The sequence below is a fragment of the Microtus pennsylvanicus genome, chromosome 3 (assembly GCF_037038515.1).
Source record: "Microtus pennsylvanicus isolate mMicPen1 chromosome 3, mMicPen1.hap1, whole genome shotgun sequence".
NCBI lineage: Eukaryota > Metazoa > Chordata > Mammalia > Rodentia > Cricetidae > Microtus > Microtus pennsylvanicus.
Window position 1 is genome coordinate 17,734,361 of NC_134581.1, and position 127,029 is coordinate 17,861,389.

Sequence of the window (127,029 nt, forward strand, 5' to 3'; positions counted from 1 at the left end):
ATAAATAATGTTTGCCACATAGTGGATATAGTGAATGGATGCTAACCTTCATTAACATTATAATTGTATAGCTAATTTTAGGCTACTTGTCTTTTTTAACAACTAGGAACTAAAACATAAATTTGGGTAAGTTGTAATATAGTAATTTAATGAAATTTGAAAGTATTGTCAAAGGTCTGGCCAGACTTCTTGATTAATAGGTAAGCATAATTTATAATTATATGCCAATTATTTATATATGAGCATTGCTAAAAACGTAACTATCTACTCATGTGCACACTACCAATATTTTCTCACAGTGACCAGAGAGCTAACAACTGAGGACAGTTCCACTTTCCTGCTGAGCCATAGACCTCCTTCGTCTGTTTGTAAGATAGCCTTAGTTACAGGGGAGGTTTGCGATGCAGTTTGATAGCCTAGCATAGTGCCCTGTCTAGCAATATAAGGTTTTTTCCTTTTTCCTTTCCTTTTTTTCTAAATATTTATTTATTTATACTTTGTGTGTGAATGTTTTGCCTACATGCATGTCTCTGTGATGCAAAAAACCATCCTTCCCATGCATCCCATGCATCTCAGTACCCACTCTTCTCCCAGCCAAAGCCAATCACTTGCTCACAGTTGCCAACAGGGAAAAGCAAAGTTCCTGCAAAGCTCTCTAGGGCATCTAAAGCTTCCACCACTGTGCCCTTTCAACCCTGTCTTTCCTACATTGTCGTCCAAGCCCTCTCTATATCCTGGGCACAGCCTACACAGAAGCCTCCAGTGTCCAAAACACTCAGACACTCAGTAGATACACAGTAGACACACAGACACACAGTAGACACACTGTAGACACACTGACACACAGTAGACACACTGTAGACACACAGACACACAGATACATAGTAGACACACTGTAGACACACAGACACACAGTAGACACACAGATACACAGTAGACACACTGTAGACACACAGACACACAGTAGACACACAGATACACAGTAGACACACTGTAGACACACAGACACACAGTAGACACACAGATACACTGTAGACACACAGACACACAGTAGACACACACACACAGACACACAGACACACACACACACACTCTCTACTGCTTATTTCTACCTACAACATTTGCTGTCACTCATTCATCAGGTACCAGAACAGTTTGATCGTCATCACTTTGCCTTTTCTACTCCAGGAGTCTTACAAATCCATTCCAGATGCCACCCTTTTCATCAAGCCTTTCCCAAATTCTGTGCTGTTTGCCAAATGTTTTGATGAGGCCTTCATTTGAGACGATGCCTCCTTTTTCCTCCTCCTTACACGAGTATTCCCAGTCTTCCTCATTTCCTTCCTTTGTCACTTAGCACTCACTTTGTGCCAAGCACTTAAGAGGGCGGGGTAAAAGATAGGCTTGATCTCTGCTCTCGCCACTCAGAAGGCAAACAAAAAGAACTGAAATCTTCAAGTAAGCTTTTTGTCTGTTTTCCTCTTGCTAAATCTCAACCACCTTCAACAGTTCCAAGAGTATAGTTGGCACTCAAGATAAGTGTAGGTAAAGTATGCATGTGTGTGTTGTGAGTGCACATATGTACATATACATGTATGCTCATGTATGTAAATATATACAGACTATATAAAGTCCAGTGAAACCTCAGAACAGGAAAGACGGTTGAGCAGGAAGCGTGAGTTGGACTTGACTTGGGAAATGCACTGTTTTTGTTTCATGGAAAGACAAGGTCTTCAAATTTTTGGTCCTATGTTGCAGGCTAAACTCCTTTCCGATTTCACACACCCTGAGCCAGCCCTGGGGCCTCTGTTTATTGCCAAGGTGAAGCTAGGATTGTCTCTATACACTCTCTGCTGGAGTCACTCCGTCCCCCAGGGGTGGGTCAAGAATGGTCTGATATGGTAGGGTAGAGTGTTATGTGCTCCATTTGTTCACGTGACAAACACCTGACGAGAACCGGCTTAAGGAAGCAAGGGAGGGCTTAATTTTGTTCACAGTTAGGGTGGGAAATGCACAGTGGCAGAAGGCAAAGCAGGGAGAGATGGGTGTTGGTGCTCAGACCACATCGCTCTATATTTTGTTTGTGTTTTTCTTTTAGATAGGGTCTTTCTACACAGCTCTGGCTGTCCTGGAACTCACTATATAGACCAGACTGGGCTTGAACTCACAGAAATCCACCCACCTCTACCTCTTGAGTGCTGGGATTAAAGGCGTGTGCCACCACACCTGGCTATACTATATTCTATTTTTAAAAGTGTCCCCCCCTCCTGTGTGTGTGTGCACGCGCGCAGCTGGAGGACAACCTCTTCAGCCACATTGCCCACTTCCTTTGAGACAGGATCTCTCATTGGCCTGGAGCTTACCAATGAGAGTAGGTGTAGTAATAGGAGCGGTGGGGCTGCGTCCCCAGCTCCCCGGCTGCCTGCTAGCTTATGCCCGAAATAACAACACACACAAACTGTATTCATTTAAACACTGCTTGGCCCATTTCTATCTAGCCTCTTCTAGGCTAACTCTCACACCTGGACTAGCCCATTTCTAATAATCTGCTGTAGCCCACGAGGTGGCTTACCAGGGAGATTCTAGCCTACGTCCATCCTGGGTCGGAGCTTCATCCTGTGTGCCTCAGAGAGCAGAGCTATCACGTCTGTCCAGGAGAGGGGAGCATGGCGTCTCTGAGAGGAGCTGCATGGTTTCTGAGCTCACTTCCTCTTCCTCCCAGCATTTTGTTGTTTACTCCTCCCACCTATGTTTTAACCTATGAGGGCCAGCCAAGCAGTTTCTTTATTTTTTAACCAATGACCTTCCTCCATCAAGTAGGTTTGCTGTGCTGTGGATCCCCGGGATCTTCCTGCCTCTGTCTCCCCAGTGATGGGATTACAGGTGCATGCTTGGTTTTATATATGGATGGTGGGAACTGAACTAAGGTCCTCATGATTGCAAAACCTGCACTTTAGCAACTGAGCCTGCAGCTCCACTCCCCCTCTTATTTGGCCTGGGACCCCAGCCCATCATCTATATCCAGGTGGTCTTCCCACCTTTTTAAACCTCTCAGAAACAAACTCAAAGCCAGGCACAAAGATGTGTTCTTTAGTGATTCTAATGCAGTCAAGTTGACAATAAGGTTTGAATAGCACATATGGGCTTGGTATGGAGTGCTTAAACTGGAGAGCTTGCTTCTCATGCGTAGCACGCTACTTTGTCAATCTCAAGACACTCAAAACAAGGCCTTTTTTTTCTAGAAGTGTCTGGCATTGCTGCAGCGGGACATTTGATAGGCCAGTGAGTGGCAATGGCTGGCTGGAGCCTCTGATCATTTTCCAAATAATTAACCCAATCCGACACATTTTTCTTAAAAACTTTTTTGAGCAGACACTGAGCTAGACAATTGAGACTTTCAGTGGTGAAAGGTGAGGTACCCAGTCCTGCCATCAGTGGGGGAGAGGAGAGGTTCTGCCGTCAGTAGCTGTCCAGGATGGAAGAGGAGATGCGTTGAGAAAATCCCATCAGGAGTCACAGCATATGGTAAAATGTGCTGCGTGACTGGTAGGAGGATAGATTTGGTCGTCCAAAAATCTTGGGTGGGCACTGGGTGTGTTGATGGACTCGGGGGTGTGGGGAAGATCTCACATTCTCTGAGGAATGGAGCCAGGGAAGAAATAAGAAAACCATGAAAGCCAAAGTCAGCAGAGCCATATAGCACCCACAGGATGACAGGAAAATAAAGCTCGGCCCCTCACTATTCCTAGTGATGAGAAAACCAAATATGTATTCCAGATGCTCTCAGAGATAGGCCAAAGCACCAGCAGCAACATGACCTTGGATTTGCCCTTCAACTTCAATAGACCTCGGATCCCCAGCTGGAAAGGCAAGCCTGTGTGGTCTGGGGCTGTCACCAGCTGGACTGTGGTTCCCATAATCATGACCTTTTCCCTTTCGCTTGAGCTCCTTACTCTGGTGCAAGCTTGGCCCTGGTCTGCACTGGGGCATTTGCCCCACATGAGGAATGTGAACTAGGCAGAGAGAAGGGTAGGTACCAGGGGAAAGGAGACTCAGTGGAGGACAGAAGGGACAGCCTGACTAATTTTCTACTCTCATTCATTTCTTCTTGTTTCTTTAGCTGCAAAAGGAAAGGAAGAAGAACAAATTAAGCGTGGTGGTTCCAGGATGCTATTTAATAAGCTGCTTTAGAGCTAGGATTTAGCTGTGTAAACTTCTGATAAACTGTTTACACAAGCAGTGGAAACCCAGAGGATTTAAGACACTCCAATGCCTTTATTGTGTTATAACTTATTAATTAATTTCTGGCTTCTTTAGTGTCTGACTCTGCCAGAAAATCACAAGTCTTACCATGAGCTTTAAAAATCTTTGTTAAGATTCTCAACCCCAGAGAACCTAGACAACAAAGAGGACCTTAAGAGAGACATGCATGGATCTACAGAGGAAGGAGAAAAAAGACAAGATCTCCTGTGTAAACTGGGAGCATGGGGGTCATGGGAGGGGGTAGAAGGGGAAGGAGAAGAAGGGAGGGGAGCAGACAAAAATGTATAGCTCAATAAAAACAATAAAAAAAAAAACCCCAAGGGCTGAGAGAGGAAAGATCTAATATAGGGGAAATACCACCAGTGCAAAACCAATGTTTTTGTCTCAGTGTTGGAGGAGGTTGGGAGGTAGGAAAGGGCAGAAGATTTGCTCCTTAAGCCTTTCTAAGTATAATCCTTGGCAATGCAGGAAGACAGAAGTGGGGGTGGGGTGGAATAGGGGGCTGGGGGAGGAAAGGAGAGAGAAAGCATTATGACTAATGGGACTTTGTCCTCAGGCATGGTAGATATCTGTCTTGATTATATTTGTCCTTTCAAATAGTCACTTGGAGAGACTAAACACTTATTACAGTGGCACTATTGAAAAAATCCTTGAGCGATCCCCTTTGCTAACTGCCTTCCGAACATCTTGTGAGCCACAAATGAATGCTAACATTATTGCTTCAGAAAACTGTCTCCTCTTCTCTGTATATGGTGAGAACATTATATATGGACATAAAATGTATTCCATTAATAAAATCTTTGTTAAGGTTTTCTCATCCCGATTCACCAAGTCTCCTTGAGACCTCAATTGCGTGCTTGTAACTAAAAAGACTATCCCATAGTGTGACAAGAGAATTGGGGCTGGATCAGGAACCGCTAGGATTAACATATGAGGGAAGCCAGCCGGCAGGGAACAGGTTGGAGACCCTTCCCCACCTGGGCTTCATGTATTACACGGAGCATGTTCGGTCAGTATGAAGAGGATGCTGGGAGCTTGTCCTCACCTGGGCTTCATCTAATGAACCGAGCATGCTTGAGAAAGCTAGGTACAAACTAGAGAGACAGGTACTGTGTAAAGTCCTGTAAGATATCGTCTGCCTTATGATCCATGCCTTCTGGACCCCTTCCTCCCCCACTAGCCCACTCCCAGCTTTGGGAGTGTTTTTCATTTCCGAACAAGTCATCTCTTGTTTCTCCCCTATTTCCCTCGTGCTATTCTTGGAGCCCAAGTTCCTAGACTTGGCGCCCTCTGAACCCCGGACCCTCAGCCGGCTCTAAGCATGTTTTTCTTTTTCCTTTCTTGAAATCTTCAGATACTGGCTGAAATCCTAAGCACGCTTTCCCTGGTACTCTGGCTTTTCTCATTCTTTCTCTGAAGAAATGCCACTCCTTTGGCCATTTGTTTTCCTCTCTCTCCCTTCTCCATCTCTTCTCTCCTCCAGGAAGCTTGTCAAGATTTGCAGTGTGGCCTGTTGCTTTTTTATTTTTATTTTATAAACCCCAATAGAATTGTCCTCAAGCTTCCTTCTGAGTAGGTTTGTGGATTCCTTTATTAATGAGACACAGGGAGCCCCAAAGGAAACATTGGTTTCCTTGGTAACAGCGGGAAGTATAGCTGTCAGAACAAGTGATGCTGCCCAGTATCAAATGTGTAGACTCTACTTTCTAGATGGGTGGTTTAACTCTCCCTCCTCAAGTGACTTGGGGTCTCCCCTCTCAGAGGTGATGCTAGCTGAAATTCCCACCAGCTTCTCTGAGCTGGAAAGTGGGAGGATGATTTGGTTCTCTTGGAAGCTATTCGAACTTGTCATTTCCTTAAGTCCCCAGCCTGGTTTGGGTTGTATCTACTCTAGAGACTGAAATCTCTAAAATATAATTAGTTTACACCACTAAATTCTTTCCAACATATCGTTAAAAATTACACAATTTTAGAGTAGGGGGAGTCTTCGAAATGTAATGAAGGCACCTCTCTCAGAGGTGTTGACAGGCCCAGCCCTGGGCAGGCTCTGTGTAGATGACCATAGCTGCAGAGAGTTCACACGTGCACAGCTACCATGTCCAGAAGGAAACTTCTTTTCCTGCACATTTCCCCATCCTCTTGATGTGTACGCTTTAAAGGGGTAGAGTATTCAGCACATTACAGTGTGTGTATATCAATGTGTGCACATATATAGCATGTGACTACATATCAATGTATACACATATACAGCGTGTGACTGCATATCAATGTATACACATATACAGCGTGTGACTGCATATCAATGTATACACATATACAGCGTGTGACTGCATATCAATGTATACACATATACAGCGTGTGACTGCATATCAATGTATACACATATACAGCGTGTGACTGCATATCAATGTATACACATATACAGCGTGTGACTACATATCAATGTATACACATATACAGCGTGTGACTGCATATCAATGTATACACATATACAGCGTGTGACTGCATATCAATATATGCACATATATAGCGTGTGACTGTATTTCAGTATATATTCATATACAGCATGTGACTGCATATCAATGTATACACATATACAGCGTGTGACTGCATATCAATGTATACACATATACAGCGTGTGACTGCATATCAATATATATACATCTACAGCGTGTGAACTGTATATCAATGTAAACACATATACAGTGTGTGACTGCATATCAATGTATACACATATACCTCATGTGAATTGTATATCAATGTATACACATATATAGCGTGCGACTATATATCAATATATACACATATACAATGTGTGATTGTATATCAATAACAAAAAATCAAATAAGTAAAATGTGTGCTATATTAGAGGACAAAAAGTATAGATTTCAGGGTCGCTGTTCACACACACTAAGTTGCTACCTGGGACTGTCACTTTCCTTTTGCATAAAGAGACACGAATAAAACCCATCCATTCCACCTTTAGTATCTTCTTGAAGGCATGCCTATTTGAAAGCATTGGCTGAATGTTTCGACATCTTCTTCTGCCATTTTTTTTAAAAAAAATAAACAACTCTAATTTGCAGGGATTTCTGTGAGATTTAAATTCCCCATTAAGATTTCTGATTGTGAACAGGTAGAGAGAAATGATGAACTTTAACCTTTGCTATGGGATGGTTTGGATATGAAGCTTGTACAGGACTAACCTTTGAGCCAAATTGCCGCCATTTTTCCCCCCCAAAGATCATTACAGTTGGGCTTGTTGAATGTTGATTTTCCTTCTTAGGAGGAGAGAGTGGGAAGGATCATTGGACCCTCACCTGAATCTAGCCGTGTTTGCCAACCAGCTGTATGCAATTCTGCCCTGATTGCAGGGAGCCTTGGGGTCTCTGGGAAGGGGCAAGAGATTATGGGTATAGAAGGATGAGGAGCCCTCCACACAGCCATGGGGATCATCTCCATCCATGCGGGGTTCAGACCGTCCAGTGCGGCTGCTCCCACCTGTATCCCCTCGCCCATTGCTTCCCCAGTGATGACTTTGATGGGACCCCAGCCAGGTTTGTTGCTGGAAGCATAGGAGGAGGCAGTCACTGTTCCTGTCTCCCTGAGTGAAGGAATTTCGGCAACATCCCCAAGGCTCACCTTTGCAAGCTTGGTTGGTAGCTGTTCTGGAAGGTTGTGGAACCTTTGAAAAAACGGGGCTTAGGTAGAGGAAATGTAATCTCTGTAGCTCCACTCTACTTCCTGTTCCGTCTTCCTCTGGTTCACTGAGATGTGAGCAGTTTTACACATGCCTGCTTGGCCATGATACCTAATATCACCTCAAACCATGAGTTCAAATACACTCTCCTTCCACTAAGTTCTTGTTTGGTTGCAGCCATAAAACAATGAACTAGAGAGGACAACAGCAACAGCTCTGCACCATGTCATGTGGCTGGGGAGAGCAGGACTCAACCAAGCGTGGTTTCTGGCAGCCAGAAACTGCAGCCACAAACAGCCTCTGGCATCGGGCAGTTGGGCACCATCATGCTTGTCAAGTACAGGGTGGGAGGTGGAAACGAGATAGAGGCAGAGTACCTGAAGAGGTGAGGGTGTTGTAAAAACGGCAAGAGAGAGAACTTGGCAGGTGAGAGCAGGATACAAATATGCAGCCGCTGTGCAGGCAGAGCTTAAGTGAGAAAGGGGAGGGAAGCGGGGGAGGGAGAAATACAGAGAGGAAGCGGAAGAGGCAAGTACTAGCCTGCCTCTTTAGAAGAGCAGCAGGGAAGCAAGATGGGGGAGTGGGTGGAGCTTATCTCTTAAAGGGACCTTTGTATCTGTGGAAAGACTCATAGTACAGACTACATAGTGATGGTAGCAGCTGTAGGACCCTGGGTTGGTCAGGGTTCTGCCTGGTACTTGTCAGGTGTCAGGGGCCAGCATAATACCTGAATCCTAACAGAGGATGCTGGGGAATAGGCCGGCATGAATGGGCTGTTTGCCAAGGGTTGATGTCCAAGTCTTGGTACTGAGGAGGCCTGAGGTGGCTCCTGTCACCACTGAGGCCTTGCAGAGGCCATTAGTCTGGGCTGCCCCCTGGGGCCATGTTGGTGTCTGAGGGCCACACTGCCATGGGCCATGCTGATCTGAATGACCTGCGCTGCCACCTGGGCCATGGTGACATCTGAGCCCTGGCTGCTTCCTAGGACCATATCTAGATCTGTAGTCCTACCAAAGCCAGGGCTTGTATTGATGTCCATGACCCCTGTTGCCACCAAAGGCCACACAGATGCCCGGGAGGCTAGGCTGCCAACCTGTGGCTCCGTGAGTGTCTGTGGACTATGCTGCCCCCAGGGCCAAGTGGATTTGAATGGCCTGTACTGTCACCTAGGTCCATGGGGTTGTTCTGGCCAGGGCTGCTGCTGAGGGCCATGTCTGGCTCTGTGGCCCTGCAGCAGCCAAGGTCTGGGGTGAAGTCATGGCTCCTGTTACCACTGAGAGCACTGCAGCCCAGGGTCTGGTCAGCCACCTCAGACTGTGTTGATGCCCATGGGTCATGCTGCTGCCAGGGCCATACTGATCTAGGTGGCCTGTGCTGCTGCTGGGGCCATGGTGATGTCTGGGCCTGAGCTGCCGTTGAGGGCCACATCTGGATGCATGGTCCTGCTGCAGCTGGGTTTGTGTTGATATCCATGGCCCATGTTACCACAACGGGTCATAGGAACCATGTATGTTAAAATCTGAGAGCCGTACTGAGCTGCCCATGCCCCTCACTGGCCCTGGAGTAGCTGGCCGTGCTCTCACCAGATACTGCTGCAGAAGAGCTGGCCCCTGCCCTCAGGTAAAGATGGCCCCACCCCTCACCACGGGCTTGTGCCTCACTTGGGCAGTACACTAGAGCTCGCCCTGTTGTAAGCCAGTCCTGAGGGCATGAGAGAGCAGAGCTGGCCCCAGCAGGGGTCCTGAGAGTGGAGAACTAGTCCTGCCCCTCACCAGCTGCAGCACACAGGCAAGCAGACCCTCTACCCCGCCTGGGCAGCATGCTGGAGCTGATCCTCTTGTCCCAGGCACAGGTGAGCCAGCTTGGATCTGAGAGCAGGAGAAGGGGCCCTGCTGCTTGCTGCAGGCTGTGGTAGGTGTGTTGGCTGGAGTCCTGGTGGTGACAATAGGAGATCAGTCTAGCTGCCACCCAGTCCCAGGACCAAGCGGTGAGATGGCCCACCCCAGCATCCACTTCATCTATGAACTGTTAGAGCCAGAGCGGTGAGATGGCCCACCCCAGCATCCACTTCATCTATGAACTGTTAGAGCCAGAGCGGTGAGATGGCCCACCCCAGCATCCACTTCATCTATGAACTGTTAGAGCCAGAGCGGTGAGATGGCCCACCCCAGCATCCACTTCATCTATGAACTGTTAGAGCCAGAGCGGTGAGATGGCCCACCCCAGCATCCACTTCATCTATGAACTGTTAGAGCCAGAGCGGTGAGATGGCCCACCCCAGCATCTACTTCATCTATGAACTGTTAGAGCCAGAGCGGTGAGATGGCCCACCCCAGCATCCACTTCATCTATGAACTGTTAGAGCCAGAGCGGTGAGATGGCCCACCCCAGCATCCACTTCATCTATGAACTGTTAGAGCCAGAGCGGTGAGATGGCCCACCCCAGCATCCACTTCATCTATGAACTGTTAGAGCCAGAGCGGTGAGATGGCCCACCCCAGCATCCACTTCATCTATGAACTGTTAGAGCCAGAGCGGTGAGATGGCCCACCCCAGCATCCACTTCATCTATGAACTGTTAGAGCCAGAGCGGTGAGATGGCCCACCCCAGCATCCACTTCATCTATGAACTGTTAGAGCCAGAGCGGTGAGATGGCCCACCCCAGCATCCACTTCATCTATGAACTGTTAGAGCCAGAGCGGTGAGATGGCCCACCCCAGCATCCACTTCATCTATGAACTGTTAGAGCCAGAGCGGTGAGATGGCCCACCCCAGCATCCACTTCATCTATGAACTGTTAGAGCCAGAGCGGTGAGATGGCCCACCCCAGCATCCACTTCATCTGTGAACTGTTAGAGCCAGAGAAGGGCACGAATCTGCAGATCCCAAACTGCAGGATCTCCGTGACACAGGACAAAGGCGGGAAGTGGGAGGAGAGCGGGGAGCCTGGGGAGCGAGAGCCCTGGTGAGAGCTTATTGTTGATGGTATGACAAAGGACAGAGGCCCCATTCAGACAAGTGAAGATGAAAGGACAAAACGGTGAAATGTGGGACTCATCAGTGTTAGGATCACAGAGTTGGGACCCTAGTGGGTCTCAGGGCAGGTGAGCACCCTGGGTGGGAGGTGAGTAAGCTTGACAGAGCTTAAGTTTTATTGAGATCAAAGGGGGAAGGGAAGAGAGAACGAGGAGAGAGACAGAGAGATGCAAAAAGAGAGAATGAGAGAGGGGAAGAAACGAGAGAGAAAATGCTGCTTCCTTAGAGAAAATGGCAGAAGGGAAGAGGGAGGGAGTTGGGGGTCTTGTCTCTAAGGTACTCTCTGTCACGCGTGAAGGTGGCACTCTTAGGAGGTGTGGTTTTGTTTGTGTGCGACCTTGTTAGAGGAAGTGCATTACTGTGGGGGCGGGCTTTTGCTTAAGCTTTGCTCAGTGACACAGTCAGTCGACTTCCTGTTGCCTGCAAGATGTAGGACTCGCTGCTAGTCCAGTACCACGTCTGCCTGCATGCCTCCATGCTCCCTGTCATGATGATAATGGACTGAACCTCTGAAACTGTAAGCGAGCCACCCTGAGTAAAGATTTTCTTTATAGTAGTTGCTATGGTCATGTTGTCTCTTCACAGCAATAAAAACCTTACCTAAGACACATATAATTCATATTGCAATTTTTTTTTCAGAATAAAAGTTAAGAAACCCCCATTAACAGAATGAAGCTCCAACTAATTGCATTCATCCTAATCCTTCGGACTGAAACGCTGGCATATCAGAGTCCAGGTACCAGTATATTTTTTTGTTCATATTATTTGGAGAAAATAAATATTTTTCAAACTTTAATAAAAAGGAATACTTTATTTACTAACAGATCAAAGTACACAACAATTAGTAGTAGCCACAGATCATAACATTGAACAGATTTCATCCTTTAAAGATGGGGAAAGCTATAGATTAAAAAAATCATGTTTTGTAGCCCTGACTAGAAAATCTTTATTCATTGATAACTTAGTCATTGCATAACTTTTCACATCTCATATCTCTGTGAATACAGGAAGTCCCCTTGTGTATTGAGTAGCTGGAGCCTTTTCTTTAGAAATATTGTGGAAATGCTGACCAGGGAACAACCTAGCAGGCACTTGGAAGAGAATAGAGGAACTCAGCTTTATTTGCATAGGCTTGGACGGAAGCTGATGCTTTGTAAGGTCCATCCTCCACCCAGTTCCTCACAGCTTGTATAGGTGGGATAAGAGTGTTGAAATTCCCGGTGATGTGAGCATCTGAGGATGGTCTGTGAGGCCGATCTCCACCAAGGGGAATCTCCATCCTAGTCACACACGATCACAGGCACGAACACTGCAGGGAGAAGTTAAAACATGCCTTCCTCCACAAGCTGGGCCTGTGGCATGAGCAGAACACACGATCACAGGCACAAACACTGCAGGGAAAAGTTAAAACATGCCTTCCTCCGCAAGCTGGGCCTGTGGCATGAGCAGAACACACGATCACAGGCACAAACACTGCAGGGAGAAGTTAAAACATGCCTTCCTCCGCAAGCTGGGCCTGTGGAGTGAGCAGACAGCTGTGGCAATCATTTCTTACCGCAAGCGTTTGCCTTCCAAAGAGGAAGGGGCTCTGACAAACTTACAGAACTCAACATACTAAACTTTTTCAGAAGTAGACTGCAATCCCCACTATTTCTTCCTTATCCTATCGTTTTAGGGGTCTTCTGTTCCTGTGATAAAATCCCATGGGCCAACATCACCTCAGGGAGGAAAGGGTTTATTTAAATTTACAGTTGCACAGCCCAATGCTTCAATGGAGAGAAGTTGGGGAAGGGACACAGGGCAGGAACCTGGACACAGGAGCTGATATAGAGGTCAAGGCAGAGAGCAGCTTAGATGCTTCTCATAGTCTGCCCAGCCCCTTCTCCCCGCACTCAGGCCCACCACCAGCCTGAGAGTAACGCTGCCCACAGTGAGCTGGGCCTTCCCACAGCAATCTTCCCGTAGGCTTGCCCACAGGTCGATCTGGTGGGGATTTTTTTTTTTCAATTGAGATTCACTGTTCTCAATTTACTCTGACTTGTGTAGTGTGATATTGACAAAAAACAAACCAAACCAAAATGAAACAAAACACAACAAAACCAAAAAAACTCCCCCAAACCCAAAATAACTAACAAAAACTGGCCAGCACACTAGGCAAGGATTATAATGGGGCTATCATATTACAAAGTATTAGTTTGGTTTTGTTAGGTGCATATATACAGGTACAATCTATCCATCTATCACATATCTATCCTTCCCCTTTATAGGTGGAAGACAAAGAATCCCACACAGAAAACATAATCCAAGTGTCTTTGTGACTAAGCCATTGCCTCTCTCCCCCTTTACGATATGAACTATACATGATGGGTATCTCTAACCTGCACATCCCCAATCTGTAATGGTCACGATCTCAAACTTTTTGGGCCCCCCAAAAGGGCCCAGGAGACACAGCTTCACTACAGCCGCTGTAGTAAAGACACACTGGTGACACACCAGTGACCCCGCTTTGCTTCACGCACATGTCTGACCCCCAGTCTCTTGTTTTGTGGTCCTCAGAAGATTCCTTGCACCTAAAATCTTCCTTCACTCTGCTTATTATGTGCTGTTTCCAAAAATAGTTATTAATCCTCAGACTACATTAGGACCCTCAGACCATATCAGGTACATCTGGGTGCTACCATGTTATCAATTTGGTAGTACAATATCATAATTTGGGGCTCCAGAAATAAAAAAGAGAATGTCAGTAGCCTTCAGAAGTAGATTTGAGAAAGAAGAATCTGTTGGCTAGCTTTACTAATGTCTAATGTCCCCTTGATGTGTCAGGCAAAACAAGTGGTTTCTTCTGGTTGACTTCCAGGGGAAAACCATCTTTGGAATTGTGATAAGGCCACAAGGCCACAGTCCCAAGTGAATAGTGAGGTCTAAATGGTGACGGTGGTCATAAAACTGTGCTTGCTGTCTTTATTGCGCAGGACCGGGCCCCGAGTATGCAGATGTGGTGTTTCTGGTGGACAGCTCTGATGACCTGGGGAGTAAGTCCTTCCCATTTGTGAGAACTTTCCTTACCAAGCTCATCAGCAGCCTCCCCATAGAGGCTGACAAGTACCGTGTGGCCCTGGCCCAGTACAGCGATGCTCTCCACAACGAGTTCCAACTGGGCTCCTTCAAGAACAGGAACCCCATGCTAAACCACCTGAAGAAGAACTTCCAGTTCATCGGTGGGTCCCTGAAGATAGGGAACGCCCTGCAAGAGGCCCACAGGACCTATTTCTCTGCCCCCACAAATGGAAGAGACAAGAAACTGTTCCCCCCAATCCTGGTGGTGCTGGCTTCATCTGAGTCTGAGGATGATGTGGAAGAGGCTTCGGAGGTCCTTAGGGAAGATGGGGTGAAGATCATCTCAGTGGGGGTGCAGAAGGCTTCTGAGGAAAACCTGAAGGCCATGGCCACATCCCAGTTCCATTTCAACCTCAGGACGGTCAGAGACCTCAGTGCATTTGCCGCAAACATGACGCAGATCATCAAGGACGTAACTAAGTACAGGGAAGGAACGGCTGTGGCCCTGATCACGCCTCCAGCCCCAACCACACCTGCAGCCCCAATTACACCTGCGACCCTAACCACAGCTGCAACCGATGCTGAAACGACAGGTAGGAAACCCTTGAAGAGGAACCTAGTCCTCATGGGCACGGTACCTGCCCACCCTTGCCCATGGCAGCTCTCGCCTGATATTCACGACTGTATTGAGCTGCTGGGCATTTCCACACATCTGCCTTTCCTCTGTCTCTGTCTGTGCCGTATCTCCGACACCAATCCTATTGCTTTCCTTTGCCTCCTTTTGGCAGAACAGCTCCATCATTGAAATCTCAACCCTGCATTCTTCCACTCTTGGGATGCTTTCAGATTAGGTCCCAGCATTCCGTGGGCACATTTATGACAGCAACATTTCCCATAATTTTCCATCTTTGTCCCCGTCCTATAACCATGACCGGGGAGTGTCACAAGCGCAGAATTGGCAGCTTATATTAATTTCTGTATCTTTTGAACCTAAGCGAGTGAGCGGGTGTTCTGTTTCTTACTAAGAATAGATGGAAGTCTGACTGTCATAGACACTAGAAACCCTTCTGAATGGTTCCTTTTCCTTCATCTTTCTGGCAATGGAGCCTGATGGGCAGTACCAGCCAAGGAGCACATCAAGACTAGCTTATCCCTGCAATGGGAGTGAGGACCGAGGGACAAAGGGCTTGTCACCACATGTTCATGCATTGTGCCACACACGCAGCACAGGGGTGACCCTGCTGGTCAGGAGTGTGGCGGGCTGCAGTCTTGGGCTTGTGTCTGCCTAAGCTTAGCCCTTCCTGTACCATTTCTTTCGAGCACGTCTCTAGTGAGCGTACCAGCGCCTGCTCTGGACAAAAGGCACTTGCTACCTCTCCAGCCATGTTGTCAGTCATTTTACGGTGAAAGCTTTCACATTTAGGACTAAATATTTCATATTTTCATGTTTTTAACATGAGGATGTGTTTCTGCAGTGCATCAGTAGCGCTTTTAGGAGACTCCGAAGTGCTGCTATTAAGTAATGATGTCTCTCCCAGCAGAATGTATCTTTAAAGTGAAGAAATACCGGGGATGTTTACCAAAGGCCTATGGGTATGAGTGAGAGCCAACTGGAAGCAGATCAAATTGAATTGCCTCAGTATCTCCCTCACTCACGTAATTCAAGACCTCAGCTGTTACCCCTCCTGTGTGAAATTCTCCCATTTATTTTTCTGAGGACCCCCAAGCATAGCTCATGGGACTGCTTTTTTTTCTCTAAGACCCCACCATTCATGGTGACCCCTAAGCACATCTTACGGGCTGCTTTTTTCTTTAAGACCCCACCATTCATGGTGACCCCTAAGCACATCTTACGGGCTGCTTTTTTCTTTAAGACCCCACCATCCATGCTGACCCTCTAGCTCATCTCATGGTTCCACTCCTTCCTCCAAGATCCCTTCACCCATGCTGACCTCTAAACTTATCTCATGAGACTGTTCCTTCCTCTAAGAACCCCACCATCCATGCTTATCTGATGTCTACTGCACTAGGGGCTACTCAGGGTCAGCATTTACCCCAGCTGTCAGGTGGGACCTTAGGGTGGGGTGATGACCCCGGCCACTGCAGCAGGTCCTTAGGCGAGTTCTGATTTCCATTCCAGAAGCCATCTCTGTTACCTTCTGGCTTCCACTTAGCAGGTGCCTGCTCTGCCTTTTCTTCAGCTCCCAGGAAACCCTGGTATTTCACACACACACACACACACACACGCACACGCACACGCACACGCACAGACACACACACGGGGCCTTCTCTTCATTTACTTTTATTATTGATTCCCTCGGCCCAAAGATGGAACACTAACGCCCCACTAGCTCTCACCTTCTTATTAAAGGATGCTATACTTGTGTCTTAGCTGAGTCTTCTATGATGATTTCAAATCAGAATACCCTTGAATCTCCTTATAGTACAAGACAGGGTACTGTCTGGAAGGATCCCCTCCTTCCCTTCAGAAGTTAAAGCAAGGGCTGTCATCAGTGAAGTCTGAGTTTGAAGTATGGCTGGGCTGCTTAGGACCTTGGGTAGTTTTCTTAACTTGGGAGCTTCCGTTCCCTTCCTTGAACAGGGAGGAAAATGGCATCTGTCTTGTAACAATGGTGAAAGAACCTGTCTGACTTTTGTTTATTGCTATTGATAGTAACAGCAAAACGCTGGCTTGAGGAGATCATGCTGGGAGTTTGACTTAGCCAGAGGTGGGATTCTGAGTGAGGCTTAGGAGAATTAGTTTTAATTAATTCTCTACAAATAGCCTTGTTCTCACACCAGGTGCCCGACACTGGAGGGCTAGCGATAAGTAAGACATGTTTCTTCTGTCTTCTGGGGTCAGAGAAGCTAAGGGGTAGCTCTTGGCAAGATTAAGCTTGTCTCTTGACTGCACTCTGCACAGACACGATCCAGTCACCCTTGTTTGGGGTAGTTGTTAACTGCGAACATGGTCTACTTTGCCTTAGACTCCAGATTCTTCCAAACAACTGCTCACGTGACATCTCTTCTTGGATGCTCAATCTAGCATGTCTGAGATGGAACTCTCGGATCTTTCCTGTAACTCATTCCCACTCTGTCTCAGAAGGACACACTGCCGCCACCCATTCAGATGTGCAAACCCTGAGCCCAAGAGTTTCCTGTTTCTTCTTTTGTATTTAATCATGAGGTTTTCTGCTTTACCTAGTCTTGTATCAGAGCTAATCTTTTTGCTCCTTCGTCTGTTGTTATCCTGTTTAGAACCAGCATTTCCTTCCTGGACCAGGGCAGTTGCTTGTTGTAACCTTGAATTTATTATTTTCCTTTTTGCACCTGGAGTGATGCTTAAGAAATTTAGAACAGGTCATGTGACATCCAGGTGACCTCGACCTGCTTCCCTCTGACCTCATCACTATTGTTCTCTTCTCCCACTGGCTTGAGCCACTAAGTGCTTCTTGCTTGTCCCCACCTTTTGCTACTCTACTAGAGTTTCTCTTTCTTCTGGATTTCCTACCATTGAATCCTACATTTCCTCCAGTGTGGTCCTTTCGGAGAGGCCTACCCTGACTTCACATCTCAGCTCACACAGGTCAGAGTCTCCCCTGACCATGCCAGCAGCAGAGGCAGCCGAGCCACCTGCTTTGTTTACTTTGTAGTAACTGTCATGCTTGGAAGAAAATAATTTGGTCGCCACAGAGTGTGAGCTTGTTGAGGTCAGAAATACATTGGCCAGTTCACCCCCACATGTCAGAATGTGAGTGTAGTAGTGATGAAGGTAGTGGCAGCCGTGATGGTCACATTGCTGGTAAAAGGTGGGTGTGGGGACCATGGTGGTCATACTGGTGGTGGTAATGGAGTTGAGCTTCATGTGCTGGTAGTGACGATGGTTGCACTGGTGGCTGTCGTCACACTGGTGGTGGGAAGTATACTGGCAATGAAGCCATTGCTAGAGATGGCAGCCGTTGTGGTGGCTATAGCTTGTGGCAGGAAAATTGCTAAGTATAGAAGAAAGAGTACGCACAAAGCCTCTGAATTCAATGGCCTTGCTAAGAGGAAGCAATTCTAACTGGGTCTGTGGTAACTCCATTTCCTTAATGCCTTAGCAATCCTTGAAGTACCCTTCTCTCTAGGCCAGTGGCTTCTTCTAACCTCACAACTTTTCTGTCTCCACAGTTCCCGTTCCCATATCCTGCCAGAGAGACTCCCTGGCTGACATTATATTCTTGGTGGATGAGTCAGTGGGGACCACACAGAATCTGAGGGACCTGCAGAGCTTCCTGGAGAATGTCACCAACTCTGTGGATGTGAAGGACAAGTGCATGCGGCTTGGACTGATGAGCTACAGCGACAGGGTCCAGACTATTGCTTCCCTGAAGTCAAGTGCCAACCAGTCTGAATTCCAGCAGCAAATCCAGAAACTCTCCCTCCGGTCTGGGGGGTCAAATGTGGGGGCTGCCATCGAGAAGATGAGGAGAGAAGGCTTCTCGGAGTCCGGTGGCAGCAGGAAGGCACAGGGCGTCCCTCAGATTGCTGTGCTGGTCACCCACAGGCCATCGGATGATGCAGTGCGCGAGGCTGCGCTGGACCTTCGCTTGGACGGCGTAACTATGTTTGCTCTGGGCATCGAAGGGGCCAACAGCACGCAGTTGGAGGACATCGTGTCCTACCCTTCCAAGCAGAGCATTTCCACACACAGCTCCTACAGTCACTTGGAATCATACAGTGGCAACTTCCTGAAGAAGATCCACAATGAAATCTGGACCCAAGTTTCTACCCATGCTGAACAAATAGAACTTGATAAAACTGGTATGTCTAGAAGACTCTTGTTATTATGGACTAACGGGAATCGTGGCCCAGTGTTAGGGCTGGAACAGGCATTGAGCAAAACTTAGTTGGGGGCTTGTGAGGGTTGAGAGAACGCCGAGGAGCTGAACTTGGGGGTAACGGTTGCACAGCTATAGATATGCCAAAATCCATTGAACAATGTACTTACAATGGATTGATTTTATAATGTGCAAACTATGCCTCAATAATATGGAATAAAGCCATACCCACGATGCATAAAACATTTTTATAGCATAGATGGACATGAAGAAGAAACAATAAGCTGTAGTCCTACCCTCAGATAACACTCGACTCTGCCTGTTTTCTGGCTTTAATGCGGGTGCTGAGGGTCAAAGGCGGGCCCTCACCGTAGGCAGCAAGCACTTTCCTGGCTGGGCTCTAAGTTGGTGTGATAAGAGCAGCAGTGACTGATGCCAAGTGTGTGAGGGCAGAGGTGCAGGGCGGGCCAGGTCATCATTGCGACGTGCTGTGATGCATCACGTCCTCTCTTCACCGGCACCGGCCACTGCCTCCTTCCTCCTGGCCAATGCTTACTTCTTTATTAGATTAAGCGGCAGTTCACGGTGCTCGCTTTTCGGGTTTGCAGATCAGTCTGTGCTTTACAGATGGTTGTGATCTCAGCCTCAGAGTTTTAACTAATGACGTCATAGCTTTAGCATTCTGCATCTGACTTATTTCCTGTATCATTTATTTCTTAGGGAATGTCTGCACAAAGCCTACAGCAGTGTTGGGAATCATCAATTGCCCCAAAAACTTCCAAGGAAGGAAGAATTCTCAAATGGCCAAATGGCCCTGTGTTTGAAAAATTGGGCTGTTTATTTAATTAGATAATGGGATATGACATTAATAGTGTCAACATGTGCTACCTGTTTCCCATGAATGACTGTAAAGAGAAGTGATTGCCTGTTGAGAAAGTTAAAATTAGCCGGGCATAGTGGCAAGAATCTATAATTCCAGCACTTGGGGGCAGAGCAGGGGGATCAGGAGGGTCATCCTCAGCTACATAGATAGTCCTGAGCTAGCTTGAGCTACATGAGACAAAAAGAAGAAGAAAAGAACCCCCTCCCCCAAGATTCAGTGTAATAAAGGAAGGGGCATTATAGCAGACTTTCTTGGACCATCAGTCCCCAAATCATGACACAGAGACTTAATACTAATTCTGATTGCTCAGCCTTAGCTTAGACTCGGCCCCCTAGCTATTTTAACTTCCTTTCATTTGTTTTATTCATCTACATTTTGCCTTGGGGCTTTTTACCTTTCTTTCATGCTGTGCTCTCATACTTTTCTGCTTCCTCCATGTCTATATGGCTGCCCCCAGTGGGTATCGGGGCCCCCCTTCCCTCTCTGTCCACTAGCCCTGCCTATCCCTCCTCTGCCTAGCTATTGGCCATTTAGTATTTTTATTAGATTAATCAGGTGCCTTAGGCAGGCAAGTGAAAGAGCAACACTTTACATAGTTAAACAAATGCAGCATAAACACACATGCCACACATCTTTACATAGTGAAGCAAGTATTCTATTCTGCAACAGGGCATTGAGACGTTTTGTTTAAAATAATTGTCAAATTTCTATGATGTGCCAGGCCTATGGAACAGAAGCAAGGCTTAGACTAATCTGTCTGAAAGAAATTTTCTCTGGTAGGAAACAGGTTATGCTCATGAAGAAATCAATTCTGGAAAATGCCGCAATGAAATATGGAGATAGAGCCACGTGTGGTGGTGCACGCCTTTAACCCCAGCGCTAGGGAGGCAGAGGCAGCCGGATCTCTGAGTTCGAGGTCAGCCTGGTCTACATAATGAGTTACAGGACAGCCAGGGCTACACAGAGAAACCCTGTCTTGAAAAAACAAGAGAGAGATATAGAGATGGAGGGTAAGAAGGAAAGATCTATCTATCTATCATCTATCTATCTATCTATCTATCTATCTCTCTCTCTCTCTCTCTCTCTCTATCTCTATCTCTCTATCGCTCTATCGCTCTATCTCTCTATCTCTCTATATCTCTTTATCTGTCTGTCTATCTACCTGTCTATCTATCTATATAGATATCTAGATAGATAAATAGACAGATAGGTGATAGAAGAAAATAGAACGATAGGATAGGGAATGGCTAACATGTCTCAGCTAGAAGGGAAGTGAAGGATTATTTTCTGAATTGGCATGTGACTTGGTGTATCTACAGTGAGAAATATTTCAAGGAAAAAGGATTAGTGCAAAGGTCCCAGGATACATTTAAAGACTAGAAAGTCTGGGCCTTGAGAGATGGCTCAACCATTAAGATCATCAAAGGACCCAGGTTTGATTCCCAGCACCCACCTGGGAGCTCGAAACACCTGTAATTCCAGTTCCAGAGAATCTGGTTCTGATCTCCACAGGCACCACACACATGTGACGCACAGGCACATGTGCAGACAAAACATCCATGCACATATTAAAAAAAAAGAATCAAAAGCCCAATGTGATTAAAACCAAATGAGTGCAGTGGAGAATTGCTGGGACTAGGGTCAGAGAGGGAGGCGGGAGCTAAGGCTGATGTTTAATTTACAATTATAAACGAATGATAAAATCACTGCTCTGATTTGGGCTTTGCTGTAGTAGTTGCTCAGGGAAGAAGTAGTCACAGCTGAGTACGGGGTGCCTGTCTGTACCTGGGAGGCAGTGGCAGGAGGATCATGAGCTCAAGGCCAGGCTGGGTGACATAGAGATTCTGGCTATAAATAAACAAAACCAAAAGTATGGGTTTCTGATCCCATACTTTTCCCCAGGAAGCCATTAAGACATAGACTCTAAAGAGGTGTTTATCAAAGCTCATTAGATGATTTTGCTTATCTCCTGGAGGCCTGGGAAATCTGGTTCTTGCTCTTCCTTTACTGGCTGTGTGGTCTTAGATAAACCACTATGCTTTGCTGTGCTTCAGTGTTTTCCCAAGATGGCGACACATTTCAGAGGTTAAAATGGTTAGAAAGGTCCTGAGAAAGAGTCCAGGCTCCCCACAGACACACGGGTCCTGTTCTTTAGACCCTGCACAGACTCATGCGCCACACAAAGCCTGGAACAAAGTTCCCTCAAGATGCTCTTTAATTGGCAGAGAACACACTTACTTCCCACTCTCTACGCCTGTTTCCTTTTTAGGCTGTGTGGATACAAAGGAAGCAGATATCTACTTCCTCATCGATGGCTCGTCCAGCATCCTTAAGAAACAGTTTGAGCAAATCCAGATATTTATGTCCTCTGTGATAGACATGTTTCCCATTGGTCCCGACAAAGTCCGAGTAGGAGTCGTGCAGTATTCACATAAGAATGAAGAGGAATTTCCCGTCTCTCTCTACATGGATGGCACAGCCTTGAAGAAGGCTGTTTTTAACATCAAGCAACTCAAGGGTCGCACATTCACTGGGAAAGCCTTGGATTTCATACTGCCAATAATAAAGAAGGGACAATCAGAGCGGGCAGATGAAACCCCCTGTTACCTCATCGTACTGACTGATGGGAAGTCAGAAGACAGTGTTCTAGAACCTGCCAACAGACTCAGGGCTGAACATGTCACCATTCACGCAGTTGGGATTGGTGAGGCGAATAAGACACAGCTTCAACAAATTGCCGGGAACGACGAAAGGGTCAACTTTGGGCAGAATTTTGATTCCCTAAAGAACATAAAAAATGAAATTGTCCACCGCATCTGCTCTGAAAAAGGTAAGAAAAACAAAATGAAACTCAGAAAGGGATGCATAAAAGTCACACGAGAACGGGAATGTAGCTCAATGGTAGAACGCCTGTCTAGAATGGATGAGCCCCAGCCCTGCAAAGCAAAACAAAAACCAAAGTCGGGTGTTGCAGAAGGTGGCTGAGGTTCTCACTGGAGGGGAAAGAAAAAGATGCAAAATATGTGTGACTTTTCTGAGTTACTGGGGATTAAATCCAACAAGCAAATGAGTGGTACCGAGGGCAGAATCCCGCATCATGAACTCCATCTTCCTTCCCCCCATGTCGCTAACAGTAATACAGTTGTTGTATACAGCTGGAGTCTATAAGCCTGCTGATGAGAAGGACCAGTCCCCAGTGCTTTCTGTGGTTGACGCCAAGGAAGAGAAGGGCTTTGGGAAGCATAATATAGAGTGCACCTTGGATCTTCCTTAGAGGAGAAGGTTCCAGACTGGTGTGAGGTGGCAAGCACATCTTTTGTAGTTCAGGTATCCAGTCACGGACAAGGAAGTGAGTCTTAAAAGAGGGCAAAGTGGGATGTTAAGAAGCCTAAGCCTAGGGGCCAGAGAATGGTAACACGCCTCAGAGCAGCTACTGAAGGGACGAGGCAGTGTGTCTGTGTGGGGACTAATGCACTTGGACACAAACACTCCAGGCTCAGGGGTACCGAACCTTATTGCTCATTTCTCTCTCACTCACTGGTCAGGCTGAGCAGTTCAGGTCTAGCGGACAGGCAGCTGCTTCCTCCTCTAGGCAGGAGCTGAATCTGTGCTTGTTAGCTCCCTCTGTGGAGAGGCATCTGAAGGGAGCTTGCAGTACTCAGGTGTTTTGATGGCAGGACCCAGAAGAGGCTGGGCCACTGCTGCTCAACTATGGGCTCAAACTTAACCAAGGGCTCATGTCTGGTTGCAAGGAAGACTGAGACAAGATTCTTCTGGGCAACCATCTGCCTGGCAAGAATGGGAAAACATATTAGCATAGTAGAAGCAATCCCCATCACCTGTAGAAATAAAGGGACAGCCCCGTGAATGTTAAATGTATATAAAATGTCTATTCCTTTATATATGTCATACAAAGAAGTGGCACCAACACTTCACTTTACCTTGTGGCTTTGTTAAGGCCATAGTCATATTTTTAATTTTAAAAGATTTTATCTACTTTTATGTGTATGAGTGTTTTATCTGCATGTATATGTATGTAGCATGTGGGTGTAGTGCCTACAGAGGTCAGAAGAGGGCGTCAGAATCAATGGGGCTGAAGTTATCAATGGTTGTGAGCTACTGTGTGGGTGCTGGGAATTGAGCCTGGGTCCTTTGCAAGAACAAGTAATCTAAACCCTGAGCCATCTCTTCAGTCCCAATAACATCAATTTTCAATAGTTTATAGAAGTTGGTCTTATGTATATATGTACATGCATATATGTATATGTGTATGTATATGTATGTATACCCAATTCCAATAAGGGCCATCTACAGTTTTGATTTGTAAGTAAAGAAATAGTCACTGATGAATTGATACATGTGTATGTACTAGTGCATGTATTATCACCTCTAAAAGCTTTTCTCTACAATTTCTATGTATTAAATGACTTACTTATCAAGCCATTTAAAATCATCCCAGAAAATAATGCTGCTTTAAGATTACTTAGAATTATGTTTTTCAAGACTGTTTAAATCCTGAAATATTAGTCCCATCAGTGTTGAGACTTGGTCACTTTGGCTCTGGTTAGCTGCATCTTTAATGCTCACCTTGAGGCTTGGTGTTTATATACACTTAAAAGTTATGCGCGGAAGCATGATGAATGGACGGAGGATGGCTGGATAAATGGAATCGTGTATGAATGAAGCAAGAACGATGAATGAGTGATGTGTGTATGCAGCACTGAACGTAAGCTTCAGAAGTGTCATTGCCTTTTGTAAATTTCTTGGATCATCTCAGTGAAATTCTGCGGCCTGCAGGCTCTTGTCAGTGGGCTTCTTCTCCCAAAGTTGCAAATAAAAATTCCAAACAAAACAGCAATTCCCTGAGTTGATTTTGAACATTTTCTCATAAATACATTTATGATTACTAACTGTTTTCATGTACCCTGAGAAGCATACCAATTTCTGATTTTCTTTTCTTCTACCACACAGGGTGTGAAGACATGAAGTCTGACATCATGTTTTTGGTGGACAGTTCTGGAAGCATAGGGGATGCAAATTTTGAGACAATGAAAACCTTTATGAAAAACCTGGTGGGGAAGATCCAGATTGGTGCCAACAAAACGCAAGTTGGTGTTGTTCAGTTCAGCGATTACAATAAGGAAGAATTCCAGCTGAATACGTTCTTCACACACAAAGAAATTTATGCCGCCATAGACAGGATGTCGCCTATCAACAGAAACACTTTGACGGGAAGCGCCCTAACCTTTGTAAATGAATACTTTGACCTTTCCAAGGGGGGCCGTCCCCAGGTCAGAAAGTTTCTCATCCTCCTCACAGATGGTCAAGCCCAAGATGAAGTAGGGGGTCCTGCGATGGCTCTCAGGAACAAGAGTGTGACCATCTTTTCTGTGGGTGTGTATGGTGCCAATAGGGCTGAGCTGGAGGAAATCAGTGGGGATGGCAGCCTGGTTTTCCATGTTGAGAACTTTGACCATCTGAAGGCGATAGAGAGTAAACTCATCTTCCGCGTGTGTGCTCTGCATGGTAGGTGTCTCTGCCCCCTTCAAGACTCCAGTGGTTCCCTAAGTTCTTATCTATATTGGTCATATTCAAACTCACACGGCAGTTCAGGAACAGTTCTGTAGCTAGTTTGCTACGAATTAGTCTTGCTTCTGGTGAATTCAAATCTATTCTGACAAGGTCTCCAAATATCGCACTACTTCCGGCTTTAAACCTTACACACCTGGATTTTTACAAGGTCAGTTTTTAATATTAAATGATTTTTAAAAATCAGTTTAGGGAGAAATTTATGGAGGAAAGGTGAGATGAAGGGGGGTATAGGAGGGAGGGAGGGAGGAGAGAGAGAGCGAGCGAGCAAGAGAGATTTAGTCAAGTGGGCTGACCTGAAGTGGGAAGAGAGAAGAGTAGCTGCCTCTCAAATGATTGGTTAAAGGATCATTTCATGGCTATCTGTAGCCATTGTTAGGCAAAAAGTAATTAGAAGCATAAATGAATCTGCCTTTTAGCCATATTAAATGGTTTCCCAAACAAACCTGATCTACCAAAACATTGCTCCTATTTAAATACACAATCTATTTTTCAGAATTGATTTTCTTCTTAACTTCTGGTAACGAGGCATTTGTCCACTCACACACTATCACTTGTGAATTTTTGTTCTGAGACTTTCTTCCTGATTGCTTGTGGCTCCGACTTCTATCTCATAACTCAGAATTCTTTTCTAAAAGTATTGAGCAATCTTCAGTTGGAGCCATTTTTCTTTTTTTGCAGTGCTGGGAATTGAGCCCAGTGCCTTACAGGTGCTAGGTGGCCTCTCTACCACTGAGCTGCACCACCAGCCCTGATCCTATCAAGTTCAACCTAGAACTTGCTATCAATCTGCACAAAGGCTGAAGATGCCCACCTTGAAATCAAAACTTCAGTTAGTGTGTTGTGTGTTCTCCTGGCAGCAAAGAAACAGCCATTGGTCTCATTCTTTAAAATCATGTGTTTAGATTTTTTAGAAAGCTAACAAATGAAACACCTCATTGCAAATGAGTTTTAGGTGCTATCTGATAGCAACCTGACTGGGGTCTTTTCTTCCTCTACGGTGGCAATGCTTTCTAGACTCAATAGTGTTGAGATATACTAAAGGATCAGACCTTCAACGTTAGAATCTTCCTTTTGATAAATACTAACATTGGCAGAGTCCTGTCTAGAGCAGAGAGCGAAACTTCAGCTGCCTCATGGAGTAACCAACTCATAAATATTTTTCAAGTTATGCCCAGTCACCAGGTCTCAGTGAAGCCTTTGGCCCAGGCTTTCTCGGGGATAGCTTGAGCTTATCCATGGTGTCTGGGACTTGAAAACTTGAGAACCCCCACTGGTAGAAATAAAGACTGAAGGTAAAACAGGATGGTGGAATATGAAGGAGAGAGGGAACTGTGGAAGGCCTAGGTCATGGAGGAAAGGCAAAGAAAGATCACTAGAGTCTAGACTTTCAGACCACCAGAGAATGGTCTTTTCGCTTTGAAAATGGAAGAGGACTTGAGACCAGGGAAGATGAAATGAGAGCTTCCACTCTTCCCTACTTGTGTCCCTTCCTTCACTGAGTTTGAATTCTGGAGGCCAGGATGGAGTGCACATAGGTGGGGGGTTCCATGATGCCCATGGGAAGGTTTGGAAACCGGGGCCACAGAAGACAGCTGGAGCCAGAGAGAGTGGCAAGCAACCCCCAACCTACACAACGAGCTTCCGCACTCTTCTAGACAGCAGCCCATTCTGCAAGCGCTAGCATGTCTCACCATCCGTTGTCCTTGAACTGGTTTCTGACGTTGCTTTTCTGCTGAAAGTTGGTTAGCAAAGGTGCCCTGGGGCCTGAGACACAGCAGAACGGAGTGGTGTGGCACAAGGACCGCCAGTCCTAAGGCCCCTTGGGAAGGAAGGGCACACATGCCTTCAGAATCCTGCTCTGGCAGCTTGCCCTTGGATGAGCTTTGTTTTCTTTCTCAACAACCACCACCTTGAAGAGCCAAGTGAAAATGCTCAATTGGCTAAGTGCTTGCCACAAAAATATGAAGATCAGAGTTTGATCTCCAGCACCCACTTGAAAAAGCCAGATTTTGCCACGTGCCTGCAACCCCAGTGCGAAGGGGGTGGGGACAGGTAGAGCCAGCCAACCTCACACACTTGGTGGGCTCCAGGTCAGTGAGAGACCTTGCTTCAAAAACCAAGGGAGATGATGTTTTGAGGAATGAAATCTGTGGTTGAATGTTGCCTTCCATATGCACATACCTGTGCAAGTATATATGCACACATATGAACACACACACGTGCAAAATGGTAGGATACTAAGTGAGGGACGGGGATGGGGTGGGGGTGTCATGTACCTAGATCACTCACGAGAGAGGTCGACCGCTTTCCCTCTTGTGTGTAGAATGCGTGATGGAGCTCATGACTGCCTGTTGTTTACATTTTCAGATTGCAAGAGGATCGAACTCTTAGACATCGTGTTTGTGCTGGACCATTCAGGCAGCATAAATTCACAACAACAAGAAAGCATGATTAACCTCACCATCCACTTGGTGAAGAAGGCAGATGTTGGCAGGGACCGAGTCCAGTTTGGAGCTCTCAGATATTCCAATGATCCCGAGATTCTTTTCTATCTTAACACATACTCAAGCAAATCGGACATCGTTGAGCACCTGAGACGACGCAGGGACACCGGAGGGGAAACCTACACTGCCAAGGCTCTCCAGCACGCCAACATCCTGTTCACAGAAGAGCACGGCAGCCGCCTGAAGCAGAATGTGAGGCAGCTTATGATTGTCATCACGGATGGCGAGTCCCATGACCGAGATAAACTCAACGCCACAGCGTGGGGACTAAGGGACAAAGGCATCACTATCTTTGCAGTTGGTGTAGGAGATGCCAACAAAGATGAACTGGAGACCATGGCAGGGAAGAAGGAAAATACTATCCATGTAGACAATTTTGACAAACTGAGAGACATTTACATGCCTCTGCAAGAAACTCTGTGCAATAGTTCACAAGAGAGTAAGCTGCTATCACCCGTTACTAATATAATAGTTTATTCTTTGAGAATTGCATTATTATGTGTTTTGGTCATATTCACATCAACTAACTCTTCCCAGGCCCTCATCTCCCCACATCCACCCCCCAGCTTCATGTCTTCACATTTGGGTTGCCCACATACTTATGGATGTGGGACCAACTACTAGGGCTACATCCTTAAAGGAAACTGACTCCACCACTCCCAAAAGCTATCTACTGCTAATAGCCCCCCAGTTAAGGGTGGAGGCTTGTGATTCCCTCTCACCTCCACAACAGAATGATGCCTGATTGATCTTTTGCAAGACTCATACAGTCATGGCTACCGTGAGTTCATGAGTATGGAGGTCCTCTCATGTCTCTAAGACACTGCTTTCTATGGTCCTCTTCAACCTCTGGCTCTTACCATCTTTCCACTCCCATTCCATGACGGTATCTGAGCTTTGCAGTGTGTGATACGCACATGTGTACATATTCATGTGTGTGTGCTCCCCCCACCATGACCAGCTGCCATGCAGGTCACTCTCAACTGTCTTACCCATACTGGACTATATCACACCACTGTGCGCAGTATTTTGGAAGCTTTCGAACTCTATCCAACGGTTATGCATTTCTCCCATCTCATCTATTGCCCCTGTCCTTTTCATTTCTTCCTTAATATCCTGAAAATTTTCCACATCTTGGTGCACGTCGTTCTACACACTGCAAATACTCGGCCCATCACTTACTTGCCTGCATTTCAAACATCTCACAAGTTTAAACTTTTGTTTGCTCCATGTCCTCTTACTCCAGAACCTCTGTTTCTCATGGTGTTAGCACTTAGTGCTTATTTTTTTTTTGTTTTCTCATCTTTATCAATCAAAAGACTGAGTTCCCTGGGATCATTATTGTATTCCTGCCAAATCTAGTATGTCTCTAAGACTGCCCTTGTCTTAGGAGTAAGGATGCTACTTTACTCTTATCTCCCATGGTACCTTTTGGAAGTGGATGCTGAGATGGATTTTGGGATGCACAGTGTTTATTAAGGAGCCACACTCGAGAAATGAAAAGGAAGGCAGGGTAGGCATAAGTCAGACAGTAAGGCGTATCCAATGACGCTTTAAACCTAGATGTTCCAGAACAAGCACTTTTCAGGAGAGTTGTCCAGCATCCAACCAAGATGGCCAGGATGGAGTGAGAAGGGAGTGCTGACTGCCCGGGGATAGGCATGTCATTGGCAAGGCATCTCTGTAAGGAGGCAGACCCCGAAGGATCTGGGAGCTGGAGCCTCCATGGACAGAGGAAGCTCTGTCTTCCTTGAAGGCTGGTCTGGGCAGCTCAGCTCTGTGTCTGCCCCTCTGCTTTTCAAGGAATTGTGTGACACTGGGCAGCCAGTGCTTACCATTTGTGACTTCCCTTCTGCTGTTCCTACCCGAACCAGGGAGTCTGGCTGGAACTTGGAGAAAGTTACCCCTTGGCTCTGCAATATTTCACATTGAACTTCAGGGAGATGGTCCCATGCTCTATTTCTAAACAATACACACTTGTCCCATACACTTCTAATATTGAAGTCATGACATAGAAAACTGCAGTAGAAAAAAAAGGAGTATATTGTAGAAACTTGAGTTTCTACAAGTCCAGATACACTCCTTCCTCCATAGTAACTATGTGCTCTTATGAATTACCAGAATTCCATTTCTACACTTACAAAATTAGAGTGATGTGTCGTAAGCTGGTTGGGACTGTTTACTGAGTTATTGCATGCCCAAAGCCTTTGGAAATGATACTGCTCGATCCATGTGTAATCTGGCAACATCAGCTAACAACAGGAGTTTCAATGAAACACAGTGCAATTGCTACCTAGACTGTTTCAGTCTGTAGACATTGAAGAGACTTCCAGGCTTGTAAAATATCTCTTCATGAGAATATTCAGTCTATCCAAATTACCTACTTCCTTTCTGAACAGCCTGCAAGATCTTTTCCAATAACTCAGACAAATATAATTACACTTTGAAAAAATGTCTATTATCCTATCCTTTGCTGCTGTTTTTTCCTTCTCTTTGAGGTTCAATCAGTGTGCCTCTCTTCCGTTAATTTATCTCAATTTGCTGCTAATGCAAAACAATTTAAGTATTTAGCAAAGCAATTTAAGCACCCCAGTAAATGAACAATTTAGAATGATGCATGAGGAAAATAATTTATTCTTTATTTTCCTTTCCTTTCCAGCCTGTAACCTTCAGGAAGCTGATGTGATCTTCCTTTGTGATGGATCTGACATGGTGTCTGATTCGGAATTTGTTACCATGACAACTTTCTTGTCAGACTTAATTGATAATTTTGACATTCAGTCTCAAAGAATGAAAATCGGGATGGCTCAGTACGGGAGCCGGTATCAGGAAATCATTGAGTTGGAGAGCTCCCTGAACAAGACTCAGTGGAAGTCTCGGATCCAAGCTGTGGCCAAGAGCCAGGGCTTTCCGCGAATCGACTTTGCTCTGAAGCATGTGAGCGACATGTTTCATCCCTCCGTCGGAGGGAGGAGAAATGCTGGTGTTCCTCAGACTTTGGTTGTCATCACGTCTGGTTATCCCCGCTATGATGTGACAGAAGCGGTAAAAGCCCTGAAAGACCTTGGCATCTGTGTCTTGGCTCTGGGCATCGGAGATATTTATAAGGAACAACTTCTGCCCATCACAGGCAATTCAGAAAAAATAATTACTTTCCAAGACTTTAATAAATTGAAGAGTGTGGACGTGAAGAAAAGAATGGTCCGCGAAATCTGCCAGAGCTGTGGGAAATCCAGTGAGTGTCTGGTGTTATTTGATGGGTGGCTTCCTGTGCCTCCATTTCCCAAGGCTGTCTCATGTGCTAGACCCTGTGGAATCCATTTAGGACAGACAGTATGTAATGAGATGAGACATCAATCGCTGCTTCTCCCTGCAAGCTTGTGATGAGCCAGCCTTCCTCAGTGACAGAATTGGGTATACAACATGAGGGGGTAGGGATCCCTGTCCCCTCACGACCATCCATAGTTTACGCTCCTCTCAGTACTGAAGCTCAGTCTTCTATAGTTACAAGTCCTCTGGACAATGTCCTTCATCCAGTAGGATGTAAGAAAATGAACATTCACTATTAAAATTTTGTTTCAACATTGCTAAACTAGTAAAGGACTGAGTGTGTATGTGGTGTGTATGTGTATATGTGTATATAGTGTGTATGTGTATACATTTATGTGTGTATACAGCAGATGTTTTCTTTAAAATTTTTATGTTTTTATTATTTTTAAATTTTGTATATGGGTGGGCTTTTTTTTGCATGCATGTCTGTGGACATGCCTGCAGGGGCTTTAGAAGCTAGAAAAGGGTATCAACTCCTCTGGAACTCGCCCACATGTATGTGTGTGTACCATGTGGGTACAGTGCCCACAGATGTCAAAAGAGGGTGTCAGATCCCCTGAAACTGAAATTACAAATGGTTGTGAGCTTCCTGCTGTGGGTGCTGGAAGCTGAACTTGGGTCCCTTACAAGAGCAACAAGTGCTCTTAATTCCTGAGCCATCTGTCCAGCCCTATTTTGTTTTAAAGAATAACACCTATATGATTGTAACATAGTAAAAATTTCAGTTGTCTTTACAGATTATCCAGTCCACAAACACAAATGGCTGCAAAGGCCTCTTGGATATTGTAGAGGAATCAGGTTGGCAGGGGTGTGAGGGCAACAAAACAGTGATCCAACAGGGATGCCACTGATCAGCGAAGCTGGCAGTAGCCACAGGGGACTCAGGTTCTGTGCATTTGGCGCTGGGATTTGGAAAAGCCACATGGCAGCATGCGTTCCTCACTGTGTGGAATTTGTGCATGGGCAGTAACACCTCCATACTGCCATCTTCAGAGCTGTGATGCCCGAGCCTGCTTCCCCCCATACAGCCTGAATCAGTCTCTCTAAGGGCTCCAGATCTTTCCTGCCTTGTTTGGGTACTTGTGTGGAGGGAAGTGGCAGAGAGAGGGAGGGCCCTAGTTCTGGAATTAGAAAGCCAGAGTTCTAACTCTGGAACAGTGCCACAGTATTCATGAGTCCCTTAGTCTGAAAAGGGACAACTGGCAAGGATCAGTGGGGATCCAACATGCAACTTGCTCGTTCTGTCTAGCTGGGGGAACGTGTTAAATTAGTTGACAGCGCTTACAAGCTGGAGACTTTGCATTAAAAATATAGATTTAAAAACGGGATTTAACAACTTGGGGCCTCATTTGCCGCTTGGCTGCTCTCAGCTGTTGCTGACCGTGAACAGACATGGGTTTCGGGTTGCTCTCCAGATAACTCTCTTCACTCCCTGGCCATTTGACATCTCTGTATTATCCACCTAACCTTTGAAGAACTTTGTGTTTGTGACTGCTAGGCGTAGAGAAATCCCCAGGATGGTTCAAATGCGTAACATGCTATGATCCCATGAATCAGAATATGTCATCATTAAAAGCAGGAAAATTCACCCCACATATAAAGCTGTTAGCAATGAACCTGAACCATTGAACTGCAGATAACTACTGGAACTTATTGCATATGAAAGGGGACAGAAGGAGGACCTGTGGTCTATATTGGTAGAGTAGCCAGTACCTTTGTTTTGGAACATACTCTGGGTACTAGACCCCCTGGGACTCCAACTCTAAAGCATGACAGAATCCCTTCTCCGATCCCCCTCCCCCCTTATGCCTGTTTACTAATTAACATGACTTTGTTTCTTTGGTTACCAGATTGCTTTGTGGATGTAGTGATTGGATTTGACCTTTCCAGTCACCTCCAGGGCCAGCCTTTGTTCCAGAGCCATCCCCGCTTAGAATCATACCTCCCAAACATCTTAGCAGACATCACCTCCATCAGAGGGGTGAGCTGTGGAGCAGGCGCAGAGGCACAGGTGAGCCTGGCCTTTACGGTGAACAGTGACCAAGAGTTCCCAGCCAAGTTCCAAATCTACCAGAAATCAGTGTTCGACAACTTGCTGCAAGTCACCGTCCGTGGCCCAACTCATCTGAACGCCCAGTTCTTGCAGTCTCTCTGGGAAGTGTTTGAGGAGAAATCTGCCTCCAGGGGCCAGGTATTCTCACCACCGTCTGTTCCCATTCCCCTTCCCGCATCCATTCCTCCTTGCCCAGTTACATCTCTGGCTTTGCTACTATCCTCTTTCCTTCTCTCTTTCTGTAGGTGATGCTTATCTTCTCAGATGGTCTCCAGGGTGAAAGCATCACCATGCTGGAGCAGCAGTCGGACAGGCTCAGAGAAGCAGGTAATGAGTTGAAAATGCAGACGCTGGAGATGGAGCGTGGGAACAGGTTTCTGCCACACGTGTTCTAGATCTTGGGGCCGGTGTAGCCATTTGCAGAAGATGATGTTGGTGACTTGTGTGAAGTCCTTTGATCCCCACTTTTCTTCCTTTAATGCTGCGATGCTGTAGTCAAGTGTTTATACCTGTGACCCCTATAGACGCCCATCCTGCTGCTTGGACTGAGGCTGGTTTGCTGATATGAAGTAGTTGAGGAAGGAGAAGTTTATTCTGGCTCGTGTTTGGGGGGATACAGTCCATCATGATGGGGAAGGCATGGTGGAGGCAGTTTCATGGTGGCATGTCCTCCCATAGTCCCCAAGACTGTCCTTCCATAGTCCCTGAGACTGTCCTCCCATAGTCTCCCAAGACTGTCCTCCCATAGTCCCCGAGATTGTCCTCCCATAGTCCCAAGACTGTCCTCCCATAGTCCCGAGACTGTCCTCCCATAGTCCCCTGAGACTGTCCTCCTATAGTCCCCTGAGACTGTCCTCCCATAGTCTCCCAAGACTGTCCTCCCATAGTCCCCGAGACTGTCCTCCCATAGTCCTGAGACTGTCCTCCCATAGTCCCCTGAGACTGTCCTCCCATAGTCCCCTGAGACTGTCCTCCTATAGTCCCCTGAGACTGTCCTCCCATAGTCCCCTGAGACTGTCCTCCTATAGTCCCCTGAGACTGTCCTCCTATTAGTCCCCTGAGACTGTCCTCCTATAGTCCCCCAAGACTGTTCTCCCATAGTCTCCCAAGACTGCCAGAAGCAAGGCTTTCATTGCTCCCTAATGGTCCCTTCCAGAGAGCTCAGATTTTTCTGATTCTGTCCATCTTATCCATCACACCATGAACTCTGACACAGGAAGAATGTGCCTGAGCTCCTCATCTTGTCATCCCAGTGCAACAACTGGTACACAACAAGTTCCTAAGAAACAAATGCTTAATGGAAGGATGGATGACTCAACCGGCGAGTGGATGAATTAATGAACGAGAGAATGAATGACTGAAATAATATGCTAAGATAGGAATCACCCAGAGTCTGGGTTCCTGGAAGGTAAATGTTGCTAATAGGTATTCCAGAAAATTCAGAACCCCCCCCCCCAAGATAATGCATTTCTTAAGAATCACATTTGAATGCCCGGGAGTTGCATCAGAGTGGGTGTGAGATACTGAACACTGCTTTCCGCTGGTGCTTTCTTTCCTGTAGCTGTTTTTTTTTTAACTCTTTGGAGGGGGGGTGGTCCACCACCCAGCTAGCTCCCAAATAAATACACTGAGACCTATTCTTATGTATGAATGCCTGGTTTAGCGAGGCTTCTTTCTAGCCAGCTTTTCTTTTCTTTCTTTCTTTTCCGAGATAGGGTTTCTCTGTAGCTTTAGAGCCTGTCCTGGAACTAGCTCTTGTAGACCAGGCTGGCCTCGAACTCACAGAGATCCGCCTGCCTCTGCCTCTGCCTCTGCCTCCCGAGTGCTGGGATTAAAGGCATGCGCCACTGCCGCCCAGCTCTAGCCAGCTTTTCTAACTAAATTATCCCATTTCCCTTTAACTACATTTTGCCTCTGGGATTTTTACCATTTTTTATTCTATATACTTTCTTACCTTCTTACTCTGTGGTTGGCCCCTGGCATCCTCCTCTTCTCCTTTTCTTGCTCCTCACTCTTACTCTAGATTTCTCCTCCTATTTTTCTCTGCCCACCAGCCCCATCTATTCCTCTCTCCTGCCTTGCTATTGGCCATTCAGCTCTTTATTAGACCAATCAGGTGCTTTAGGCAGGCAAATTAGCACAGCTTCACAGAGTTAAACAAATACAACGTAAAAGAATGCCACACATCTTTGTATCATTAAACAAATATTCCACAGGATAAATGAATGTAACACATCTTAAACTAATATTCCACAGCCCCTTTCAGTTGATTTGTAAATAGTTTCTCTGGGATGTTTTTCCTTGGGGGAATTATACTAAAGCCAGAGACCTGAGTGTTCTTAGAAATCCAGGGGAGTTTGCTGTTGGGGTTTTGTATGTTGAGAATCTGGCTTCCTCTGATGTTCTCCTTTTCTGTTTCTGGTTCTTTTAATGGCATTTACTAAGTGGAATTTCTTCTGTTGGATGAACCCTCTGGTTTCACACGTGCTGTTTTTACTAAACAGGGCTGGATGCTCTATTGGTGGTGTCCCTTGACGCATTGGCTCAGGATGAGTTTTCCAGCTTTGAATTTGGAAAAGGATTTGACTATAGGACTCACCTGACCATTGGAATGACAGACCTGGGCAAGACACTTTCCCAGTATCTGGTGAGTTGTCAGTTATCTCAAGTGCCACAAGAATCCAGTTGGAATGCTGTTGTTTGTGTCATTAACTTAAATACACCAATTTTGGATGTTAAAATATGCAAAAGACCTTAACATAATATTTCCCCCAGTATTCTCAAGCATTGTAACTGACATGTCTTAAGTTATTAGTGAAGCTAAATTGACTTTTTAAAAAAACTACATTTGGGTTTTATTATTATGGTTAGAATGTAATATTTACCATCTCAACAATTTGAAGTATACAGTGTATGGTTGTATTAGTCACTTGTCTGACAAAAGCAGCTTAAGGCCAAAAGGCTTTGTTTGCACCTGAAATTGGAGGGTACAGTCCATCATGATGGGGAAACCAGGCAGCAGGAGCTTGAGGCAGCTGGTCACACCACGTCTACAGCCAGGGGGCAGAGGGTGAATGCTGCTGTAATTCAATTCCTCCTTTATCCAGCTTGTGGAATGATGCTACAACGGCCTATGTTTAGTGTGGATTTTCCCACTGTGGGCGGACTTTTCTTTCCCACTCACTAGTTCCCAAGTAACTGACAGGGAGACTCAATGTTAATTATAAATGCTCAACCAATAGCTCAGGCCTATTACTGTCTAGCTCTTACAATTTAACCCATTTTATTCATCTACATTCTGCCACATGGCGTTACCTCTTTTTCATCTTGCACCTCCTGTTTCTTCTCCATATCTTACTGGCAACTCCTCTGACTCTGCCATTCTTCCCAGGGTCCTTAGTCTGATTTTTTCAACTAACCTTATCCTGTCCAGCTATTGGCCAGTCAGTTTCTTTATTAAACCAGTCACAGCATAATTTACACAATGTACAGAGTGATTATTCCACAGCATCCCACCTTAATTAACTTAATCTAGAAAATCCCTCAGACATGCCAGAGGTTTGTTTCCATGGTTCTGATAAATCTTATTGAGTTGACAATCAAGGATGACCACTATAGTAGCTAATGTTCACGTTGCTGTCCAATAGACCTCTAGAAAGTTTTTATTTTATGAGAAACTCTGTAAACCCACAATTGACAATGTGATTTCTTTGTATCCCTACCCCTGCAGAACCTGGTACTCCCAGCTTAACTTCCTGTTCATAAATGTTTTCAACTTGAGACTGGCTTAATGTAATGACTCAAGGCTCGTCCACATTGTAGCATATGACAGCATTTCTTTCTTTGCTTCACTGCCTTTATCTTTTTGTTTCTCAACTGACATTTTAGGTTGCTTCTTTCTACTTCTCAACTACCATGAATAATACTGTGATGTACACATATGAACAAATATCTCTTTACAATTCTGTATCCAGTTCTTTGGTGTATGTACTTCTCACAAATGAGGTTATGGAATATGATAATTCTGTTTTTAGGGCTTTGAGGAACACAGCTAATATTTCCCATGTCATTCAAGTTCTGTTTTCTCCACATCTTTCTGGACACTTGATATATTTTGTTTCCTCCTGCTTAGGTTTTTTTATTGCTGTGAAGAGACACCATGATCATGGCAACTCTTATAAGGAAAACATTTAATTAAGGGGGCTCACTTATAGTTTCAGAGGTTCAGTAGATTATCAGCATGACAGGGAGCATGGTGGGGAACATGGTGGCATGCAGGCAAATGTGATGCTGGAGCTGAGAGTCCTTATATCTTCATAGATAGATAACAAGAAATCAACCGACTCACTGGGTGGTATTCTGAGCACAAGAAACTTCGAAGTCCACCCTTACAGTGACATACTTCCTCTAACAAGGCTACATCCACTCAAACAAAGCCACACCACCTCCTCTTCCTCCTCTGCCTCCTCCTCCTCCTCCTTCTCCTTCTTCTTCTTCTTTTTGGTTTTTTGAGACAGGGTTATTCTGTAGCTTTGGAGCCTTTCCTGGAACTAGCTCTTGTAGACCAGGCTGGCCTCAAACTCATAGAGATCCATCTGCCTCTGCCTCCTGAGAGCTGGGATTAAAGGCATGCGCCACCTCTGAAAAGTCACACCTTCTAATGAGATTTTGAGAGCCAAATATATTCCAAATACCACACCTCCCTTCTTTCCTACTTTCTTTTTCCCCCCCTACTTCTTTCCTTTGCTCACTCCCTCACTCCTGACTTTCTTGGATATTAGCCATCCTACTACATATGAGATAATATAACATTAGAGACTTTTGTCTGTCTACCTACCTACCTATCTAAGACAAACTCTCACTGTGTATCCCTGACTGGCCTGGAATGCTCTATGTAGATCAGGCTGACCTCAACTCAGAGTGATCTGCCTGCCTTTGTCACCTGAACATCCTGTGCTATTAAAGTTTTGATTTGCATTCAATAATTTTTTTTCTGTCCTTCCATTCATTGTCATATCACAGAATGGAAGTATAGGGAACCAAAAGATCAATCAGTCCCTAATGTTATTAAAAAGCCCCGATAATGTATGCAACAGAAATTCCAGGAGATTGTCAACTAGGAATCAATATGTCTCAAGTCAACTTGGCCTGTGGCCATGCATGTGCTCGGTGCCCTTCCTATTAACTGAGGTTGTTTTCTGTTGAGAGGAGACATTGCCCACACAATCTGTTGGCTAGGTGCCCTCTCTGCAGTTTAAGTCACAAAGCCCTCTTATTGCTTGCCCCATCACACCCCCCCACCCACCAAAGACAGAGCCTGGGTTTGTGGGTGGTTTATGATATGTCTGAATAGGGTTCTTATGTAAGAAAATCCCTGGTGATTGTCACTCACCCCCCTTGGCTATTTTTCCCCCTCTCTCTAGGGAAACATCGCAGAGAGGGCTTGTTGCTGTACATTTTGTAAATGTCCAGGGATTCCAGGACCTCAAGGGACCCGGGGACTCCAAGCTTCCAAGGTGCCATTTGATCGTGATCCTCTTTTCTCTAGCATGCCTTGCTTTGTCGTGAGTGAGGCTGAAATTGAATAGTTGACATTGCGACCTTTGCTCCAGAAAAATGTAATTGCCCTGGGTATCTTATGTAACTTCCACAGCATAGGAATGGGCTCAGAAGGGCTCGTTTCTGACGCTGCCTCTGAGAACAGTTCCCCCTTTTCTTCCGTGTCCCTGGTGAGGTTGCTTTTTGGGTTTGCAATTTACACTTTCTAAATCTGTTTTAGATGGTCTGAAAGGTGTTAAAATGGAGAGAGCTGGGTTTTCTCAACGATAAATGAGATTGAGTTGCAAAATAAAAGAGCAAATTATCCAAGATCAATTATGCAGCAATAGAATGGAAAATGCATGATGGCATTTCCAATGAAAGACTGTGTCAATGCAAACAAATGAACTACATTCATTAAAAAACATGAATGAATTTCTACCCACGCAGTAATTACCAGAGAAAGCCGATAAGACAAAGCACAGGCATATATAGGTTGGCTTCTATTTATTAAAATGAAGCTTTCCTGTCTGAGAATACAAGCAATGAGATATCTTCACAATGCAGGAAGTAGTGTCCTACGTGTTAACAGTGCACTCCCGAGGGGGGCTGTGGTAGTGGGTTCTGGGGACATGCGATGGGGATGGCAATGTTCCAGTTCTTGGCCCTAGGTGCTGACTGTAGAGATGTCACAAAAAATACTGCACCAAGCTCATGTTGTAGCAACGGAACTGTGCCTTTCTATTGTATTCAGTTTATATGCATTTTCAGATTGGTTTTAGGTCTCACGACAAAAGGACTTTTTGCGATAAACATATTTATTTTCATCTTAATGATTTTAGCCTGTGTTTTCCTCCCTCAATATTTCTAAAGGGCTTAAATTATTGACTTGGGGTGGGCATGACTATGCCATGATGCACCTGCGGAGGTCAGAGGACAACTTGCAGGAGTCGGCCCCTCTCCTTTCACTTTGTGAGTTCCGGGGATCTAACACAGATCAGGCTTGGCAACTGATGTGTTTACCCGCTGAGTCTTCTCCTCCATCCAAAACAGATCGATGAGAATACTTGCTGATAATTTCTATTTTGCCTGTCACTGTTGAAGGATAATTTATACAGAATGTTTTGCTGAACTGTCATTTTCCATCTGTGAACTCTCCTCCTGCATATCAACAGGACTGTGCTTCGGGGGCGCAGCAAGGATCTGTGTTGTGGGGGAGGGGGCAACAAACCTCGATGCGATCTTTGTTACAAGTTAAGTTACAAAGCAGAAGCAGCTAACCTAAGGCTCAGAGAAAAGTGATGTAGTTTAAATAATGCTCTCAGAAAAGCAGAGGAAAGTCGAATAGGCCCTTTGGAGGTGTCAGCGATGGAGCTGGAGAGATGGCTCAGGGCTTGCCAGAGTGTTTGAGCTCAGTTGCTGGCACCCACATCAAGATGCTAACATCATCTATTGGTAATTCCAGCTCCAAGGGATGACACACCCTGCTCTGGACTTCACACGCATCTGCAATCTTACACACACATACAGACAATCTATGGTTCCCATCACTGTGATGAACATGATGAAAAGCAACTTGGGGAAAGAAAAAGTTTGTTTGGCTTATCTTCCACATCACTGTTCATCACTGAAGGAAGTCAGGGCAGCAACCTGGAGGCAGGAGCTGCTGCAGAGGCCATAGAGGGGTGCTGCTTACTGGCTTGCTTCTCATGGCTTGCTTATAAAACCCAGGACTCCCTGCCCAGGGTGGCAGCAGCCACAGTGGGCTCTCAGTTCCCTCCCTTATCAATCATTAATTAAGAAAAGGCCCTCCATGCTTGCCTTCAGCCCACTCTTATAGAGGCATCTTCTCAACTGGAGCTCCTTCCTCTTTGAAGACTCCAGCTTGTGTCAAGTTGATACAAACCCAGCCAGCAATACACATAATTAAAACAAAAAATACATATTAAAAACTGGTGGTCATAGCTCCTTGTGAATCCCTTAGTTATGGGAGTGGCTTCTCATCCAGGAGAGGGTTCTTAGGATAAGTCTCCTGGGTCACTGGGAGGGTGTCCTTCTGCAGGGGGGCTTCAGAGATGAGTCCAAGGAAAAAGGCAGCTGAAGATGCTGGATTCTCCCCAACTCATGGCTCTGTTGGCACAAAGTCTACCCAGCAGTCAAAGGAGGTCCCGGATAGGAATGCCCAATGACTTCATGAGCTGATCTGTTGAGGATGTTAAATGTTCCCCTCTCTTTGCCTCCTAGGGCTCTTCAGGACTGAAAGGCAGCCGAGGACACAGGGGAGAGGATGGAGACTCTGTAAGTTAAGACCTCCCCAATGTCCATTGGAGAAATTGCTTTGCCTAAAGTTGGGAGTACCGTACATAAGCTGTGCTCAGTGCTCCAAAAGCTCACTGCTGACAGCTTCCTGTAAAAGTATCTCTTTGAATACATGTCTGGATTCACCCTTTAGGGAAGACGAGGAGAAATTGGACCTCAAGGAGACAGAGGGATCATAGGATGTCAGGGGACTCGAGGCCAAAAGGTAAGCTTCTCCTGGCTCATTGTGCTCAGTCCTCTGTGACACCGTCTTGTCCCCTGTGACACCCATAACCTTTATATGACTGTGTAGCCAGAAGCAATTAAAGAAATAATGCAAGACAAGTCTCTCTCCGGCTGCAGAATTAGAATCCCTGTTCTGCCGTTGGCCCTGCAGTGACAGATATTTACTCTTTTGTAGGGCGTCAAAGGATTTTCTGGAGCCCAGGTATGGTATTTGCTTCTCGGTCGAGTTTGATCTCCTAGCACGGATTCAGTCCTTGACATGCACATGTCAGAGCCCCCCTGACTGCTTCGGTCTTGTCACCAGTGAACCTGACCACTGTCTGTTGTCCCTCAGGGAGAACATGGAGAAGATGGGCTTGATGGACTGGATGGAGAAGATGTAAGCCATTTGTCTCCTCTCTTTGAGTTATCATGAAGCCATTATGAGGTCGATTTCTCCAAACGTGGTTTTGTTTTATGTTTGTTTAGGGATTTTATGGACTTCGTGGGGGAAAGGGAGAAAAAGGTGACACTGGCTCTCAGGTAACTCTTTTCTGTAATCAAGTTGTCCCTGGTGACAGATCCAGCCCTGTTTGCTGGGCTCGCAGTTGGGGATAAAATTGACAGCTGATTTCACCGCCAACTTACTTAGCATTTTTCTGACTGTGGTCAAATGCCTGACCCTTCCAGATACCTCCAAAAAGACACCTTCTGGACATACCCAAAAGATGCCTTCCAGACACCCTCCCAAAAGACACATACTGGACATCTTCAAAAGACACCTTACAGACATCCCCCAAAAAGCACCCAGACACCTCCAAAACCACCTGGACACCCACAAAAGCACCTTAAGAGAGAGTATTCATTTCTACTTAAAGTTCAGAGGAATGCTGTTTTGGTGGGGAAAACATGGTATTTTGAGAGTCTTGGTCCATGGCCCTGGCCTGGAAACAGAGATGGGGATGACCAGTGCTCAGCCCTTTCTTCCTGTTTCCTTTTTATTCAGCCTGGGACTTCAGACCCTAGGATGGAGTTGCCCACAGTCAGGGCAGATCTTCCCTCCTTAGCGTAAACTTTTTGGGATTGGGTGTAACCCTCCCAGATACTCCCAAAGGCGTGTCTCATTAGTGTCCTAAGTATTTCTTCAACTTAGGTTGATAAAATTAACCATCCCAGTCATGCAATGAAAGTCCGTGGCCAACAAACAGACGCCACTCTTTGGTGTTGGGCACACAGACTACTACTGTATTAGCTCCTTCTTTCTTTCTGTGACAAAATTCCTCAACCAAAAGCAACTTGAAGAAGAAAGTCTTTGTTTAGCTGATGGGTCCAAAGGGATAGAGTCTTCATGGTGGGAAGACATGGCATGGCAGCTGGAGCAGGAACGAGTGACTATAACCCCCAAAGCCAGGCTCCAGTGACATGCTTCCTCCAGAAGGGCTCCCCCTCTTAAAGGTGCCGTAACTTCCCCTAACAGCCCCTCCAACTGGGGCAGGGGCAAGAGTTCAAACATATGATCCTCAGGGGCACTGAGTTTCTCATTCAAACCACCATAACTACTATGTAGCTTTCAAGAATATTCAGCTAGAAAATCCACTGTGTGACGTCTTTCTGTGGTTATGTTTTTCAGAAGTCTGTAAACACGCTTGACCTTTATTTTCTTTCCTGATATCAAAAACAAAAAGAATGAAAAAGTTGATTTGGGTGCCCTGGACTTACAAATCAGAGTGAAATATTTTGCTAATTGTAATGTTTCCCAACTGGTCTACTTATTTATTTCTCAAATGTTTTTTGAATATCTGTAATATTCCAGACACTGAATTATTTGTCAGGGAGTCAGAGATTGGGGTGGACCACTGTAATCCTCATCCTCAAGGACTCCACAGTACACAGAAACGGCTGAGGTCACTTGGGGTCCTTCTGACCCTACTCAGCTTGGAGGTGGGGGTGTCTAGGGAGTCTTCCTGAAGCCAATCATGCATTGCAGTTAGCAAGGTACAGGCAGCTGTAGAGGAAGAACATTCTAGAGAGAGGGTAAGCAAGCACATGAAGTGGGTATGGGCATGAGGAGCAATATCAGGTGCCCCGCCTGGAAGGAACAGAGTTCAGGTGGAAGAAGATGGATTTCAATAAGAGGCTAGGATAGCTCCAGTGAACCATTAGACTCTGTGTGCGTGTGTATGTTTGTGTGTGTGTGTGGGGGGGCTTGGGAAGGGTTTAAGCAGAAGGCAGTTAAATTTGTGTTTTAGAAATATGATATGGAAGTAGTGCAGAGGCTGTTGGAATTGTCATGGATAAAAGGAAGGATGAAGAGTCCATAGTAATTGAGGTGAGATGGGATGAAACCTTGAATAAGGCAGTCACAAAGGGAGCAGACACGTGGCATATTAAGGGTATGCAGGGGCAGCCTGGGGTGGGACAAGTGGGCACGTGGGTATAAGAAGTCACCCTCATGTTATACGGAGTGAAGCCTGCCTTAGTGTTGTTTCCTAGAAATCCTTCTAGCCCCATTGCAACCCTGGCTCCAATGTAGGAAAACAGGAAATGAAAATCAGTTAAAATGCCTCCAGGGACCATGGCCTGGGAAAATTTCACTGGAAAGTTGTTTGGGGTGACAGTAGAAAACCACTGGGGGTGGGTGGCCCGTGGACTTCCCACAGGGCAGGGACCATGATTGATCTTTGGGCTGACGAGGGAGGGGGACTTGGTTGGGGGAGGGGGAGGGAAATGGGAGGCAGTGGCGGGGAAGAGACAGCAATCTTTAATAAATAAATAAATAAAACCACTGGGGAGGTTTCTGATGGGCATCAGAAGGGCTAAACTGTTAGAACGTCCAATTAGGGCAGCCGGTGTCCATGTATGATAAGTTATCTAGAACATCCAGTTAGGACAACTGGTGTCCATGTGTGAGCGCTTAAATTTAAATTCACTGTAGTAAAAAATTCCACCCTTCTATTTCATCAGACACACTCCAAGTATTGCATTACCAAAGATGGTTCGTGGCTGTTCTAATTCATTTAAAAACGTTGCAAAGAGAAGTCACGCCATGCAACAAGGCTCACACAAGAGGTTTATAGGACGAGGAGAGAAAAGAGACAGAGAAGGAAGCAGAGAGTGGGGCAGAGACCGGGCCCTGGGAACAAGAGTGACAAAAGAGGGAGAGTGGGAGAGAGAAAGAAAGAGGAGAGGTGGGCGGAGAGAGAAAGAGAGGAGAGGTGGGCAGAGAGAGAAAGAAAGAGGAGAGGTGGGCGGAGAGAGAAAGAGAGGAGAGGTGGGCAGAAAAAGAGAGGAGAGGTGGGCAGAGAGAGAAAGAGAGGAGAGGTGGACAGAGAGAGAAAGAGAGGAGAGGTGGACAGAGAGAAAGAGAGGAGAGGTGGGCAGAGAGAGAAAGAGAGGAGAGGTGGGCAGAGAGAGAAAGAGAGGAGAGGTGGGCAGAGAGAAAGAAAGAGGAGAGGTGGGCAGAGAGAAAGAGAGGAGAGGTGGGCAGAGAGAAAGAGAGGAGAGGTGGACAGAGAGAAAGAGAGGAGAGGTGGGCAGAGAGAGAAAGAGAGGAGAGGTGGGCAGAGAGAGAAAGAGAGGAGAGGTGGGCAGAGAGAAAGAAAGAGGAGAGGTGGGCAGAGAGAAAGAGAGGAGAGGTGGGCAGAGAGAAAGAGAGGAGAGGTGGGCGGAGAGAGAAAGAGAGGAGAGGTGGGCAGAGAGAAAGAAAGAGGAGAGGTGGGCAGAGAGAAAGAGAGGAGAGGTGGGCAGAGAGAAAGAGAGGAGAGGTGGGCGGAGAAAGAGAGGAGAGGTGGGCAGAGAGAGAAAGAGAGGAGAGGTGGGCAGAGAGAGAAAGAGAGGAGAGGTGGGCAGAGAGAAAGAGAGGAGAGGTGGGCAGAGAAAGAGAGGAGAGGTGGGCAGAGAGAAAGAGAGGAGAGGTGGGCAGAGAGAAAGAGAGGAGAGGTGGGCAGAGAGAAAGAGAGGAGAGGTGGGCAGAGAAAGAGAGGAGAGGTGGGCAGAGAGAAAGAGAGGAGAGGTGGGCAGAGAGAAAGAGAGGAGAGGTGGGCAGAGAGAAAGAGAGGAGAGGTGGGCAGAGAGAAAGAGAGGAGAGGTGGGCAGAGAGAAAGAGAGGAGAGGTGGGCAGAGAGAAAGAGAGGAGAGGTGGGCAGAGAGAAAGAGAGGAGAGGAGGGCAGAGAGAAAGAGAGGAGAGGTGGGCGGAGAGAAAGAGAGGAGAGGTGGGCGGAGAGAGAAAGAGAGGAGAGGTGGGCAAGGCCCACCTTTTAAGAGGGAACTTGGCAAAGGTTGCATAGGGGGTACTCTTAGTGGCTGCAGCTGAGGATGTATCCTATTGGGACCCCAAGGAGCAGGCCAGTACAGATGCTTGCATTCTAGCAGTGGCCACCATGGAGTTTTTCTCCACTGCCCTGGAGCTTTTCCCAGCTGCCATAAAGTCCCATTGGACAACCCTATGCTAGACCATGAGAGGGCTTCCTGTTTTGGCCTGGTCATGGTTTACCCTCGACCTTGGAAAGTCCAAGGGCACCTGAGGAGGCAGGAAAATGTGAAATAGTTTATCTGATTGGCAATCCACTACTTGATATTTAATGCCATTATAAAAATCCCCCACAGGGTAACATGAAGGCTCATTTTATTTATTTATTTGTTTGTTTGTTTATTTATTAATTATTCGTATGTCTGTCTGTCTGTCTGTCTGTCTGTCTGTCTGTCTTTCTCTCTATTTTCAGGGCAGCCCAGGTTCCAGAGGTGCCCCTGGGGAAGATGGAGCGAAGGGCTTCCCCGGGGATCCTGTAAGTGATTAGACCCTATTCAGCTCTGAGTTTCGTCTTAGCACAGTTCTGCTCTCATTCCGCTAAGTGACCTCCACTCAAGTACAGGCAAGGACGTAGGGAGCTGGGGCAGTAGGTGTTTGTTACCCAGGGCTTTTGTATTTGGGGGAAATCTGTTCAAATCTGAAAGGCCCAGAAAGGGGCGTTCTCACAGTGTGTTGAGATTTCTGACTTCCTATGTTGAACGCTTCCTTCATTTTAGTGGTCAGATTTCTCACTGGGAAGCCCAGACCTTGATTTCTTTCTTGCATGCTTGTTGGTTGGTTTAACTGCATCAGGACTCAACCCGGGGCCCCTGTGCCTGCTAGGCAAGTGCTCTGCCACTGAGCTGCGACCCCATGAGAGTCTCTCCCTCTCAGACTCAACTGCAGGAGGCTTTCATTCCAGCCTGAGGGAATGGCCAGTACCTCAGTGAAGCCATACTTCAGGGGAAGTTGCTGCATGGCTGGTATTCTCAGAATCCTGTTTTAGCCACCAAATTGCCTTCAAACTGGGCAAATGTTACTTTTAAGAGTTCAAGTTGGAGATTTTTCTTACACCTCATCTCTTAGCTTGAATTAGCCAAGTGGTTCTCAACCTTCTCGATGCTGCGACCCTTTAATACAGTTCTTCATGTTGTGGAGACTCCCCCTATATAGAAAATTATTTTTGTTGCTGCTTTATGATTGTAATTTTGCTAGTGTCATGAATTTTAATGCAGATATTTTTAGAGATAGAGATTTGCCAAAAGGGTTGAGACCCACAGGTTGAGAACTGCTGAATTTTAACACTTAAATATTATACCATTATGAGAGAGAGAGAGAGAGAGAGAGAGAGAGAGAACACCTGGTGGCAAGGCTCTGATTCCAGTTACTCGGGTTGCTAAGATAGGAGGATCTCAGACAGCCTGAACCCATCTCAAAAATCTTCTGTCTGTGATATGAGATTTACCTGATGGGTTCAAAGCCCTAGGTTTAGTTCCATGTACCATACAAGGAAGGAAGAGAAAAAGGGAGCTGAGTGGGGCACACACCTGTCGTCCTAGAACTCAGAAGGCCGAGGCAAGGGGATCGGTTTGAGTTCAAGGCCAGCCTGGGCTCTAAAGCAAAGCTCTGTGTCCAAACCGAGGAATGAACTCCCTCACTCTGATGTTTCTGGATTCTAAAACATTTCTGAAATCATCCCCTAGGGTAACCCAGGACGAGACAGCACCATCAAAGGCCAGAAGGGCGCCAAAGGAGACCGAGGAAGCCAAGTAATTGGGTCTATGTTACATAGAGACGTTGACTAATTCTGTGTTCGAGCTAAATACGTTTAACATGGTGTGTGAACAAGCATTGTTCAAGTCACTACAGTTAAAAGAGGATAAGGCATGTCTGGAGTGGGCTATACTTTGGGGGAGAATATTAATTTTCAAGGAAGTGGCGTTATTCTTCATTTGTCATCCTTGACTATGGCGCATTGCTACCCCACCCTGGTTGTCAGCCCTGTCCTTCTGTGGCCGTCCCACCGACAGTGTCACTCTGCAGGATGGCTCTGGCATGACTCCCTGATTCTGCTGTCTTGACAGCATTTGATGTTTTGTGTTGATGGCTTTATTATGTACTGAGGACTTATAACCTATTTTTGACTTACAATTTTGGGGAATTATTGTGTTTCTAGGGGAGAACTGGGTGGAAAGGGACACAAGGCAGTCCTAGCTCTGGAGGAAGCAGGGTGAGTATCACATACTTTTCCCCTCCTTATCCCTTGTGATGGATGCGGAGGCGTGGGGTTATCTGTGGCTGGTATATTTACGGGCATCTTGAATCTCAACACTGCTGACCTTTTGGAGCTGAGAAGTCTTTCTTACAAAGGACTGTTCTGCACCTCATAAGATGATTAAGAACACCCCCAAACTCTGCTCTTCTGCTTACCCATTTGTGACATCCAAAAATGTCTTTTCAGATACTGCCAATGTCTCAAGCGGGTTGGGTGTGGGAGGTAAAAATCATCCCTGGCTGAGAAACGCTGTGCTGCCATCTGCCTTTGCCTCTCCACCTTCAAGGTGTTTTCAAACGCCTTTGAAGAGAGCCAACGACTTGAACACACACACTCTCCTCTCCCAACTTAGCATCTGGCAGCTATGCCAGACTATTATGGACTGGGTAGACGTAATCTCTTTACACTTGACAGGGAATGAGAGCGCAAATGGCTTCTCCCTGAATGGACTCACAAACATTGGCTAGCAGAGCCAACTCATGGGCAGTCTGGAGCCCTGGGGTAGCTTACAGTATCATGGAACATCAAGCTTACCCCCCCAAAAAGAATATCTGATTCCCTTCCAATTTTAAGGATCAACCACGAAACTGTTGCGTTACTCTTTGGGAATTATTGAAGTTAGAGATGATATTTATTTATTTTTCTCAGGGGAAGGGGAAGAGTCCTGCTATGTACTCCTGACTGGCCTGGAACTCACTATGTAGATCAAGCTGGCCTCTGACTGGCAGGAAATCCCCCTGTCCCTGCCTCCTGTGTGCTGGGATTGCAGGTGTACCCTGCCACACCAGCTAGAGATGGCGTTTGTATTAAAACCTCCTCTATCTCACACTCGGCATGAATGTGTTACCAGAAGAGAATGTTGAGAGCCCTGGGCTTGTTCAGAGGGTGTGAAAATCCTTGGCTTCCTTTTTTGAGTGTTGGAGTCTTCTCATTCCTTGAAGGCATCAGTCTGCTGCCCTTTTCCCTGGGAGGTTACATTCTAGCCCATCTTGCCTTTGTTTATCTTGAATGGCAAAGATCCCGAGCCAGAGGGGCTGGGCTTCCCATGCTTCTGGGACCATTCCCTGGGGACCGCGCCTTCCTAACTCAAGAAGATTAAGATGTAATTGGTGGAAGCAGCCGAGCAGCGAGATGAGCTAAGTGTTACAGTTTAGAGATAAATTATATCTGTTGGCTCAAGAGCAAAGGGATTTTAGTTTGAAATAGGTTTATAACTGACCCATAAATCATGCGCTTTACAAACAGAGATGTTGGGGAGCAGGATTGAGATTACTTCTTGGACACACTAGTCAATGCCTTTTAAATCATTATAAGGACAGAAGGGCCTCAGCCCTTTCCCCATTTTCCAGCATTGTAACTTCTTTTCTTTGCAATTAAATAAGGCAACATTCATATTCATGTTCAGAGTTAAGCAATCTGGGGCTTTTCTACTCTCTCCCCCACATTTCCACTGCAGGCCAGAATTCTGTCATGAGACTCAGAGCATCTTAAGTGCATACTGGAGGGTAAACAGCTCAGACTCAGGCATGGGCTCCCCGTGTGACTTCAGCCTGCATAAGCTAACCATCACACCAGCTGTCACTAAAACAATGGCTCAGCGTACTGACAGCCACCCAAGGGGCCTGGACCGTGGCCTCCTGCTGACCCCCTTGCAAAGAGTCCTTATGGCATTTGTTTCTAATATGTCATCTGTTTTTAGCAGCTCCTGATTCAATCACTCCCAAATACTCATTTAGAGAAGTCTCATAAGCTCCCCGCCAGGTGGATTATTATCATCATATCCACATTATACACAAGCAGATCAAGGCGGCTTGGGGAACTTGCCCTAGGCCACAATAGCTAGTAAGTGACTGAGCTGGGATTTGAGCTCAGACCATCTCACTTCAGAGTCTATGCTCCCAACCACTGTGTGAGGTTTAATGTGTGATTGCTTTGTGACATCCAGGTACAAAGCTATGGAGCTGAAGGCAAGAGAGTGGGCTATTTCTCTCTCACTCTCCCTTCCTTCCTTCCTTCCTTCCTTCCTTCCTTCCTTCCTTCCTTCCTTCCTTCCTTCCTTCGTTCATTTGTTCGTTCATTCCTTTCTTTTCTCCTTACTTTATTTCTATTTTTTTTAAGACAGGCTTTCTCTGTGTAGCTTTGGAGCCTGTCCTGGAACTAGCTCTGTAGACCAGGCTGGCCTTGAACTCACAGAGATCCACCTGCCTCTGCCTCCTAAGTGCTGGGATTAAAGGTGTGTGCCACCAATGCCAACTGAGAATGTGCTGTTTCTGAGGCCCTGCCTGTAAGGCTAACGTTGTGCAAAGCTATTATACAGAATAAACATTATTCTTCCTTCCAGCCTTTCTTCTCTATCTACCTCTTTTCCTTTCTTTTTGAGAGAGGGTCTCTCTCATCGTGTAGCTCAGGCTGGCATTGAACTTACTATGTAGACCTTGAACTCAAGGTCTTTGCCCCTTGGCATCTCAGATGCTGCAATTATAGGCATGTACCACTGTGACCAGCTTATCGTTGCTTTCATTTTTTATTATTTTATTTTTATTTGTGTGTGCATGTGTATGTGCGCTGGCATCCAGATGCCCATGGAGGCAAGAAGGGGATGTTGGGGTTACAGGTAGCTGTGAACCACCTGGTGTGTGTCCTCTGCAAGAGCTGCGCACACTCAGCTGGGAGGACACCTCTCTAGCCCCTTTCCTGGCTTTTTCATAGAGACAGACCGTGAAGTCATAGCAACAGTATCCTCCATGGTGGCTGACTTTTTATCGTCTCTATTTTCCTATGTCAAGAGCATCAACTAGTCATAGCGAGAGACAAAGAGCTAACGAATTACTATTAGTAACCTCTCCCAGAGGGTATTTTAAAAGTCTAATTCCTGGTGGAGCTGATGTTTGCTTGGCTGATTTATGATTTATCTTAAGGAACTTCAGGACCTGGGCAGCTGAGAGAAAGTGGCAGTTTGGAAATAATTCGTACATAATAAGTGAACAAATGTGATTTAAAACAGTTGTGGTTGGTTACCACATACAATGTGGATTGGTAGTTGAGAGTGTTTCATAGCTTTTTCAGTGAGAGTAATGTCAGAAGATTTTATTGCTGTAGACTGGGGAAAATACATTAGGGTCTGGGGCCTGAGGCATTGTCCCACTTGGCTCTTCTCTATCCCTGTCACTTGCATTAGTGACACGAACTCCCTCCCAGAGAGGTACAGACAGAGCTGAGGGAACAGCCTTGCTTTTTGTGAGAAACCTAATCAGTAGCATCTAGATCATACAAAGGAACAGCCACCAACAGCCATTGCCTCCTTGAGAAATCCTCCAGAGTCAGACTTCATGTGACACACACACCAGCGTGTCTAGAAATTCCACTCTGTCCTGCGCTCAGCACACAGCATTTCATGGTTTTGCATGGAGAGCGAACAGTCTCTTTGGGGTGATCCAGACCTCCAAATAGTCCACTTGGTAATCGTCAGAGGCAATTAGACTGGGGCAAGGCTGCAGTGACATTTACAGTGGCTTACCATCTATCCCCTAAATGCCCTGCCAAGGTCCCCAGGAAACCCTCTATGCTTGGGAATGGGAGAGATGGGTTTACCTCAGGGATCCTTTGTCTGTCTGGATACTGACTGATGCCTTGCCTTTGGTGTTCCAGGGAATGGAAGGCCGGAGGGGACTCCAGGGTCCCTCGGTAAGTTTTCTTCTTCCTGTCCTCAGTGTTAGGGGCCTGAGGACATTTCTTCTGTGTAGATGGTACTGGCTAACTAGCGTTTGACAGGATGTTGTAAGGATGTCCAGCCCTGGCCACAGCCCCCAGTGACAAGTGGGAAGCACAAGCAGCTATCCAGTCAGCTTCCTGAGACGGGACAGGCCTGACTAAGGCACAGCCTCCCTCATAAAACACCTTGTGACAAACAAGCAGAGCATACACCATCCCAGACGTCCCACCTGTGGTTCACAGTCATGCACATAGGGAAGCAGCAGGCAGAAAGTGAAATTCTCACTTCTTCTTATCTTTTATCCACCTATTATTATTAGCTACATATTCCAGGCATTCCTTCCATGTTTTTCTTCTTTTAAACCTGTTTTTAATTAGTATGCAAAGTATTTGGTATCCCCATGGCATTTTCAAAGAAAATTTATGTCTCAGTTACTGTTCTATTGCTATGAAGAGGCACCATAATCAACACAGCTTATGGAAGGAATCGTTTAATTGGAGACTTGTAAGCAAGTCTTATAGTTTCATGAGGTTGGTCCATGACCATTGTGGCACGGAGCATGGTATTTGAGCAGTAGCTAAGAGTGTCATCCTGATCCTAAGGTGGCAGGCAGAGAGAGAGAGTGAGACCCATACTTCAAAGCCCACCCCCAGTGACACACCTCTTCCAACATGGCCACACCTCCTAATCCTTCCCAAACAGTTCCATAATGTGGGAACCAAGCATTCAAATATATGAGCATATGTGGGTCATTCTCATTGAAACTACCTACTACAGTTTCTTTGAGTCAATTGTCCTTTCTACCCCATCTTTATGAAAATTAGGCACATGTTTGAGTTTATTCCTGACAGTTGGGAAAATTAGATCCCAGGCAGTGTAAGGGCAGACGAACCGCATGATCTATCAAGAACCTGCAGAGAAAATCTTAACACTGAAAACGCGTTTTCATTAGGGGGAAGCAGGAGACCTGGGGCCTCAAGGTGCACAGGGACCGGAAGGACTACAAGGCCCACAGGTATGCTGGGTATTTCATAAATGTGGGCAAATGGTGTGGAGACATTCTGGTGGGAAGGAGGCAGGTAGCTCAGTATAAAAACACACAACAGACGGAGAGAAAAGATGGCTTTGTGGTTAAGAGCACATAATACCTTGCCAAAGACTGGAGTTTAATGTCCAGCACCCAGTTAGAGTGGCTTACAATAGCCTATAACTGCAGTTCCAAGGAATCTGATACCTTCTTCTGGGCTCCCCGAGCACCTGTCCTCAGTGCACACGCGCGTGCGCGCGCGCGCGCGCGCGCGCACACACACACACACATACACACACACACAATTAAAAATAAATATATTCAGCTGGTAAAAGTTCAATCTGCAGCCATCACCTTGTGCATTTCCCATTGAGGGAGATGATTCTGATTTCTTATTTTGTTCCATCAAATTTGCTCCACCACTTGCAGCTCATTAATATGAGCCTGGAGGGGAAACTTGCGGCCTGTGCTCGCCTTTATTGTGCCCAGGTACTAGTAAGAATGAGTAATTAACAGCTCGATAAGATATTGTTATTATTGTTATTATTATACACTGGGTTGCCATCAGCACCCCAAATGCCATTAGGCTTCTCCCTTGTCCTCCTGGCTGCCCGGAAGAAGTCACATCATCCCCCGAGGATGGCTTTGCCACACCTGTGTACTGAGTCCCTGTGGAGTGCACTCTGTGTTGAGCTTATTTTAAACACAGACTTGTCTGAAAGAGTCTGTGTAGAAATGCCTATTTTAAGGCTTTTCAAGGGTCTCATTTTTCTTCTAGAAATTTCCAGGTTAAAACTAAACTAATTTAGATTTTCTTGAGTAATTCTGAGGTCTAGTACATTCTCCAGGTTGAGTAACCATGGGATCAATCTAGATTTGCCCAGGTGTTTTGGGGGTTGGGTGTGGATGGCAGTCATTTCAGGGGCTCTGGGATCCTTTGACACTAGTGACTTGAGGCTCACTCAGTGACTTCCTGATAGGCAAGGGCCATTTTACTTCTAATACATAAGAGACTCTGTGAGACCTACAGATAAAACATGGCAGAGAGAGAAACTTTGGTTCAGCTAGCAGAAGCTTGACACCAGGTGTTCTTTAGTGCCAACTTGAAACAACCAGTGCCTGTATTTTACACATTGAGAAAACACTTTGGTCCAGCGAACCATCAAATAGATATGTTTGGTTGTGTGGATCTCTATAGGTTTATTCATTCCCCTTTTGATCTATTTTTATTTCTCCCTGTAGAAGAAGGATGAGACTCTTATGCCCAGGCAGGGGATCCCTTAATAAGATCTGTGCCACTGTGTCTGGACCTGTTCCCAGTTATTCTCCTAAAAAAGCCTTCTCTCAAATCAGTAAGGCTTCTTGGAGGGCAAACCATCGCTCTGCCTCCACGGGGTGTTCACTGTGAGAGCGAGTTTCATTGACATTGTGTATGTTTGTTGTCACCACAAAAAGGGGTCCAGTGGAAACCGAGGTGAGAAAGGAGAAAAAGGAAGTCAAGGGTACCAGGGACTTCAGGTGAGTGACTCTAGGGACAATGACTCCTGATCTTTGGTTTGCTCTTACTGCAAAATGCCTTAGTGTGTCGCGTGTTTTACATCATCTGTGGAAGGTTTGTTTCATTTTCTGAGCTACTACAGATACATTTTTAGCCCGGCTAAGATCCTTTATACCTCGCTGGCTCACTTTTCTTTCTCCTTTGGTGATTTTTTAACTCTGAAAGCACAGATTCACTCCCTCAGCTCAAGGAAGATTTGGTAGACTTAAAAATGCTACCACATGCTGAGCATGTCCACTCCGAATGAACATTCTTCTCGCACTTTAAGATTTTCTCTCTGCCTCGTATCTGTCTCTACAGACATTTGACTGCACAGAGATCTGTGCTTACACAATGTTTGGTTCTTAAGCCCAGTTTTTGAATTCAGCATGTGAATGAGCTTCCCAGTGAGGAATGAGAGTTTGGATGGTGGGAGGGGGGTTGTATGGAGCACTTGATTTTATCAGTTCTTCAGAACTGCCAGGAAGAGCTCAGGATGCCCCTATGTGCTCAACCGTATCTTCCTAGCAGGCTGGTGAAGGATGCTCAGGGCCTGTTTTAGATTGAGAAATGAAATGTGCCCTGTACTCCATGATGGGCATGTCCGTAGTTCTATGTGATGTGCATGTGGCAGAGACATGTTACAGGGAATTTCTCCTCACTTGGAAAGAGTGTGCCCACTGAGTTAAAGAAGCCATTAGTCCCCTCCCCCACCTCCTAAAGTCCCCCGTGGACCAATGAATCCCTGGTGGATGCAGAGCCGTGGCCCATTCCTTAGGTTACCCTCCCTCCCCTGGCTCGCAGCTTTTTCTGTTAGGAGACCTTCAGGGACGATGGGAATGATATGAGTGCCTTGTTCTTACTGGGTTTCCAGGAATTGCCACAGCGGAGGCTTTTGCATCTCTCTTTCTCTTTACTTTCAGGGTTCTCCTGGGCCAGCAGGACCTAGAGGGAGCATTGGAAGACCTGGATTTTGGGGGAGAAAGGTAAACATTATTTCTCATTGGTTTCAAATGAGAGGAACCTAAGGCAGCTACATTTCCTCCGTAACTGTATGAAAATTTTTCACGTGGTGACTTAACCCAAGCACCATGCTCAACCACCTGCATGCTGCCAGTGGGTTCTCTCCCATCTCTGGGTGGAGACTTCCTTACCGTTCACCTGTCTCTAGGAAGCTGCCCCTATTACAAGGAGAGAGCTACCTGCCTATCACAAAGCACTGCTGAGAATCTCTTCAGTTCCCATATTCCCTGAGCAGTAATGCGTTTGTTGGCTGAGACGAGTGGATTGATCTGAACTTATTTTCGTGTCCTCTTTCGGTCTCCCCCAGGCTCACCATGGCTAAGGTAGCTGTGGTGGAGATGGACAAGAGTCAGCAGCTGGCCTCATGTGCACCCCACTCTTCTGCTTTCGTCCTTCAGGCCCTGGGGTCTGTGTGGCTACAGAGGAGCCCTGCTGGGTTCACTGCCCTCTTGTCAAGGCCTCAAAATACTTTCATATTTGAGCCCAGGACCTAAGGTTTCTTTTTCTATGGAGTCATTTTTCCGTTGGTCAGCTCTTCAAGCTTTCCTGCTAACAAGGCAGGGTGGGAGCGGTAGCTCAATTGGTAAAGGGCACTTGCTGTATAACATGGGACCTGAGTCTGATCATCTAGAATACTGCAAAAAAAAAAATCCTGCCAACTCTGGCACAGAGATGCTGTCCAGCCAATCTGGCTGAATTGGTGCTTTCCAGGTTCCCTGAGAGAGCCTGTCTCACAAAATAAAGTGGAGAACAGCTGGGAAAGGCACCTGATGCTGACCTCAGTGTTCACACACATGCACACAGAAAGTTCTGAACGTACACATACACATCAACAAGAAAGAAAAACCCAAACTCAAATGGAAGAGTGCTAACAAGCGGTGGTGTGAGAAGTGTTAGCCGACGTGATTGTGGCAGTCATTTCGATATATATACATGTACACCTGCTGTCTTATTTTACACCTTCAGCTTACTTACAGTGTTATTTGGCCGTCAACCCTGGGCCAGGGGAAGAAGCTTACAAAGCCTGTTGTACTTTTCCCTATTTCATTCCAAGGTTCCTTGGCTCAGGTCTTTCCAGTCCCCTCCACCCCTTCCCCCCTCTCCAGAGTTGATCCCTTTCCCCTCCCCAGTCACTCTTAGGATCCCTTGCTCCTTCCTCAGTCCACACAATGTTCTTTGGGCCCAGCTTCTTTGTCTCTCATCAGGAAGCCTCCCCGGACCCTCAGGTCTCTCTGCTGCTCTTCTGTGCTTCAACACACAGGGTTACAATTGTCCGTCTTGTTCTTTCTCTTTCTAACCACACCGTGCTTAGTGAGGGCAGGACTACCCTTGTCAAATGGGGTCATTCATTGTTCCAGGGTAATAAACAATTATTGTATGAGTAAATACAACAGCAAATGAGTCAGCTTCTCTGGAGTGAGCGTTCTGTCCTTCCTTTATCTTCAGTCTTTTGACTAAGAAAGCAGGGAACATTGTGGTGTGTATATACAGTGGAATACTCTACAGCCTTTAAAAGTCCTCAGAGCTCAGCCCTGGGCAGTGCTGGGTAGGTTCTGCTATCCTCTGGGTAGACTGGAGTATGTCTTCCACCCTAGCCCTTCTGAGTGCTGGCTGCTAACTGAGGACCTTGTGTCCCTTTACTTAGTGGATAGAACTACCTGGGGCTTGTTTGACTCGCCTTCCTGAATGTTTTCTCTCCCCTTTTCCTAGGGGGAGCTTGGAGTTCCTGGAGGCCCGGGACCAGCTGGGCCCCCTGGACAGCGAGGAGAACAGGTATGAGCTTTCTGGACTTGGCTCTGGAGCAAGGGGAAATGGGGGCAGCATGGGCTCTAGCACCTGGGGTTAGGAAGATGTTAGGCTGTTCTCCATCTGTGGCTGCCTTGCTGTGCACCTGGCCTTTTTGTTGCGTAGGTGTGTATATGTCTATGTGTGTGTGTGTGTAGATGGTTAGAGGAGATGAGGTGAAGGCAGAGGGAGTATCAGGTGAGCGAGAACAGGGACTTTAACAACCAGCATGGCTGGTCTGTCCATTTTGGTTAAGAAACAAAACAGCCCATCTTTCTCCCCTTGTAAAACCCTAGGGTGACAAGAAGCAGAGGAACAGGCCAAGAAACGGCCACTGGTTGTAAAGGCTGGCACTCAGGACTAGCTGCTCTACTGAGCCAAAATCTGAGTATGGTCACGGCCAATAGAGGGAGAGTTATTTTATGTTAGTTATGCAATTGTATGTAGATATTAAATGGAAGAAAATGTACCAAGTATAGCCAAGAAATTAGGTCAACCCAAGTTCCCATTTGTGAATGAATGGGTAAAAACATGGTGGTGTATCTATCTGATGGAATACTAGTCAGGCTTAAAAATAAAAAGGAAATCCTGCTACAAATGACAGCATGGTTGAACATGTAAGATGTTACACAAACTACAAGGCTACATGAGACCCTGTTTCAAAACAAAAAGGGGCCCATCTGTTTGTGATTTGGTTTGAAAACACACATACTCAAAACTAGAAAGTGGGAGAGTCCAAGTTGCATTTTTAAGTTTTAATTACTATGCCTTAGAGACCCGTGAAACAAGAATGCCTCCGGGCTACAAGCTCCTTGCCCGAGGGCAGACAGTTCCTGCAGTGCTGGAGGCTGTTGTTTCTGGGAGGCCTTCAATCCCCTAAACAAGTTTGTTTGAATCTTCTGCCCTGGTTGGGCTTGATCACATGTGGGCAGGAGGTACACAGGAAGGAAGTACGTCAGGGTGTGTGCTTATCCCTGATTGGACCTGATGGAAATTGAGTGAATTGTGGATTTTCTTTCTTAAGCCCTTGCCGTACTTAATTCTGGGCCATTTCCTGAGAACCTGGGTACGGACCTGGCCAGAGTCCATCCAACTGGCCAGTATTTAATTAAAGCTTGCTTCAAATTTGACTTTATTTTTTTCTCTCTCTTTTTTTTTTACAAGACATGAAAACCTTTATTTTCCAAAAGAGAATGTATTTTTACATAAATCTACAACAGAGTTCAACTGTAGAAAAAATAAACTATACTTGGGGATACTGTGCTCAGCATGGAAAGCAAACTCCCTCCCTTAGGAGGAAGCCACACACCAGGCCACAGCTGGAAGGACCTTAACACCCCTCCAGAAACCCCACAGCAACATGCCCTCAATGCTGACATTTCTTGTCAAATTTGACTTTAAACCGTGGTCTTATTCTTGATTGATGGGATTTACAAAAGAAAAGGGGGAATTTAAGTTTTGTAGGCCTGAAGATGGGAAGCCTGGAAGGAAACATTGCCACATTTGGGCATTTTGAGATGTTCACCTTTAGCATCCTAGACGGAGCACAGAGAAAAACTGCATTGCTCAGTTTCCCCTCCTGCCAGCAACTCTTTCCCAGGCCACTGTGTTCCCTCAACGGCACTTCAGTAGTTTCAAAATATCCCATGAAAGGGGCCGCTTTCACCCCCCTTCCCAGTGTAGCCTCAGTGATTAAGTCTCCTGTGCTTGTCGCTATTAATCTGTCTCTTTTTATTGGCTTGTCGAGGACCAGTCATGGAACTCGGCTAGGGCACAGGCTGTGCTTTCAACAGATCTCTTATTATTAAATATTAAATTCATTTCTGTTTTCTTTGCTGTCGTAAATAACACACCAATGATTTCTTTTGGAAGAGTATGGGGTCTGCGGTCTGGGGATAGAATCCTGGTTTTCATGTGTGCTCAGGGTTCTACCACTGAGCTACATTCCTAGTGCCATAATTAATGTCTGTATAGAAAGTTCTAGAATTTTCATAGCTAGGTCAGATAAGTACATATTTAATTAGGGCTTTAAAATATATTGTCAAATACTCTTAGAAAGATTCAAACATTATATGGACCCATGAGTTATGTGTAGGAGCCTGGCTGTTTTAGAGACTCCACACCAACAATGGCTATTGTAACCTTTTCTTTTTCCTCTTTACCATTGCTAAAAATGGTAACTCATTAATTGTTTCAAATTCAGTTTTTTGGTTACCAATGAGAATGAACTTATTTCCCCACTGACATTGCTGGAGTCTGGCTCCAGTAGGGGTTCAGGTCCCAGAGAGGAGGTGTGGAGCTGTTGGAGGAAGGAGACTGGGGTGACCTGAGGGTGGATCAGGATGGCTGCTGCCTTACTGAGAAAAGGCTGCATCTTTCGATACTCTGTAACTGCACAGTAGTTTAGCCGCAGCAAGACTGAAGGCACAGACTTTACCACAGTATTTTTCTTGAGGCAAAAGAGCTGTAAGGTCAGCAAGAATCTAAATGCCTATTGTCCTCCAAAGTGCAGTAACCCCACTAGGCACCCTCTTCTGCTTCCTCCTGCCCAGTCTCAGCCCCCCTGGTCAGGAGCTATCAGACACCAAATCCTGAGAAACAATTCCTAAGAGCAGTTTTCATTCCTCAGGGGACATGATGCAGTGCTTGCCCGTGTAGCGTCATCAGCACTGAGCTGTTCCCTAGTTGCTGCCTCTGTGTCTTAGTCTTACTATACGGCCTGTTCCCCTCATGGGTTCCCCAAAGGGAGGGTCCTGATAGCTCACTCTTTTCCCCTTATACCATGCCATTCTGATTCCCCTATACTTGTTAACTAAACTGTTGCCCTTACTGGCCTCAGGCTCTGGATTTGGGCCCATTGTTTCCCTTGCTAGTGTGCGTTCCTCCTCGGGAACCAGGTGTGTCCAATCAGTAAATCTTTAACTTCTCTATTCTTGGTGTATTGGGGGGTAAAGGGGAATGGGGGGTCAGAGGGGTTGAGGTGTGAGGGGAAGGGGTAGCGTGGGGCAGGAGTGTACCCAACGGGGATTCTTGTGTGTACTTATCATGCTGTGTGGGTCCATGATGGCGGGGATTTTTGCTTAAAGAGCCTGCTATTGTTTAAATCCTCATCCTCCACAGAAGGCTGCACAAAATTTCCAAAGGAAAAGGCGTAAGGGAACTCCCATAACACACAGAGAGAATCATTACAAATGAAAGTAAAAGGATGCTGGAGAATTGTGATCTACAATGTCAAAATGCTAGAACTTTGTCAAGCAGACATGGTCACCGTGCGGTCCATGCCAACATCTATTGGCCATTTATAACTCTTTTTAAAAAAGATTTATTTTAATTTTATGTATTAGCGTGAGTGTCTGTATATATGTCTGCATACCACATACATGCCTGGTACCTGCGGAGGCCAGAAGGCATCCGATCCCTGGAGCTGGAGTTAAAGATGGTTGTGAGCTACCATATAAGTGCTGGGAATCAAACCAAGGTCCTATGCAAGAGCAGCCAGTGCTCTTAACCACTGAGCCACTTCTCCAGCCCTATTTATAAGTCTCTGGGTAAATTCCCCAGTCATATTTCTTTGGGATCAACTTTTAATTTTTCAAGTAAGAAGCTGGTGAATGTCCAGATTCAGCGAGGCTGTGCTTCTGCCTCCTGCAGTGGCTGTAGAGTGGAGCTAGCCAAAAAGTCAGAGGGTTTGCAGCAGGAGGTGAGAGGGCTGGGCTGAAGCTCAGAGGTAGGACCTTTTCCTAGCATACCCGAGGCTCTGGGTTCAATCCCCAGTACAGGGGAAGAAAAAGATAACAGGAAGTGAAACCCCTTCCTCCCTGCCATCCATAACTCGTGTTTCCTAACACCACATCTTCCCATTGAGACGACTTTGGAGAAACTGAAATTTACCTATTGCTTACAGGGAGATCATGGCATCCCGGGCTATGGCCAGACAGGGCGAAAAGGAGTTAAGGTAGCTATGCAAAACAATTATTTTCTCAATTGATAAATCAAACTTAAATACACTGAAAAGTGATGGTGTAGGGGAGTGGTCTGTTGACTTACTATGTTCTCTGCTAACAATTACAGGGCCCAACGGGATTCCCTGGGGATCCAGGGCAGAAGGTGAGGTGCATAAGAATTTCTTCGTTTGCCATTGCTATGGCCTTCTCGAGAAATGAGATGAACCACAGGTCAGAGTGTAGGGGGAGGTGGGGAGGAGTGGGATGCTGGTCTGTGGCTTCCTCTGGGCTTCACTAGGAAAGGATGGCTTAATCCCTGTGAGTCTTTATGTTGGAAAAGATCACATCCTACCCTTTGTTGTCTGGTGTCCCACCTACTTCCATCCCAATGCTCCTATCTCTACCTTGAACCTTTAACTTCCTGGCAACCTCTCTGGATTAGTTCTCTGGTTTGGTGATCTCATTCACCACCTTAGTTATTGTTATTAATCCAGCATTATTTTGATTTTGGTTCCTCTCACATGAGAATCCCACCATTCTCCTCTGTGGTGTCCTGTTTCCATCTTCTGTCAGTCAACCCCAAATATCATGCCCACAAGATATTTTACTCCCGAAGTATAGTCTAATTGTTAGGGTCCTGGAGAAGTCCCATAGCACCATATACGTATGCAGTCAGTAAGAGCGTTTATTATCCCAGCATGCTAGGGTGTTGCCACATACAGAGACAAGATGGTAGAAGACCTCAGAAGGACGGGTGGGCTCCTTTTAAGCACAGCAGAAGGGGCGGTCCTAGGGCAGTTAAGTCATTTTAGATATGATTGGCTTAAGCAAGTGTCAATCATATTATTGCATTCTAATTTTCCAGGGCTAGCCAGAGGCTGGTCAGGACTACAGTTTTCCATTTTGGAACAGGCTTGGACAAGTCCCAGGCCTTGTCTTTGAGCTGCTGTCTGTGGTTCAAGCCTAGCCTGGTACTACATGTACCAGGCCTCCTCCTTGTTGGGGCTGTTGGGGATTGTTCTTTGTTCATGACTCTTCCAGTAACTGCCTGGTTAGAAACCGAAACTGAGGCCTGATCTCTGAGAGAGGATTGAGCAGCCTGTTATGGTGTCTGCTTGGTCCTCTCACTAATTATAGTGTCTTTTTGTTTAACATCTTTCAAATTCCTCATTGTCTATTAGATAATCTGTCTATGTGCTGTAGAGCCAGACGTGCCTGTAATTTAATAGGAGCCGCCCTCTGTACAGCTGTGTATGCTAGGGCTCTGTACTCCGATTTCCCAAACCCTAGACCGACTCTGCCCCAATCAAGATAAGAAGTCTGGGTCTAAAGTAGAATATCTAATGAACCAACTCCAGGAGAACAGGCAGCGTTCAGAACATCTGAAAGTGTTCTTCGCTGGGGCGATGAGAGTTTAGGAAGAGATGACACAAATAACTCTCAGAAGAAGAGTTCTCATTACAGAGGATCAATTTTCTGATTTATTAACAAAGGGAGAAATATAACAACTTATTGATTGATATGAAATGAACATATTAATAAATAACTACTACCAAAGTCAGATTGATTTTCTTTAAATGAACCTTTGTGGTTTTGATTTATTTTTACATCTTAAGTTCTTTTTTCTTTTTTTTAGTTCTTCGAGAATTTTTTTATAGTATATCTTGATAATATTTATCCCTCCCCCAATGTCTTATAAATCCATTCCCCTTTCATACCCACCAAACTTCGCCCCTCCCCCATTTAAAAATCCCATAAGTACAGTCTGTGCTGTCCAGTATACACATATAACTGTATACTATGTAGAAGAGTATAATATGTATAAAAGTATAACTTGGATGGTGGCCTTCCAGTGGAGCAGGGTCAGCCTACCTCCAGTGACACCCGTAGAGAAAATGGACCCTCCACCTCTCAAAAGCTATTGATTGCCAATAGCTCCTCAGCTAGAGGTGGGACTTCCTGTCTACTCTATGCTGGGTTTCTGTCCTGGTGTGAGTTTGAGCAAGTCTAGTGCATACTGTCACAACTGTTAAATACATTCTTAAACTTAAAACATGTAGTGTATGCAGAGGGAAGGGTGTTGCCACAGGAGGGGTAGCATTACAGATGTGCACCACTACATCTGGCTATTTTAACATGGATTCCAGATGAGTGAGCTTAGGTCCTCAGTCTTTTGCCAGTAGCACTTTTACCAGCTGTGACATCTCCTTACTCCAAGATTAACTTTTTTAACCTTTAACTTTTTTTAGGAGTAACTCATAGAACTAGGAAGTTATTTATTCCTTAATACTTTAGTTAGTCAATACTTCATGTTTTCTAGTATATTCTCTGGTTGTTTTTAGCAACTGGATGATTATTAAATTGATACTTATGTATAAATACTTGAGTTATTAGAGTAATGAAAATAGTCTTAAGAATATCTAACTGACCAATTATATCTGACCAATTGTTTAGATCTGAGTTCATGTCAAGATTCATTTTTTGCCGTATTAGCCTTCATTATATAATGATTACAAGATCAGTTTAAATATTGATCGGAGAGAATTTTTCCATTCTTTCATAGCAAAGATTTTAATATCTTGATCTATCTTAATCAGGGTGACTCTGGAGATCCTGGAAGTCCTGGGGGACCTGGACCCAAAGGATTCAAGGGACTGACTGTAAGTGGCCTGTTATTCCAGATGGAATAAATATTTTTTTCTTTTATAGACCCCAGCTTTCTTACTGTGATAGTAAATGTGGATTGTTGATTCATTCCAAGAGCATCTTGAAAGCCACTAGCTAGCCAGTGACCTTTGGCACACCCTCGTAAGGCCTCTATTTCCAGAATATCAGAACTGAACCTAGTGGCACACAGGGTCACTTCTGGCTTTGGAGGTCTATGATTCTTTGATTTTTAGCTCTACATGGATCCTAGGGTGGTTGGTTGTTGGAGAAATACTAGTGCATTGCAGCCTATCGGGATTGAAACTGATATCTTACCAGTGTCCTAGAGGGCTGCCTGATGATGCCATTATCCACAAGGTGGCCGGATGGAGTATTGTTTTAAGGAGGGGAGGGAGATACTGAAGTGTTCTGATTAGTAATGCAGAGTAGAGGACTGTGTACAAATGGCTGAGACCAGCATCCTTTTAAAGTCTGAGTGCAAAGTCACTGTCACTCTGGGTGTGGAAGAGATGTAGTTCAGCAGGCCCTTGGCGTTAGGCTGCATCTTGTTTGCTAATACATCTCCATCCTTTGCATTTGGGGAATAAACACTCATGTACCAGCTTATATGTGAGAAGTTATTTTCATTATTTGATTTCAAACTATTTATTTTTATTTTATTGAAAATAGATTTTTCATATAATATATCCCGATTACACTTTCCCTCTACTCCTCCCAATTCCTTCCTACATGCTCTCCATCAGGTCCACTCTCTTTCTGTCTCTCATTAGAAAATAGACAGGCTTCTAAGGGAATATAATATAATCTCATCAACAAAAACAAACACATTGCAAAATGGCAAAACAAACACATATATTCATTTATTTTTATTTTACATATATGAGTGTTTACATGCATGTGTGCATGTATGTGCCTGGTGTTTTTGGACGACCAAAGAGGGCACTGGATCCTTTGGAACTGGAGTTATAGATAGGTGTGAGAGACCATGTTGTTTCCAGGAATGAAACCCAGCTCCTCTGTAAGAATAGCAGGTGCTCTTAACCTCGGAGTCATCTCTCTGGCCCTTATTATTTGATCTGTATAGATAAAGGTTTTTGTATAATCTTTGTGTGCCTTCTCTTTATCATCAATCCCAGCTTATGACTAATGTAGATTTAAGTTTGCAGCCAGCGTCAGAGCACTGTATGCCACTAAATAAAGGGGACAAGGGGGAAGTGGATGTTCACCAGTGGTTAAGAGTTGATGGCTTGTGTTAATAGCAAGGAATTTACTTGATTTGAATAAGCTGCTATCTTTTATTTTTAACTAATTTATTATTCATTATCATCATTGTTATTTCTGCCGCTGAGGGTGGAACTCAGAGATTTCAGGCAAGCACTCTGACAGAGATACGTGCTTCTGTCCGGTTGTTCTTCTAAAAACAACTTTGGAGAAGTATAACATCTCATTTAAACTCAGAACTCTTAGTGCTGGAGAGATGGCTCAGTGGCTAAGAACACTGGCTGCTCTTGCAGAGGATCTGGGTTCAGTTCTCAGCACCGGTATGATGGCTCACAGCCATCTGTAACTACAGTTCTAGGGGATCCAATGCCATCCTGCCTCTGTGGATGCTATAGGCACACAGTCTCTGTCTACAGATTCAGGCAAAATGCCGCCACATGTAAAATAAAATTTATTTTTATTAGCCTCCATGCACAGAAAATGTAGAAACTACACTTGTGTGTTCCTGTTTTCAGCTCTCTCAAGGCTTGAAAGGTGAGACTGGAAGACCAGGGTCTCAAGGCCCTCCTGGACCGAGAGTGAGTATATGTGGGAACTGACCGATGTGTAATGGTTTCTGGTATACCCAATGGAGAGGATGCAGAACTTCAAGACAGAAGCACTGGGCTCGAGAAGCCAGTCACTGTGTTTCTCAGTCTATTATTAAGATGAAGATGACATGTCCCTGCCCTAGCTGAAAATGTACTGTGGGGATCAGACAATCAGACAATCAAGAGCAAACACTGGGAACTGTAAGTGCAGCACAGATAGTCACTCTTACCGTGATTTATCACCCAAGCCTTTGTAATAGGCATGGGCTTGCCTTTGTTTCATAGAGGTCTCTTGACAGAGCTGCAGCACGCAAAGCAGGCTGGCAGATAGAGTTTGCCGGAGCCACTCTTGCTGCCTGTTTAGTCTTTATTTGGACTCTAGAGTGATTTGGAAATGTAACTACCACACTGGTTCCATTACAAGAGAAATGTCATCTCTGGAAGCATCCCCAGACAGAGCCAAGCTTGCCTCCTCCCCACGCAGACCTACATCTGTTTCACTGCTTCTCGTGTGATTGATGAGTCAATGTCTCTCCCCTCTCAAGCAGAGCCAGGGTAGAACTAAATACCCCAGCCCCTGCTACGTGGAGGGAACCCAGACAGCACCGTAAAGAGTGCATGAAACACTTGTCTTGTTTTAGGCACTGAAGAATTCTTGAACTTGGGATCTAGCAGAGTAAAGCTTGCAGATGGTTTCTTGGCCAAAAGACTCGATGGGAGAATAAAACAATTATTTGTAAAGGTTACTCCACTATATGCATTACGGCATGTAGGGGAACAGCTGACATGTGGGCCAGTCTTCTCTGCTCCAGATTCACCTCTTTTCCAAGTCCTAGGGTTGTAATGAAGGTGTTCCATATCTTCTTCAGTCTTGTGCTTGGCTCGACTGGTCTGAATTGGGTGTGGCCTTCCTTTGTCTCAGGTTCTTGGTTCTTACCTTTTGTCAAGAACTTGCTTGGAGGTACTCATAACATTTATCTTAGTGTGTGTGTGTGTGTGTGTGTGTGTGTGTGTGTGTGTATCTGTCTGTCTGTCTGAGTGAGTGTGTGTCTGTGCACCATGTGCATGCAGGAGACTGTGGAGGTCAGAAGAGGTCTTGGATACTCCAGAACTGAAGTTACACATGGGTGCTGGGAACTGAACCTGGGTCCTCGGCAAGAGCAGCAAGTGCTCCTAACCTCTGTGCCATCTCTCTGGCTCCTGGAGTCACTCTTAAGCTCTCTCTATTTCAGGATAAACTCTTCCTACTTCTGACCGTCTGCAAAATGTAGCTCCTACTTTCCATATCACCCTAAGCCTGTTTCTCTGTATGAGTGACTGTGCAGTCTTTCCTGTTTTCTGTCCTAACTTGAAAGGCGGCCAAGACTCTAAGACTCTTAGTGATTTCTTCACTGGGTAGAATAAAGTTCAGCACATAGTTCTGGTTAAATCAGAAGCATACTACAGGCCACCTCAGCGTTCATAGGACATTGAACTGCTATTGGATGGTTAAATAAATGTATTGCTAAATAGATGATGGATGGGTGATGGATAGATGATGGATGGGTGATGGATGGGTGATGGATAGATGATGGATGGGTGATGGATAGATGATGGATGGGTGATGGATGGGTGATGGATAAATGATGGATGGTTGATAGATGGGTAATGGATAGGTCATGGATGGTCAGACAGGTAACTCAGTTGTCATTTAGAACAGAAGCTGGCTATACTGACATTTCTGATTAAGCATCTGGGAGGGGCAAGTGCCCAAGGGAATTTTTGAGTTTGAGTATGTAGTGCATTTTTTTCCTGAAATGAACGTTCTAGTAAATACATTAAAAACCATGGTCAATGAGGAGCCTGATCGTGGGAAGAAGCAGCAAGAGAAGCAAGGGAAAAAACTCAAATGGAAGAGAACCAGGGCTGATGTCTTTCCAGAAGCCACCTCTTCTTGATCTCACCTAAGCTACTTGTTTCTTTCTTTTTATTTATGATATTCTATTATAATTACATTTCTTCTTCCTCTTCCTTTCTTTATATCCTCCCATGTTGTTGAAGGCTGCTTGTTCATTTCCCGCCACCCTGACCCACTCAGAAACTATATTATTTGCAATACTGTTTGGCCAATAGCTTAAGGATATTTCTGGCTAACATTTAAATCTTAAATCAACCCATTTCTATTAATCTGTGCATCACCACATGGCTGTGGCTTACCGGCAAGGTTCCAGTGGGCTCCAGGCTCCTGCAGGTGGCTACATGGCATCTCCCTGACTCCGCCTGCTCTCTCTCTCTCTATATTTCTTCCAGCCTGGCTATATTTTGTTAAGCCATTGGCCTAAAGCAACTTTATTCATTAACCAATAAAAGAAACACATATACAGAAGGTCTTCCCATACCACTCTCATCTATTCCTCCTCATTCTCCTTCAAATTTATGATCTCTATGTTCTGTAATTATTATTGCACAAATAAATGTATATATTCCTAATGTATATTATTACATATATTAAATAAATATATATTCCTAATACATACAATATACATATGATATGCATATATGTAATACATGTACATATATACTTAAATATAACCTGTTCAGTCTGTATAATGTTACTTGTATGCATGTTTTGGGGGCTGACTATTTAGATTGGACATTCATTTAGTGTTCTTTCCCTGGGGAAAACCACCTTTCCCACTCCTAGCTTTCTTCAGTTGTTTATGATTCTTTAGTCGGGTTGAGGCCTCATGGACTTTACCCCATTCGCTTTGGTATTCTATTTGTTTCACCCTTGTTCCATCATACTTGGGCAGACGTATTATTGGTGAGACTTTATGGGTGTATCGTCTGACATTGCAAAGAGAAGTAATCTCATAGTAAATTCTCCCCCCAGCTATTTATATTCCTTTGTTCCTCAGTCTTGTGTCATTTTGCATGTATGCTCTTCTTTTGCGTAAATTTTATCTGCTATGCAATTGCCTTTGGTTCTTTTATATATACTGAGGCTTATTGCCTTTTGCATTTTAAGCATCTTGATTTGTAAGATAATCTAGCTCTGCATGCTCAATACATCCATCTCCTTTGTTCTACCCTGTAGAGAAAGTCTGCTTGTATAATTAGGAAACAAAGGAAAAATATAATTAAAAAAGACTCCTTTAGAAAAATATCTTCTAGGGATTGCGGTTTTGTTTTGTTTTTTGAGACAGGGTTTCTCTGTGTCACAGCCCTAACTGTCCTGGAACTAGCTCTGGTAGAGCAGGCTGACCTTGAACTCACAGAGATCTGCCTGCCTCTGCCTCCCGAGTGCTGGGAATAAAAAACATGCACCACCACTGCCCAGCAGGATTGCAGTTTTAATACAAACAAAAATAATATACATCCTTGATAGGAGTGGAGTAAATAATTGACCTTCCAGATAGCATAGTACCTAACCACCTTCTGTCATTTTTACCTCCAATAAAGGAAGAGGTGTTTACAGTTTTTAAATTGTCTCATTAAAAACTATAGTTCACAAATAATAACTTGCTCTTTTCCCCCTTAGGGTCCTAAAGGCACAGCAGGGCAGCCTGCGTATTCTGTACGTATCTCTTTATTCTTGCAAACAAGCAGAACCATTACTGTTCACTGGGAACTAAACACGTCCACCAGAGGGTCACTGCACTCATGTTTGCTCTCTCGCTTTTAAACTTTGCAGCACTGTGATCTGATCCAGTTCCTGCGGAGCCACAGTCGTGAGTATCTGGGTATTACAGTCAAGAACATTAGTGGTTGGTGAGGACACTGGGGACTGAGTGTGGAGTGGATCTGTGCAATCAGGAGACTGACCTCTGGTGAGGAGCCTCTGTTGTAGGATTGCCTTGGGATTGCGGGGACCTCTCACAGTCAGTTGAAGAAAAGGCATAAGCTCACAGGCTTATAAGGTGTTTGTTTATTTATTTATTTTTAAAAAGAAAACAAACTATCTTTTTTCATTATACATACCAACCCAAGTTCCCACTCCCTCCCCTCCTCCCATTCCCCACCTTCCTCCCCAACCCATATCCACTCCTCAGAGAGTGGATATGCTTTGGGGAAAGACCAAGGCCCTCCCTATTACATCTGGGCTGAGGAAGGTATCCATTCCAAGAGAATGGGTCCCCAAAAAGCCAGCACAAGCAGTAGGGATAAATCCTGGTACCACTGCCAGTGGCCCCTCAGTCTGCTCCAGCCATGAAACTGACACCCACACTCAGAAGGACCAGTTTGGTTCTATGCTTATTCCTTCCCAGCTGGAGCTGGTGAGCTCCCATTAGCTCAGGTAGACTATTTCAGGTTCACCCATCATGGTCTTGACCTCTTTGCTCATATTCTCACTCCACCCACTTTTCAACTGGACTCGGGAGCTCAGCCCAGTGCTCTGCTGTGGGTCTCTGACTCTATTTCTGTCAGTTGCTAAATGAAGGTTCTATGATGATATTTAAGATATTCATCAGTCTGACTACAGGGCAAGGCCAGTTTGGGCCCCATCTCCTCTGTTGCTTAGGGTCTTAGCTGGAGTCATCTACAAGTATTCCTGGGGATTTCTCTAGAGCCAGTTTTCTCGCTAGCCCCATAATGGCTCCCTCAATCAAGATAGCTCTTTCCTTGCTCTCTGTCTCTGTTCTTCCTTCATCTCGACTATCCTGTTCCCTCAAGTTCTCCTTGCCCCCTCCCCTTTTCTCCTACTCTTCGCCTTCCATCCTCCTTTCTCCTCCCACCCCTATGTTCCCAATTTTGGCAGGTGATCTTGTCTATTTTGACTTTCCAGGTGTATCTATATATGTTTTTCTTAAGATTAACCTTGTTACTTAGCTTCTCTAGGATCATGAACTATCCTTTGTTTATAGCTAATATCCACTTATGAGTGAGTACATGCCATATTCATCTTTTGGGGTCTGGGTTACCTCACTCAGAATGGTGTTTTCTAGTTCCATTTATTTGCATGCAAATTTCAAGATGTCATTGTTTTTTTTTACTGCTTAGTAGTACTCTAATGTGTAAATGTGCCACATTTTCTTTATCCATTCTTCAGTTAAGGGGCATCTGGGTTGTTTCCAGGTTCTGGCTATTACAAATAATGCTGCTATGAATATAGATTAGACACCAAAATTCCAAATAATCCAATTAAAAAATGGGGGTACAGAACTAAACAGAGAATTCTCAACAGAAGAATCTCAAATGGCTGAAAGACACTTAAGGAAATGTTCAACATCCTAGCCATCAGGGAAATGCAAATCAAAACAACTCTGAGATACCATCTTACACCTGTCAGAACAGCTAAGATCAAAACCACTAATGATAGATAGCTTATGCTGGAGAGGATGTGGAGTAAGGGGCACACTCATTCATTGCTGGTGGGAATGCAAACTTGTGCAACCACTTTGGAAATAAGTATGGCGATTTCTCAAAAAATTGGAAAACAACTTACCTCAGGATCCAGCAATACCACTCTGGGCATATACCCAAAAGTTGCTCAATCATACTACAAAGACATTGGCTCATAAGGTGTTATGCAATTAGGAAGAGACAATATGCATATTGGAGATAAGACCAGCTCAGGGGCTCATGAAGTAGCTCCATTATTGATATGACAACAATAAGCAAAATGATGGGGGGGCAAAGTACTCAAGGGATGGACCCTGGGATGTAGATTTAGTTGATTAATTACTTAATTATTTAGATATTGGAGCCACTCAGTGTGGGTGGTCCCTGACACCACAGAGATAATGATGCTCCCAAGGCTGTGAAACTAGAGACAGAGCTGAAGGGATGAATTCAGGAAGGTGAGAATGGAGAAGGGTCAAGGTACACAGAATGGAGTCCCAAATCTTTGAAAAAGGAAGTTGTCAGAGAGGAAGATCCGAGGTGTTGGGTAATAGCACCCATGTAAAAGCATGAGGACCTGAGTTCGGATCCCCGGCACCCACATAAACCACAGCTAGGCACTTTGTTGTGCACATAGCGGGCACACCACAGTTGTGCACATCTGTAACTCCAGCACTAGGGGTGTTAGAGAAAGAGAATCAAAGAGCTTGCTGCTGGCCACCAGCCTGAAAAAAAAAGCGAGCTCTAGGTTCATTAAGAAGACTCATTCCCAAAGAACAAAGATAAGGTAGAGAGCAATAAGAGAATAGTTCTCCCTACTCGACTCCCCCCATCAGCTTCTGCATGTGCATGGGTGAGTGTCCCTGCACATATGCATGTGTGCATGCATGTAGGAGATCAGGAGGAAGGGTTAGTATGAAAGACCTTAAGAGCTAGAAGTCTCTTCAGCACAGGAGAGGAGGCAAGGAAGAGCAGTGACGGGGCGATCAGTCTCTCTAGGCATTGCCAGCTCCCCAGGGAGACCGGGATGAGAGGAGGGGGTTGTTCCTACAGAGTTTGAGATTTGGAGAGAGTTTCCCCAGCATTGACTAAAAGGAGTCAGCCTGTAATTAGCTGGAGAAGGGTAGGTGGGTTGCATAATCTGGGAGAGAGAATGGGTTAGCACTGAGCTCCCACTTATAGAATGGAGATAAAAGTTGGGTGGCAGGCCTTAGTGGGCTGCTGTAAGGCATCGCCAAGGCTATGTTGAGGTTGAATCCTGGTCTCGCATCTGCGCATCCCCTGTCCTGCACCAGCTCTCTTTCACCTAGGGACTAGTACCATGTTCTAAACGGGCAGCTGGGACTCTCCCTTGAGGATAACATTAATTTAGGAATATGGGGCAGGGGAATGATTGATTATAGAACAGGAGGCTGCAAATGGTTAGTGCTTTGAAGGGAGCCATAGAAAGAGAATTCGAGGAAAATAAATAAACGCACTAAGCAAAAGTGAAGTGATTTCTCCCAAAGTCACCCCACTTTGTAGACTCAAACCTAGCTGGCCTCACAAAGTCAATACATGGAAAGCTGTTTTCAGCCTTGGGATAGGGAGGAGGTTGTAGGTTACACATGTGCTCGATGGCTGTAGGGATCTCAGTGACCACAGGGTGAAGATAAACTCTTGGTGTTAGGAGGGTTACCATGAGGGCTTGTGTACCATGGACGTTGGTTTGTTGCCAGTGTTAATGAACTCAAAACAAAAAAAGAGGAAGATTGGGATGATTCATTTGCTTCCCAGGAGGAGACTATCAGGCCTGGGATTTCTTAAAGATCCTCCAGCACTTCCCTTGATGTGCCCGAGAGTTACAGTTAGACCAGATGCTGCTCTTCTCACAGAAATCCTGGGGGAAAGCTCTGGGAGTGAAAAATAGCTGTATTTTTAATCAGAGACAAAGTTTATCTGAAAACCCCCACCCCCACAGTTCTACAAATAGAGATTCCCAAGGCATTCATCAGGAAAGAAAATCAGACACCATATTTTAGCCTTGTGTTGCTGAATGAGTCTCCAAAGGCTCTAAGATGAGAGACAAAGCAAATTGGATTTCAGCTATCTGGCCATTTAATCAGAGCCTCATCTAGTTGGCTTCTACGACAAGCCATCAGCCTTTCAACTTCAGCTGCAATTCTGCTGAAGTCAGCCAGCTCTGGTTCACAGGGGCATGGTCAGAAATGCTCCCAAATCAGCACAGCTCTGTGGATAGCTCCCTGGTCTTTTAACCATGGCTCCCCGAAACTTAAAACTAGCCTCATTTCAAGTGAGAACCCAGATCTTCAGTTTGGTTGGAATACTGTTGTTTAGATTATTATTTTTTTGGTTCATGTTCCAAAAGCATAATTGATTCATCTCTTTGTCTTCTTTTTCCTTTTTTCAAAACAGCCTGTTGGAAAGGTGAGTGTTCTGTGTTCTGTTCTTGATAAGACCAATTTGAAGAAAGCCCTCCTTTCCCAGGAAGAAAGGACTTCCACCTTTATGTAGACTTTTCTCTTTTACTGGTGACTGTACCTGTTAGTGTACATGGTCAGCAGTGACCCTGCTGCCCCTCACTATTGTTCTGTCTAGGGCCTATCCCAGTTTTCTACTCATTATTTACAGAGTAGCTCCTGACCTTCTAGAAGTCAGGATGGACTGGAGAGTCAGGAAACAGGGTTCTAACTCATCTATACGGTCCCCCATCAGTGCTGGCTTCTTGGATGTGCTCAGGGTTCTGCCTCCCCCTGACCCACATCCCCACCTGTCATTCCACCAAGTGCTGCCACGTATGAACCTTACCCTGCCTAGAGCTGGTCTTGTTAGGACCTAAACTGCAGTAAGGATGCCTGAGTCCTTAGATCCCTGGATGACATCACCACTGTCGCCTGGTATTTACTGTGTCTGAACCAACTTCACTGGGGTAGAGGGTATGGGATAGCTGTGACTTAGTGAGATCTTTGAATAGTTTTCCATTTTCTTTTCATAGAAAAGTGTCCCGTGTATCCAACAGAGCTGGTATTTGCTCTGGACCAGTCCTCTGGAATCACAGAAAGGAGATTTAATGAAACAAGAGACATCATCACGTCCATTGTCAGTGACCTCAACATCAGGGAAAATAACTGTCCTATTGGAGCCCGGGTTGTTGTGGTTTCCTATGACTCAGACACCAGCTATCTCATCCGTAGGTCTGACTACCAGAGCAAGAAACATCTCCTTCAGCTTCTTTCCCAAATAAAATACCAAGTCCCCCAGAAAGCCAGGGACATTGGCAACGCGATGAGGTTTGTGGCCCGCAATGCTTTCAAGCGGACATCGTCAGGATCCAACGTCAGGAGAGTTGCGGTGTTCTTCAGCAATGGCCAGACAGCCAGCAGAGAGTCCATTCTCACGGCCACCATGGAGTTCAGTGCCCTGGATATCAGCCTTGCCGTCTTTGCTTATAATGAAAGAGTTTTCCTTGATGAGGCCTTTGGGGTAAGAATCTCCCTCGTTCATGTTAAGATGGTAACACAGGTCAGGCAGCATGACAGTGACACAGAGTCAGGGTGGCAGAGTGGTCTCTTCATCCCCCTTGCAGTTCCTAAAGAGTCAGCAGCAGGAGCGATAGTCTATCTGACCCTGCTACGTGCCGGGCCCTGGAGCTAGAGCGTCACGTACATGCTCCTGTGTTCACAAATCATGGATGTGGACACATGTGCAGAGAACGGAGGCCTGGAGAATTCTAGGGAGAGATTCATTTCTTCACAGCTACCAAGTGCCTAACCAAGATATTAGCTCGGGTCCCTCCGAAATAAAAGTGCAGAGTGGGCATTCTGCTGGCCCTCTGTCATCCCGTACTTCTTGGAATAGCCACCTGCTCACTGTTGCCTACCAGACAAAGACGCGTAACCTGTAACGGAGAAAGCTCAGGGGAGCTCTGAGTTCCTAAAATGGTACAAGATATTTAATATAGATGAGCATTTTCCTCTAGAGTAGCTCTTTCATTTTTGGACCTGCTATGTTAAAGCAATCATGCCTCTTCCATCTTGCTTTCTTATCCAAAGCAAAACAATCTATGAAAATCCAAAACTATAGATCCTTTTTGTTTATCATCCGGTGACTTTCAAGTGTGTTGATCGCTTGTGAGACACATGTGTGTTAGCATCCTCATAACTGACATAGCACCTGACAGGAAGTGACTTAAGGGACAGAGGGTTCATTTTGACTTACAGATCTATAGGGATGCAGTTTGTGTGGTGGGGAAGCATGAGGCAGCAGGTCACCATGGCGTCTGCCGTAGGAAGAGCAAAGATGACAGGAAATGGGGTCCAGCAGCAAACATAAGACCTGCCCTCAGGAACTGATTTCTTCCAGCAAGGTTCCACCTCCTAGAGGTCCAACAGCCTTGCAAAGCAGCGCCACCAACTGGGGGCCATATGTTTAAACACAGAGCCAGTGGAGACCATCCCACATCTACAAGAGGCTTCTGGAGCTGGGTGAAGCCATCTCATTGCTCAGGAGGCTATGAAGATCTCTTCATAAGCATGCATTGCTGGGCAGTGGTGGTGCATGCCTTTAATCCCAGCACTTGAAAGGCAGGGGCAGGCGGGTCTCTGGGAGTTCAAGGCCAGAAAAAAAAGTGAGAGGGAGTCAGCTTGCTACACACACACGCGCGCGCACACTCATGCACACATGCATACAACACATTCACAAATGCATGGACATGCACACACATGCATGAATACATGTATTTATGCACATGCATACACATTCATGCATAATGCATGCACACACACACTCCCCCCCCATACACATACATTTTCTAGAAGTAGGAACCACAAAAGTCGCTGATAAAACAGATCTTAGAAGTCAAGGTCCCCTGGTTTCTCTTTTTAGGCTTTCCTGCCTGCTTAATTTTGCTCTCTGGAAGAAATAAGTGACATCTCTGCTCTGAGAACTACATCTAATTCTAGAACAGGAGAAATCTGAAGGATATCAAATTCAATTTATAGCCTGATGGGGCCTTGCCCAAACCCCATGGAGGCCTCACCTGGAAGCACTCGCAACTGTTCCTATAGAGAACTACCCCAGTGATATTTCTTATCACTCTGCTATCACCAGATAACACGCTAGCCATGTGTCATCTTGAGCCGCGCTCCCTCCGGTCACTTCATGTGTGCCTCTGTGTGCCTCTCCATCCAGAATGCCTTCCTCCTCTCCCTTAAGCGCTCTCTGTGTAATTTGTAACTTTGGAGTTCTATGCATGTTTTAAATAGTTTGCCATTATGAGAGGCTGGAGAGATGGCTCAGAAGTAAACCGCATGTAATATTCTTACAGAGGACCTGAGCTCAATCCATGACACTCGTGTCAGATGCTTCCAAACACCTGTTACTCCAGCTCCAGGGTATCAGGTGCTTCTGAGTCCCACAGGCATCTATGATCAGGACCACATGCCCATACACACAGATACACACCCATACATATAATTAATATCATAAAAATATTTTTACTGATGCGATAAAGAATATCCTATTATTATAACTATTTCTATATGGAGATAAACATTTTTGTGTGGTTTTGGGCAGTTTCACTTTTCTGAGCCACCTCACACTATTCGATTTTCAAATCACTTCTTTTGACAAATCTATTGGAAAACGCTACCTCATCTTTATCTCTGTGCTTTACCTCAGTTGGAAACTAAATTTGCAGCATCCCCCTGATGTTCCGGAAATGTATAAAAACGTTGCAAGTTTTAGAAATCTGTTCTTCTCTGCGGAGTTTCCTCTTGTGAGCTGAGCTGGGCAGAAAGAACAGATATTGAGCACCCAGGCATTCTCCTAATGCGTTACAGTTTCATTCTCGCTGGAGGCTCTCTGTCTGCTCTAGACCATTCGCTCCCTTCTGCCAAAGCCTTCTAATCAAGAGGGGAAAGATGTCATTTTCCTGGTCCAGCTGCTCACTTTAGTGATGACCCTATTTCTTAGCTCCCTATACAGTGATTTCTCAGGGAAAATTGCCTGTTTGCTGTTCACAGCACCTCTTCTCACATTCTCTCCCCCCCTCCCTTCATGCTATGTTGCTGAAGTTGAATTCATGGAGTCTAGAAATGATCTTTCTTCACCGTGCTGGAGGCTGGGGCCATGCACAGGCCATTGCCTGGCTCTTGCATTCTTTCTTGAGCAAATCCTATTCACGGTTTTATTCCTGCTCCTGCCCCCAGAGCGCTCTTTCCAGTCAGCAGTGTTCTCAATACTTCTGTACTTAGGGGCTGGTTCCCACACTCCACCCACATTATTTATTAGCAATGTTAAGACAACTGTGGACCCTGCATTTTCTTGGAAACACTTTTCCCCACTGACACCTTACATGAACAAATGTCCACTCACCTCAAATAGGACACCAGTGACAGACAGAAGTAACAACTCACCCAAGTCCAGCATAGTGAACCAATGAGTTTATTGGACTTACTTACGGGTATACGTGGACATGTGAGGGCTGCGGCAGTATGAATTAAAAACATGTCCACTATAGGTCAGAATTTGGATCCTTGGGCCCCAGCTGGTGACACCGTTTGGGGAGGCTATGAAGCCTTTAGAAGGTACGGCCTTGCTGGAAGGAAGCCTATCAATGGGTTGATTTGGGAACTTATACCCTCACCCCACGTGTAGTTTGCTCCATCTCCTTTTAGGGTTGGGAGACGATCTCTCAGCCTCTTGCTCCTGATGCCTTTCTCCTGCTTGCAGCCGTGTCTCCTCACCACTGTGGACTCTCACCCTCCGGAACCACCAGCTGAGGAATTGTCTTCCTTCTCTAAGCTGGTTTTGGTCATGGTATTTTTATCACAGCAACAAAACGTAACTAATCCAATGGCTTAGGCCCAAGAGTGTGGGTGAAGGCTTGCGTACAGGTGCACGGGTGAAGGATTCCTTAGAGGAGTGTGGGTGTCACCCAAACCGCTGCATTGCGAAGCAGTTTCATCCAGATGTGGACGACCCCTCCCCCATGACTGCATAGATGAGGTCCGTATTCAGTTAATGGCTCACTTCCTACATAGCTAGCACATCCCACAACCATAGGCTGGACAGAATTACATACTGTTGGAGTAGGTAATGAGGACAGAAGTGTCTAGAATCTCTGGTGAGGGTCTAATGACCCTCTGTCCCCCACTTGCTCCTATGAGGAAAGTCAAGCGGTCCAACCCTGCAGATAGTCCTTTGTGAGTAGTCACAGCTGTTCTGATTAGGATGGCAATGAGTGTTACACTGAAGCTCAGCCTTCCACAGGTCTCCTCTTCTTGTCTGTTCTCTTACCTCATTGGCTGTCCCCTCTCAGTTTCTCTTTCTCTCTCACTTTCTAGGTGAATTTCATTTAAACAGTACCTAGTATTTCCCACCCTCACTACCCTACTCCATTTTCAAGGGAAATAATTGTTTATTTCAATATCCCTACCATCAAAACTGTACCTATAACATTGATGGCATCCAATCCATATTTGTTGGATCCAATCCATATTTGCTGAATCCAATCTATATTTGTTGGATGTGTGAATAAATGAAGGCAGAGCATGTGGTTCACTCCTGTGAACCAATTTCCTTGGGTCACCAAGTGAGCATGTAGTTTTTAGATGTGGGACCGAAAACAGTCAACTGTTGAGTAAAGCCCAAATGCCCAAGTTCATAAGAGAGAAACAACATATAACTTCCATTCTAAGGTTAAAATGATTACAAGTATGTTCAGACACGCAGCACTTTAAAGAAGGGCAGAGGATGTGGCTTTTATAACCCTTCTGTGATCTGAGGGAGGGGGAAAGCAATCCTGAGCCTTGCTGTGGGTTGTGGGCTAGCCTCATCACCATCTGGATGTTCCTTTCATTGTGATAACAGCATCTGCTTTGCATGGGACCATAAAAATAAATGTCCCCAAATTAGTATTGACTCAGTGAATTAATGAATGACTGTTGAATATTGCTCATTTTGATGAACATTAAAGCAAAATCAGTAATCAAGCACAGAACGAGAATGAGGGTAGCTGCTGTGGAATAATCCTTCTGTACACTGTGGAAATGTGTTGCTCTCATTGCTAATAAAAAACTGACTGGCCAATGGCTAAGCAGAATTTTGGGAGAAGAAAAGATGCTGGGAAGGAGGAAGGCAGAGTTGGGGGAGTTGTGAGCAAGGCACAGATAAAGCAGGAGATGGACATATCATGCTGAAAGAAGGTACCACCATGAGGCAGACGGTAGATGAGAAATATGGGTTAATTTAAGTTATAAGAGCTAGATAATAACAAACATAAGCTATTGGCTGAGCTTTTATAATTAATATTAAGTCTCTGTATGGTTATTTGGGGAGCAGCTACAGATAATCATGGGAGACACAATGGAGGAGTTATGAACAAGAATTTTGGATAAGCACCACGTCTTCAGTCTATTGCCATTTGAAATAAACTTCATTGGAGTTTATGATTGAAAAGGTTCATGGGACATCAGGAAGTTGGAGCTTTTTGATGGGATGCAATAGAAGTAGCATCATCACCTGAAGTGACTGATATAAACCTACCCATGAACATTTTCTGAAGGACCCAACTTTATAAGCTGCTGATTTGTGTATCCTATCAAGGATTGTGCAAAGTAATAGTGATAGCAGACATTTTTCAAACTTTCCTCATGATGAGTACATAATAATAATTTCTCAATAAAGGCTAAAATTGTACAAAGAGCATTTGTTTATTGTTTTTTCAATTTCAATTTCATTTTTTTTTCCAGTTTGATGACACTGGGACATTTCAGGTGATTCCGGTTCCTCCAGTTGGGAATTATGAGCCCCTGGAAAGGCTTCGGCGCTGCACACTTTGCTACGGTAAGACCACTGGGGAAGGTTAGGTTGACTGTGTAGGAGGTTTAATGTCTTCCTAGGGAGTTATTGAACTGGGCCTTCATGGGAGATTTCTATTTATGATGGTTGGTTCTATTTTTAAGTTTTAGAAAATGCACTATGTCAGAATTCCAATCTCTAATGTTTATAGAGTTTCTGTAGAATGTGAGAACTGGGTTTGGGAACTACCTGCCTGGTGTAGTGTTTCCTAGGATAGTGTTTAGTTTGTACTGAGAGCCTCTAGACCTTTGAAAATACTTTCTTCGGGAGTTTGGACATGATTGTGAACTTCAGGGGCACATGCTGCCTAAATCTGTCTTTACCATAGACCCCTGATACTAGCTGCTAGTTGCTACTTACTCAGACATTGAGCACTTCTTATTCTTTTAAGTGCTGTGAAGTAGAAGTATTGATATGATCATAAATGCTTAGAAGCTCTCAGTATCTTATGCTAACATGGATCCCATGATGTATCTCTGTGTGTTTTCAGACAAGTGTTTTCCAAATACTTGTGCAGAAGAGACTTTCTTTCCTGAAAATTCATACATGGATGTAGCCTTGCTCTTAGACAATTCCCGTCATATAGCCAATGATGACTTCCAAGCCATGAAGGCATTGGTGAGCTCAGTGATTGACAACTTCCACATCACTTCAAACCCTTCAGCCTCGGACAGGATTGCTTTGCTGAGCTATTCTCCCTCAGAGAATTCCAGAAAGAAGAGCAAGGTGAAGACAGAGTTTGAGTTTACAGCCTACGACAACCAAGCCATCATGAAGAACTACGTCCACACTTCCATCCGACAACTAAATGGAGATGCTGCTGTTGGTCTTGGCCTGCAGTGGGCCATGGAGAATCTCTTCCCAGGAACCCCCAATCCAAGAAAACACAAGGTCATCATTGTGATTTCAGCTGGAGAGAATCATGAGGAGGAGGAATTTGTGAGGACGGTATCTTTGAGGGCCAAATGTCAAGGCTATGTCATATTTGTGGTTTCTCTGGGCTCCATGCAAAGAGATGAGTTGGAACAGTTAGCCAGCTACCCACGCGATCACCATCTGATACAGCTTGGGAGGATGCACAAGCCAGATCTGAATTATATTGTGAGGTTTCTGAAGCCATTTGTATACTCTGTCAGACGTAAGTTATTATTTGGTTATTTTCTTTTTGGAATAGTATTTGTATTTGGTAGTAGTATCCATAACCTAAGATCAATATCATGAAGTCTATAATGAATTCAAATATATAAATTAGGTAGTGATTGGGGCCAAAGGTGGAAACATATCCTGAACATAACCTGCTTATGCCTTGGGTGTAAGATCACGGTGAGACCTTGCTATGGTATCTCTTGCCAGAATCTGTTCAGTGGAAAACACAGAGTGACTGGTGGTAGTCTTCTGAGCTGTACTTGTTCAGCCCGAAGAAGTCCTCACAGCTCTTAGGAAGTAGAATTTGAGCGTTTAAATGAGTTTATTTTCTAATCTGGGCGCATAGTAGAGAACTGTGTGAGAATGTGATGACCGTGTCCCATAGGACTCCTAAAAACCTGGAGGCGGCTTCCTGTTCAGCAGGGTTAGGGTGGAGCCTGAGACTGTCTGTCACAGCTACCTGAGAGATACCAGTGTCGGGGGTCACAGATCATACATGGCTGCAGTCCTGTGTGCTTCAGTGTGTTCCCCTTTGGATACGGGCCAGCCGAGACTGACCAGCCGAGTTTGGAAATTGAGAGCAAGCACTGTAGATCTTTTAAAGGAAGCTGACAGTGATTGCTAGAGTATACAAGTGCATGGTCAGTGGACGGCATGTCATCAGAGAGGACAGAGAGCAATAGTGTCAGCCTGCCACAGTTTAGAACTGGCACCTCATCCGTTACCACAAACACTGGAAGAAAACACTTCCCTGGAGAAATAGTTTGTGTGTTCCCTCCTCTGTGTGCATGCATGCATGTGTGTGTATATGTGTGTGTGTACATGCGCATGTGTGTGGTGTGTGTGTGTGTGTGGTAATTTGCCTCCAGGAGATAGTTTGAAATGCCCCAGACAGGTTTTGATCTGATTCTTACAATTTTCATAGTGCTATTAATGTCAAGCAAGTAAAAGTTAGAGATGCTATTACCATCCTACAATTCACAGGATGGACAGCCAGCCCTTCCCTCCAAAAACAAAATAAAACCCAGCCCCCAAATACCAAGAACCCTTTGTTGAGGAACCCTTTGTGTTAGTCTGCCTAATACTGAATTAAATACCCGAGGCAATTAATTTATAAAGAGGATAGACTTGTTTCTGATCATGCTTGTGGAATTTACTGTCCAGAGTTGTTGTCTGAGGTTTCTGGGTGCCATTCTGTTGACTAAGGTTTTCTGTTCCCTACCCGGTTGTTGGGGTTTCCGTCCTGCCTGATTCCTGCATTAGTTAAGTCCCAAAGAAATCTCACAGAGGTATACATTAGTTATATATTGATTGGCCCATTAGCTCAGGCTTCTTATTAACTCTTATAACTTATATTAGCCCATTATTCTTGTCTATGTTAGCCATGTGGCTCGGTACCTTTTTAGTGAGGCAGTCATATCATGCTTTTTCTGTGGCTGGGTCATGACTGCACACTAGGACTTCCTTCTTCCCAGAATTCTCCTGTTCTCATTGACCCGCCTCTATTTCCTGTCTGGTTGTCTTGCCTATATGTCCTGCCTGGCTACTGGCCAATCAGCGTTTATTTAAAATATAATTGACAGAATACAGACTATTGTCCCACACCACAGAATCAGGTAGCCTGGTTGTTTGTGCCTTTGGCACATCATGGCTGGGGTATGGGGGAGAACAAATTTGTGTCCACAAGAAACTGGGAAACAAGACAGAGGAGAAGGGAAGGGGTCCTGAAGCTCTTTCATGGGTACGGCACAATGACTTAGGGACCTCCCATTAGGCTTACCTCCTAACGAGTAGGCTAGCTCCCAATAACTCTGCCCTAAACACCAAGTCTTAACCTCATGGATTTCTGGGAAACATTTATCTAATAGCACTGTCTTCTGGAAGATTCCACAAAATGGAGCTGAGCTTGTTCTTTCTGGGACTCTGTCAGGTTTAGAGTGAGGTTTGCACCCTCTGTTTCCCTTGTGTTGAGGGTGAACCCACAGCAGGACTAGTATTCCCAGGTGTATTCTCCACTGTAAGGAGGCCCCTGCCTGGCTCCTATGACTCAGATTCAACTGTTGAACCCATTGCCCATCCTCCTGGGCATGCTAAATTATTGCCTTTAAACCTAACATGGTCTCATGTGAATGTCACAAAGACAGATCAAAGCAATGCTTCCAAGCAAAGGCTGATACCAACCCTTCCACTGGATTAGAATTTTTTAGTAACCTTTTCATATATATAACACCATATGTCACAGGAACACCTGTGCAGTAGACTGCTGGGTCATCCCCAAACAGCTTCTCATCTGAAGGAGACTCTTATAAAAACTAAATATTTAGAATCTTAACTTCTTAACTAGAGGCATGTATGTCCATCATAATTCCGCACAGAGTGCTGCCCTCTGTGTCCTCCGGATGGCTGACGATGCAGTGGTTTGAATAGACTCAAAACACCCTGGATCTGGTCCTGCTGGGCTGGGCAGTGAGTTAGTTGCAATTGAGCTAAACTGATGTTCGTTGACTCCCACCTTGCCCGTCTTTCTGAACACATTTCATTGGTTGCAGTTAAATGGTTGCTCTTGCAACTTCTGGTCCTTTGATAACTTTTCCCCAAAGTGCCAGCCCCAGATCTGTTCTTCATTTATGCTTTTCTGTATACAGAGGCAACAGCGGTGTCCTGCTTCCTCCTTCCGCCAATAGCCATTGGCAAATGGAGTCGTTTAGAGACATAGTCTCATTTCAGACAAATAGGAAGAAAAGCGTATCCCAGAATCAGAGAAATAAAACTATGAGATGCTTTCTTAGATCTTCAATAACCAAGGGCCTTGTTTCATTAAAATTTGTTTTCCTGAATGAGAGGGAAAATTATAGACCACAGCACTGTGCAGCCTGCAGGCAGTACGGAGAGATTAAAGAGATGTATTGTGTTGACAGTAAGTTAAAATCCTTTTTCTCATAGGAAATCAGGGTTTATTGGAGCAGAAGCAAAGAAATAATATCATGGAATAAGATAGCGTCTTTTCTTTGTTTGAGCTAGTAGTTTTAAGTCTGGGAGAAAAGGCCTCAGAGAATCAGGATGGATTGCCTCTCAGATTGTGTTAGCACGGGCATGCAGCACTCACGAGACCCCACGTGACAATTAACCCGTCCCTGAATACCTTGAGCGCCTTCCCATGATCCTAGTAATTCTCTGGCCGCTGAAGCTCGAGTTGTGAATGCCATTTCTAAAGTTGTCAGTGTTTTCCGTCTTCACTGCAGCCACGTTCTCTTGGAATGTGTCACTAACGTTTATTGCTTTGAGAGGATTCCTGTTGGGGTTCTCATTGCCCAGAAAACCCAATTTCTAGTTTTGAAATCAACTCTTTGTTCTTTCCCTAGGTCGCTTCAATCAGTACCCACCGCTGATGCTGGAGGGCGATTGCGGGCTCCTCAATATCGAGAGGGGAGATGCCCTGCACGGCAGCCTCCGGTGGGTAGCAGAGTGCCTACATTCAAGTGCTTGTTAATTGACTGGTGGGTGTGGAAGTGCCAGGGAAGGTTGTTAGGCAGAGGAAGCTACCAAGGTCTCTGAGGTAAAGGCTCTTCATGAATTCCACTTTCCCCAGCACCAAGCACCAAGCGCACTTTCCAGTCTGAAATTTTAAAACACCATCGTAAAATTCATTAAATCGTGCCTTTAAAGGGATGACTTTATTTGACTCCTGAAACAATAACACCTCACAGATTCTCCTCCGCCTCACTGCCCAGAGCCTCCCTCCTGCTCTCTGAGTTCTAGCTGCACTGGGCTGGTATGTGCCTCGTGGGAACTATGCTTTCCCCTCCCTGGTTTCTGGTCAGGCCTGGGATCCCACTCCTTCTCGGAAGGTCCCATTCATACTTTGTGGTGCTGAGTAAAGTGGTCCCTTCTTTGGAACTGGTATTTATCCCACACCTGTTCAACATCCACCTTATCTGGGTATGGTGCCACACTCCTGTAACCCCAGTTCTTTAGAAGCAGAGGCAGGAGAATTGTGAGTTCAAGGTCAACGGGGCTACATAGAAAGAAAGACCGTGTCATCTAAAGAACATCAACAGACAGTTCCCTCTTTGCATGCACCTTTTATACCTCTGCGAGGGCACTGTGACAGCCAGTCCTGGGGCCTTTTATATCTCTGCGAGGGCACTGTGACGGCCAGCCCCAGACCCTCCTCTCACTATGTCTAGATCTGCATCAGAGTCATGGGGCCTGGGGCCTTTTATACCTCTGGAGGGCACTGTGACAGCCAGCCCCAGATCCTTCTCTCGCTACGTCTAGATCTGCATCAGAGTCATGGTCAACCTCAAAGCATTCCACAGAAGACCTTCAATATGCTTGCACCTGCCAACACTTTTCCTTAATATTGTATCTTAAGTAAAAATACAACAATTCATTGGCTAAATCCAGCCCCTCAAAAACTGTGAGAATTGGGGATTGATTTTAGCTGGAGCTCCACTGAGCTTGGATCCCTCGCTATTGCTGGTCTTGGCCCATGGTTTCTTACTCCCTATCTCAGATTACATTTAGCAAGGCAGCTTCCTTGAGAAGATATGGCTTCTAGGTATCCAGAAATGACCAAAACTCATGCACGTTAACCCTCTTTTAAAGTCAGATTCCATTTATTTGGTAGTTTAGCAAGGCTGTGTCTAACAGCCAACCGCTAGGAAAGACAACATTAATGTCAAGTAGGGTGGTTCCCCTTGAATAAGCCGCAGACTTTTAAATAGGCTGCAGACAAGTTGCGTTGCTACTTGAGCATATACAAACACAAGCCTTGCTGTAAATACCATGACACTTGTGATCCTTACCCAATCGTTGAGTCTAAACAACTTTACACTTCAAGTCTAAAAGCAGACACAAACAGTCCCATGCTAATTTCATGCGGCATATGATTTTGTTTTTCTAAAGCTAAATATTTGAAGACCAAAGGTGTGTTATTTGGCAGATGCTGCAGATGCACCTGGGCCCAGCTGGCCTCTGTTGTTGCATGGCAGCCTGTTTTCTCTCTCTCTCTCTCTCTCTCTCTCTCTCTCTCTCTCTCTCTCTCTCTCTCTCTCTCATACACACACACACACACACACACACCAGACCATCATCTGTGCAGTGTGTCATGATGTCATCCAGCCTTTGTGGGTTGTGACAGTATTATTTCATATGTTACATTTATTTATTCTGCCCCACAGCTAAATAATGCTTCTGGATACCAAACACCAATATTAAACACAACTACAAATGCTGAATCAAAATGACGTTATCAAGAATATGCTTATATATGTTTTCTGTTATCATCTGAATAAAAATATAATTCTAAAATATCACAAAGAACTCCAACTGTCAATATAAGTGCTGGCCCCATTTCAAGATTCTCCTTGTAAGCTTATTCATCTCAGAACAGGGCTTTGTCCATTAATGTCCATTTTCTGTGGTAATTGGTATCGGTCTGAGGGGTAATAAGGTTGTTCCGGTGGCTGATTGATGAATGACTTCCTTGTCATTTATTGACAGCTCTGTGCAAATCCTTATTTCAAAGGAATATTTCATAGGTTATAGGTGAACGTGAGGAAAGGAAGGCTAAATGGAGATGAATTATTTGATTAAAATTACAGTAGAAATTTTTCAGAACTCAGTATTTTTCTTTTTTGTGTATGTATGTGTGTGCATATGTGTGTTTACTTGTGGGTGCACATGTATATGCACATGTGTGTGTGGCGGGCCAGAAGACAACCTTAGTTGTTGTTCCTCAGGTGTCATCTGCCTTGGACTTTGGTTTTGGTTTTGAGCCAGGCTCTCTCACTGGCCTAGGGTTCACTGTGCTGGCTGAGAGCCCCCGGGATCCTCTCGTCTTTTCCTCCTAGTGCTTGGATTCCAAGCAAACACCACTATGGTCAGCTTTATTGTGTGTATTCTTGGGGCTCAAACTCAGGTTTTAATGCTTGCAAACCAAGCACTTTCCCAACTGAGATATCATTCCCCCATTTCTTTAATAGGTAATTCAATAATTCAAGAAAGTACGTTTGGATATTTTATTTGCATCTTTCCAAATTACCTGGACTCAGCCTAAAACTTCCTTTTTCTTCATCTAGATTGGCTGCTAATCTGCATGAGGTCTCCGCAAGCAAGAGCAGCCTTCTTGGTCAAGAGCTGAGCCCTGGGAAAGACTCGTCTTTTATGTTGGAAGATCATGGAGGCGACCATTTGGTTTACATGGCAAACCAAATGCTAAAGCCAGAAACGCTAGTGAGTCACTATGAAAACGACCAGGGATCGGCAGCAATGGCAAGTCTCACGTCTGGTAAGAACATGGACCGGTAATGGAACATTTTAAGTCATCTGGAGGCTATCCTAGTAGGGAACTAAATACATGAAGGCTGGTATCTGAAGCAATTCTGGGCCTCAGTTCAGGCTGGTGCATCCAGTGTGACAGGCACTGCTAAGGGAATAGCGGGCATAAACTCTCAGAAGTATCCATGATGCACCGAAAGGAATTTAAGAAGTCTTCAGCGTATACAATTTAGAAAGTTTGTGTGATGCATTACAAGAAAGTATAGGGAATATCAGAGCAACGAATAGGCAAAAATAACTGTAAACACAGCCTATTGCTCCAGAATTTGTGCTTCTGTGAAGGGGTTTAAGCTTGATTTTTGAGACACCCAGAAATGACAAGTGCGTACAACTGCACCATCACTTGCTTTTAATAGTTTAGTGTCAAGATTTAGCAGTTTAAAACTGATATGTAAGATAATAACCACATGAAATATATACCGATATCTGTAGTTTCATTTGAAAATTGGAGGGGCTAGAGAGGTGACTCAGTGGCAGGGAGCACGTGTTGCTCTTGCAGAGGACCTGATCTTGATTCCCATTACCTGCACGGCAGCTCACAAACACCTGTAATTCCAGTTTCAAAGGGCTGGATGCCCTCTCCGGCATCTGCATGCACCGTACACGCATAATGTACAGGCATAGGCAAGCAAAATACCCATACACATAAAAGGCAAGACATATTTAAAAATAAAAACAAGTGAAATTTCAAACAGACTACTCAGCCACTCCGACTATGCATCTAGAATCTTACAAAATCATCATTTGGCCAGAATGTTGGCACTGAAGTATTTTATACAGTGCATCATATGTGTTGCTAGAATATACAAATACAAAAGAAAAACGGGTGAATTTCACACTATAATGTGGATTCTTAGCGGCTTCTTGGATAGCTCTACCCTTCCTTGGGTTTAACACTCATGTCCTCGTAAGCATTTCTTAATATAAGCGTTTGAACTTTTTTAAAAAAAAATAGCCAAACTAGTTTTTTTTAATTTACAGTGAAGAATTTAAAAGTCAATCAGTTATTAGTTGAACCATAAGATGTGCTAGCTTTAAAGAGACAGAGTAAACGTGGGCGTGTGCCATCCTGTGTTGTCTGTGCATTGAGCCCGCTTGTGATTTCATTAAAGCAGTTTTAAAGCCTTATGTAGGCATAGCCTGATCAAGAGAATTAGATCCCTGCTCTTTATAATGGATATTGTTGATTTTGTTTGTTCATTTAATGGTGAGGGGATTACAGTCGTCCTTGAGGCATAGGAATCCATTCTCATCTGGCTTATAAACTAGAATAAAATGCATTTTGGCCGAGTGTTAGAGTCGTTCGTGATGGCTTCGTTAGAGGTGAACATTTCCAAGTCTTGGAAATGGATCAGGGAATGCAGGCGAGAGAGGGAGAAGGAGGCTTCATTGCGCCATCATTGCTGACATAATGACAGCGATTCAAGAAGGGAGGGAAGGTTTTTCATTTGCCTTTCCAGATGTCTGAAAAATCCAGATGCTTGCAGCCATTGTGAGGTTCAGTCTGGTTGAAGAAATACCTGTTCACATCTCTAGCAGGAGGATCAGAAGGAAATAGTACCCCACCAAAGTTCTGAAGCATGTGGGGGACGTGGGGAATTCCCGTGGAGGACTGTGAAGGTTGTGGTAGCCTGGGGATAGTGTCTCAGACCTGGGGATGATATACTTATATCTTTATCCCATAAATAAGTCTGAGTCTCAAATCATATTCTCTCTCTATGTCTCTCTGTCTCTGTGTCGTCATCTCTTCTCTTCTCCCTTCTCTCCCCTCTTCTCCCCTCCTCTTGCACCTCTTGCATTCTCTCTCTCTCTCTCTCTCTCTCTCTCTCTCTCTCTCTCTCTCTCTCTCTCTCTCATCCTCTCAAATCTTGTGTAGTTGCAAAAAAAAAAAAATCTAAGAACTTTCTGTATGATGCGCTGTCCTTCCGGAGTCAGTTGTGATTCCAAACCTTTAGTCACTGAGAGATGAGTCTTGATAAGTTCCAGATGCATGGCATAAATTAGTTAATAACTTTGATGAGTATCTCCATATGCCGTGTTCATTACTCAATCATAATTAAATTCCTGCAGCTGATGGCTGACCTTTCTGTCCTTGAATGGAGAGGCTTGAGGGAGAGTCAGTGATCTTGGCCATTTAAAAATTGTAGAGTTCCCTGTGGACTCTTGCGTGTTGTATAGCACCCAGCACCCTCTTCCACAAGACACCCAACCACTGACTGGCCTGCCACCTCTCCCTCTGCAGCTTTTACCTGCCCAGGCTTGCTCCAGGTTCATCCTCAGTCCCACTCTATGGGGCTCTATGGATTTCCGCACGACTTGGAGTTTGAAATCACCTGTCTAAGGGACTCTCACAGTGAGGTTTCCGGCCCATGGCAGCAGCACCTGGGAACTCTCTAGAAATGCATCCTGCAAATGTTCCACCTAGACCTAGTTGATCATTAGTTTGAGTGGAGCCCCCAAAACAATGGATTTAAAATTTTTGTACATTCTTGGTTTGTTTATTATTTAGTTTGCATGCATGCATGCGTGCATGTGTGTGTGCGTGTGCATGTGTGTGTGTGTGTGTGTGTGTGTGTGTGTGTGTGTGCATGCTGCAATAACCATCGTGCAAGTGGAAGTCAGAGGAGAACTTGCAGGAGTGGGTTTTCTTATACTATGTGGGTTCTAAGGTTTTAACTGCAATGCCTGGAGCCCATCTTTATTGTCGCAGCCGAAGGGTGATTCTGGCATCTGGTATGAATAGAGGCCTACAGCATCTACAGCTGTCTGTTGCTGTCCCCACCATTACTCCAGGATATTAGTTTTTAAAAGTCCTCAAAGGCACCATAGAGTGACAATAAAATTTGAACATAAAACTTCAAACAATTTATCAAACTGAGCTCTCTCCAGTGCCGATGCATTCTTTGCCTTTCCCATAGGCATATTTGTTTTCAGAGCTTTATTCAATCGCGGGTCCTATTTTTCAAGTAATGTTATGTCTAATATTGTCCATATTGCTATAAACTATATACTGATTTTTTTCCTAAACACTCTCATAATGTCCCCTTCAGTGAATGAATATATTTAGCTATTGACCTCTTCTTGAACATGTAGTTTGATTTTAATTTTTTGCTGTCTCATTTTCAGCTTGAATATACATGAGCTTATACTTAAATCTGCATTTGATTGCAGAGTTGGCTTCAGCGCCATTCCTTGAATGTTGATTTGTTGGCGTTCTGTCTGTTGTCTCTCACCCTCTCATCATCTGCACCAAAGAGCTGATTTTTACTAGTGTGTGCCTTGTGGGTGCTGATGGCATCTCTTCATTTACAAATGATGAGTTATAATCATTCACCAAACTTGAAAATAAACTAAACCTCATCATTATTTTGGAGAGATATTTTCAAATAATTTTGGTGGTATGATTCTAGTATTTAAATTTTTTAATTTAATTAAAAAATGTTTTATAATAAACCTACTCAGGAACACAAAACACAGAGTAACATCATTAAAACCAAAGGGCAAGATGGTAGGCGGTTTGGGTAGCGATTTTCAGAGCCAGCAGTGCTTTTCCTCGGTGTTCCGGTCCTTTCTGCTGACTCCTGCTCTGGAGCACAAAATGGCTCAGAAGCGAAGAGCCATTTTGTGTTCATTCATCTAAGAGCTACCTAGAAAATTTGAATCTAAAAGAAACATTTGTCCTATCATTGGGGAAAAGGATGAAATCTGTTTAAAACTATTATTTCTACTTGGGCAAAAAAAAAAAAAAGCCAAGAAGTTCTCACAGGGAAAACAAGGGGAACTGTGCCGTTCCCTCTGCCTTCCCGGCCCTGGAACCCTCACCGGTGACCTCACCAGACAGAAGGGAGGACAGGCCTGGGCTGCTGCTGTGAAGAGGTTCAGGGAGTGCTGCCAAGCCTTCTGCAGATAAGCACACAAACACGGCTGAGCTGTTATTTCTGGGGGCCCCTGGGAGCGCATCTGTGGGGAAGTTGTTCCACCAGGCTGCATTTTTTTTTTCTTATCGAAATTCTGCAGAATTTTCTGTTACAAGAAGGATTTTTGTTGCCTATAAAGATTAAATTTGTGTAGTACCGTGGGTGTATTGTGAACTGTGGGAAAAATTCCATCCCCTCCGTCTGAAACCTTGTGAGATTGTACTGTCTTAGCGTGGTGTTTTATAGAGAGAAACCAAGGCCTGGAGAACTGGGATCGCTGAATTAACAGCAGACAGAAATAAGACGCAAACTCTTTTTGTGAAACAGGGTTTTTCTGTGTAGCCCTGGCTGTCCTGGAACTTGCTCTGTAGACCAGGCTGGCCTTGAACTCATAGAGATCCGCTTAACTCTACCTCCCAAGTGCGTGCGCCACCACCATCAGGCTAAGACTCAAATTCTCAGAAGTTCTCTATAACCACTGTTTTACAATGCCCACTGTTGAGGGAGGAGATAGGATAATTTCATTTAATTTATATCATGACTTACTTTTAGAAGAAAATATTCTCTCGTGGCTTCTATAAGAAGGAATACTAATGGACGGGAGACAGCGTTCCTCACATCAGACCCCTGGGCCTTTCTTGACCTGGCTAGTGTATGCCTTATTCTTTTTGCCTATCCTGCTGTTGGATGGCTTGTTCCTCTGAGGGAGTCAGACATGGAGACAGATCTGGGATTAGCTCCTGCCCTACTTCTTATAGGCTTTTCTTTCTTGACTGAATCATTGGCCATGTCCAAGCTTCAGTGTGCTCAGATGTGAAATGGGAGTAATGGAAATCCCATCCTTGTGTCAAAAGGAAGATTTGATGAGAGAAGACACGCGTGTAGAACTGAGCACCAGGCCTGAAGTGGCTACAACACTTGCTTTAGCACCAGAAAGTTGAAACAGAAAAGAAAGCATTGTTAATCTTATGGGTTGAATGTTGAGAATATGTTGAACTTGAAAAATTCCAGCTATACAGGGCTCTAGAGCAGGCAAAGCGGTTAAAGGGACTTGCTGCTCTTTCAGAGGACCTGGGTTTGCGAACCAACACTCATGTGGCAGTTCACAATCATCCGGCTCCAGGCCATCTTCTACCCTCTTCTGGCCTCTGTGAGCACCAGGTATGCACATGGTACACACACACACACACACACACACACACACACACACACACACACACACAGAGAGAGAGAGAGAGAGAGAGAGAGAGAGAGAGAGAGAGAGAGAGAGGAAGAGAGAGAGAGAAAGGTAGAATTTTTTAAAAAGAAATATCAAATATTGTTCACATGAATAGAACTCCATACGTAACTTAGCCTCAGCTTTATACATAGCCTATGAAATACCCATGATAAAGCTGAGGGGCAGTGGTATACACCTTTAATCCCAGCACTCAGGAGGCAGAGGCAGGTGGATCTCTGTGAGTGTGAGGCCAGCCTGGTCTACAGAGTGGGTTCCAGGACAGCCAGGGCTACACAGAGGAACCATGTCCAAGCAAGCAAACAAACATATATATATATATATATATATATATATATATATATATATATATATATATATATCCATGGCTAATTTTGGCACTGGTTAAATTCCAAGCCAGCCTACTAGGTAACTCACAAATGTCTTGTGATTCCCCACAAGTATTGTGACAGACAGCCATGCTGACTCATAGCGCACTCAATTTAGTCCAAAGGACTCATGCACCCAAGAGTCTCCCTAAATTTCCCTTCCACACCCACTCCCCCTGTCACTTGGCTCTATGGTGCACATCTTTGGGTAAAGTTAGGCTAATTTCCCCAGGGTGTTCTTCCTTGGAAATCTGACTATGTTATTCATTTCATCCAAGACTTGTGCATGATGGTGAGCCAGCTCTCCCAGCTCTGCCCTTTCAACTAACTGAACCACAGAACTAACTAACCACAGAACCGAAGGCGAGAGTTTAGTTCTGTTGACATTTTGTGAGAATATAGAGCATTGCTGAGAGCTGCGTGCATGTTATACTTAAGCTTCTGCCAGATTTTCTTGAAGGAGAAATATTTTTGAAGCCCAAGTCTCCCCAAATAACATGAATTTAGACTAAAAATAGAATAATCATACTTTGCGTTGGACTAAATTTTAGAATTTTCAAGGCACAACCATCTATATTTAGTTTCTTTGATTTTCATGAAAACCTTCTAAGCACAGAGGGAACTTATTTTTAGAGATTTTTTTGGTAGGTGGTTTGTGCCCTTTGAGAAAAGGATTTTTTGCTAGGTATTTGAGGGGAAATGAGATTTTAGTTTATTTATATAAAAAAAAACCCTCTAAAACCAAAATATTTCTAGGCATGAAAACCATTTTATTACCCTAGCCAGTCAATCTTTCCCCTTCTACCACAGCATCTATGGAATCATGTTCTTTGCTTAGAAGAACGTGCTGGTTGACCCTTTTACAAAATGAAAAACTGTGGTTGGAAAACAGAGAGAGCCTCCGCTGACAACCCAGGTCCAGCTCTGTAAACTCCCAAGGGCAGAAACACCGGTGCCTGCATCTGTATGGTCCATCAGACCGTGCCTAACAACTTCAGAGGCGACTTGTCGGTGATGTGCACTCTAGCGCACTGACGGCGAAGGGTATTACAAGACACGCTGTTGTCTTCACTTCTTCTTTGCTAATTAGCAATTTAATCAGGACTTCTATCTGCACTAGAAGTTCAGTGAGAACTTCAAATTGAGATCTTGGTGAGGAATGGGAAGCCGGTATATTTCCAACAAGCTTGCAAAGTACAAAATCCTGCTGGCTAGTATATTAGTATAAATGTTCTAAGAACCTGGTACATGTGTGCCCAGCTCTTCATGTACTGGGAGAAGGAAGCGTGCATGCGCGCACACGCGCGTGCACACACACACACACACATACACACACACACACACACACACACACCGCTCTACCCAATATGACCAGTTTTTCATATCGGAACCTTCTCTGGGACCAAATGCAGAATAACCAACTTGGGGGATAAAATGCCCACACAAATGAAGCGATAGTTAAACAATGGACTTTAGGAAGTGAACATCGTTGATACTGGGAATTTAAAACCATATGAGGTGAACAGCCAAGTTACTCCAGCCTCCTGGCTTGGGAGCTTCTAGGCCATGGTGAAGCAGAAGGAATGTCAGGTGAGCCTAGAAAGCTCTCAGAGATGAGGAGACAGATCTGAGAGTCTTGGGAAACCAAGATCCAAGGTTCACAGGAGAGAGCTGTACAGAGAGATCTCCAGAGATCTCTAAATGTTCTCCTGTGCTACTCACCAGAGTATGGGATGGTGTGTGTGTGGTGTATAGTGTGTATATATGTGGTGTGTGTGTGTTATGCATGTATGTGTAATATGCATGTATGTGTGGTATGTGTGTGTGTTGACCGAGCACCATTCTGTTGACAGAGGTTTCTGTCCCATCTGGTCCTGCAGTTATTCAGTCCCAAAGAAACACACAGAGGTCTACATTATTTATAAACTGGTTGGCCTAGTAACTCAGGCTTCTTATGAACTCTTATAACTTATATTAACTCATAATTCTTGTCTATGTTAGCCACGTGGCTTGGTATCTTTTTCAGTAAGACAGTCACATCTTGCTTCCTCTGCAGCTGGGTCACGACTGCAGACTTAGCTTTCCTCTCCCAGAATTCACCTGTTCTCATTGGCCTGCCTCTATTTCCTTCCTGGATATTGTCCAATCAGCATTTTATTAAACAAGTACAAGAAACAAATCTTTTCAGGGTAAAACCATTGTCCCATAGTGTGTGGTTACATCCATGCTCGCAGAGGAGGACATTTGGTGTCCTAAACAACCACTCTTTGCCTTACTTCAGGGTCTCTCACTGACGGAGCCAGGCTAGCATCCAGTGAGCCCCAGAGATCTTTCTGTCTCTGCACACCACAGTGCTGGCATTACAGGTGCAGCCACACCCAAATTTGTACCTGGGTGCTGGGGTCCAAACTCAGATCCCCATGCCAGCATGCCAGGAGCTCTCCCCCATGGAGCCATTTCTCTAGCACTCAACGGGATCTGTGGAGACGAAAACCATGGTGTTAGGAAGAACAGTGTACGAGATAGGAGATTAAGGGAGGGAGCTTGGTGTTAGGAAGAACGGTGTACCAGATAGGAGATTAAGGGCAGGCAGCTTGGATTTGACAGAAGAAAAAAAATTGCTGTTCACTTGAAATATAGCAATAGAAATTACTCAAAATGAAAAATAGCTCAGATAATTATAATGAAAAAAATCAGTGAGTTTCTATATTCTCTCCCAATATCTGGTGGAAAAAAAATAGAAAACAGGCACACTTTTAGCAACATTCTCAGCTAATGTAACCTACTTGGCACCTCCACCCCAGAGTGGAATGCACATTATTTTAAGTGCTCATGAAATACTTGCCAAAATAGACCATATTGTGGGCTATAAAACAATGTCCAGGAATTCGAAAGGATTAAAGTCATAACAAATATATTTTCTGACCCAAATAGACTAAAGTAAAAAATAATTAGCTGAAAGTTCTCTGAAAAAAGTTCCCAAACTTTTTGTAAAATAAATAAAACTCTTTGAAATAATCCATAGCCAAAGAGGAAATCAATAAAGAGATTAGAAAGCAATTTGGAAGGAATGAAAACGAAATCAACACCCCAGAATGGTCGAGACTCTCCTAGAGCATGATTATGAGAGAATTCTAACATCAAATGCTTATGCTGGGGAAAAGACAAAAAGAAAGAAAAAAAGAAAGAAAGACAGAAAGAAAATGGCTTCAAATCAGTGACCTCCATTTCCATCTTCAGAAGCCAGAAACAGAGAGACAAACAATCTCAGAATAAGCAGAAGAAAGCAATAACATTTAAGAACTCAATGAACAAGAAATGAAAAAAAATCAATAAAGCCAAGAGTCAGCTCTCCGAAATCAATAAAAATGATAAAGTTATAATCAGACTCCTCAGGAAAAGTGGACACAAGTAGCCAGTGTTAGCAAAGAGAGAGAAGGCATTCTTCAAGTTCTCCAGCCATCAAAACTGTAACCAGGGAATGTAATTAGGCATTTTTGCATATAAAGTAGATGCAAATTTGTTACAATACAAAAATCACTACAGTTTATTCAAAAAGAAATAACCTAACCAGCTTGTCAAAGTGATTGAATTTGTACTTGAAACCTTCCCATGATTTCACCATACATTCAACAAAACTTGAGGAATGATGAATATCAATTCCTTGTTGTTCTTTTGTTTTGTTTTGTTTTTGAGACAAGGTTTCTCTGTAGTTCTGGCTGTCCTGCAACTCCCTCTCTAGGCCAGGCTGTCCTTGAACTCTGAGATCTGCCTGCCTCTGCCTCGCTAGTGCTGAGATTAAAGGCATGGGACCATCATTCAGCCATGAACTGACAAATTCTTTACAAACTTTTCTATGGAATTAAAGAGGAAATACTATTTACCAACTCATTCTTTGAAATCAGATCACTTTGATACTAAAGCCCAGACAGAGAAATTAAATGAAAGAAAACTATATATAACCATGTAAAAAAATTGGACTCACTTATTTGTGTGTATGGGTCTTTTGTCTGCATGTATGTGTATGCACAATGTGTGTGCCTGGCACCTGTGGAGGTCAGAAGAGGATGTCAGATTCCCTGAAACTGGAATTCCAGAGATGGCTGTGGGCCATCATGTGGATGTTTGGAACTAAACCTGGGTCCTCTGTAAGAACAAGCGCTCTTAACTAGTGAGCCATTTCTCCGGCCACCAGACCTCCGTTCTTTTACTTACTTACTTTCTTACTTTGAGACAAGGTCTCCTTAAGTAGCTTGGTCTGGGACTCACTGTGTAGACCAGGCTGCCTTTGAACTCACAGAGATCTGGTTGCCTCCTGAGTGCTGGGATTAAAGGGGTGCACTACCACACCCATTTTAGATCACCATTTTTAATAATATAGATTACAAAAATACTCTAAAAAGTGATTTATCAAGTCAAACCCAGGAATAGACAAAAAGGTAGTAGATTTTCTCCAGGAATGCGGGGTTCATTGAATATTCAAAAACTGTTTAATAAAGCACTTTTGATATTAATAAACACATGGTGAACATGTGTTTGTTTCATTCTGTTTTCATATTGAATTTTATAGCATTTATCTAATTTTATTGCATTGAGGATTAAATAAAACAATAAATTTATAAGCGTCTAGTGAAAGATTGAGCAGAAATAGTGATCAAAACATCTTTTGTCAGTTAGAAAGTTACTTATTGGTTGAGTATGCTTACAAACACACTTCTCCCAGAGAGGAAAAGGACTTGGCCATCTACTTTCCGTCTTTTGAGCTGATGGTTCTCATCATCTCCCCAGCCAGCCTTGCTTTCCAGGAGTGTAGAAAAGCTTTCATAATACCATAAATTTAAAGCAGCATCATTGGAAGGGACAATCTGCAGCAAAACAGCTTGCCTCAGAATGCAAGCTGGACGGGAGGGAGAGATGGAGCGGTAGACAATGCCTGCCTTGCAAGCACTGGAACTCAGACAATATGTGTCAAATGGAAAGAATTCTCTGTGCTGAGTAAAGACGGATTTGAAGAAGACATCTGGGAACAAGTGCTGAGGTTCATTAGTGGTATCTACTATGGCACTGATTAGTGATGGCTGCCATGGTATGGGAATGAAGAACAGTGACACCCCATACCATGTACTTATATTCATGTCCTAAGAGTTTCAAGTTAACCCTTTCACTCTGAGTGACTCAGGCCATTCTGTTGCAGAACATGGAAATCATGGCCAAGAAGAACTGGGTCTTGCTGATGAGCCTGGAGATGTTTCTCTTCAAGACTATTATATGGATGTGGCCTTCCTCATCGATGCTTCTCAAAGAGTAGGAAACGATGTGTTTCAGGATGTGAAAACTCTTACAACTTCAGTACTGGATTACTTTCACATCGCCCCAGATCCACTGACCTCTGTCTTAGGAGACAGAGTGGCTGTCTTGACCTACTCTCCTCCAGGCTATCTGCCAAACACTGAAGAGTGCCCGGTCTACCTGGAGTTTGATTTGGTCACTTACAACAGGATACAGCAAATGAAGCATCATCTCCAAGAGTCTCTTAAGCAGCTCAATGGAGATGTTTTCATTGGTCATGCTCTTCAGTGGACGATTGACAATGTCTTTGTAGGAACCCCCAATCTGAGGAAAAACAAAGTTATCTTTATAATATCTGCTGGTGAAACCAGCCCTCTAGACAGAGAAGTCTTACAGAAGGCATCTCTGAGAGCCAAGTGCCAAGGCTACTCCATATTTGTATTTTCCTTTGGTCCTGTACACAATGACATGGAGTTAGAAGGATTAGCAAGCCACCCCCTGGATCATCACTTAGTCCAGCTTGGCCGGATACACAAGCCAGATATGGACTATATCATCAAGTTCGTCAAGCCATTTGTCCATTCGATAAGACGTAAGTCTCTCAAGCCTTTCTCCCTTATTGCCTCATTGATGTTTCTGCATGCAGTTCATCAGCCTGTGTAGTCAAATGCATCTCATTTTAGTAGAGAGTGCTGGGGTATGAGCAGGAGTCTGTGGAAGAATCTCAGAGAAAACTCTTGTTGATTCTGGGCATCGCTACGGTTAAAGTTCCAGACAGGAGATCCTCAAATAGGTGAAAGGTTTCCTCTAAGTCTGTCTTCTGAACATTTACTAAGTGTTCAGTTCTCTGAATGGCTACATCAGTTAATCTTCAGCATAGCCTTCAAAGGGAAGAATTTAGACTCCTTTTCTATAAAGGAAAACCTAAGGTTCAAATACATTAAATAAAGTGCTCAAAAGTTCTGCATTAATGCCTGGTAGATTTTAGACTCCACCACACACATTCTGGCCCCAGGACTATGCTCTTTCCTATTAAACTACACTAAACCTTTAACTAAGTGTGCTACTGCAATAAACAAAACCCTCACTGCCATCACCCCTCTACCTTTCCAAGGACATCTGGTCTACCTTGTCATTATTAACCATCCTTGGTTCTGACTTGAATTCTTACGATTCATAGGTGCAGGTATTTTCTAGAACCTCTGTTCAAGACATCTAGCTTAAGTGGAGCTCCACAGAGACTTGAAAGGTGTTTCCCACTGTGGCACTCTGAGAGTAGCTGCCTCAGCTTCTACCCTCAGCACTGTAATTTTAGGTAGAGGTATGAAATAGCCCAAATTCTTAGAGCACTGAACATGACCTGGACTGTGCTGGGAGTCAGGGAGAGAGCAAAAACCATGCTGTGTGGTTGTCTGCAGTGGCTGGAACCTTTTTATTGTTTACCAGAATTTTAGGGGTTCTGGGACACACACAATCCCAGGACTCACCTTAGAGTCAGGAATCCTGGAAATTAGGCGATATATACTAGTGAGTCAAAGCAATGTCTTCTCTCAACCCCAGGATAGAAATATGGAAAACAAGTTCAATAGCCAACAGAGCCTGCTAGGAAGAGCCTCCATTTCTGGGGTGCGGGGGCGAGGGAAAAATAGCCAGCAAAGCCTGCTAGGAAGAGCCTCCATCTCTGGGGAGTGGGGGCGAGGGAAAAATAGCCAACAAAGCCTGCTAGGAAGAGCCTCCATTTCTGGGGTACGGGGGCGAGGGAGAAATAGATAACAGAAGGAGTTCAGAGATGTCCTTGAATTGTATCACAGAGCATGAGAACCTTTAATTCAATTACTGCTGTATCTCATTGACTTGGCAAGAAGAGGGTCTTTTAATGCCAGCATTCAGACTTTGCTAAGTCCTTGAGAAGATGAATTTGTTTTTGAAAAGACTCCCATCTCCAGGAAAAGATGACCTGGCATTGGGTGGTAGTCATTATGTGGGAAGGTAAAGACCGCACTAAGAATTCCACTCTGTCTCCAGGTGCTATCAACAAATACCCCACCAGAGAGCTGCAGGCCAAGTGTGCGAACATCACCTTCCCCAGTCCAGAGAATGTTGGCGCAGAAGACAGTTTCTTGTGAGTTAAGAAACCTCAGGTGTGGGGAGGACAGCCCAGAAAACAGCCCTAAAGAATGTGAAGTGAATGACATCTTCATTTTCAGGATGCAAAATTTGGGCTGTGCAAGTGGGGGAGGGGGTTTGAATGTTGTGTTGCTGATAAAACCACATTTTATATTATAGGCAACCATATCTATTGTTTTTTATCAAAGCTATCTGATATTAAGAATTAAACAATGCACCGGGTACTGGTGGTACACACCTTTAATCCCAACACTTGGGAGGAAGAGGCAGGCAGATCTTTGTGAATTCGAGGCCAGCCTGGTCTACAAGAGCTAGTTCCAGGACAGGCTCCAAAGCTACAGAGAAACCCTATCTTGAAAAAACAAAACAAAACAAAAAAAACAAGAACTAAACAATGCAACTCACATTGGCTAGTACTGAAGCAAAGCCTACAATATCAAAGATTGGAAGAAAAAACACAACAAAGAAAGCATCAGCCTTCAGACAGCACATGTCAGAATTGCAGGGAGAGTTCTGACTTTGCAAAGCAAAACCATGAATCGCTAATAAAATTTTAGTACTGAGAACAGCATTAGTTTGGAATCCTAAATCTCTGAGATTAAATGTGTTTAATTTTCCTTCAGAATATTAGAAAATTGTCCTGTATCAAATTTCACGCACAATGATGTGGGATATTCTTCTGTATATATATTGCTTTTATTGGCTAATGAATAAGGCTTTTTTGGCCAATGACTTAGCAGAGTAAAGCCAGGCAGGAAATCTGAACAGAGATAGAGAGAATAAGCGGAGTCAAAGGAGACGTCATGTAGCCGCCGAAGGAGTAACATTTCACACGGGTAAACCACAGTCTTGTGACTCTACACAGATGAATAGAAATAGGTCAATTTAATAGCTAGAGCTAGCCGATAAGAAACCTAAGACAATTGTAACTGATAATAAGCCAGACAATTGTAACTCTTTCCAAATTGTAACTGATAATAAGCCTCACAGTGATTATTTCAATAAGCAGCTTCGAAAACAGGAAGGCAGAGAAAAACAGGTCCAGGGCAATCAGTGGGATAGAAAATATTCTAGCTACACACAAGCCACATTAGGAATATTCTTATCACATGCATAAGGTGGATTTCCGTCCTCTTATATGACCGTATGTGCATTCAGTCTAACAAGGGGCTTGTCTAACTACCTAAATCCTTCTTGTCCTTCACTCTAGTCTTTTCCCAGAGGTGTACAAAATTGAAACAAAAGACAGTGAGCAGTTTGGAGACTCCAGTTCCCAGGAGCAACATTTCTTTGTACTAGGGGACAATCATGGTAACCATTCGGGGACCACTGCTGATTTGATCCAGAAGTTGTACATGCTCTTCTCCTCTGAAGAAGTGATGGTGAATGACAAGGAAGAACCACACTGGGAAGAAACTGCTGCTCCTGTGAACGACAAGCAAGGTAGCCTACGTGTGTCGTTGTGGAAGACATTGAAGTATTTTGGTCTGGCTGGTCTTTTCACTGGGGGTTAAAAAGCATGGGGGTAAGGAGAAATGATCATAGAGGGATAAAAAAGTGCTACTTATGCAGAAATACAGGGAACCCCTAAGATAAGAGGGCAAGGGAGAGAAAATCTCAGTAAAGTAGGAAGGGAGTTGATTGTGTTTAGAACAACAAGAGAAGAAAGTAGTCCTGAGGGCTGGGTGTGGAGACAGGGAGCTAAGGATAGGGGGTGGAGGACAAGTAAGAACCACAAGGAGCTGTACCCCGGGTAGGCGAGGAGCCTCCTGAGTCTGAACACTCCAGGTCTGCCTTTGCAGCCCAGGCTCCCCTGCTTTCAGACGTTGCCTCCTTGCTGAGCCATGATTTCAGTGATGTCCAGAGAGGACAGGCTGTTGTGGGTCTGAGATCTACATGAAGGCCAAGGGCAGCTTCTTTACAGGGTGGGGGTGGGAGGCAGTTATGGATCTGTGGCTAAAGAGGAAATGAGGATTGGAGAACAGGGATCTGTAGAGAACTCCAGCACAGCAACCCAGAGTCTAGCTCGCTCCAATACCTCATGAGAAATTATCTTATATTAAATATTAATGACTCATGCTGAAGCTGGTAATACAACTCTATAATTTTTCTACATTATTTTACTGGATAGTTTTTAATTTCAACTTGATATAGGCTAGATTCATTTGGAAAGAGAGAACCTCAATTAAGAAAATGCCCCCACCAGACTGGCATGTAGGTAGGTCTATGTGGGCATTTTTTAAATTAGTGATTGATATGGGAGAGCCCAGCCCATTGTAGGCAGTGTCAGTCCTGGGCAGGTGGACCTGGTGCTATGAGAAAAATAGAGACGAGTAAGCAGTACTTCCCCATGGCCTCTGATTTAGTTCCTGCCCCCAGGTCCCTGCTCTGTTTTCCCTTAGTCATGGCCTATTACCTGGAAATGTAAGGTAAAAAATCCTTTTCTCTCCATGTTGTTTTTGTTATTGGTGTATTATTACAGCAATAGAAACCCTAACTAGGATAATTATATAAACCTAACAGAGCTTATATGCATATATGTATATGTGTGTATAGACAAACATATATAACAGGATATCAGCACATATATAATACATGTGATATATATATAACATATAACACATGCACACACGCGTGTATATATATACACACACACATACATACACATACAGAATGTTTATCTCAAAAGTCACATACTAGGGCTTATATAACAGCACTATCTGTAGTAGCTTCTAATTGAGAATAAATACACACCCACACCAGTGACATTATTATCTGAGGATGAGACAGAGTTGGTGTCATTTATGAAGCTCCCTAGGTGATTCAGGTCAAGTTTGCCAAACACTGCCACGATTGCTGGTGTGTGGTCCATGTTCGCAGGGGATTTTATTGTCTTTACTGGGCTGGTAGTCCGAGTCTGAGAGCAGCTCCGGTCACAGCGGTACCCCCACCGGACACTGGATTAGGAGCCACCATGCAGAGCTAGGGTTTTGTGCCCAGAGTTCTACAGTCACTGAGCATCTGATGCTGAATGTTGTCTCTTTGCCTCTCTGAGCCACCATTTCCTCAGCTGCAAAATGAAGACAGTGACAGCGCTTGCTTCACAGGCTAATGTGACAGGTTTCCAGCAGCATGTGACCTGGGTTGAAAAGCCAATGAGCGCCAGCTCTTTGCAGTCCTGCTGAGTGACTCAGACAGCTGTGGTGGGCAGCACACAAGACTGGGAATGAGGGGCCCTGGGTGCCGGCTTAGATTCGGCTGCCGACCTAACTTCTGATCTAAAATTCACGTGGCTGCCGTGGCCCTCCACCACTGCTAATGAGGAGCTTGGGCAAGCCCAGCGTTTCCTTCTGGGGTGCAGACGCCAGCTTCTCTGCTGGGCACACGCAGGGACTTGCCATACTGTGGTTCTCTAAAGAGCTGGTCATAAAGAGCATCTATTTGTGTGCGAGAGATAATAGAGGCCTTCTCTCTTTCATGTCTTATAAATTGTCTGACCCCACCCTCACCACACACACACACACACACACACACACACACACACACACACGAGTGCATGTGCTAGCGGTGTGTCGCTCAGCCATCCTGTACCTGATTATGGTGCTTTGGTCCAGATATAAAATCTTCCTAAGAAACTTTGCAGATTGGGTGGAAATGGTCAAGACAGAAGTAAAAATAATATAAAATTACCCATATAATTAATAAATACACTTCCAATAAAATGTTTATTTTTCCCCATTAAAATGATCAAAGTTTACATATATAAGATTTTGTAACAAATTTTAATACTATCCCATCTGGACAAAAAAATTAATACCTAAAAGCATAGACATATTGTATAGGAAACACACACACACACACACACTTTTTCCAACAGGAAAGTATAATCAGGCAAGTTGTTAGAGTTTAAAGCTTATAAATCTTTTATAGTTGGCATGAAATTCTGTGCTGGAACTGGACTAGAAGCACCCCCCAATCCTTGAACTTTAAGGAGAAAAATGAACACTATAAATTATCTGACTTGAACATATTTTATATAATGGATAACTGATATCAAACTACTATGATATTTAGGTTTTGTTGGAAAAGCTAGAAGAAAAACATGGCCAGGAGTGGTAGCATAAGTTTGTGATCCAAGCACTTGAGAGGCCTAGGCAGGAGGAGTAGGAGCTCGCGGGCAGCCTAGGGTACATGCAACCCTGTCTGAAAAAGAAAAAAAATATAGAAGTGTCACTTTAAAACATTTTAAACTGTGCTATTGTTGTATGTCTGCCTCTGAATGATGTGTGTCTATGAGTGTGTAGAGGCCAGAGAACCCAGCCTCTTCTCTCTCTTCACCCTGTGTTGAGGAGGAGTACATATTCCAGGTTGGCTTTGCCTTCAAGCATCTGGGCCATCCTCCTGTCTCCGCCTCCCACTTCACCTTCGGAATGCTAGGATTCCAAATGCATGCCACCATATCCACCATATCAGGCTTTTAAATGTGGATTCCAGGGATTGACCTCAAGTCATGGGGCTTGGCTTTTCCCTTCTGAGTCATCTCTCCAGCCCCCATGGAAGCTTTAGTTTTTAAATGTCAGCTATTACAGCATATTGCAATTACATACTTTCAAATTTTTAAGAAAAAAAGTAGATATTAATTTTCCAAGGTGCAAGCTGAAAGGGGCATGATTTCTCCCTGGAGATAGGCGCTCAGCGAAAATCCTCACACCGTCTTCAACGGAAGCTCTCCCTGAGTTGACAGCAGTGTTCATGGGATCTGTTCACAAAACAGTAGGAAAATCCATCAAGCAATGGAGGAAGTATTTATTACCTAGGGAAGGAGGCGCTGTGTCCGCACAGTCCTGTAGAGGGCAGCCAAAGCCTGGGCCTGCCTGGGAATTGGGCTTCTGAGTTAAGAGGCAGAGCTGTCCTGATCCAAGGCTAGAAGCTGGGTCTTCCTCCCTCCCACATCCCTGATGGATGGACCAAGAGCTACTGTAGGGGAAGACTATACTCCCCAGATCCTCGCGGAGTGTGCGGTTAAAGCTGCCCCATTGCTCAACAGCAGCCCCTGAGGGGTAGCAGGTACCAGTGTTAGCCATCAGAAGCTCAATTGGGGGAAGCCGGGATCCGGGTGGGCGGGGTGGGAGGAAAAATGTCCTGGAAATGAACGTAGTAAAAAGGCCACAGGAATTCTGAGCTGAGCCTGATGATATCCTAGATAATCATCGCCCCCTTCATATGCCTAGGTAATAATCCTAGCTCCTAAAGCCACTAAGCAGGAAATTTCAGATCATGGGTAGAGCAGAAAGAATTGTGTCCACAGTCATTTCATTCTGCATGGGCACATCACTCTAGGTTGGACCTTCGGTTTGACGGTTGAAACTAGCAAAGACGCATTGTGTTTGTTTTATGCGTGGTACCTGTGGGAACAGGCTCGGGAGGGAACACGGCTAGCCAATGTCGTAACACTAAGAGCAGTGCATGTTGAATGCTTTGCAGATGGCGAGGATGCAAACTAAGCACACGGGAGAGAAGAGTGCCCCTGGCATACGGGATTCCCTGCGTGGCTGCAGCTGGAAGTGGCAATCATTTATTAGAAGGGTAGGGGCAGGAACTAGAACTAAACTTTGTTCCCAGTCCCAAACCTGAGAGAGAGAGAGGACTCTTCAGAATAAAGACATCGAGGAGCAGATGTGCGGAAGCAGGCATGAGGCTTCATCTCTCAGGGGACCTGGGGACATGGAGCAAGAAGTAGCAGTCTTTGCTGTGATGGCTCTGTTCATTTTGATCAGCTTGGAGATGATCCTCCAAAAGATGAGTTTTTTTTTTCATAGTTGTCATTACATCTACATCTTAAACTAGACCCTTGAGGAAGAGCAATTTGTAATTGGAGTGCCCTAGGGTTGTCTTTTACCCATTTGTACAACTGTAAAAGTGGTTTTGGTTCTAGTAGGACCCTGAGATATTACACCCAGCATTGATTACCTGTCCTCTGTGGGTTTTCTTTACCTGGACGTTTACAAAGTAACAAATTCATAGGAAGAAAGGGGAAGGGAAGGGCGGCTTGCTCACATTGGGAACACTTGTTTCCGATTTTAGGGTGCTTCGCTTTGTGTACCACTTGGGGTTTGCTATGAAAGAAAACCTATCAACATGCAAACATGGTAACAGATCTGTTCTTAAGAATTAAAAAAAAGAAGAATTACAATACAGCAAAAAAAAAAAAAACAGTTTCTAAAAGAGAAACCAGGTCTGACCCAGAAACTTGTTCTGTGCATTCTTGTTAGCTGTCGTCTAACTCAGACCCTTTAGATCACACGTCCAGGAAAGCACGCAGAAATATACTTGGGAAACACACATACAGGCTAAGATAAAGCGGTAGTGAGTTAGCTACGAAGTCTTTCAGTTTAACGCGGCATACACAGGCAGTGCGGTGCTACTTAGATGAAAACAAGAGCAAAGTCTTGGGATTTGCTGGAAGCCAGATGGGACTGGAGGCCCTTGTGCTAGGTGGACACAAAGACAAGGATCGTATGCTTTCTCTCACGTGTGGAATTTGGGGGCTGGGAGGTTGGAAAGGAGACAAAAGTCAAGGGGATTTAAGGGAAAAGAGGAAAAAAATGAGTAACAGAGGAGGCAAATTTTATCTAAGTGTTTTGAACGCCTGTGTGGAAATGTCAATAATGAAACCCACTATTTTGTACAGTTAATATATACTAATAAAATCACTCAATTTGGTTAAGGCATCAAGCAATTACCAAATTAATGAGCGTGCATCGCATGAAAAATGAGACGAGTGTGTTGATCGGATAACACCGTGGATAATTTTGTGTTTGTTCCGCATAATTTTCCTTACTATGCCTGTTGTTGTTTACGTAATTTAAAAATAATACAGTCAATTAATTTTAAGTGGGCATTTGTTGCTCTGAAAAGTTCTAAAACAAACTATTTATTGGATTGTTTTGTTTTCCTCTAAGAACTTTGTAAGTATGTCTCAATATGAAATACGCATCAGATTCCAAAACTGAAAGGAACAAGGGCATCAAGGATGTGAGCCCACAGATGCTTACACCATTGGTGGAAGCATTGTTACAACTCTGGACAACACGGAAGCAGTATCTGTTATATCTGTTATGTTTCTAACCATATCCTTTGGTTCAGCAACAATCCCGTTAATAGGGGGATGCATGAAGCTTTCACACAGATGCACAGGAACCAGATACAGCAGTGTGTGTCGAGCAGAGTTAATGCAGCCTATATATGCTGATGTGTCGTGTGCCTGTAACAGAATACGGCAGAGCCGTGAGACCAATAGCCTAGAGCTCCAGTCATCAACATTTGTAAGTGTCAAAGATAACACCGGGCCAGAACAAGTGGCAGACGGACACACTGTACATCACTTACACATTTTAAAACCAGAGAAACAAAACCGTGTGTTCCTTATGGTGACGGAGGGTGCTAATAAAAGCATGGACAACGATGGAGAACGCTGGAGGTCAGTGCTAGGAAAATGGAATATCCCATCATTCCTCTCCTTGCTCCACGGCCTGGGGTGGAGTCTTTCCTCTGCAGGGATAAAATTGGCAATCCAGGAAAGTGGATCAGCACAGGTACTGAAAGTGAGTTTTCCAGCCCCGGCAGCCTGGCACTTAAATGAACGAGATCCTGAAGTCTGCACAGGATCTGGGTGTTTGGAAAGGAATCTGTTTCATTTCCCCTAAGCCAAATGCCAGACTTGAAAGCAGAGGTTGTTAGGTAGGAAAGGGTGAAATGGGGCGTCTAAAATTGGCACTGTGATGTATTAAGGGGTTATTAGAGAAATATTCTTTATACATGTTTAGATGCCTGACTACATAATTTAGAACAGAATAAATGAAGTCATGAAAAAAGTGCAAAACTCGGGTAAAGCCTTATCTACATCTGAGATCATGTCAGGAATTAGGAAGGGATTAAAATTTGCTACCAAATCTTCCTTCCCCTTGAGTTGTCAGTAAGTCAAAGTCATGGAGTGTGTAATATTCAAGAGGCAGTTTTCCTGAATCCTGGGCACAAGCAACTTGAAACAATATATAAAATTAGCGTTTATGTAAGTTTTAGGAGCGAGTAGTCTCTTGAGGTTGGGCAGAGTGCAGTTTGACACATATTAAGAGTCAAGAGAGAGCTGGGTGGTGGAGGTGCTCATATTCAATCCCAACATTGGGAGGTAGAGGCAGGTGAATCTCTGTGAGTTTGATGCCATCCTGGTCTACAGAGCAAGTTCCAGGACAGGCAGTAAAGATACACAGAGAAACCCTGTCTCGAAAAAAAAAAAAAAAAGGTCAAGCGGGAACACATGTTGGTAAGAGCTGAAGCTGTCACACCAAAGCTGTAGTCATGGAGCAGAGGAGAGAGGTCAATACAGTTGCTCATTTTTCTTTTTATTCAGCCTGGGACCCCGGCCCATGTGATGATTCCATCTGCCTTAGGGGTGGGTCTCCCACCTCAGTTAAGCCTCTCTGGAGACATAGAGGCACACCTGGCAGTGAGTCTCCATGGATACAGGCACACCTGGCAGTGGGTTTCCATGGTGATTCTAAACCCAGTGAAGTTGACGATGAAGATTAGCCATCACAGCAGAGCAACCCCTGCCTACTGTACAGTTCTTGGTCCCTGGGCCACTCCCTCAGGGCTCTCACCAGTATTACAAAGGTCCACACATTTGTGGATATTGCCAGGGCATCTCTGATTGGCTCATTAAATTCCCAGGACAGCGCTTGGCACTTAGAAGAAACCCAGGCAAGGGATGGCAGGACAGATTCACCATAAAAGATAAACACGATTTACTGGCAAGGAGGAGAGCTGGCATGAGTGGCGACAAAGCCCCAGGAGTTAGCGCTGCGCATCTGTGTACCAGAGGGACGGGAAGCTGGCGCGTGTGAGCAGGGCTTGCTGGTCAGCCAGTGCGGCTGGCCTGGGAATTTTGATGCTCCACAGAGTAGGGTGAGTTGCTGAAAAACAGTTTGTTGTTTAGACATTAAAAAGGGCAAACTATTCTTAAAAATCTTAAACATTCCACAATATATGGCCAATTTGAATTCCCTCAAAAGGAACCATGGTACGTGTATCAAGCACCCATTTTACCAGAAAGCTTTTGCAAAAATGACCCGTGAAGCCCCTACAACCTTGCATGACATGAGATGATGTACTTAGAACAGCTGGTCAGAATTACAGATGACTAAGAGTCCTGTGATATCTCTGGAAAACCTCATTCGACAGGGTGAATGTAATTCCTAATTCTTTGATCTGAGTGTGAACAGCGGGGGGCAAAATGCTAGCTGGTGTAGTTGGAGGTTTGTCCAGGCCCCGCTCAGTCTTTCCAAATGGAAGCCCCTTCCCACCTCTGTAGAGTAACCCATCTGCCCCAGCACCCCTCTCCTGCTGCTGGAACCCTGGGGATGTGACCCCAGAACTCTGGCATTGGTGTTGTCTGCGTTTCTTCTGTAGCTCTCCGTTGCTCTGTGAGAACGCCACACTAATCATCTGGAACCTCTTCCTTTTCTGGAAACTTAGTAGAAACCTAATAACAATCCGTCTTTAGGCAAAAAGCACAAAATGGGGGAGCCCTGTCTCATGGATTATATCTTGTTGGCCTCTCTTCTTCTTCCAAGACTCTAGTTCCAAACTGAATATGGGAATATGGATTCTTCACTGAGAAAAGGTTTGTTTTTAAACACCTAACCCTTCACACAGGGCTGCTGATAAGGAAGTTCTCATCATTTTTGATGGTGCTGTAGTTTGGGCAATGGATATCTCCTGAAAGACCCATGTATTTTAAGCTTAGTCCCCAGTTGTTACCACAGAAAAGTGGGAGAAACTTTGGGAAGTGGAGGCCTACTGAGAGAACCCTAGCCCAGTCCTTGAAGGGGACATTAGGGTGCCTCTCGAGGGGATGTGGGGGGGCTGACCTCTTCCTCCCTTCCTCCCAGCTGCCAAGGGGTGAGCAGTTTCCTCTGACACGGCACCTGTTGTGATGTCCTGCTTTATCACGGGGTCAAAAGCAACACAGCCAATTGCTAGCGAACCGAAACCTCCAACCATTCTAAGTTGCTTTATCTTGGCCATTTATTCCAGGAACAGCAAGCTGATTAGCACAGATGGGACTGCAGCTGTGCAGGGGACTGGCTCACGAGTGGACTGATTATGATCTCTTTTAAACAAACGAGCAAAAAAAGAGATTCAGCTCCAGGATGATGGATGGTAGGAGAAAAGATTAATAAACAGTACAACTCAACTCTTACCAGTTACCAGCATTCCTGTAAAACAAGATGAATTAACATACAAATGTCCCGGTCACGGTCCTAACTACCCAGAGTGGACCAGCATGTTGGCATATCTGGGAGCCTGGCAGAAAACCAAAACTTGTGGACTCTACCTCATATCTGTTCTGCTAGGCTCTGCACATAATCAGGTCCCCAAGGAACTGGTGTGACCGTGTGAGACTGAGATGCACCGGCTTAGACATCATTTGTTGAAGTTCCATGGAGGAGCAGAGGCATCCTGCAGCTCTCTAGTTCGGCATAGCACGGGGTGGGAGCATCTACCATGGAGCCTGCGGGGACAGAGGATTCATGAGCTAACCAGGAATATTGAATCGGGAAGGGATGGCTGCACGTTAGCGTAGTGATGCTATGATGAAGGTGGCATCTGTGGGACCATAGAGCAGGAAACGTCATCTGTAACCTGAATACCCAGGAAGGGATCCGTTGGGCTGAATGAAAATGCCTAGATAGCGTCAGGAAAACCAGAAATTGGAAAGGAATCCAAGGAGAATAGTTTTTTTTCCCCTAGCTCTTTGTCCTCCAAAAGGATTTTGCCTGAACTACAAACATAATGTTTTGAAGGGGAGGGGTGAGGGGGAGGAGGAGGATGGGAGAGGAAGATGTGGATATAAGCACAGGGCTTATATCAGTGAGAACCTTGTGCGCTATGCAGATTCTGCTCTGGAAGCACTGAGGCTCCCCTGAGGATAGGAGGGGGCATGCTTAGACTTGTTTTGAGGTTGGCATTGCCTGCTTCAGGGATGGGGAATTGTATAGGATGAGAATTAGTCATGGGGTTATCATTTATTCAGACAGGAATGTGTAATGATGCTTAGGATAGGAATGGTTGAATATACAGAAGGGACATGTTTAAATGATAAAATTAGTGTGATTCTCAAACAATACGAGCTCTTAGGACCGACCTCTTTCTCATCGTCATCAGTAAACTGATGGGTTTGCACCAATGCCCCTAAATTCCTCTTATGTACACACACTGCTATTAGGAATTAACGACTTTCTGAAACTCTCCAGCCGGTGGTTTCATCTTATTTTGGTCCTCACTTAAGAAGGGCCTCTCTCTTTTCTACACACTCACCCTGTCCCAACAGCAGCGGTTGCTCCCCAGCCGTCCACTGCTGCTGAGTTATGTATGCTCCATCCCATGCTGTCTGCACGGAAGAGTCCTTCCGCCTGGCCAGCAGGGTGTCTGTCTGGTGAGCACATTTACTGGGATAAATGAATCACTCTCTATTCTCAACACTAGCGATCTTTTTCTGTTAGTTGACACCCTATAACATTTTAATGATGTGTCCTAGGTGTAGCTTGGAACCGCCAAAGGAGTGGGACGTGTTCTATTAGTTGGTTATCTGATACCGGACTTGTGGCTTAACTTACTGGAGCCTCCACTTTTCTCATCTGTGAAATTGACTTTATAAGACTCATCTTGTCCACAGTGCTTTCTATGGCATCTGGCTCAGGACAGCGTGTTTCTGCAGCAGCTGGGAATCAGCCTAGATGACTCTCTGTGATGCTATGACTGATAAGCTTCACAGCAGGTCAAGGAACTTCGGGGAGGGTCGGCCGTGGCTCTTCAGACTTTTACAGTAGTTTCATCATCGGACTGTCATTAGCAGATTTCGGTGGCACATTTCGCTTGATCATTGCTTTTTATGTCTTAATATTTTTTGAGAGTTTCATATAGGAGACCTGTATTTACATCATTTCACCCACCTTCTCCCCCTCCAACTCTTATCACAGTGCCCCATGCCCTTTCGAATTACTGACCTCTTCTTTGATTCTTATTACATGTGTATACACATGTATGTATAAATATACAGCCTGCTGGGTCCATTCAGTGCTGCTCCTATGTGTACGTGTTCAGTGTCAGCCTCTTGAGATTGACTGACTGATCAAGGGCACATTCCTGAAGATGTTGGTTGTGATCCGTCCATGGTGTTCCTTTTTGAAGGTGCCTCTCAGGACCCAGCAAGTGGCTCAGCCTCTGCCAAACACAGGGGTTGCATTCACTGTGTGCCTGTGAACCTGTGTGGAAGGTGTTTCCAGACACTTGAAGTTTAATTCATTCTCAGTCTTTCCCTTTCTTCCCTCTCTCCCCACCCCTCCCTTTCTCTCTTCCTTCTTCTTTGGGTAGGTATATGGATATATGATCCACGTTCATGTGTGTATGTGTATCAACACATGTGTTTACAATTGTATATGCATGTGTGTGTGTGTGTATGTGTGTACCTATGGTATCCTGAATGAAGTTGATGTTTGATGTCTTCCATGATCATTGTCACTTTAATGTATTGTGACATCTCTTGCTGAACCCAGTTCTGGCTAGTTAGTTTGTTAGCTTTCTCTGGGATCTCTGGATTTCTGGAATCCCTGGGTTCTCTGAGATCTCTATGATCTCTGGGTCCCTGGGATCTCTAGGTCTCTGGGCTTTCTGAAGTCTCTGGAGTCTCTGGGTCTCTGGGATCTCTGGGATGCTGTGTCTCTGCCTTTCAGGTGTTAAGATTGCAGGTAGCCAACACACCTGGCTGACTTTTATGTGGGTCCTGGAGGTCCAAACTCGGGTCCTCAAGCTTGCATGGTAACTGGTTTATCTGGTGAACCATCTCCCCAGCTCCCTTCCAGTTTCTTCATGAAGGAAGGGGGCTCTAATTTGGCTCAAGGTTTGAGGGTGCAGTCCATTGTGGCACATAAGGAATGTGAGGCATCTGGTCACATTTGACAACATTTTCTGATGTTGACTTTGAAGTCTCTAGCTTTATCACTTGTTCTTAGAGTTTAAATAATTTTAATTGAGGATGAATACTTCTTACAAGCCTTTCTGATACCCACAGTTTATAAATTTCTCCATTTTGCTAAGAAATGTGTCACTTTCTGATGTGGGATATCCTTCTGTATATGTGTTGCTTTTATTGAATAATGAATAAATCTGTTTCAGCCAGTGGCTTAGCAGAGTAGAGCCAGGCAGGAAATATGAACAGAGCTATAGAGAGAGAGTAGGTGGAATCAAGCAGACACCATGTAACTGCCAAAGGAGATAGATGCCAGAACTTACTGGTAGGCCATGGCCTTGTGGTGATACATAGATTAATAGAAATAGGTTAATTTAAGATGTAAGAGCTAGTTAATAAGAATCCTAAGATAATAGGTCAAACAGTGTGGCAATTAATATAGCATCTGTGTGATTATTCGGGTCTGGGTGGCCAGGAACGAAGAGCAGTCTACTCCTATGAAACGGCACCAGCATGGGGCAACCACATCCACATAAAACTCGAGAGAGCTTGGGAAGGAATGTTAGACACAAAAAAATAGAATTAAACACAACTTTTTGGTAGCCACATTTTTTCAGACAGACTCTGTTTGCTGTCAGAGGCATGGCTCGGTTAAGGAGAAGTCTTTCTGATCCAGTGTTAGTGGCAAAAAATTGCTCCTTTAAGAGTTGGCTTCCTGGTTTATGCTGGTGTGGTTTTGAAGCACTTAAATGGGTTTGTGAGCAGTGTGTTACAAGTTGCTTAATGGCAACCATAGACCCCCTATGTCCCTGGAGCTGGGGCCATAAGCATGGCTTGCAGAGGCAGTGAACATACCTCTGCCATGTTGGACTGGGCGGAACAAACACCTAAGGTTGTTTTTTGTGCATGTGTACGTGTGTGTCCATATGTGTGCGCCTGGGGAAGCCAGAGATCCATATCAAGTGTCGTCTCTGGTTGCTCTCTACCTTAGTTTTTGAGACAGGGTCTCTCACTGAACTTGGAGCTGACCAGTTCAGCAAGCCCAGCTGAGCAGCAAGCTCCAGGGATCCTCCTGTCTCCATCTCCCCTGTGCTAGGATGTTGGGTGTGCACTACCATGCGTGGCTTTTTATGTGAGTGCTGAGGATCCAAACTCACACTTGCTCTACCGACTAAAAGCCTCATGTCCAGTTCCTAATGCCACTTTATCCCCTGATCCATTGCCCCACACATCTCAACATTTTTATTTTCTTTTATCTTTTAGGTACTGGGGATCAAAGCCAGAGCCTCATGCATGCTAGGCAAGTGCTCTACCACTGAACCACATCTCCACCTTTAAGAATTAGTCATTTCTTTTCCATGGTGCCCAAAAACACTCAATAAATGTGTTTTACAAAGGGAACCAACATCTCAGCACTCTCTGCCTTAGGTTAACAGGTGGAAAAACTCAGCCTGAATGTTGGTGATGTAGGAAAAGGGACCTGAGTGTTGTCATTCATCCCTCCATGCTTCCTGCCTGGTGACACAAAGTGACCAATTCTTCCCCCCTCCCTCCCACGAAGGACTGCATGTCCCAGCTGTAAGCCAAAACCAACTCTTCCTCTCTTAAATTGCTTCTTATCAAGTATCTTGTCACAGCAAAGAGAGAAATAACTAGTACATTCTTTCATTTTTGTCCAATTTGGCAACCTATGTTCTTTGGTTTGGAGAAAATTTCATTTAATTGCACAGATGTTTCCTGCAGATTTCAATATTCCCTCCTGGTGGGGTGGGGTTGGGAGATAGGAAACATTTTTTTATATATACGTAAGATTTAGGAGACTCAGAAACTTCCCAGTCCCAGGTGATGAGAACAGGAGTAGAAACTTGGGAGATGGTTTAGAGTAAAAAGATCCAGGAGTGACCAGTTTCTTTTTTGGCTAAAAGACAGGAATGTCCTTGGGCTTGCTAGCAGCGTCTCCGCAGCTGGAGGCAAGAGATGCCAGAAGCATCTAAGCTAAAAATGTCCCCTGTTCCACCATGGCTGGAGGCTGGAGATACCAGGAGTCTGGATTGTTCTTATCTTTCCCTTTCCAGGAAAATCCACCAAGGACATGACTGGAACTTGCTAAGCACCCCAGAATGGAAACTGAACAGATCTGCTTACTCTGCCTCCAGCTTGTTGACTCCAAGGTGGTGAGGCTCAGTGGTATTTCACTCTCAGGGACCCTTCTGCTCCGGATCCCTATAAAATATTTCTTTCTGTGGTTCATGAGTTTCATTCTTAGAACTCATGACATAGCCTGAAAGCCTCTAGCGTTGGTGTCTGTTGACTTTCCAGGACCCTAGCCTTCTTAAGCACAATAGAGCAAAACAAAATCCTTTCCCTGTCATAGACAGTCTCATATCCGAGGAGGAATCTGTAAGCAGTAGATAGTCACCAAGGGGCAGGTGGCCCTGCTGTGTGTACCTGCCTGCAAGCTGGGCTCCAGAAAGGCCGGTTTTGTGAGTCTGCTCCGGAGCTAGGGTGAGACTTTTTAGTGTCTAGCTGGCTTTGAGTCACCATAGTCCTGCAAACGACCCTTCTAAAACCCATTGTTGCACTTGGATGAGCTACTACTTTATTGTTTTCTTCTCCACCTGGTCTGGATGGACTCACTAGGAAAAAAAATGATGATGGAAGTATTTTTTTCTTCTCTGTCGAGGAAGATGTTATCTACCAAATTGACCTTCCCAAAAAATGTTTCTGTCCTCTGTTTCTTATCCTCTATTCTTTTTGTTCTCCCTTTTAGAGATTTCTCTGACAGGGAGGGAAATGGCTGACAGGAAGAAGAGCAGGGAGGAAAAATGGATGATGGGAAACTGAGTGGAGGAAGAGGGAACTTCAAGGAAAGAAGGGAAATGCAAGAGTCTAACAAGTCTTCAGGAATGGTTTCACGCCCCTCAAATGGCTCCACTTCATGCCATATCTTTCATGGTGCCTGTTGCTTTAAATGCCAATGATCTGTTCTGTCTCTTTAGGAGACAAGCCATGCCCACTCCCCCCTCTGTCCGCAGAGGCAGGCTGATCTTCAGCTTCCAGCCTGAGTTGCTCCCCTTTTCCATCTCCATCTCGAAGAGGCAGCTTCTGCCTCTCCCCACTTCTTCCCTTCCCCCTTCTGTCTCTCCTCTCTCTCTCTCTCTCTCTCTCTCTCTCTCTCTCTCTCTCTCTCTCTCCACTTCTTCCCTTCTCCCTTCCCCCTCCATAACCCACTGAATAAAAATCCAACCTAACTCTGTATGGCATGCCTATCCATGTCTCTGTCTCTTGCCCTCCACCACGTGTCTCCCTGCCCTGGATCAGCTACTACCCAGGGACCTGCAGCTGTTCCTGCCTGGGACTGGCTGCTCTCAGGGCCTGCTGCCTGCTGCTACATGGCCCGCTGCCACCGCTTGGGGACCTGCAGCGTTTCTGCTGCCTGCCACCACCAGAGATCTGCAGCGTTTTTAATTTTTCCATTACAACCAGGATTTCCAAAGGTTTTAAAGAAAGAATGATTTTTGTTTCTCTCTCTCTCTCTCTCTCTCTCTCTCTCTCTCTCTCTCTCTCTCTCTCTCACACACACACACACACACACACACACACACACACTTTGTAGCCTTCTTCCTTCTGCTAAGAAGATCACCACTCCAAAAGACTTCTCCATTGTCAGTTCTCATTCCTGGATGTATGGTCTCTGGGTGAATGAATGCTTTCTGTCGTTTAAAAGTACTTCAAGAAGAGCTAGCTGTGTGTGGTTATCTGCCCTGTGGAAGCAGGCATTTCCTTTGTTACTAAACCTACAATTTACAACAGAATTCTGTTACAGCATTTTCTTTAGTCACACCCCTCCCCCATGCTTAAGTTCCCTTTGCTGTGGCAAAAGCAGCTTAAGAAACAAAGGGTTCATGGCGGCTCACAACTCAAGGTCCAGACCATCAGAGTGGCAGTAAAGTCAAGGCAGCAAGACCTCGACACTGCTGGCCATACTGGACCCACGGTCACAAAGAGTGGTGAATGCTTGTCTCAGCTCACTTTCTCCTCCCTATACAGTCTGAAATGCTAGCTCAGGGAATGGTGCCACCCACGGTAGTTGGATCTTCTTATCTCAAATAAACTTAATTAAGAAAATCCCCCAAATGGCTAACCTAACCTAAATAATCTCTCCCAGGCTGGCCCAGAGGCCTGTTCCTACATCCTGCCAAATTAATATTTGACACCAATCATCATAATCATGATCCCTTAGCTTCTTCCTATATCTGACTGAAAAGCCATTCACCAACATTTCCCAGGTTGAAACCTGTCCACTAACCATCTCTTTTTGCTCTTTAAAAAGGTTTATTTTTTGTTTATGTATATGTCTGTATGCATGTGCATATGTGACAGTGCCCTCAGAGTCCAGAAGAGGGTGTCAGATCCCGTGGAGCTGGAGTTAGAGGTAGTTGTGAGCCACCCAGCATGGGTGCTGGGGATTTCATTCCTGTCCGCTGAGAGAGCAGACTGTGCTCTTAACTCCTGAGCCATCTCCGCAGTCCCACTTCCTCTCTGTTCCCATGAGTTTGACATTCTAGATTTCACATATTAAATGAGAGCGATCATTCTCTCTTTGTGTCTGGCTTCATCTAACATTCTGCAGGCTCAAGCACATTGCTGTAAACAGTAGGAGGCCCTCTTTAAAGGCTGAGCTGTATCCCTGTGACTGTATATGCCTATGCTGTATTCTTTTAAATCCATTCATCCACTAATGGATGCTTGGCTTGGCTTTATATCTTGACTATTATGAGTAGAGCCGCATGGAACATAGGAACGTGGAGATCTCATCAACATGCTGATTTTTATACCATTTGACCATACACTTAAATTATGTCTTGTGTTTTGGAGATTATTGGATCATAGGGTATCTGTTCTTCCATGTTTTTGAGGAACTCACTATGTTTTTTTCTTTTCTTCCCCCTTGGATAAAGAACTGACTGTCTTTCTCTCTTTAAACAGACATAGAAATAAATGGCATTATCTCTGGTGCCTAGTGGCTCAGGCTGTCCACCATGGTCATCACCTAGCATGAACTGGATATGAAGTAGGAAGACATTAACAATTAGCTCAGACCCCACAGACCCTTCCCATGCTTCCCACTGTGTAGAATACAGGCCAGAGGATGGCTGAGGGCGGTTGTTAGCTGATTAATCAGACAGATTCAGTCTCAGGAAGTCTTCACGGGAGGATAATCCCGGACAACTAACAACAGTTCCACTACAAAGGGAAGAAAAATGGGGTGCCTACAGTCGTCACAGCCTCTCTCTTCCTCTAGGCAAAGCAACTTCTCTACCAGAGCAGGCAGATTGGAAATGAGCCTTTTCCATGGCTTCCAAAGACAGTTTATTTTTTTTGATATCTAACTAGAAAGTCCCCCAGGAAAAAGAAAACATAAACTCAGAGCCAGAATTCAGAGAGATAGGGGCAAATTACTCATGGCTCAAGAAAGGGATTTCATAAAATGTGTGAATAATTGCATTTGAAATGCTAACCGATGTTTTTGCATTCCCACGTGTAGAAGATCCAGCTGCCTGGTGCCCTCTTGCAGTGGTAGCGCCTGATAAAATGTTATATTCTCAGTAGCCTAGGGACAACTGTTACTGAAAAGCAGAAAACTCATTTAAAAACATGTTTGGGAACATTTTCATTATTTCTTTCTGGTAAAGATGGATTCACATATTCCTTTTGAAATAGTATTGTCCTTTATAAAAAAATATGGCCACTATTAGAGAGGACGCCTCCTCTTCCCCCTCCCCTGTCTCTACTCTTTCCTTCCATCCCACTCCCTCCTGTCCCTTTCCCTCCCCGTCATAGGGCCAAGATGGCAAATCTGTAATCTGCAGGTTAGGCCAGCAGCATGGAGATTTCGAGAAGAGCTGATGGAGCATTTAAAGTTCAGAGTCAGTCGGGAGGATTTCCTCTTCCTTCTGGAGGCAGTCATTTCGTTTAGATCCTCACTCCATTAGATGAGGTTGGCCCGCATCACGTCTTCAGAACTCTGCTTTACTCGGACGCCACTGTTTTCAGTGGTGATTGCGCTGGAAACAAGGAAAGCGGTGAGCTTCCTAGTAGGGAGGATGGCCAAGCCAGCACAGACTGGTTAGCTCAGGGCTCTCCCCAAGGGGCCCTAAAATAGCACATGTAAGTGTGGGCTGAAATAGACCCTTTCCCCACGACAGTGCATTTTGGTGCTGATGTTTGTGACAGTGGTAGAGGGCAAACACTGGATGTCAGGGTAATGGATTCTGATTCTAGCTGGGAAAGCCAACACTGGAGGTCAGGGTAATGGATTCTGATTCTAGCTGGGAAAGCCAACACTGGAGGTCAGGGTAATGGATTCTGATTCTAGCTGGGAAAGCCAACACTGGAGGTCAGGGTAATGGATTCTGATTCTAGCTGGGAAAGCCAACACTGGAGGTCAGGGTAATGGGTTCTGACTCTACCTGGGAAAGCTGCTCAACACTGTAGCTGGTTAGACCAGTATGGAGCAAAAATCGTATTCACACAATAGTGTGAAACTTGTAGGCGTAAGCCTAGGAGAGATGTAGCAAAGCTCAGAATCCCACAGAATAACGCAAAAGCAGGTGAAGCTCATGTTCTTAGAAGACAGAATGTGTGGAGTCCTTTCTCCAGAGAGCAGTATCGAACGTGTTGGTGTGGGGGCTAGAACTTGAGAGCATTATTATAAGTTTCACCTGGAGTGATGGGAACACGACTATCTGGGACTGGTGAGTTGACTCAGTGTGTAAAGGTGCTTGCTGCCAAGCCTGGCACTCTGAATCCAGTTCTAGTGTTTCAGGTAAGCCCAGCAGAGAGAGCCACGTGGATGCTTTTAAAGCCCAATAGAAAGTCTTTTGCTGCCTGGGGAACGTGCCCAAATCAAGCAGCAGCAGTCCTGATAGTGTTTTGTCTTTTTATGCACAAAACCCACATCCTGGTTGACATACTTCAGTTAGCAAGAACAGCGAGCAGGAAGCCAAAAAGCTAGGTTAGTCCATATGGGATATTCCTGGATGCTGGAACTATGGACCAAGTCTTTGATGGATTAGGTCTTTGTTCTGCAGGTGTTGGGGGCCTCTGGGTTGGATTTTAAGGTCAGAATGGTGTCTATAAAGTGGCTTCAGTTGTGCTAAGGGGACCTGTTACATCAGGACTTCGTGGTCTAAGGGGAGAACTGACTCTTGGAAAATCATGTGACCTCCAGAGATGTGCTGTGCTAACGCTTTTCCCTCCCTCTCTTCCATTCTTCCTCTCTCTCTCTCTCTCTCTCTCTCTCTCTCTCTCTCTCTCTCTCTCTCTCTCTCACACACACACACACACACACACACTAAATAAATAAATAAATGTATTAGCTTAAAAAACTTCTGCGAGTCACCTATATCCATGCTTTGGGTCCATTTTCTCTCAAGGTACTTGTATTTATTTTATTGACTTGTAAACAATCTATGACGACATTTTGAAGCTGAGCTCAGCAGAATTTTCCTTGTCGACTTCTCCACTTCTTTTAGTTGAAGAAAGTTGGGGTCCCAGCCCTGCAGAGAGTTGTATTGTTGCTTGCTAGCTGTTTGGTGGACTGTAGCACATATATGGTATGGAGCTGGGTCTTCTTTGCGTCTCTTATTGGAATAGTTTTAATAGTACTGTGAGCTGCTGTAATTTATCAGTCTCATACTCTCACGGGGTTAAGAGATGGTTTTAAAGCCCAGCCCCCCTCACCAGGTGGTGGTTGAGCACACCTTTAATCCCAGCACCCCAGAGGCAGAGGCAGGCAGATCTGAGTCTGAGGCCAGCCTGGTCTACAGAGCGAGTTCCAGACCAATCAAGGCTACACAAAGAAACCCTGTCTCAAAAACCTCCCCAAGAAACAAAACCAAAAGATTTGAAACAAAACCCCAGCCCCCCAAAATCTTTAAAGATACTCACTGGAAAATGAGATGTAGGTCTCATCACTTTGAACCTGGGCTCCGTGGTGTCTTGATCGGTAAATAATGGCAGGTGTGAAATTGTGTTTGATTCTAGACCCAGATTTCAAAGAGCTGTCAGCTTCTTTGTCTCTTAGGATATTTCTTCTTTGAACTCAGCTCTGCACTAAGGAGAGGCTGAGAATCATAAGATCAAGCCAGAACAGAGAGGCATAAGGGCTTCCTAACCCCAGCCCTGAGCTCACAGCCCTACACAGGTGCATTTGTTGTGAAAGTGTGTCCCACAGCCTTCACTGATACCATGGGGTGTAGAGGGTGATTGCCCCTCATAGTCCTGCCCAGATTAAAGTTCCATAGGTGAATTAAGTGACCACTGTCATCCCAAGCCTCCCAGTTTTGGGAGGTTTATTCCATAGCCTCTATATAGGCAATAAATATCCAAAAAAAACATAGTAAAGTTTTCGTTCTCGCTTACACATCCGCGTTTATTGCTGCACCATTCTCAATAGAAATGGACTGAGCCTTGGTGTCCATCAACACGTGAATGCATGAGGAAAATGTGGCTCATAAACCCAATGGAATTTTATTCCTCCTTTAGGGAAAATGACATCATGACATTTGCAAGAAAGGGAATGGAGCTGGAAATAATCGTGTTACGTGAAGTATCCCAGGTTCAGAGGGTTTGGTGGGAGGAAAATGGGACTAGGGTGGATGTGATTTGAAGGGAGCCACTGAGGGGAGGGACTCGTGGGATGGGACAGACATACCAGAGAGGAAGGAGAGGAGCAACTGTGAAAGAGAATGACGTCATGAAATCCACTGCTTTCTACGCTGATTAAAAAACAAACTAGTTAAAAAGCGAAGTTTGTTTCTTTTTCATAGTTCAGTACCGAGGCAATGGTTAGGGAACACACTTCTGAACGGTGATTAAAGGAGTAAGGAGGGCGTTTCTCTTTTTCCCGATGCTGCCCAGGAAGGGGCAAGGGTGACATGCAAACTTCTCAAGCTCTTGGGTGGGGAAGAACTGTAGTGACATTTCAAATGTATTTTAATAAATACTGTCTGAAGATCTGAAAATAAAACAGCCCTATGGCTTAGCCTTTACACACCAGGTTATGGTAACACACACCTTTAATACCAGTAGCCACATTAGTTACCATAGAAACTGGGTGGTGCATGCCCTTAATGATGGTGGTGCACGCCTTTAATCCCAGCCCTAGAGAGAATTATAAAATGGGAGGAAACAGCTCTCGGCACATAGTCTCCTTCTCCTTTTCAGACTGAGGTCGAGGTAAGAGCCAGTGGCTGGCTGTTTTGCTTTTCGGGTCTTCAGGTTGAACCCCAATTCCTGACCCTGAGTTTTCATTTAATCGCGCTTCAAGGAACTCTTGCTCTTGTTTGTGTGTCTGTCGGCTCTCCCCATCACTCACGTACTCAGTCTTGGAAAGGAGCCCGAACTCTGTGCTTCCTAGCTTCCCTCTGAGGAAGGTGCAGCACCCATCATGGGTAAAGCATCTAGCTGAAGGGCACACTGCAAAGAGATGATGAACCATTGTGTTTAGAAAATGGTTGATACTCTATTAAGCCATGTTTAGGTATATGTATACATTGCATGATGTTTAAGTGAAACATGTCCATCACTCACATGTCATTCCTTCATTGTGAAAACACACAGCATCCTTTCATTTAGCTCCTTGGGCTCTATAATATAAAATTATCCGTAGTCACCTGGGTTACTTTTCCCATTGCTGCAGCAGAACACTTGATGAAAGCAGCTCAAGGAAGGGAGTGCGGTAAAGTTTGATGGTTTGAGATTGATGTTGGCCCACAGTTGGAGGCTACAGGTGCGTGGCAGAGAAAGCACAGCATTGGGTGTTGTGTGATGTTTTATTCTTTCGGCTTTTTGAGGGGCCCACCACCCAGCTCCCAGATAAATCACACACAGAGGCTTATTCTTAGTTATAGATCCTGGCCTTAGCTTGGCTTGCTTCTAACCAGCTTTTCTTAATCCCGACTACCTCTTGCCTCTGGGCTTTTATCGTCTCTATTTCTGTATACCTTTCCTTCCTTCTTTCTCAGTGGCTTGCTGTGTGCGGCTGGGTGACTGGTCCCTGATGTCCTCCTCTCTTTGTTCTCTCCTTGCTCCTCTTTCTCCCTCATTTCTCCTTCAGTTTACACTCCCTACATACCAGCCCTCCTATCCTTGCCCCTGCGCTATTGGCCGTCCACTTTTTATTAGACCATCAGGTGTTTTTGACAGGCACAGTGACACAGCTTCACAGAGTTAAACAAATGCAGCAGAACAAGAGTTTCACACCTTGAGATAACATTCCCCAGCAATCAGTGGCTTGAGGCAGCTGCTTGCACTGCCTCCCAGCCCAGAAGGCAGAGCAGGACAAATGTGCTTGCTCAGTTCATCTTCTCCTTACTCCCAACTCCAAGACTCCAACTCCAGTTCAAGATTAGTGGCATACGTGTCTAAGGTGGGTCTTCCCACATCAACCTGACCTGGACACTCCCTTACAGACATGTTCAAAGAATTGTTCCCTCAGAGTCTCTAGACTTGACAAACTAACAATGCTCACTGCCACATTATCTTACGCCATTCTGTAACAAAGTCTCACATACAGGTTATTTCTATGAATCAGTTAGAATAATTTTTAAAACACAATAAAATGCACCAGATTTTGCAAACTCAGTATTAACATATGATTATAAAACATTTTTATTTGTATGTTTTCGAGTTGAAATATTTTAGATGTATTGGCTTACATAAAATATTTGATCAAAATCAGAAAAAAATGATAGTTAAATATGTATCTTTCTGGGGCATGAATTTGATAATGGGAAATTAAACAATTTCCCAATAGGAAATCCATTATAGACAATTTACAGGGAAGCTTCACATGATGGCAAGTTACATTAGACAGCACAGATCTTTGCTCTGTCACCAACTGTGGTGGCCTTTTTTGCCTCCTCCAGGCCATGCTACTTAAGGTGGAAGGGAAAAGTTAGCTTAGATAACTTTGAAGTTTATAAAAAGTATCACTTATGAGTTTGGGCACAAGTAGAGAGCATGTTCTAGTCTTCACACATGAAAACAATACCATGCTATGCACCACCAATGGCCAAGCAATAGTCTCCTCTGTGGAGCCGTCCTCTCCTCAAAGACATCATTGGGAACTGCGGGCTCCCCCACCTTCCCATAGTGCTCTGGACCATCTGCTGAGCCTGCTGGCCAGAGGTCATCGCAGCTGGGCTTGCTGACCTGTGACTTTCCTTTCTTGGAAGGACGGTGTGGGGAGACTCATGGGATCCACACCTGAGCATCCAACTGCTCCTCCCAGCCAGCTCTGTGCAATTCTGCCCTAACTGCATGTGGCCTTGGGTTCTCTGGGGAAGGCTAAATGGTATAGGAAGGAAGAATTAGGGCAGACACAGCCAAGGAGAAGTCATTATCCACACTAGGTGTGGACTTCAGTGTGGCTGCCTTACAGTCATCTGTGCCCTTGCCCTTAGCCCCTCATCCATGGATCTGCAAGTAGACCTAATAAATTCATGGGTTTCCCTGAATGAACTTGAACTTTGCTGGAATCACAGCTTGGTTTGTCATTAGCAACAGCAGCAACAGCATCTGTCCTGGACCTTAGTAACAAAGAAATGGAGACACACCTTTCCTAGGAATAGGACTTATTTCTAGATTATTCTCACCTCAGCTAGGCAGTCACGCGAGGCCATGATTTCAGCAGGAAAAAGGAGGACACACCACTTCCTCCCCACCTCCCAAACTTAGCTGGAGGGCTCTACTCCTTGAGCTGACGGTGTGTAGGAGGGGAGTCAGAGCAAGTGTGCTCTCCCCCCTTCTCAAGTGGTGCAGAGGGAACGCCCTAGGCTCTGCTACCTGCAAACAGCTAGGGAAACTCAAGTCCCAGGAAATAAAGCTTTCCATCCGTAATCCATTGAAGGAGTGTCCCAGCCCGTTAGGGAATCATCTCACAAATGGCTATGACTTCTGCAATGGCTCCACACAGGAACCCGGTTTTTCATCCTCAGAACCCACAGCCTCAGACACTTGGAAGAGCACCCATATCAGTTTATGCACGGAGTGTGCATGGGCACGTGTGTGCCTGCACCTGTTGCTTCCCCGCCAGGAGTCCCTGTGTGTGTGTGACGAATCACACATCTCTGAGTATCTTCAAAGCTTTCGGGAGAACAGGTTGTGGGAAGAATTCTGTATCCAGTGATAAAAACAAGTTCAGCAGGAGAAGCCGATGCGTGGAAATAGCCTTCAAGGTGCAATGAGTTTTATGGGATTGGATTTGGGGGAGGGGGCAGAACCATGCATGTTATATAAAAGGGTTTTCCTGAAATAAAGTCTGAGATTTACACACACACACACACACACACACACACACACACACACACACACACAGAGAGAGAGAGAGAGAGAGAGAGAGAGAGAGAGAGAGAGAGAGAGAGAGGAGAGACACAGAACAATCTTCCTTATAGAAAATGGCTGTTTGAAGAGATGTTGATCACTATAACATAAATCTCAAGCCTATAATAAGAATCATTAGAAATTTCTGTTTCTCGATTATCTTCCTTGGTTGACTCCAGTCTACCGTAGAGACTAGAGAAAGCCATTAGAAGGGCTGGGGTTAGCTCGGTGATAGAGCGCTTGCCCTAAGCACGAGTACAGACCCTACCCACCATGAGACTCTGGTCAGTCGTTACTAAATGGATGAATCACATCCTTCAGAAATCCCGACCTACTTGTGATTATTTTTAACAGTAGAGATTTGTTGTTTCTGTGGAAGCCTGGAATTTAGCTCAGGCAGTTCAGATAACCCCATCTCCTCCGCCGAGCGGAGCATCTTCAGGGCAGGGCCTTCACCTCTGACTCCCTGGGAAAGTCTTTCACGTCTAATGACCCTTATCTGGGCTCTTCTGACCACGTGCTCATCACAACACCCTTCTCTCCAGACTCGTTATTTTTCGTTTTCATGTTTCAGGAATGGTTGCAAAGTGGTGTGATCAGGAAGTTGGGGGTTATGACTTTCCAGCGCTGTTCACAGTGCTTCTGAAAGCCTGTGTCCCGGGGGGTGCTCTAATTCCTTAAACATGGTTACCGGGCACATGCATGCCCCCAGAGGAGAGTACATGGCCCAGATTTCATATCTAAGCTGACCTGAAATTTCACCATTTCAATGTGACACCCTAGCATCAAAAATGTGATATCTGTGCCTGTTGCAGAGGAATAACACACCTCGTTTGAAAACATGAATATTTAGGAAGTGATTGAAGAAACGCCTCCACTTGGAGCTGGAGAGTTGGGTCCGTGGTTTATAGAGTACAGGCTGCTCTCCCAGAGGATCTGGGTTCAGTTCCCAGCACCCACATGGTAGCTCATAACCATTTGTAATTTCAGTACCAGGATATCTGGTGCCCCCTTCTGGCCTCTGCAGGTGCCAGGCATGTACTTGGCACATAAACATACCCATGCAGGCAAAATACTCACACACATAAGAAAGAAAAAGAAATTGCCTCCGAGGAGTGCCATGCATTCTACCAAGGAGTTTCCTTACAAACCCCTGAGAACCTCAGAATCATCAGCTCCAACTTGTTGGCACTTCACACTACACTAAGAAAAGTATATTAGAGGAAGACAGATAGCAAGCGTATGGAACCGTTTATAGGTGGAGTGTGGGGTAAATGTCAGCCTTGGAAGGAGAGTGGAATGCTGATCGCTGGGGACTGGGGGAGGTGGGTGGGGTGAAATGTAGGCCAGATGGACAAAGCATTGGAATAGGAACAAGATGGAGCATTAAATAGCATGACAACTATAGCATTTTATACATGGAATTTTATACACAGAAGGTTAAGCATAAGCATTCTCACACACAAAAAGATACCTGTTTGAAGTGATGCATGCATTAGTTAGCTTGAGTGGGGTGAACACTTCACAATACACACACCAAGCCACATTATACACTTCAAATGTACACAATTCTAGATGTCAGTGACTCTCCAATTAAGCTGAAAGAAAAACAACTAGATAAAGGGAACA

The 127,029-nt window shown here is 44.9% G+C and overlaps 1 protein-coding gene across 1 annotated transcript; it reads left to right on the forward strand.

The window, feature by feature from the left end:
- The first annotated feature begins 11,662 nt into the window (after nucleotides 1-11,662).
- Nucleotides 11,663-106,704, forward strand: Col6a5 (collagen type VI alpha 5 chain). The gene is made up of 40 exons (XM_075964790.1): nucleotides 11,663-11,736; nucleotides 13,973-14,650; nucleotides 18,228-18,860; nucleotides 22,030-22,590; nucleotides 24,732-25,286; nucleotides 27,720-28,295; nucleotides 30,516-31,091; nucleotides 33,037-33,377; nucleotides 33,485-33,566; nucleotides 35,744-35,886; nucleotides 38,663-38,755; nucleotides 41,022-41,075; nucleotides 41,230-41,301; nucleotides 41,497-41,523; nucleotides 41,656-41,700; nucleotides 41,790-41,843; nucleotides 46,023-46,085; nucleotides 47,293-47,358; nucleotides 47,766-47,819; nucleotides 51,513-51,548; nucleotides 52,529-52,591; nucleotides 54,059-54,121; nucleotides 55,064-55,126; nucleotides 56,874-56,936; nucleotides 60,853-60,903; nucleotides 61,020-61,055; nucleotides 63,490-63,552; nucleotides 65,296-65,358; nucleotides 68,891-68,926; nucleotides 69,044-69,080; nucleotides 73,108-73,119; nucleotides 73,688-74,175; nucleotides 79,446-79,539; nucleotides 80,045-80,692; nucleotides 84,063-84,153; nucleotides 86,784-86,992; nucleotides 97,759-98,445; nucleotides 99,879-99,975; nucleotides 101,191-101,423; nucleotides 105,465-106,704. The coding sequence occupies exons 1-40, from the start codon at nucleotides 11,670-11,672 to the stop codon at nucleotides 105,482-105,484; spliced, it is 7,893 nt and encodes a 2,630-aa protein (XP_075820905.1). The 5' UTR covers nucleotides 11,663-11,669; the 3' UTR covers nucleotides 105,485-106,704.
- Nucleotides 106,705-127,029: the final 20,325 nt, after the last annotated feature.

Excerpts from the sequence above, each read along its gene's own strand:
- Col6a5 (XM_075964790.1), top strand. The coding sequence starts at position 11,670 with ATGAAGCTCCAACTAATTGCATTCATCCTAATCCTTCGGACTGAAACG. Across the intron at positions 51,549-52,528 it reads GGGGACTCCAGGGTCCCTCG|GGGGAAGCAGGAGACCTGGG; the intron begins GTAAGTTTTCTT and ends CGTTTTCATTAG. Across the intron at positions 80,693-84,062 it reads ATTTGTATACTCTGTCAGAC|GTCGCTTCAATCAGTACCCA; the intron begins GTAAGTTATTAT and ends TTCTTTCCCTAG.